The 136559-nt window shown below is 32.1% G+C and overlaps 18 protein-coding genes, 1 long non-coding RNA gene and 1 other non-coding gene across 28 annotated transcripts; 10 read left to right on the forward strand and 10 right to left on the reverse strand.

The window, feature by feature from the left end:
* Positions 1 to 4409: 4409 nt before the first annotated feature.
* On the reverse strand, positions 4410 to 8188 carry LOC137825414 (uncharacterized). Its single transcript, XM_068631084.1, has 5 exons — positions 6571 to 8188; positions 5137 to 5634; positions 4796 to 4977; positions 4531 to 4548; positions 4410 to 4421 (listed from the first exon to the last, which is right to left on the reverse strand). Exons 1-5 carry the CDS (start codon positions 8186 to 8188, stop codon positions 4410 to 4412), a joined length of 2328 nt encoding a protein of 775 aa, XP_068487185.1.
* A 4282-nt stretch (positions 8189 to 12470) lies between these two features.
* LOC137827063 (protein REVEILLE 1) lies at positions 12471 to 16183 on the forward strand. Its single transcript, XM_068633273.1, has 6 exons — positions 12471 to 13195; positions 13779 to 13913; positions 14019 to 14130; positions 14263 to 14324; positions 14495 to 14887; positions 15134 to 16183. Exons 1-6 carry the CDS (start codon positions 13184 to 13186, stop codon positions 15767 to 15769), a joined length of 1350 nt encoding a protein of 449 aa, XP_068489374.1. The 5' UTR covers positions 12471 to 13183; the 3' UTR covers positions 15770 to 16183.
* Positions 16184 to 20136: 3953 nt separating this feature from the next.
* Positions 20137 to 22385, forward strand: LOC137827065 (expansin-A13). The gene is made up of 2 exons (XM_068633276.1): positions 20137 to 20781; positions 21755 to 22385. The coding sequence occupies exons 1-2, from the start codon at positions 20282 to 20284 to the stop codon at positions 22062 to 22064; spliced, it is 810 nt and encodes a 269-aa protein (XP_068489377.1). The 5' UTR covers positions 20137 to 20281; the 3' UTR covers positions 22065 to 22385.
* Positions 22386 to 23098: 713 nt separating this feature from the next.
* Positions 23099 to 25007, reverse strand: LOC137827064 (protein ALTERED XYLOGLUCAN 9). The gene has a single exon (XM_068633275.1). The coding sequence runs from the start codon at positions 24532 to 24534 to the stop codon at positions 23440 to 23442; it is 1095 nt and encodes a 364-aa protein (XP_068489376.1). The 5' UTR covers positions 24535 to 25007; the 3' UTR covers positions 23099 to 23439.
* Positions 25008 to 27863: 2856 nt separating this feature from the next.
* On the forward strand, positions 27864 to 35802 carry LOC137827066 (autophagy protein 5). The gene is made up of 8 exons (XM_068633277.1): positions 27864 to 28097; positions 28179 to 28303; positions 28394 to 28460; positions 29201 to 29290; positions 30432 to 30519; positions 32147 to 32290; positions 32743 to 32874; positions 35367 to 35802. Exons 1-8 carry the CDS (start codon positions 27996 to 27998, stop codon positions 35666 to 35668), a joined length of 1050 nt encoding a protein of 349 aa, XP_068489378.1. The 5' UTR covers positions 27864 to 27995; the 3' UTR covers positions 35669 to 35802.
* Positions 35803 to 36662: 860 nt separating this feature from the next.
* LOC137824397 (probable glutathione S-transferase) lies at positions 36663 to 37837 on the forward strand. Its single transcript, XM_068630031.1, has 2 exons — positions 36663 to 37241; positions 37324 to 37837. Exons 1-2 carry the CDS (start codon positions 36921 to 36923, stop codon positions 37666 to 37668), a joined length of 666 nt encoding a protein of 221 aa, XP_068486132.1. The 5' UTR covers positions 36663 to 36920; the 3' UTR covers positions 37669 to 37837.
* A 3669-nt stretch (positions 37838 to 41506) lies between these two features.
* LOC137825665 (NAC domain-containing protein 86) lies at positions 41507 to 45556 on the forward strand. Its single transcript, XM_068631391.1, has 7 exons — positions 41507 to 41622; positions 41748 to 41996; positions 42771 to 43048; positions 43223 to 43561; positions 43713 to 44162; positions 44485 to 44560; positions 44697 to 45556. The coding sequence occupies exons 2-7, from the start codon at positions 41843 to 41845 to the stop codon at positions 45350 to 45352; spliced, it is 1953 nt and encodes a 650-aa protein (XP_068487492.1). The 5' UTR covers positions 41507 to 41622; positions 41748 to 41842; the 3' UTR covers positions 45353 to 45556.
* A 2185-nt stretch (positions 45557 to 47741) lies between these two features.
* Positions 47742 to 53069, reverse strand: LOC137825663 (sucrose synthase 7-like). The gene is made up of 15 exons (XM_068631390.1): positions 52592 to 53069; positions 51904 to 52058; positions 51447 to 51639; positions 51228 to 51346; positions 50929 to 51145; positions 50452 to 50547; positions 50187 to 50360; positions 49993 to 50109; positions 49725 to 49891; positions 49413 to 49637; positions 48749 to 49315; positions 48452 to 48590; positions 48273 to 48352; positions 48041 to 48064; positions 47742 to 47960 (listed from the first exon to the last, which is right to left on the reverse strand). The coding sequence occupies exons 1-15, from the start codon at positions 52823 to 52825 to the stop codon at positions 47945 to 47947; spliced, it is 2523 nt and encodes an 840-aa protein (XP_068487491.1). The 5' UTR covers positions 52826 to 53069; the 3' UTR covers positions 47742 to 47944.
* Positions 53070 to 54806: 1737 nt separating this feature from the next.
* On the forward strand, positions 54807 to 54899 carry LOC137827317 (small nucleolar RNA Z103). Its single transcript, XR_011083707.1, has one exon. It is a non-coding gene; the product is annotated as a small nucleolar RNA Z103 (small nucleolar RNA).
* A 1001-nt stretch (positions 54900 to 55900) lies between these two features.
* LOC137826343 (protein SET DOMAIN GROUP 40) lies at positions 55901 to 59721 on the reverse strand. Of its 2 annotated transcripts, none has more exons than XM_068632276.1 (6): positions 59473 to 59721; positions 59074 to 59221; positions 58658 to 58789; positions 58392 to 58532; positions 57737 to 58030; positions 55901 to 56641 (listed from the first exon to the last, which is right to left on the reverse strand). In XM_068632276.1, exons 1-6 carry the CDS (start codon positions 59625 to 59627, stop codon positions 56018 to 56020), a joined length of 1494 nt encoding a protein of 497 aa, XP_068488377.1. In that variant the 5' UTR covers positions 59628 to 59721; the 3' UTR covers positions 55901 to 56017. The 2 variants fall into 2 exon arrangements, with proteins under 2 accessions (XP_068488377.1, XP_068488378.1); XM_068632277.1 differs by having other exon boundaries at positions 59369 to 59500.
* Positions 59722 to 66770: 7049 nt separating this feature from the next.
* LOC137823394 (phytoene synthase 2, chloroplastic) lies at positions 66771 to 72085 on the forward strand. Of its 7 annotated transcripts, none has more exons than XM_068628509.1 (7): positions 66771 to 66990; positions 67628 to 68281; positions 68387 to 68437; positions 69381 to 69553; positions 70214 to 70449; positions 70891 to 71083; positions 71746 to 72085. In XM_068628509.1, the coding sequence occupies exons 2-7, from the start codon at positions 67807 to 67809 to the stop codon at positions 71923 to 71925; spliced, it is 1308 nt and encodes a 435-aa protein (XP_068484610.1). In that variant the 5' UTR covers positions 66771 to 66990; positions 67628 to 67806; the 3' UTR covers positions 71926 to 72085. The 7 variants fall into 7 exon arrangements, with proteins under 7 accessions (XP_068484610.1, XP_068484605.1, XP_068484606.1 ...); XM_068628504.1 differs by having other exon boundaries at positions 66842 to 67234; XM_068628505.1 differs by having other exon boundaries at positions 66845 to 67234; positions 67564 to 68281.
* Positions 72086 to 80313: 8228 nt separating this feature from the next.
* Positions 80314 to 81606, reverse strand: LOC137825416 (uncharacterized). Its single transcript, XM_068631085.1, has one exon. The coding sequence runs from the start codon at positions 81604 to 81606 to the stop codon at positions 80314 to 80316; it is 1293 nt and encodes a 430-aa protein (XP_068487186.1).
* Positions 81607 to 82475: 869 nt separating this feature from the next.
* Positions 82476 to 82983, reverse strand: LOC137823396 (uncharacterized). The gene is made up of 2 exons (XR_011083120.1): positions 82841 to 82983; positions 82476 to 82719 (listed from the first exon to the last, which is right to left on the reverse strand). It is a non-coding gene; the product is annotated as an uncharacterized lncRNA (long non-coding RNA).
* A 1178-nt stretch (positions 82984 to 84161) lies between these two features.
* Positions 84162 to 90384, reverse strand: LOC137826003 (polyamine oxidase 5-like). Of its 2 annotated transcripts, none has more exons than XM_068631840.1 (10): positions 89966 to 90384; positions 88404 to 88519; positions 88228 to 88316; positions 87266 to 87379; positions 86974 to 87061; positions 86787 to 86872; positions 86598 to 86700; positions 85394 to 85491; positions 84739 to 85168; positions 84162 to 84651 (listed from the first exon to the last, which is right to left on the reverse strand). In XM_068631840.1, exons 1-10 carry the CDS (start codon positions 90003 to 90005, stop codon positions 84331 to 84333), a joined length of 1485 nt encoding a protein of 494 aa, XP_068487941.1. In that variant the 5' UTR covers positions 90006 to 90384; the 3' UTR covers positions 84162 to 84330. The 2 variants fall into 2 exon arrangements, with proteins under 2 accessions (XP_068487941.1, XP_068487940.1); XM_068631839.1 differs by having other exon boundaries at positions 86598 to 86709; positions 89966 to 90352.
* A 1422-nt stretch (positions 90385 to 91806) lies between these two features.
* On the reverse strand, positions 91807 to 93945 carry LOC137826586 (transcription initiation factor TFIID subunit 8-like). The gene is made up of 2 exons (XM_068632599.1): positions 93840 to 93945; positions 91807 to 93022 (listed from the first exon to the last, which is right to left on the reverse strand). Exon 2 carries the CDS (start codon positions 92903 to 92905, stop codon positions 92033 to 92035), a length of 873 nt encoding a protein of 290 aa, XP_068488700.1. The 5' UTR covers positions 92906 to 93022; positions 93840 to 93945; the 3' UTR covers positions 91807 to 92032.
* Positions 93946 to 101029: 7084 nt separating this feature from the next.
* Positions 101030 to 102234, reverse strand: LOC137826770 (protein OXIDATIVE STRESS 3-like). Its single transcript, XM_068632907.1, has 2 exons — positions 101782 to 102234; positions 101030 to 101546 (listed from the first exon to the last, which is right to left on the reverse strand). Exons 1-2 carry the CDS (start codon positions 102021 to 102023, stop codon positions 101246 to 101248), a joined length of 543 nt encoding a protein of 180 aa, XP_068489008.1. The 5' UTR covers positions 102024 to 102234; the 3' UTR covers positions 101030 to 101245.
* A 4023-nt stretch (positions 102235 to 106257) lies between these two features.
* On the forward strand, positions 106258 to 110241 carry LOC137826237 (CASP-like protein 2A1). The gene is made up of 3 exons (XM_068632131.1): positions 106258 to 106615; positions 107728 to 107845; positions 109809 to 110241. Exons 1-3 carry the CDS (start codon positions 106371 to 106373, stop codon positions 110070 to 110072), a joined length of 627 nt encoding a protein of 208 aa, XP_068488232.1. The 5' UTR covers positions 106258 to 106370; the 3' UTR covers positions 110073 to 110241.
* Positions 110242 to 111204: 963 nt separating this feature from the next.
* LOC137825417 (helicase sen1-like) lies at positions 111205 to 114935 on the reverse strand. The gene is made up of 7 exons (XM_068631088.1): positions 114846 to 114935; positions 114174 to 114716; positions 112618 to 113919; positions 112208 to 112532; positions 111811 to 112069; positions 111483 to 111718; positions 111205 to 111287 (listed from the first exon to the last, which is right to left on the reverse strand). Exons 1-7 carry the CDS (start codon positions 114933 to 114935, stop codon positions 111205 to 111207), a joined length of 2838 nt encoding a protein of 945 aa, XP_068487189.1.
* A 3777-nt stretch (positions 114936 to 118712) lies between these two features.
* On the forward strand, positions 118713 to 122499 carry LOC137825418 (probable helicase MAGATAMA 3). Its single transcript, XM_068631089.1, has 6 exons — positions 118713 to 118832; positions 119229 to 119789; positions 120139 to 121395; positions 121473 to 121800; positions 121921 to 122179; positions 122268 to 122499. Exons 1-6 carry the CDS (start codon positions 118713 to 118715, stop codon positions 122497 to 122499), a joined length of 2757 nt encoding a protein of 918 aa, XP_068487190.1.
* A 4966-nt stretch (positions 122500 to 127465) lies between these two features.
* On the forward strand, positions 127466 to 128413 carry LOC137825419 (uncharacterized). The gene has a single exon (XM_068631090.1). It carries the CDS (start codon positions 127466 to 127468, stop codon positions 128411 to 128413), a length of 948 nt encoding a protein of 315 aa, XP_068487191.1.
* The last annotated feature ends 8146 nt before the right edge of the window (positions 128414 to 136559 follow it).

The raw sequence follows: 136559 nt of genomic DNA on the forward strand, positions 1-136559 counted from the left end.
AATAATATACACGCTTTATTTCTTATTTTGTGATGAGATCACAAAATGTTACGAAAAATTCTCGATGAGTTGAGATGCCTTTTTAATTTTTTCTATGACTATTGTATTGGTTTGAAAAAATCATCTCTCTAAATATAATGACAAATTTAATTAGTAATCTTGAGTGCACACAAAATAAGTATTACTAGTTTATTTCATATTTAAAGAAGCGTTACTATTTGAACCTTCAAATTCTTGGTTAAAGATATAAGCCACTAACTTTTTAAATAATTTATCCATATCTTGAATAAAACTTTACACTTTTGAATTAGGATAATATTAAAATATTATTTGTTATGAATTTTTTTTACATTGTTTTGTAAGTTAATGGACGAATTGCAATTTTGTTTACCATTCATTTAATTATCAAAGGTCTTTTTATAAATTCCAAAATCTAGGTAGTTGAGTTTTGGTTATTTAACATTTTAAGAAGAAAACATAATTGAAAATGAATAGTCGAATAAAATACTCAATTTTCATAAGGAAACCTAATAAAAGTCTACAATAAAAATTATTGTTAACTCAGTTCTCAATGGAAATCATAAATGAGTTGGTGAAAAAGTTATAAAATATTGGATGTTGTTTACCAAACATAACACCAATTGAATCATTTGTATGTTCTTTTATGTGGTGTAGTTTCTGAGATTTATAACATTATCTCATCAATTATTTTCTACATAAAATTGGAATAATTGTGCACTAATTAAATCATGCAAACCTACTAATCCTAAATTTGGGAAGGATAAAAATGTGGATTAATAATCATTTAAATGACAATATAATTTTATAACTTCTAAAGTAACAAAAAGACCAATCAACATCAATCAAATAAAATAAAATAAAAAATATATATTCAACAAGTCATTAGGTCAATAACTCATTTAAACAATTTTACTATGTTTAACACTAATAACCGTTAGTAAAATCATATAATCAAATATTAACCGTCATAAACCAAATAATATAATCAACATTAATCATCATCAACCAAATTATATAATTAATAAGTGAATAACCAACACTAATACAAATCTAACACATTTCATATAATTATCACTAATTGAGACTAGTTTGACTAATACTAACACAAATCAACTCAAGTCATATAATCATGAGTAATCAACACTAATACAAGAAGTGATGTAATTTGAAAAGTTCAGCACTAACATACACAAGTGAAACTTCACCACAAAAAATCACAATTAATTACAATATACCTAGTTTACATTAAATTCTAGCTTAAGTTTGCTCTATTTTTTGGCATCACTGAAAAAACATTAAGTGAAGAAGTTACTTATTTAGGAGGTGAATCATACAAATGAGAGAAAAGATATATTATTCTCAACAAAGTTAAAAACAGAGTTGAAAAAAAAAAGTACTGTAAAGTTTAAACTTATTTAAGGCAATACTTACATTTAGCTTGTCTTGGATTATGCAGCAATTCATCCTCTTTTAAATCAAATTAAGCTGAATTTCGAATAATGTAATGAGGATTGAGTTGAATTTTTGAATTAGAACTTTAAGATTACTATCACTTTTGGAACAATAAATTACTTCACAAAACTAACTAAATTTACGTTATACTAATGTGAAAATCTACCCTTATTTTCATTATCAAGCTAATAAAGATTTTATATAAAATTAAAATTACATTATTTAGTCTTATGAAATAATAATAAAAAATTCACACATGTAACAAAGAAATATAAAATTCATTGAATTAACTTAAATGGTTATGCTGTACTTAATGAATAATGATACAAATGAAAATAACTAATATAAATTTAAAGATGTACATAAATTTAGAAACATAATTTTGCACATGTTTTCTTTTTCTGAGTTTGAACAAAATTTTACCTTAGTTAACACTATCTTTCATCTTTATAAAGAGATAAAAAAAATGACACCACAAAAAGCACTATAACTTTTTTAAATCCTTTATAAACACCTTGTACCATGTTAACAAATAGATAAACAAACACTTTAATTAAATTTTCATTGTTAGAATAAAATTTTAAAAAACTATGAGAAAGTATATGAAAAGAAATAAAATAAATTAAAGAGAATGTGAAAATCTTAAATAAAAGAAGAAAAAGAAAAGAAAGATGAGTGAAGAAATATATCTTAGTTTCAATTATTTTCTTTATCACTCCGTCCGGACATTTTACATAATTGAATTTTCAAATGTATTTTTTTTAATGAAAATTTTCATGTTAGGCATCACTATGCAACTTGACATCTCAGCTAGGCTGACATCTCAAGTAACAACAATCATCTGCCATCACATGAAAAAAGTATTATTAAAAAAAGGAAAAAGAAAGAAAATACAAAAATATGGGGGGACTAGACCAAAACCCACATGTTAACAAAAACGATACATAGGTAGACTATGCCTATTCATAAAGAATTCTAAGAACAGACTAGATGGAAGTCTATTATACCAATGAAATGATTGTCTATGAATGAACCCTAAATTAGCCAACTTATCAGCACATGCATTTCCCTCACGAAAAATATGAGTAACCCTAAACCTGATTGTCCTACAGAAATTAAGACAAGTATTCCATCGATTACGAAGCATCCACGGAACAGTAGTCCAAGCAGTAAACGCAGCACAAACCAAGACAGAATCACATTCAAGCCAAACATTAGTAAGTCCCATCTTTTGAGCTTCCTCCATAGCATGTATAACTCCATAAAACTCAGCAACCAAAGCAGTTTGAACTTCAAGAAACCCTGAAAAGGCACCAATAAATTCTCCCATACTCCCACGAAAAATACCTCCACAAGTAGCAAGACCAGGATACCCCCTAGCAGCCCCATCAGTGTTAATTTTAACCCAGCCTGGTGAAGGAAATTCCCATCTAACTGGAAGAGGATGAAGAACTTTCCCACTACGAGTCTTAATACCAAAAAACTTAATCACGTTGAAATCCAACATATCATTCTTCATTGAAGCTTTAGACGAATTTCCCACTAGACGAGTTAAATCTTTAATTACCGAAATAGCCTTAGAAACCTCAATCTTATCCTGAAATCTAGCATAATTCCTCATACGCCATATCATCCATATAGAAAAGGTTGTCACAACAAGTTTAATCAATTTAACCAAAGGACTACCATCACTCTTAATAAAAGAAAGAAGATCATCCTTATTAGAGAAATGAGAAGTAAGAAAAATCTGTCGAACCCAACTCCAAATATGTAATGCATTAGAACATTCAAAAAATAGATGTTGAATAGATTCTTCATGCTTTTCACAAAGCGTACACATAGAACATATATGCAAACCCTTATTCTGAATATGCAGATCTGTAGGAAGTCTCCCATGAAAAAATTTCCAGAGTACTAAAGTTTTGGAAGGTGGAATAGATGAAGACCAAATGAACTTACCCCAACCACCTGGAACTCCTGGTTCCAAGAAAAAAGTCCTAGCCGATTTAAGAGTGAAACGACCAGACTCATCTAGAATCCAATTAGGAATATCTTGTTCCTCTCTAACCATGATATGATTAAAAAAATGCGGCATCTGCTGTAAAGATAAAGGAATATTCCAATCATAACCTGACCAAAATTGAGAGACTGTATCCGGAATGTTAGCCCCATCAGATAACCCTGCAATATTTGCTAAAGAAGTAGTAGAACACCATTTATCATTCCAGAAATTAATAAAAGAACCTGTACCAACAGTCCAAGAAGTATAATCAAGTATGATAGAATAAAATTGTTTAATTCCAAGCCAAAGAGAGGAGGATCTATAAACCATTCTAAACTCGTATTTTGATTTAAGAACTCTGGCTTTCAAGAGTAAAGACCAAGGTTTGTTGCTATAAGCGAAGTTCCAAGCAAGCTTAAGAAGATATGAATTATTTTCATGATGAAGATTAATAATATTCAAGCCTCCATCCTCAAGAGGTGAACAAATTTTCGCCCAATTAACAGTAGCGATACCTTTTTTCATAATATCACCAGTCCAAATAAAATTCCAGCACCACTGCTCAACTTGCTTAATAAGAGAAACTGGCCATTTATACATATTAAAACTATAAGCTAGAAATCCAGTAATCACTGTATTGACCAGCTGGATCCGACCCATCATGCTAAGAGATTTACCTTTCCAAGATGCTAGCTTCAATTTGACTTTATCAGCCAAATGTTGAAGAAATCGACACTTTGGAGCACCAACAAAGATAGGCACTCCTAAATAATTGAAAGGCAAACAACCATGACTACAAGAAAGAATATTTTGAAATTTGGTGACAAATCTTGGAGAATTATCCATGGTGAAGAAACTACTTTTAGAGTTATTAATATATTGACCAGAAAAATCACCATATGTTTTAAGAAAAGTACTCAAATTTCGAAGAGACTTAATATCCCCCCTACAGAAAATAAAAATGTCATCAGCATACAAAATATGAGAGGGAGTGAGATAACCTTTCGAACTAGCCATATTTAAAATCTTCTTATCATTCACAAGCTTAGAAATACCTCTACTAAGAACTTCCTCTGCAAGACAAAAAAGTAAAGGAGACAATGGATCACCTTGTCTTACACCTCGACTGCAGGGAAAAAAACCCACCAAACTACCACTTATTCTGATAGAAAGCATAGCTGAACGGAGAATTGTACTAATCCAACTGACAAACGAGGGGTGAAAACCAAAGCGTTTCAAAACTAATAATAAGAACTTCCAACTCAGAGTGTCAAAAGCTTTATGAATATCAACTTTGTAAGCCACATTACCTCCTCTAACCTTTTTAGAAAGCATATTAATAGCCTCAGAAGCAATACCAATGCAATCCTGAATCTGTCTACCCTGCACAAACCCATATTGATTAGGAGAAATGATTCTAACAGCCACAAAAGCAAGCCTATCCGCCAGTATCTTGGAAATAATTTTAAATTTGAAATTAGCAACAGCAATTGGCCTGTAATCTTTAATGGAATCAGCACCCTGAATCTTAGGAATAAGAGATACCACATTACTGTTCATTCCAGGGAGAACCCAATTTTGTTTAAAAAATTGTTGAACAGCATTACAAACATCTGTCCCAATAATTTCCCAGCAAGAATGATAGAAAACACCACCAAAACCATCAGGACCAGGAGCACTATTACCGTTAAGATGAAAAACCGCATTCTTGATTTCAGAAAAATCAGGACATTTAATCAACATCATATTTTCCTCAGAGGAAACCATCGGAGGAATATAAGTACCAATAAAATCTTCCATATTATCAGCATTCAAAACATTAGAAATAGACTCAGCATAAAGATTTTTATAAAAGTCCAAAATATGATCCTCAATGATTTTAGGATCCTCCGTAACCTCATTATCAATCCGTAGACGATGAATCCCACTAGAATTATTTCTCCTTTTGACCACAGCATGGAAAAAAGCTGTATTTCGATCTCCATCCTTGAACCATAACATCTTAGCCCTTTCTTTCCAAAACAAATATTGACAGTGAAGAGCATGATCAAGCTCCTCCTTAGCAATCTTTTCTTGACAAAGAAGCCCATCACTATCAGACAAACTAGCAGTCTCTAAGTTTTTTTGAATACCAAGGAGGATACCCTGCTTAAGAAGAACTGCATTGTGAACATTACCAAAAGAATTTTTATTCCAGTCCCGAAGCTCAAGTTTCAACCTTTTTAACTTATGTTGCAAGATAAACATAGGACAACCAACAACCTTATTAGCCCAAGAATCATGAATAAGCTTCATACACGAAGTGTCCTGAAGCCACATAGAAAAGAAACGAAAATTGCTAACCTTCCGCAAAGAATTACTAGCAAGACTAGCAAGAATAGGGGAATGATCAGAACAATTTTTAACAAGAACTTGATAAGTACAAGAATCCCATTCATCCAGACACACTCCATTACATAAAGCCCTATCCAGTCTTCTGTGAATTCTATGCAACCCTCTCCTTCCGTTACACCAAGTATAACAAGATCCAGTAAAAGGCATACAAGAAAGATCATTAGTATTAATCCAATCCAGGAATTCATTACAAGAAACCTGATTAGGAGCCACTCCCCCTTTACAGTCATCCGTCGAGAGCACAACATTAAAATCTCCCAGAATACACCAAGGCCCTGTGAAGAAACTAAGATCCCTCCACAAAAATCGTCTAGACAAGTATGTGTTAGCACCATAAACACCTGCAAAGCTAAAACTTTTATCCTGCCAAAGACAAGTTACAGAGATAAATTGATCATTAACCAAGAAATTTTGGACAAGATTAGGAACCGACAAACACCAAAGCTTAGCAACTTTATTAACAATAGGAGATGTAGCCACCAAATGCATATTGACAGATTTGAAAAGGACGTCAAAAGCAGTAGTGTACGACATCATGGGTTCAGCAAGAAAAACCAGGAGAGGTTTATGTAGGTTAAGTAAACTAAGCAACATCTCCACAGTTTTGTGGTTTCCCAATCCTCTGACATTCCAAAAAAAAAGAAGAGACCTTCATTGCGACGTTGTAGAGAGAACTGCCTTAGCAGTTTTCCTGGATTTACCAGTCCCCTTAGGTGGTCTCCTTGGTTTTCTTTTAGTGCGAACTGTTTCTTCCCCATTATCACTATCATCCTCCTCCATCTCAGTAGAGTCAGCCCAAAATTTTGAAACAACCTGATTTTCAATATGATCAGAATTAATTCCAACAATGGTAGGCGGAATAGTTGACGCTCCAATATGAGAATTACCTCCCACATCTGTAGTTTCCAAACCATCAAGAGAGGAAAAGTGATTTTGAAGGACCAACGATATTGCTTTAACATCCCCAATATATTTAGCCTTCCGAGGGGAGGTATGAGGCGACTGAGATGGTACAGTCACAATAGCAGAGACCTCCACATTAGGATTAGTATCTGCATGTGATTTAGCCCTCCGAGGAGAGGTAGTACGCAATGGAGATGGTACAATCACAAGAGCAGAGGCCTCCACATGATGATCATCAATAAGAATCGTTGAGTGTGACTCTGAGTCCTTAGCTTGAATAACAACAAGTGAATCCAAAGTGGGAGAGGACAACCCCTGCTTGGGTGAGGATCTATCATGATCTGAAGCATCCTCAAAAGGAGGCATATCTGCAAAATCATCCTCTCCTCCATCTGTTTTATCAGCAAGGTGCCCCAGGGGTGACCCTACATTAACCCCACTAGTAGCATCAACTCTCAAATTATCCATGGGACCTTCTAAGAGCTTCGTCTGCAGATTTTTTTTCCAATATTCTTTACGTTGGGTTGGAATCGTGGTCCTCCCTTGTTCTTGTTCATCAGAAGGTGTCTTCTGAGAAGGTTTATGTAGAGGCCCAGGAACACGACCCTGGTCATGGATCACCCGGCACTGAGCAAGCTCATGCCCAATCATCTTACAATGAGAGCAAAATGGAGGGAGCCATTCATATTCCACACCAGCTACAAAAGCAAAGTCTGGACGTTCAACCAAGAGCTGATCAGGAAGGGGGGACAACAGATCAATATCCACCAGCACTCTAGCAAACATAGCCCTATTCTTTCTCATAGTATGCTCATCCAAAGACAAAGGAGTACCAAGGCCTCTGACGATGGAAAATATTGTCCTTGGTTTCCAATACTCCAAAGGCAAATGGTAAATTCTAACCCAGGTCTGAGCTTTGGTACTCCTCATGGTAGATGGGACAAAGTCTTTTGTCCAGGCAAACAGTCTCAATAAACCAGGAGATAACTTCAGGGAACCCATCCCGAGGGCCCATCGCATGTCTTCTATAGAAGCGAACTCAAACTCATAGAAACCCTTTCCAAGAGGAATTGTTTTCCATGGTCCAAGAGCTTTCCACACCGGCTGCAACTTTTTAGTTAAATCCAGGTGTGTGAGAGGTTTATCCCCCTTAGATAGAATAACCCGACCATGGAGATGGGTTTTGCAATCCTCAAGACCAGCCAAGTAATCTGCCTCATCAATCTGGACAGCAATCATGTCACCCTTAATACAAGGGGTAGGTAGTTGGGACAAAGGAATGTCACATGTATTTCCCAAAGCCTGAGCAAAAGTCTTCCTTTGACCGGTCATAGAATATACTTTATTATCAGGACAGACTTTTCGATCCATCAAACAAGTCCATGGAATGAGGAAACCCGCAGAGCCCTCCGCCATTTTAAAACCTTTAGTAGGAAACCCTAAAACCCCCAAATCTTCAATTTAGGGTTTTGGTTTCGTTAATTTACGTAACCTGGACCTGCTGCTATTGGGGTTCGTCGTCGTCTTCCTCACAGTACTTGCTTCGTTGTCGCCTTTACCTGCGACTGCTGCTGCACCGCGGCGGCGACTACTGGCTTGGCATTGGAGGAACCAGGCTTCGCAGAGAGATAGAAACAAAAACCCTAGCGATGCTGTGAGGGAGGGCGGTTGCGACGGTGGCGAAACCGGCCAAACCCTAACCTAGCGAATCTTGCGATCGCTTTGGGGGCGCTTGAACCTCTTCACGCGTTTCTTCACGTCGTTAAGAGTTTAAGAACCTTTATCAGGCGCAGAAAGAAACGACGTCGCTCGCAAATAAGAAAGGAAACAGCCGATATTACTTACTTTTATTTCAGTGTTAATTTTTGTAAAATGACAACGTCAGTTCGAGTCCCATCCAGTGCAGAATTCTTCCAACATTAATAAAAAATATAAATAGGTATAAATAATAATTAGTAAAAATGAAAAATAAATTTCAAATGTATTTTTATGCTTAAAAAGTAATAAAATCATTCTTTATTAATCCTTTTGTTTAATATTTGACATGATTTTTTTGAGTTAATTTTTTCAATAAGTTGTGTTGAACTTCATCAAGCATTAGTTTAATTAGGTTTCTTTGATTAACTTAGATTTGGAAATCTAATATGGCTCTCTTATTTCTCTCCCTCTCTCCTAATCTTAAACAAAAATAAGAGATATTTGTTTGTGGTACTTAAATGTTTGAAAAAAAATACAAACTATAATATTAATTAAGATCTAAAGGTAACAAAAATAACTAACTAGAGCTTAAAAAAATACAACTTTCACTATGAATAAACAAACAAAATTTTGGATGTTTTAGTGAGAAGATTTAGGAATCAGCTTGAAGTACACATCACTTATGAGTCAAGGTCAATGGAAATTTAAATACATATTACCCTTCTAATCCTTCGATGCATCTTTAAGGATAAAATCGTTATGAAGAGTGATCCTAATGATGTTAATTATCTCAAAGTTGGAACTTTGATGTTGTTTATTGTTTATGTGAAAATGATTGCAAAGATAAACCCTCGTCTTATCCACTCACAACTAGAAAATGGAAAATTGGTTACAAAAAATGAAACCTTGTTCCCATTCGACCTGATGTTTTGTTACAAGTCAAGAGTAATTTAAATACTCATTCTTCCCTTAATCTTAAAGGACGTCTTTTAAAGACAAAATCATAATGATGATTCAAAGTGTACAATATATCATATGTGATTTAATTTCATAACATTATCAGATAATATCTTAATATCTCTCTTCAAGTCTTAACATCCAAAATTTAAAAAAAACACTATAAACAAGTCCTCCAAACAAGTTGATAATAATATACAAACACACTAGTATCAACCCACATATAAGTTCACAGTAAAGTACAACGGTATAATGTTTTTTTTATCGTACTGATATCCAAGTTGATATTTTATAAGGTATAATGTAATCACATTAAGTTTACACTCATTTACAAGGATTATTTAATTAAAAGACTAAATTTTGGGCCATTAAAAAGTTTATGTTTAAATTTTGTTGTCTTTAAATAATAGTATAACAATAATATAATGATATTAATTCTATTGATGTATTAAAATTACATATTTAATAATTCAATTTAAAACTCATATTCAATTTATTTAAATTATTTAGAAGTTATTAAATAGACTTGTACGACATTGTAATTATGTCAGTCCTTCTAAAAAACATATATGGATCAGATTTATTCCGTATGATATGCAATTAAGAACTCTAAGTACCGTGTAACTACTGTTATGTACTAGGGGAATTATAAAAGTAATATACCGTGAATGATGAACTGTATCCAACACTGATAGAACAACATGAAATTTAAGTGTATTAATTAAAATGTATATTAACACTACTTAAATAATATAAAATTCAAGTAATACGAATGTATGTTATTTATAATATACGTCCTATTTAAGGTTTAATAATAAAAATATTCATAAGATGTGATAAATCACATAACAATTAAGATGATCCATTATTATAATATTTATGACATCTGAATATCCAATACCTAAGTCTAAGAGAATCTTTAATATATATCTTTTCGATCGAAAATTAAATTTCAAACAACTAAAGAAAGAAGAACAAAAACGTTGAAAAGAAAAATATTCAATTATTCAACTGTTGAATACCACTATCTCATCCCTCACAAAAATAAGAAAATTATTATTCAATAAATATATTACAAGTCAATTACATAAAATAATTGAATACTTAAAATTTTAAAAAATAATATGTTTAGGAATTGTTCATCTTTCTTATTTTTATTGAATTTGAAGTTTAAAGAGGAGCATGAGAGCAATAGTAGCATGACTGAATATACGAGTTATGATTATTTATAGCAGTTAAAGAAGAAGAATTAAGAGTATGTATTGGTATTGTGGAACCTTATGGAATAGAAGAAACCTAAGTTAAATCGATTTGAATAATGGAGCCGACACCGATGAAATAAAGAGGTAACTAACGCAAGTGATGCAGCTTTTGTTGTCTCCCAACAAACAGTGTCTTGAGGGTTAGACCAGGAAACTCAATATCTGCCCAGACACATTGGTCCCTCAGACATCCATTTTCAATCAAAACTGCAACCTTCCACGTTCTAGTACAATCCCACACCTGTCTCTGCCCAACACTCCATTAAAGTCTTCAAATGTCTCTTTTGCCTCATAAAGTTTTTCACTTCACCAACGTTAACCTTATCACCTTACCAAGATATTTAAATAAACCTTCTTCAAATAAAGAATAAGCTTACAAAGTTACAGTTAAAAAAAAAAAGAAGTTGCAATAGTTTAATGCTTAATGTGACATTTTCTTACGCATTCAGGTTTGGGCTTGTCAACTCATGAATGCGAATGTGAGAAATAAAAAAGGGCGAACAAAATGTTGTGGCCACAAAATTGCGAGGCTTCTGAGAAAAAGAAAATGCAATAACGGGAGAGAAAAAACGAGTGGTGTGGAATGATCGCTATCCTTACGTTGAATGTACACGTGGCGGTGTTCTTTTAGTGGGGCGGCAAGTGGCAGTGACGTGGCGAAAAGCGCAAAGGTGAAAGCGACACCCTCTATCTCTCTCTCGCTCTTTTTCATCCACTCCTCAACCCTAATTTTTAAGATATTTAACCCTTTTTCTCCTTCTCACAAATATCCTCTTATTTTCCATTTCCAAACTGTCACAACCACACTCCTTAATTATTGTTTTTTCGGCTTCATTCACCTCTATTAACATATTAATCAATCTCTTTCTAATAACATAAATAAATTGCTAACATTATCTACAACGTATATCACATCATATTAATTAACTATATGCTATTCTTTATTTTATTCAAATATTATTACCCACTTGTATTAGTTGACTCACGCCCTCTACAAATTATTAAAAATCAAACATGCGAAACGTTCAATGCTATTTAAAAAAAATTAAAAAAAAGAGTTTTTTTACACAGTGAAATACATAAAATGTTGTTGAAAATAAAACAATCATTTATTAAATAGGAGGCGGTGTATGCTGCAGGTCAAAATCTGTTGCCAAGCAGGAAAAAATGTTTATATACTAATTAATTCATATGACAAAAATTATATATTAATTACTTTAATTAAAGTGTCAGTTTTATTAAATCATAGAAAAAATAGTGTGGAGTCCATGATAAATTTGAAGAATTGAATAGAATATGTTACATAGGAAAAAAAGAAAAAAAAAAAGACTAAGTAGAATATTTATGAGAAAGCAGAATTATCTGTATGAGAGCTGGGAAAATAATGGCCACGCATTAATCATGATAAAGTGGCGTGGCACCTGTGACAGTGCGAGTGGCACTGTGGCAGTGGCACCCGCGAGTGTGCTCACTCGCAAATTATCCACAACGCGCTCTGTATTAGTTTTCTTTGGCCACCCAATTAGAAAACGAAGCCAAATTAAAAAATTAAAAGGGAAAAAAAAAACAGAAAAGCGGAAACAGACGCGACAGCGGAACGCCACGTGTGGAGGACCTCTTTCGACGTGAGCCACAAGATTGCATCGAGTTCTCGAGATTTCGATGGAGAAAAAAAAATTAAAAAGAAAATTTCTTTTTCTCTCCTACAAGACAAAATTCAACATCTGACGTGGCACTATCTCGTTGCTCCTTTTTTTTTTCTTTCTCCTTCACAATAGTCTCTTTCCCACTTGGCTTTTATATCTATCTTCACTCTTCTTCTCTCTGTTATTCTCCTTCACTCCATTTTTCTTCTTCTGAAACCTCAAACCTTAACCTCTTTTCCCTCTGTTTCTCTCCACCCCTTTTGAGCGTTTCACCAGCCATGACAATTCAGAGAAACCTTTGTCGACTTTGTGTCCTTTGTTTTTGGAACTGTTTTGTTTGAACATCCATCATTTTGTTTTGCAAACTAAGAAACCTTCTATTATTCAGCCTTTTTCCGTGGTGGGTTTTGTTGATTTGAGAACTGTGGACCATTTCTTAGTTAATTACATCTGAGTCACCGCTGTTGTTGCTTCTCAAGCCAGCACCTTGAGATTTGGAGAGGTTTTTGGGGTGATCGTGGCCAACTCACGAGATGGATTCAGTTTGAATGATCGAGCTTCTGTAGTTCATGTTCACGGGATCTTAGAAGGGTTTCTTCAATTCTGAGCTTAAACTGTATTGTTGGATAAAACGAAGGGACGAAACAGTGTTTTTGTTTGGTGCCGAGAGAAGTCCATTTTGTACAAAGTTGTTGGTTCCAGAGTTGTTGAGGGAGAAGTGTGGAGTTTGGTAATTTGTTTGTTTTTGTGTTGCATACTGTTGAGAAAGTTGTGTACAAAGAAAGATAACTTTTACTGTTTTGGTGTACTGTGAGCCAACCGTGTAGGGAGGAGAAGATATTCACCACATGGCGATACAAGTATGTAAATAAGAGTTTCTTCTTTTGTTTTTTCTTTGATGTAGAATATTTGATGCCGTGTGGAGTTTTTTTTGAGGGACATGAGATTGTTGTTGGTTTAGGTCGTACTTGTATGTTTTATGGTTTGTTCTGGATTTCCAGCCAAAAGTCTTTTCGTTCGGGTATGGTATGTCTGGTTCTGTTTTGAAGATTAAAAAAAAGGTCAAATAAAATAATGAAAAAGATAGAGGGCTACTTTATAAAATATGATTTGGTTTTCCTTTTCAACTGCCAAATATTTGTACTTTTATATTTTATAGATTGGATGATAGTTTTTATAAATTTTGGAAAAAGAACGTTTGAATGTTTCAGGTTTAGTTAACAGTTTGATCTAATCTTCATCAAAGGCACACTTTTCCTGATATTTTTTAAAAAGGAAAAAAAAAAGTTCATTTAATGGAAATTGTGAAATTTTGATTGATCTTTAGTTTACTGAGAGATGAATGATTTCATTTAATACTACTTGAATTTTCCATTATGAGAAAATTTTCTTTTTCTTCTTGATTGTTATATTAAATTCATTTGCTTTTTGGATTGGATGCAGGGCAAAAGTGCATTTACTAGATCAAGGAGTGGTCTTCCCATTGGAGATGAAATATCTCTGAGTCCTGGTGTGCATTCTGTTGCAGATATTCCACTACATGATCAGTTTTCTTATGGAAATGACTATGCCTTGAAGGTTTTCCCTTGCTCGATTCTTACGTTTTTGTGGTATTATAGATTTGATTTCACATTTGTGACAGTGTCACCTTTGTTTTAATCAATTTTATACCTACATCAACAGGTAAGAAAACCATATACAATCACAAAGCAGAGAGAGAGGTGGACAGATGAAGAACACAAGAAGTTCCTTGAAGCCTTAAAGCTATATGGCAGGGCATGGCGACGGATTGAAGGTATAATTAATTTTGAACTTCCATATCTTAGGCAAAGTATGCCACATAGATTCTAGCAGAAGAATAATACAAGTCACTGAATCAATCAAGAAGGTTGGTCTAAGTTTTTGGATCCTTTCATTTTCACCACAGAACATGTTGGCACAAAGACTGCTGTTCAGATTCGAAGTCATGCTCAGAAGTTTTTTTCTAAGGTTTATTGTTATATTCCAGTACCCATCATTTACCATATGTTGAATATACCATGAGTCATAAGTTTAAATTGTGATGACCTTAAGAGATGCAAAAGTTCTAACTTTTGAGGGTGAAGTTAAAGGGTTCGTCTTTAAGTACACTCTAACTCATTTCTTCTGGCTTCTTGCAGATTGTTAGAGAGTCTAGTGGGAACAGCACAGTCTTGGAGGAGTCGATTGAAATTCCACCTCCACGACCAAAAAGGAAGCCAATTCATCCTTACCCTCGTAAACTGATTGAGATTCCAAAGAAAGAGATTTCCAACTCAGACCACACTCCCAGGTCTAATTCTCTCAAGTCATCAGATTTTGGTCAAGAAAACAATTCTCCCAAGTCAGTGTTATCTACAGTTGTTTCCGAAAACCTTGGTTCCTCCGATTCAGATACACCTACTGGAAGTTTGTCACCAGTCTCATCCATTAGCGGTGTCCCCACAAACAGGTTTCCACTTGCTGGACCCAAAACATCATTTGAGGAAGAAGGGTCTCTACCAAATTCAGCTCATGATGAGCAACCTCTTGTGGTACTTGTTAAATCCTAATCATTTTCACTTTCTTCACTACAGTATCTTCATCAGAGTACTTTTAAGAAAATCATTTTAGAATTTAATTTAAATGTACTGTATATTGTCATTAAATCATAAACCGACACGCTTCTTAACTTTTACTACAACTATTTTTATAACTCATACTAAGAGTGATTGGTTTACAGTGTACAAATCTTTGTACTAACCTGAAAAGTTAAACTCTCCCTTCTTTTTATTGTCTAGAAACTGGAGCTTTTTCATAAAGAAAGTGTTTCTAACAAAGATGATGCAGCAGAGGAATCATCTGGTCGTACTCTAAAACTTTTTGGGACCACTCTACTGGTAACAGATACAAGCAAACCCTTTTCTCTAAGAACGGAGCCATTCAAACCAGTACCTGCTGCTGCAACATATCTTATGCAACTTCAAAATGGGTGTTCAGATCTTGCAGAAGGTCCTGCAAGTATTGTTCCAAGGTGGACTTTTTCCCACAATGCACCATCTGTGCCACTGCACAGGGAGACAAAAGGGAAACACCTGTACTCTAATCTTGGAGATTTTGAACATAAAGAGGTACAAAAGGAAGGATCATGGACTGGTTCAAACACTAGTTCAGTTAATGATGGAGACAACACTGACAAATCAGATGATCAAGCCAAGAGTCATGTGCATTGCTTTAGCAAAAGGGATGGACAGTTACACTTTCTTGGTCACACTAAACCAAGTGAAACATCAGCTATATTTGAGCTAAGGGTGAGAGCTAAAACCTGTGGGAAAGGTTTTGTGCCATACAAAAGGTGCATGGCAGGGAGAGAAAACCAATACTCATCAGTTTGTGATGAGGAGAGGGAAGAGCAACGTATCAAGCTTTCCTTATAGTACCCTCTCACTGGCTTTTCTTCAAAGCAGTTTCCCTTTTACAGGTATAATGTAGCTGCTACTGTTTCTGGATATGAGAGGAGAGAAAAGGGAGCTGAAATTTTTGATATTTCTACTGCGTTTTTTTAAGTCTCAACGTCTGTGTCTTTAGGGGTACTATCCAGTGAATTATCCCACTTTTCTTTATATTTCTTCAAGCCATGTTAGGCTTTGTGTATTTCTTCAAATTTTTTTCCTCCCACCTTCCACTCACAATCATCCTGTGATCTCTTTTAAATGGTAACTGTCTTTCAAGTGTAAGTTACATATACTTATGTATCGCTTATTGGCGTAATTGTTCATATTTGTCATAGTTAATGGGTAAATTACACTTACATATCCTGAAGTTGAATAAAATATTCTTTCCCTGTATCACATTATTTTGATTTCCTTTCATCTATAAGAAATCATGGACCTCTGTATTCACCAAAATGATACATGAAGTTATGTTCTCATATCAATTAAATAAAGTTTATGAAGGATACAACATGAGAGGGTGTGCAATAAAATTTTGTTATACTTGAAAATGTTTGAGCGTAATTTGTCCCTTTTGTTGGAATCACTTCCTATAAGGCATATTTTGTGGATGCTGCAAGAAGAGAGAGAATGGCCCATCAAAATGATCAAAGGTTTAAAAAAAAGGAAAACTTCTTTCTGTCACAAAAGGAGATCTATGCAATGCAGTACTGGGCCATTGACAGAAAAAAAATCAACTCTACAGGGGTAGTCAAACAATGGATTATAACATCTTCCACTCATTAACCTTTTTTTGACTCACCTCATTCTTTTCGAAAAATAATAAGAAACTCAATTTCTAAACGAGGTAATCTGCATAGATTTGAAAAGTTCATTTCTAAATGAGTGGAAGATAACTAACCAAAAAATTTAAGAGTAGGAGATGAAGTTATTCTTTCCCTAATAGATAAAAAAGATGTAAAAGTAATTGACAAATAGAAGAGTCTTATTAAACAAAATATAAATTAATACCACCCACCAAACTTAATAAATTTAGTTCTTGTAAAAAAGAGTATTAGATTTTCTCATGAAATATAAGAAAGAAAGATAGGACAAAAAGGAAAAAATAGAGACAGACAAGAAAGAACAAAAAAACACATAACACAAAGTTTCAATAGAGATAAAGAAGAAAGAACAAAAAAACACATAAATAAAGTTTCATTATTTTGAATGTAATGTAAACTAGAGTACAGCATCGTATATAAAGACAAATAAAAAAATAAAATAAAAAGACTCCAAGTCTAGCAGGATAATAACAGAAAATTCAATATATTCTCTCAGACGGGAGAATGTATATTCAACATTCCTAGTTTAAAAACCATTTTTCTATTAATTTTGCGATCAAGAATTTTAGTAAGAGATCAGTTTGTTGATCAGTGATTCTCTGCCGGTCGGTACTGGACGAGTCTGTTGTTTAGTCTCGATAACCGATCGCATCAAAATACATTTAAGGTACTTAATAAATTATAGCAATGATAGTTATGAGAACTCCTTACAAATCATGATCATATCCCACTGAATTCGGGTGACATTCCTGAAAAATTAGCTAACAATGATTTAGTGAAAGATATTGATTTATTATACATTCTCCATATATATCAATATATTTTCCTATAAATTAGGGATCATGCTATAAATAAGTTAACAACTTATATTTGATAGATTTGGTCTATCACAACAAAGATCCATGACTAAACACTATAAATAAACCTTCTACAAAGGTGTAAGGTACGGTTTAATCAATTTATCACTATATACTATTAACACATAGTACTTACTTGATCGTTAGAGTACCTTTTTCAAGTCAACCATGATTGAGCACCAACAATTAAAGGAGAAGACTTGGAGTGAGGAGTGAGGAGCGAGAAGGCAACCGACACATCAACAATTGTACAACTATTTTCAAGTACTATATAGACTCACTTTGTCTATACAAGTACATGTTCGTATGGGCAAAAAGTGAGACAACTAAAATTGAAGATTCTCTTTTACATAATCAATGTCAATATGTTTTGTTCACTCATGGAAGTTGGAATTTGTTGTAATATGTCTTGTTGCTTGATTATCACAGTATAAACTAGATACAAAGTAGGGAGTGATATGCAGATCATCAAAATGGTAGATCAAAACACTATAATTCATATGTAATGGTTGCAAAAGCTCTATATATATTCCGCTTTGGATGAAGAACTATATATACACGGTCCTTTATTTCTTAATTTTCTATGATATCAAAGAATCTTTGGAGAAAATTCAAAATTAAGTGACATAACGAAGTTTGTTACACCACCATAAACCCAATTAAAATCATTGAAGCTTTTCAACTGAATAAAGTTAGAAGAAAAGAAAATGCCTGACATGATGAATGTTTTATAAATCTTAGAATTCTAAAATAAAAAGGATTGTCATCAGAAGATTTGTTTAAAGGAAAATACAACTTATGTTGTTTTTCTAAATGACAAGGTCCACATACAATTTTTTTAACACAATATCTTCTCATATTAGATTTTATCATGAAACATAAGAAAAAAAAGGACAAAAAGGTTAAAAAAAAAACAGAGAAATGGAGAAGAAAGAATACAATTAAAAAAACACAAACAATTTTTTTTATAATTCTGAATGTAACATAAATCAGAATATCAAAATTATATATAAAGACAAATAGAAAAGAAAAAAGCTCAAAATTCAAAATTCAAAGCGAGATACTAACAAAAAACTTAATAAAAAGTGACAATATCTTGCAGATAAATTTCAGTTATATAATTATAATGATATTTGATATATGATTTATTAATTTTTATATTTTAAAACCGATTTTATGCTTTTTCTCAAAATTAATTTCTTTTAATAATTTTAAGTATTTAAATTAAATACTTGTGTAATGTAATTGTGGACGAAAAATGAACATTAAAGCTATACAATGAAATTAACATGTACTTTGCTAATTTTTTTATAGTTTTGTATGAAATTAAGAGTGGTGCTGTTTTGTATTTAAACAAACCGTGCTTCTAAAACGCTATTTGATTTTAAATATATTGTGATATGCTTATCCTAGTACTTTATGTCTTGGGTAACTTAACGTTAACACCCTTCTCCATTTTGTTTTTTATTATTGTCCCTTTTCCTTTTCATGGGTCATTTTCTAACCTTTATTCATGAATGGGTTATAAGGGGGCATGTGTTGTAGGTTGGAAGGAATTGTAGCCTTCAAAATGCAGATCACACTTGCTTCTTCCAGTGGATTGTTAAATCAGATTCCTAAACATTATTACTAAACTCACATCATTCATACAATCATCATTTTCATTATTGCTTCCTCTCAACTCAGCTTTCTTAGTCAAGTACTTGCCCCCTTTTATCAAATACCACAACCCCAATGAATCATCAACAAAATCTAGTATCTACCTTAGGTAGGGTTTCAGAAAAATAAAATGTTTATGGAATAAGAATTCACAATCTTACATGTTAAGTTAAAGCATCATATCAAATACATTTTTTCCTTTACCAATTCATACCAGGTTGAATGCAGAAACTAACATCTTTTAGATATTTTATAAATATAGAATATGAGAATTATTTGTATTGTTTATTTATGACTCTCTAATGAAGTTTTTTTTAAGCAAATATTTCTTTAACAGGCCCCATAGTTGGGCCTTTGTCCATAAATTTTTAAGCAAATATTTTTTGGTTTTACATAACGTATAATGATGAATGTTTACTTTCTTTTTGACTGGTTAGACAAAAAGTTAAACTAAGTAGTGTGTTAGTGTTAATTTTTTTTAAGATCTGTCTTTAGAACTTAAACCTTTATAATTAAGAGAAAAACTAATTGAGTTTTAGTGGGGACTTAGGCATCAGAATTGTTTTCAACAGTGTCGGCTACTATTAGAATGATTGGAAATAAGTTAAGAAATATGATTAAGTTATATAATAATTTATGTAGCACATGTATGGATACAGACACTGATACGACACGGAAATACGTATAATATCTAAAATATAAGATATGGGGATACAGATATATATATTATATAATTTTGAACTATATAAATTGAAAATAAATATTTATGTGGAAAAGTATGTCCCAAATTCTTTTGGGAGCATGAATATATTTTTATTATTGGTTCAAAAGAATTTGTTCTTATTTTTATAATCATAATAAAAAATTATACAATAAATTTGAGTTTTTAAAAAGTTATTGTATTTATACATTTGAATTACACTTCACCGATAAGTATCCTACGAGTGTCGACACGAATACGTGTGTCCGATATGGATATACCATTTAAGAAGAAGTGTATTCGTAGATAATAATAGAAAAAAGAAAAGTAATTTGGGGAGAGTAAGTAAAGAAGGAAAAGGGAAAGGGAAAGTAGAGTGAGTGTGGTGTTGTCGGTTGAAATCAAAGGAACCCACACTCAAACTCTTTTGCTTCGGTTTCAGAGTGTTCAAACGGAAATGTCACCATTCGCAGTTGCCGCAGCACCATTCACACTGTCCATTCTCCTTACGCTCGTCTCCGCTCACTACTCCTCCTCTTCCTCCTACTCTCCGCCCTCTCTGCAAGCTTCGCCGGAGTTCGCCGAGTGGCGATCCGCGCACGCCACCTACTACGCCGCTGCGGATCCTCGCGACGCGGTGGGCGGCGCCTGCGGCTACGGAGACCTCGTCAAGGGCGGCTACGGCATGGCCACCGTGGGCCTCAGCGAGACGCTGTTCGAACGCGGCCAGATCTGCGGCGCATGCTTCGAGCTGCGCTGCGTGGACGACAACCGGTGGTGCATCCCCGGCACCTCCATCATCGTCACGGCCACGAACTTCTGCGCCCCCAACCACGGGTTCACCTCCGATGGCGGTGGCCACTGTAACCCTCCCAACAAACACTTCGTTCTCCCCATCGAAGCCTTTGAAAAGATCGCCATTTGGAAAGCCGGCAACATGCCCGTACAGTACCGCAGGTACTCCAAATTTCTTGCAGATCATTACTCTATACATCAATTATGCATGCTGATGTTTGTTTTCAGCTTTAATTTTGTACTTTACACTTGAGCATTTCTAACAACGTTTCTTTTGTATGATCTTTCTAACCTTCCCTGAGGAATTTATTGAAAGCTTCTAAATCGACTGATTAAAAAACTAGTATAATGCACAAGTGTTGGTAAACTTCAATAAATTTTCAGTTAATTATAGAAATAGTGTTTAAAATTTTGGCTCACGACAAGGACCTGTAACACACTTGTTATTTATTGAAAATTGTAAGATCGAGAATGGCATTTATTAATGAGTTTAATTTTTGTGCAATGTCACTGTAAGTAGATGTTATGAATTTTAAGTGTGTTATGGCAAAAACAAATTTATCATATTAACCACTTTGTGACTGGATGACGAAAGTCTTTTATTACACCATAAATTGTTTACTCTTCAAAGAGAAAGTCGGCTCACAGAATTTTAGGAATGCTTTAAATTATTATACTGAATAATGTGTTAGCATAAAAAAAATTAGAGTGTATTATTAATTTTTCCCCCAGCTCCTTCGAAATCACAATATCTTTGAAGTAAATGATGGTGGTGACAAATTGCTTAGATGATAGTGATGGAAAAAAAATGGCCTACCCAGCATGACGTGGGTCGCAGATTGAAATGCGTTGATAAATAATAATGGATTCAAAACTTTTAAAATGAAGTTTGAGTTTGGTGAAAATTTGGTTCTTCTGGTTTATTTGGGGCTAAGCTTAGCCATAATCAGTACTGGTCAGAAGGCTTAAGTTTAATTCAAATTAAAATTTTCATGTCTTGCATTTAATCGGGTTCGGGTCTGCCTAGTTAATTCGATTTATTAGCTATTGTAGGTGACTATATTTTTATTTTTTTTGCGTTGTGATTAAATTTGAATTAAATTCTATTTTGAATGTTGTGATGTGTTGGATGCAGGATAAAATGTAGGAAGGAAGGAGGGATGCGATTTACTGTTACTGGTTCTGGAATCTTCATTTCGGTGCTGATCAGCAATGTTGCTGGTCATGGAGACATACTGGCTGTGAAGGTTAAAGGGTCAAGAACGGGTTGGCTCTCCATGGGTCGGAATTGGGGGCAAAATTGGCATGTAAATGCATTGCTGCAGAATCAACCCCTTGCGTTCGAAGTTACTTCTAGTGATGAGAAAATTGTTACGTCTTACAATGTTGCTCCCAAGGATTGGACCTTTGGACAAACCTTTGAAGGCAAGCAATTTGAGACTTGAAATTGAAAGCTCATTGGATTCATGTGATCTTGTTTCAAGGGACCGTTCTCCTTCCCCAAAAAATTTTACCCCGATAGTGCTTTTCTTTCTACATTTTTATTCTTTTGGTTTTCTAGAAGACTGTAGATAGCAGATGATTTGGTGGTTTGCAAGGTTGTCAATGGGACGCTGTACCTTTTCATTTATTATATTAGGAAGTTTTGTATGAAAAAAAAAAATATATACATTCCTTGTTGGTCAACAACAAAAACTCTTGCAATGTAAATTTTTGTAAGGCTCTCACAAGACATGTTATCCTGCTACCTTCAAACTTGTCTTAAATTTTACTACTGAAATGATTTCTACTGTAACTGCCTAATTTTTATGAGATTTTTTGTTGAATACATTTATGTATGTACTAGTGTGACTTCTCAGTGCTTTAATTTAACCCTACTGAACTTACTACAGCTGAATGCAAAAACTGGGGCCCTTCAAACTCAACACATGTTCAAGTTTTCCCTTCCCTCAACAGCAAATGACTAAACTGTTCTGCGCTCTGTTGACAGGCCTAAGCCATCTAAAAGTCCTATTCGTATTAAAAACGGGTTAGTTGGGTTCAGACTTGCTTTAAAATGCATAATTGGAACTTTTTGTCGTATAACCCTAATAAACTAATGAATGGTCATTAAAGTTTTAATTTTAACAAATTATAGCCCATTGATAATCATACACTTGAGCAACAAAAGGGTAAAGAGCTTCGAAACTGGTGTCAAATGAAACAGGACCTGTTAAGACCTGAGGTGATCTACTTATGTCAACAGAATTTTGTCTTACAAACAGAAGGAAAAACATTAAACCGCATCCCTATTAATTATACCAATCCATGAAGAAATCAAACAATGGTTTCGTGGTTGTGCTCAACAATCAATTAATCTGCTCCACCATGACACATCTAAAAAAATTAGTCAAAAGAATAAACAAACGGAAAGCATTATACATCAACATGTCACTACATTCTAGTTAGCCTAAAAGATATTTATATAAAAAGCACAAAAGAATCCCAATTAAATTTGGTTAAAAGCATGTGTGAACTGTTTGTACAGAAACTTGAGTTTCCAATTTTTGTGACTAATACATGAGCTGTTAGCATACAGTAAAACAGGAAAAAGAAAGAAACAAAGAGAATTCCAAATTTGGTATATACTATAACAATGATAATCACTCTAAAACTAAATGAATCTAATGCCTTGGAAGGAAACCAGGCAAAAATCGCAAGCTATGGTGGAAGAACTCAACTTCTATTAATCAAAATCGTTGGAGAGTCCTACCGTATACATCCCAGTGGAGGCAGCTGAGGTGATCACATCTAAGGGGAACCAAACCAATGCTACAAACTTCATATCTTCTGATGAGATTCAATAAGCAATGCATTCAACATAACATGAACCCCAGCTTCATAAACAATCCCATCATAATGCATCCCATCATCTGTACACCTGATCCCACAATTCCAACTCAGTGACCCAATATCCAGTAGTTGAAGTGGACCCTCAAACTGCCTCAGCATGCCACTTCTCTTAACCTCTCTCTCATATTCTCCCCGCACTAGATCAGTCATCTTCTCCTTCTTCTCCTTTGTATTCAACATGGAGTTCACCAAAGTTGGCATCCCTAGCCAAAACAAGTGTGGCGATCTAACCGCCACAGACTCATCATTGCCAAATTCGGAGGACACAGGCAACAGTGAAGTCACGGAACTCCTCAAAATCTCCAAAGACACACCATAATCCGAAGCATTCACGAAGTGCAGCATGTGCCACAAACCAGAACCCATCACCAGAAGATCAGGATAAACACGATTCCTCTTGAACCCCGCAACCAAACTAGTCAAATTGGTGACGTAAGGTGCCCACATGAAATCCAACATCATCCCCATCTCATCTACCTCAGTGTGATAATCACTATGCCGCTTGAACAAAGACCCTTTAACAGATTCCATACCTTCTGGGTCCAGAACCAAACTCAACAACGAAAGCGCAAAGATTCGAGCTTGCGAATCCCCCGCCACCACGACCCAAGACCCATTAAGCAAAACCGAAACGTCGTGCCGATTAAGCCTCTGAAACTCACACGACTCAACAGAATCCGATCTCTTCCAAGACCAAGACTTTTCGTAGTTCACGGAATTGTTATTCATAGGGTCAAAGTCAAACCCCCTCAGCCTCACCTCCCAGACAATTTCATGAAGCAACGAAACACATGAAGCGCGATCGTCCACGACAACATTAACAGAAGAAGTGGAAACCGACGTGACGAAATCAGAAACCGAAGGAAAATAAGGTGTGAGGTGAACCCCAACAGCGAGAGTGATGAAAAGTGCGCCACTGAAGAAGAGAACCTTGTTGCGACTCAAGTGCCACCCCGCCATACCCATAGGCACAAAGAGAACCACACACGCCGCCAACAACCCCAACTGCACCGCACCTAACATTGCCCGCTTTATTATTCCCAGATCCCTCTGAAACTCACATGTGGGGTTTTGGTTTTTGGAACGACCCGTGAAGGGAAAACCTGAGATCTGAGGAAAAAACAAAACTTTTCTCCGACTTCGGAAAAGGGTCGGAGAGAAAGTTGGTGGGGGGTTGTGAGTGGCTTGGGATTGAAGAATTTGAAGGAGATATTGTGATGGGAACGTGATAACAGCAGAAGCGAGATTCAATTCGACAAGAAGTAAAATCTGAACACGGGGTAATTTGAAATTGCTCACATAATACTACAACAACAACACGGTACCGTCGGATTCAAAAACTGGTGCCAATGATTGTGAGTGTTGTGTGACATTTTGCTTGAATCTGGTACTTTTGTTAACTAGTGAGGTTTTTTTTTTTTTTTTTCGTTTATGGGTATGTTTTTGTGTTACGTTGCAGGTGTCACTGCCACTGCAATGAGGATAAAAAGCATTTCTCAAGCATTTAACATGTATTGTAATCTAATTTTTATACGCTCTAATACAATCTTATAAAAATTATATTAAACATAACTATCATTATTATAAAAATTAACAAATTTATGGTATATATTTCACCTTCACAATGAATATCAGTTTAGGGACTATTTTCCCATTTCTTAAGTTAAACAATAAAAGATTGGCATATAAAGAAAAGTCAAACAATAAAAGATTGGCATATAAAGAAAAGTCAAAGAATAAAAGTTTGGCATATAAAGAAAAAGAAAGTGTGCTGTTCATTAACATGAATAGTTCACTTATGATATAGTTTAAAATGTGTTTTTCAATTATTTATTAAAGTCTTTTCATTTAAAATACTTACTCTTATAAATTCTTATATAATAGTTGGAGATCTTATTTTAATTAGAAATAAAACTAATTTATAACATTTTATAAAGTTTAACTTAAAAACACTTAATTTATACTAATGACTTAACTACTAAAAGATTATGTAAGAAAGATGAGAATAGATAATTGAGAATAAATTAATTAATAAATAGTTTCACTGTACTCATGAAATGATTATTGTTTTCATTCATTTAAACACTGATATGGATAGCAAACATGTTTTGTAATCTATATCAAATTTAAGTAACAATACTTCTTTGTTAAATGAGATAGGATAGACTAAAATTACTGTAAATAAACGTACAATGTATGTTAAAGAGCTCAAGTGACTCTATATATCTTTAAATGACTCTAAAGAGCTCAATGTCCTTTATAAATAAAACAATTTAATTAATGAGTATTAAATATTATGAATAACAATTATATGACTAATCTAAATGACTCGTAATGATTACTCAGATGATACCACGTGATTAATCTATAAATATTAACTTTTCAGAATGTACAATTTATCTTGTCTCACATACAGAACTGTATTTTATACTTTTACTCGTAGTTTCATGTTAAGAATTTATCTTTATCATATTTGTACTCCTACGGACTTAAACATCGTGAGAGTCTTTTGCAGGTGGATCTCTCCATCTCATCGAAATCCAACTAAAAGCTCGTTTTTTGAAAAACACGCAATCCTCAACAACGAGTTGCACTCTTCGATAAGAACAACTAATAAATTAGTTAGTAAATATAAAATGATATAAAACAATATGATTAGTTATATTATATAATTGAAATTTATATTTCTAAATAAAAATATATTATTCTTTAATCATAATTTTTCATTTTTTAAAATAATGATTCTTTTTGGTTAAATTTGATAGTATTTTTATTTTTAAAAATTGTATATGTTTTTAAAATGAGTTATATATATTTTTACAATTTTCGTTGTATACAAATTTTATATAATATTTTTTAATTTGAATTTCATAAAATTAAAAAAAAAATATAATAATTATTTATATCCATAATATTAAAACATATTATTATTATTATTATAAATAAATTGAAATTAAAAATAATAAAAAATGATCTATAAGGTAAAAGTAATAGTTTATAATTTATAAACTATAAGAAGTTTCTTATAACTTATAATTTAGAAAAGTACTTTATAACTTAAAAATTAAAAGCTCTTAAAATGAGGTATTTTTTATTTATTTATTAAACATTTGAAGTTAATTTGTAAGGTTAGTAAGGACTACACTATTTATCATCCTACTATCATCATTTTGCCATTTAAGTTTCGCCCATATTTTACTACTTCTTTCATTTTTACACATTTTACCATTTTGTTACATATGAAACAAAATCATGATATACGATATAAACTTATACGGTGTTGTTGTAATTTTTTACAAAAATGATGTCAATTTTTTACCAATATGACGGTGACACGTGGAAAAATAAAAAGTAAGTTGATAAAATGTAGGATAAAATGTAGAATTTGTTTTGAAAGGTAACAGTAAAACGTATAAAAAGAAAACTTGATGAATAAAAGAAACTTGAAAAATACGAACAGTTAAATGAGAAAACGTGCTACAAAGTATATATATTTTTTCCTTTCAAAGCATAAGTAATACGAATTATAAATACTAGCGAAAATACAGAATGTCTGTATTTTTTTATTTTTATTGTTAACATTTTTTAAATTATAATATTATTATAACAATAATTCTTAATTTAATAGAATAAATAAATAAAAATAAATGAAAAGTTAATCAATTTAATAAAAAGGAGTAAAATAAAAATATGGAAAAAAAGTTAGTTAATAAACTGTTACATATTCAAAATTTAAAATTAGTAATTGTTTTTAATAAAATGATAAAATATAAATTTTAAAAATAAAATAAAACAGTTTTTAATTAATTATAAAAATAATTAGTTATTTATTAAATATTTAAAAAATAATTAGTTATTTATTAAATATTTAAAAAATAATAAAATCACTGAAATGTCTAAAATAAAACAATAAATATTAATATAAAGATAAAATTGATAAACATAAAAAAAATAAAAATAAAAAATCCTCTATATATATAACTATATATATATAATTATAGATAAAATATCCAATCTATTAAAACAAAGGTGTTTAAATGTAAGAATAAAAAAAAAGTTCAACAGTGACTAAATTCATACGTATCAAACTCACTCAAGTTTTGAACTTTGTCTGTATCAACAAGAATAAAATAAAATAAAATAAAATAAAAAAACTCTAGACTAAGATAGCCACATTTATTTATCAGATTCCACAATATTTATTTAAAAAGTCTAATATTTTTAATGTAATTTTATATTATAAAAATAAATATTTAGTATAAATAATAAATTGTAATTAGATAATAATGTAAAGTTAAAATATAGTATTTTCTATCTCTAAATATTGTATAAGAAATTCTAAAATTTTGTTTGTTGTAAAAGATGAGTGAGAAACTTAACGGAAAAGGCAAGGTGAGCGATCTGATGAAAGTGGTAGAAGAAGTGGAGCGAATGAAGTTAAAAGTAGAGAGAGTGAGAGAGAAATAGAAAGAGATCTGAAAGAGATGAGCTCGGCGCAGAAGCAGGTGTGGGAAGGGGCAATTCCTCTGCAGATTCACCTCCACGAATCTGAAGTCACCACTCTCCCTCCTCCTCCACCCGCTCTCGTATTCTTCTCGCGCCACACTCTTCCTTTTTTCCGTAGGGTTTTTCATCTCACTCAATTAATCGCTTCGTTTCGTTTTCAGGTGTTGGCCCCTCGGATAGGGTACTTGCCTCTGTTGATTTCGCTCGTAAAGCCTCACTTCAGCAGCACGCTTCCCCCTGGACTTGACGCCGTTTGGTTTGACTACAAAGGCCTCCCTCTCAAGTGGTGCGATTACAATACAATGCATTCTCTCGCTGTTTTTCCATTATCGCATTGCGCTGATTGTTTTTATTTTTATTTTTATGCCTTGTGCAGGTATATACCCACCGGTGTTCTTTTTGATCTTCTGTGCGTGGAGCCGGAGAGACCGTGGAATTTAACGGTAATTACTTTCTGATTTTGTTTTGGTTTTTCTGTTTAGTCAATTTGACCTACCTATCATTTTCTGTTGGAATTTCATTTTGTTTCGTCTGTTTAGTTTGTTCGGTAGGAATTGGCTCATTTAGATTTTGATTGCAGGAAGCAAGTTTAACACGAGAGTTTAATTTTAGTGGCTATGAACTCCTAGGTTAAAATCATTGTCGGTATGACTTTAAGGTAGTTGTTGTAAAATTTATTAAAATTATCTTATTACGACGTTGGTTTGTGATTGGATGACATTTTTTTTTCTCTTAAGTAAAGCATCTGTAGTTTATTCCATATTTTGAGTAGAGTTTAATCCGTATGTTGCTGTTAGTGTAATCTTTTTTTGAAAAAAACCAGCATCCAATAGGAACTCTTCTTGCTGCCTCATGATATTAATAATTAGGATGTTGTGACGATACAGGAAATCCTATTGGATGACTTCATAGAAATTAAATTCCGAGTTTCATATATTCATGTGATTGTAGCCCTATGTCCTGTGAAGGCTACCTTTTAGATTTCTTTCCAATTCATCTCTTGGTGTTGTTATTGAAGAAACAAAGAAAGAGCCTTAACTAGGGGAAGCAAATAAAAGTAAGAGTGCTTAAAGAAATTAGGATTGATTTACTACTGACATTTTAGTGGCCCTTGTAGAAATAATCTTTCCACATGTTCAGCTATATTCGATCTCAATTTCTGTACCCTCTGATTGATTTATAGGTACACTTTAGAGGATATCCAAGTAATGTATTGCTTCCTTGTGAAGGTGAAGATAGTGTAAAGTGGAGCTTTATTAACTCACTGAAAGAGGTCAGTTGTGTGATATCTGCTTTATGTGTTCCTGCCTTTATGATGGTACTTTATTGATTTATAACATGATGCTTCATGCCAGTTAAGCTTTTCAAAGAAGGTGCTTATGCCCTCAAACATATGCATTTGGTGTTATTTCGATTGATCAAGTCAGATTCTTGTCATATTTGTTTATATGAAGCTTTAAACAGATCTCACCTGAGTCTGAGACATGGTTTATTGGTATAGGATAGTAAGGAAAATATTGGAACTTGATTAAATTGAAGACTTATTGAGGATTTGTTAAGGTAATAGTGGTTTGTTTTTGCTGGATTGGTATGATGTTTATGGACCAAGTTAGTTTGTTGTTTGACTGCTATAAAGTGTGCTTTAATGATAAAAGTTAATGTATTGTTTGGGTTTTCTGGAATATCCTAGATAGAACCCACTGCACCTTTCAAAATTAGGAGTTCTCTCATCAAAGCTATGTTGTTTTCAGGTCTTTGATCTCAGTAGCGGGTCAAAATAGGTATTTAGTAATAATATGCTAAGGTGATGGGAATCCAGAAAATAAATTCTCAATGAGATTAGTTTTATTGAATTGAAGAGAGCTCAAGGGCTATTATAGAAGTAAAAAAAGAAACCAGAGCCTAATCTCCTTGGAGAAAGTTTTCTCTTCCCTGCAAAATACATAATAAACTATGATTTCCCACAACTGACCCCCTATTATTCTCTCTGCTTACTATATTTCCCTTTTATCACATGATCCCCCATCCCCATCTACTTTTTCAACCTCAGTTATCTGGCTCTCCACAAGGCCCTTCTTGTTCCTTCTAGAATAAACCCTCCATGTTGTGTTCCTTTTCTGACTATCCACAACTTTCTTAATTCATAGGCTAATAAAGTCACCGGCTATGTTTTGCTACCAAACCTTAATCTCTAAGTTAGACTAGAATCCAAAAGAAGCAGCAGTTAGTGCACTAACTTGCAGAGCAGGGGATATTCCAGCTAAATTTGGTTGTGTAGGACCGTTGGTAGGGAAGTGGGATATTGCATTCATTCAATTTTAAGTCCCCAAAACTTGTTATTTTTTGTCCCATTGGCAATGCATGTGAGATGTTAAATTTTCACTGTCACTACCTGAATTTTAATTTTGATGCAGGCTGCATATGTAATAAATGGGAATAGCAAAAATGTCATGAACATGTCTCAACCTGATCAGGTGGAGCTCTGGAGCTCTGTTTTAAATGGTACAGTTGTTAATTACCTAATAATAAATCTGGTATTCTGTTTCTCTTTGGGATTCCCTTGTGTGATTTTATGTTCTACCTGTAAAATGTTGGGAGGTGGATGATAGGACTTTTAGTTATTTCAATCAAATAGATTGTTAGCATGTGAATGTTAAGCAAAATAGGATAAATATAAAACGTAGGACCTCAGTTGGTTTTTGTTACTGATAGTTAATTTGAGGGAATAGAGCGAGAGAAAGAGCGATACTTCATTTGCAATTCTTTTCAAATTGTCACTTTGATTCAGAACCAGATGAGAGAGAATATGATATAAATAATATATAAATATAAATACAATTTCCTGCTCTTTAAATGTTTCTTTACATTTATGATCCAGTTCCTGTTATAGATATAGTGCAATTATTTTCAAGTAGTGTGATTGTTGAGTTACTGACTTACTCTTGTTTGTGTGCTGGTAGTGCTGTTTAAGAGGCCCCATAGTTATTTTGGTGGCAATTCAATATGAGTTAGCAAGGTGGATGATAAATTTCTGTTGCGAAGTTTGTTCCCGCAAAAGCTTCACATTCATTCTATATTTAGTAAACATAAAGGCAAATTGGTTATTTTTAATAGTCTGACCCCACCAATGGATGGTTACATTGCATGCATACTTATTTCCTTCATTTTTCTTCTGCTGGTGAATGAGGCAATGCAAGCCAATTCTTTGTAATTTTCAGGAATCTAGATAAGGTCACAAATGTAATCTGGGTCAGATTAGAATTGAACCTGAGGTTATCATTTATCAAGCTTGAGGTTGGTTTGTTTGGGATAGCCAAGGGTTGTTCAATAAAGCTTGGTTTCACTTGTGAATAGGCCAAACTCGGGTATCTCATCTCAAACATTATGAGTGTGTTGATGCACATTGAATTACAGTTCAAGTTTTCATTTTGTCTAGTGTTAGGTGATTGATATACAACATTGGGAATTTGGTGCTGTGTTATTTTATGCATATAAATATTAGAAAGAACAATGTGAATTTAAATATACACAACTGCTATATAGTATTTATTTTGCGTTATGAAAAGGCGCAATATATTTTTTAATTATTTTAATAGCTATCATTTAATTATTTTTTATGTTCTATTTTGTTTATTTATTATATTATATAATGGGAAGTGTTATTAACACACTTTCTAGCACTTTCATTGTAATTATAACTTGTTGAAATCTACAAAAATTAGCAGAGCTTCATTAATGTGAGATCCACAAAATTTTGGGTTTTCCAACAAATTCTGACCAATGAGGGAGTGTGTTCCTAGCATTTATTCTTGTACAGTATTAAAAAAACATTATAATTTGATAGTTTTATTAATATTATAGTGAATGCTGATATAATTGTCTCGTTATTCTGACACCCACGGTAAAAAATGAGCAAGGGACCATTGTTGAATATTTTTGAGTGTTCATCTATCATTTGTGCAGTTGCACTTGTGTCATAGTCGGTTATCAGTGTGAGAGTGGATGGAGTGGGTTAGGATAATTTGATCGACTTTACATTCTGTCCAGTATTTCATCTTTTCTTTTGTTTTGTTTTGTTGCCCTTTGATCTTAGACTTGTGTCAAAAGTCAGCACTCATTTGCATTGCAGGTAATTTAGAAATTTATCGGCGGGTAGCATCTAAGCTTAAGCTTGGAACATCTGAAGATGAATATACTGAAAATGTTAGTTCAGTCTTGATTAAATCTCCACAAAGTACAGGAGATGCTGATGTTACTGGACAAGTTAAAACTGGTGAGCAACATGTACTAGTTTGTGTGCCAATTTGGCTTGCTGTATTTTTTCCTCTTCTTTATGGAAGTTTTCATGTCTACACCCTCGTTTCTTTTTGATAATATTTCGTTCTTTTTCTATAAAGATTACTCTTATTATCTGTAAATTCAAAATTCCTAGCACAGGCGAGTAGTCTCTTTCCTCATGGATCTTTTGAACATTTACAAAGTGGATTAACCCAATTCTGAGTGCGTTATGGGCTTTCAACTTGCCCTTTTAAAAACGATATATGTATGGTGTGATCATATGTAAAGGTTGAGAGCTATCACTTAGACTACTTTGTTTTACTTGATTCTTTCTTATTTTTATCTTTAATTTCTAATTGTACTTAAAACTGTAATACTGTATATGAGCATGTTTACCAATGCCTCTTGATAAACTTATTTTTTGCGGTTAACATCTGTCTTTTGTAGGTAGGATTCCTGTTCGTTTATATCTATGGACAGTCAATGAGGAGTTTGATGATTTTGAAGATGCTCCTCAAATTGATAATTGGGACAAAGTCTCATATATCAATCGTCCTGTTGAGCTTCATAAGGAAGATGGTAAGTCGTGTCTTGTAGGGAATCCCCTTTTGTAACTTCTAAATTGATTGATTTCTATGGTTTTTCTTCTTTTTTTCTTGTATGAGAATAGTTGTCATGTTGCCAATGGTGCATGATGGGTGATGGTGTCAGGGCAAAATCAGCCATAGTTTTGTGAAGGATGGAGTAGTGGGTAATGGGGAAAGGAGGACAGTTATGTTAGAGAAAAAAAATAACAAACACATAAAAACTAAATAAAAGGACCTAGTATTTTATATCAGGAGCTATAACAAAATAATAAATGTTTCCTTTTAGGAAAAAATAACCAATCATTAAAGGCAATTTATCAATAGTGCGAATGAGGCTCAAATGTATGGACTAAAATGGAAAAGAACAGAGAACCACAGCTGAGGATTTGCTCGCATGTTGTGTCCTGAGAACTTAGTAATAAAAAGCCAAAGAATACAGTTTTGTAAAAAAAACGAGTTAAAAATGAATTGAAGAGCAATTAGCTGAGACAAAAAAAGAATACAAGACATATAATGTATGGAAAGGACAGATAAAGTAAGGAAAATACAAAGAATATACTATAGAGTAATAAGATGAATAATAAGCATACTGAAGCATGGTAAACTCTCCATGCATGGATGTTTTCATGGTGGTTGCACCGAGAGATGCCATGCTTGCACCATTGGTTGCTGCTATCCACAGCATATTTATCTGGCGTATTGCCTTACCTGACAGTTCTCATCTTTGGTGAGAAAAGATTATGTTAGTAACTTAGTAATAGTTGGTAGACCTAAATGCTACTTTTCTGGGGGCTTTTCTTTACGTTATGGAAGTTTTAGACACTTGTTAGGTGTTGAGTCATTTAGTATGGTGGTTTATATAAATCATTAATCTTCCTTTCACGGGGTTTGTGTGATCATTGTGCTTGTGCTTATATCATGTCTCTGTTCACCTTATTTTTTGCTTACATCTTGATTGAATTCGGCTGTGTCTTGATCACACAAATGAATATTTACGTGTTATTATTTGAAGTGAACAGAAAATATAATTAATTAAGCTAATATTATATTCTCTTAAAGGATAACTTGAAAAAGGGAAAGCGTAGAGAAGATAATAAAACTCAAATCTCAGTTTCCTTGATTATCAATTCAAACAATCCCCGGCCTTGATAGCAAACTATCTTTTATCTCAGATTAATGGAAGAAACATGTTTACAATTATTGTATTTGTTAACCAAGTTGCTGCAAAATAACGTACATCCACACAAACTTCTTTTTATTTGCTACCAAAACAGTTCATGATTTATTAAGATCTGTCAATTATTTATTGTCCAAGTAGCAGAAGTGGTATAGCTCCTATCTCGGTCACTGGAGGCATATGAACCTCTGAAGTGCTTGACACCTGTATTGATTGAATGCCACAGGCTACATTGGGGAAATAATAAAATTAAAGCGAGCTTACATCTTTTGAAAGTAAATTGCTAATTTTCGGAAAAAATTATGAATAATTTGCGTTATTACGAGATTAGGCTCTAAATTGGTGTATTTTGAGGTTTATTGCCCACTTTAGAGAAAGATTCTGTTCACCAATGGAAATTCATAAAAACGTGCTTAAATATGTACAGTTAAAACTTATGTCAATCAGAATGTCTAAAAACGTGCTTAAATATTTTTGTTAACACTATATCTTCTGTCACGATTTTAGTTACTGCCAGAGTTTTTTCTCTCTTGGGGATGGGAGTCGAGATTTAAACAATTTGATACTTAGTGCACACTAGAGATAAACATGCATTAGTTTAGAAAGTTTGGATACAAATAGAATATGACGTGACAACCTTTAACTATCATAGGATACCATATATAACTTGTATACATTTATCATAAAAACGCAGATCTCATGTCGTGGATGCAACGTAACATACATAATGTAACTACATCTATCACAAGAACACGTCTCTTGCTGAACGGTTAATTGCATTTTTTTGTTCCTTTATAATGATTAATGTATGATTTTGGTCTGCTAATAGTATTTTTGTTCTTCTTAATGCCCTTACGTTCATATTTTATACGCAAATATTTGATGGTTTTGGACAAATTTGGGTTATGAAATGATTTGAAAGATTCAAAAGTGAATAATTTTATGAAATCTGAGATTTTGTAAAATGTGTTTCAAAAAGCGAGGAAATTTGGGATTTTCTTATATTGGGTGAAATATGATATTTTTACTAGTCATTTTTTTTCTCTAATTATTGTGATATTTTCATCTATAAAGGTAGAAAAATTCAAAATATAGAAGTGAAAAAATTGTAAAATGCCAGCTAGTTGTATTCAGAGTGTCTGCAGGTGTCTCTCATGGGTATGGCTTGTATTGAAGTGTCCATGCATCCTTTGCCATTCCTCTGTCTCTGCTTAAATTGATTGCAATTAATCGAAATTGTCATTTTATTGTTAGCATAATCTTTACTTTACTACAATTCAACTGATATATTTGTCTGTTGCGTGCAGGTAAATACTTTAGTTTAAATGATGCGGTTAAAAGAATATTACCCGAGTTTTTTCCGGAAAATTCCTTTGTAATTGAAGGAAATACAAACATTAACCAAAGTGGAGAAGAGGGAGAAAGATCATCTGATCCCGGGTCATCTTGCAACGCAGCTGAGATTGCTGAAATCAAATTTGTTCGCATTCAAGGGATAGAACCAGTTTTAGATATACCTTTTTCTTGGGTGGTTAACAACTTTGTGAATCCTGAGTATTTTCTTCATATGTGCGTATGCTTAAAAGTTAATGCCAATGCCGTGCAATAGGGATAAATTTAGTTTTGTTGGGTATAGATTTACTAGAAAAAAATCAGAAGGTGCAATTTTTTTTTGTATATAAAATGTACAAAACGGTTTCTTATCGTATTTATTTCATAATTCGATTGCTATTTTCCAGTGCAGAGTGTAGTAATTGTTGACAGATCGATTTTTTTTTAACTCCAATTAATGTTACTGCTGTTTCCCTGCAAAATTGGCTGTTTCAGTTCTGTATTTCCCTTTGCGTCACAAAATTTTGGGTTGTCCAATTTTTCTGTAATTAAGCAAAGTATGCCTTTATTTTTGAACTGTTAGTCAATTAATTATGCAAAGAGAAATGCTAACAATAGTCTTTATCACTAAGAAATATTTTTTGTCATTGATTGAATTTGACATGGCCAAGATTGAAGCATTTACAATATTTGGTTTAACAGACGGTTTCATCGTGGTTAATAGAAAGACTGGAGTATAGTGGTGTGAGAGGCCTATTCGTTGTTATTTTTAAAGCTGAAAAATTTATGTTAAAGCATAAAATAATTCATGCAAACTTTAATATTTAACCCGCACCAAAACTTTCTTTTTCAGTATATTTTAATATTTTTTTATTTGGTGTCTTAAATAGGCAGATAATTTATATACACCAAATCAGAGAATTATATATATATATATATATATTAAATTAAATTAATTGTCAAATTCATTAATAATATCTTATGTAAAGGCGTCGTTGAAATAGTTTTTGTAACCATGTAATATTCTTTATAAGCAATTAAATTATATATTAATTATTAGATTAATTGTTTAATTATAAAAATTTGGAGAACTGAGTCTATGTTTAAATTTTATAGAGATTAAAATTACATATTTATGAAAGTATAGGAAACAAAATGGATTTAAGCATTTTAAGTTATAAAAATTATATAACTACTTAACCCTTTTAACCTTATATTGTTGATAAAAAAACTACTTAACCTTCTGCCGGCCATTTGATACTACGTCCATTCCCACCCCACGCCAAATTTTCAGTGACATCTCCCAAAAGGCTGTTGAAACCAAAACACAGAAATTTACACTTACAAGAAGATTATAGTAACATTGTGAGTTACACGAAGCTAATAACATTGTAGGCATTGTGAACATTCCAAAGACTTCATCTAGTATAATTGTTCACTATAAATCTACACTTCCCTCACATTTTCTTGTCACCTCAGAACAAATAACAAGCAAAAGAAAGGAAAGAAATCAGATTCAAGAAGATATCATGTCAAAGGGTGACCAGGTTGAGATTTTAGACTTCTGGGCTAGCCCCTTTTGTGCTAGAGTGAAAATTGCTTTGGAAGAGAAAGGGGTGAAGCATGTAGACAGTGAAGAGGATTTGTTTGGGGCAAAGAGTGAACTTCTCCTGAAGTCAAATCCCATTCATCAAAGAGTTCCTGTGCTATTGCACAATGGCAAACCTATTGCCGAATCTGCTATCATAGTTAGCTACATTGATGAAGTCTGGCCTTCCAAATCCCTGCTTCCAACTTGTGCTTATGATCGTGCCCAAGCCAGATTCTGGGTTGATTACATCGACAAAAAGGTTAGTTGCCTCATTCTCACTGTGTGCTGAAATTTGTTTGTGTGTGTATATGATTATGGATGGTTACTTGTATGCATGGAAGGTGTTTGAAACTGGGAGGAGCGTGTGGGCAAGCAATGGAGAAGAGAGAGAAGTGGCGACTAGGGACTTCATTGAAGTTTTGAAGCATCTTGAGGAAGCTCTTGGGGAGAAGGAGTATTTTGGTGGTGATGGCTTTGGGTATGTGGACATCATAGCCATTTCTCATTCAGCTTGGTTTTTTGCCTATGAGAAGTTTGGGGACTTCAAAATTGAAGACCATTCACCAAAGTTCTCAGCTTGGATTAAGAGGTGTTTGCAAAGGGAATCTGTTGCCAAAGTTCTGCCAGACCCAGAGAAGGTCTACCAGTTTGTTCTTCACTTCAGGAAGATGTCAGGACTTGATTAATGAACTATGAATGCTTGGTTTGCCTCATGGCAGTGAATGGTGGTGCTGCCTTGTTACTGGTTTTTCTCATTGTATTAGAATTTGCTGTTTTAGTTTTTAGCCAACTCTGATACGATGATGGCTTGAATTAAAATAAGGGAAATAAGGAGTAATAATATCATCTGGGTGTGCTTTTCAACTACGTTTGTAACTTTAAAAATTATCTTTTAGATATATATAAAAAAAAAATTATTACATTGATCACATCTACTACTAACTTTTTAAGTCATCTTTCACTCTCTCACAATCTATTTTTTTTTTCTTCCTTTTTATTTTTTTTGATCCAAATGAATTATAAATTAAATGGAAGAAATTGAGAATATGGAAGAGAAGAAAATGTGGAAGATAAGGTAAAGATTGAAATTGTTTGCATGATTCCATCTAGTTTTTTTTCTTCAAAAGATTTTCAAAATATTTTACTTATTGTATTCTTTCACTAAAAAAAAATCATGCCATAGAAATATTTTTTTTTTAAAAAAGTAATTAGTTGCTATAGTGACTAAAGTAAAAACTATTTTAGACACTAAAAAAATTTTGATTTCTAAATTAATTTATGTTATTATTAAATGGTTTCTAACTTATATCTAATTAGCCATCAAAGTTTTTGTTACCAAATTTATAATCTAAATAATTAGTAGTTAAAACTTTGGTTACTAATTAGATACCAATTTAGAAATCATTTAACAATAATATAAATTAATTTAGAAACTAAAATTTTTTAGTGTCTAAAATGATTTCTAATTTAGTCACTATAGCAACTAATTAATTTTTATTTCTAAAATTAGTTTCTATTTCATGATGTTATAAAATAATTTTCTTAGATCCAAGCATTTAAATAATTTCTAAATTGAATTTAAAAATAATAATAACTGAAAAAAACAGCTTTAAATGAATTCTAAACTAAATTTTAAAATTTTAAATAACATTTAAAAAAATTCTTAAAAGCTATAAAATCAAACATTTACACTCACATAAACAGAACATTAGTTAAAATCTATAATACTTAACAATTAAACTTTTATAAAAAAAATTAAAATTTCTTATGCTAGAGTAAAGGTCCATTTATTGAAAAATTATGAAACTGGAATTAGTGTGGGCTCAAATGTCAAAAAAAAATATTTGATTGAATTGGAATTGATTATTGAATTGGTAGAAAATAGAGTGAAAGTTAGGCATCTTTTTCTAGACTTCTCCATGAACCATACTATATTAACTTATTATTCCTATGTTAATTTTTTTATGAATTTTTTATATATTATATTTTAAAATCAGTGACTTGTTGAAGACTCATATAATGGACTAAGTTAGAACAATTACATGTGACACAATCCGGATAAGCCCAAAAATGTGTTGGCTTAATCCATTGAGATTAGGTTGAATTCACAGCTCTGATTTTGATCCATGTGATTCACTATTTTTGAGCTCTCAGAATTCCATATTTCAGACTGAAAAGATACTCTGATCATCGTTTCCTTTGGGCAGAGATATACTTTTCATGCATGCATGCATAGGTTTTTTGAAAAATTAATTAATATGAAAATAATCGAGAATATTTATAAGAGTATACAATTCAATTCAAATGGGTATTGTTTTCTTGTTGTGGGAGAATGCACCCCACCTATCACAAATATAATTAACAAACCATTTAGTATTATTGTCTTGCATGATGAAATCTTAATCCATTTATACATGTTCTAATTTTTTGTATCCTTCAAATTGTAGATTCATTATAGAAATTTAATTATAATATAATGTTTGGTATAGTGTATGACAACATTGTTATACATCTTACTGATTTGATTCTAAAACTTTGTTTCTCCCAAAATATGTTAAACAAAAATGATGCAAGATTGTTTGGTAAAGAAAAATGTTATACGAATTAACTCATTAAAAATAAAATAAAAAAATTACAAATTTTTGAAGGGATTAAAGCTTAACTAAACTTATTTTTGTGTGTTTGAACCTTCCCTAGAAATCGGTTAGTGTCTTTCACAGTTTTCCACTGCATGCATGCATGCGTCAATGATTTTGGTAAATTGGTTGTGTTTTGGAGGCACAAATGCTACTCAATGCACAATGTAATTAAACGCTATGCTTTTCTAAAAATTAAATTATCTTATATAAGTTATAACAAGTATCCCACTAATTAAAGCTCAAGTTAAAACTTGATTTTGGTCGAATTGAAATATAAAATTCTTTTGTATTTGTTACTTAAATTGACTAAAACCATCATTCTTGTACTCTTTTTTTCACAAACAAGTCATGTTCATGTAAGGAAAATCTACCTTTAAAAAGCTATTATAATTTGAAACATCTAAATTACAATGTGTAGGTGATTTTAGTTTCCTTATCTGAACAAGAGTGAAGTCAAAATACAATTTAAACGTGATTTTAAAGTATCTCTTGAAAATCTTAAATAGACTAAAAATAATGTTTACTTGATTTTGCAAAAATAAATAAATTATACCAATTTTATGATAATAAATTATACTTAAATTCACTTTTTCATATGATATTAAAATTTATTTAATAAATTTATTTAAGTTTATTATATCATTTATTATCGATTCATTATAAATCATATGTTTAATCTCACATATTTCAACATGAAAAGATATAATTATTATCTTACAAATAAAAATAAATTAAACTTAAACTTATTTTTAAATCATATATACATACGGAAAAAAACTAATAAAAATGAAATTGTTGTAGATTAGAGATGGGAGAGTAGGAAGAAAAAGCAAAGAAAGCATAAACTCATAAAAGAGAAAAGCACCAAATGATGCATTCATGAAAGGGAAAAAGCATGTGAGAGAAACGTAGTTTAAGATGATTGAAAAAGCATGAGATAACTTATAAGAGATCATGCTATGCCAAGTGGATAGCTTAATTCCTTCACGTGGCAAAAGCTGGTCCCACGTGGGTCCCACTTTTAACCTAATTAATTTATTCTCCATGTGCTCAAACTAATGCTTCTACCTAGTTTCTTCTCTACTTTTCCTTCTTTATATTTTCCTAAATCTACAATATTGCTAATTTTAGAAACTATGTATCAACGCTAACTTTCAATTTTCTTTTTATCTCGCATTAACAATTCATACACTCAATCTTATTAAGTATTTTATAAATTTCAATCTTTCGAGTTTTAATTAAACAATTTTATTTTATAAAGTATTTCAAATATTTTCTTATTTTTCGTTATCGTTTGATCAATTTGTTTTTTTATGGTGTCCTTGAATTTTTCATTTAATTTTTTTTCCTCTCCAAAAACAAGTTCATGGTAATAAAAATTTTCAATAGATTAATTGAAATGATTGTAAGTTTAGAAAATGATTGACATGCAACAAATGTGAAAGGTAGAACCGTTTGTTCAGTTAAGAACAGCCGTCGTAGGTTGTTTTTCTTCTAAGTTTCCTTCTTTGGAATACTCCTAGGGTGAGATGATGCAGCTACGGTAGCTAGTTGCATGTAGGTGGATAAACTTAGAATCCAAGAAAGAACAACCAAGAAGCATAGGATCAATGGGTGCAGAAGACAAGAAAATCATCTCTCTCCCACATACATATACATACACATACACATACATATATGTATGTATATATATTCATAATTAATTAGTATATGGTTAGTAGCAGTTCAAACTTGATATGAAAGATAACAGGAATCCATGCATTTGATCAAAAAAACAAATAAAAAGTAGTTGAAAAAGAAAAAGAGATGAAAGGATGACACAACCCTGGGCCCATTCATCAACTTTGTTTTTCTTCCAATCTTCTCTCTCTTCAATTCTCTTTTTGTCCTCTTTATCAAAACCCCAAGCAAGCCCCACATTCCACACCCATCTTTGCCTCTCCTCCCTCTCTTCATTTTGTCTCTCCCACTTTCTGCCTTTGGATCTTCTTCTTCCTTAAGGTCTATTCTCCTCTCTCTCAGTTATCACTGTATATGTTTGTCATCTTTGTATATAAACAAAGTTATGTATGCTTGCTTTACTTTCCTAACATGTTGCTTTTCTGTTATAATTTTGTGCATGGTAGGGATTGAAGCTTCTGCACTCATTCATATCTATACAGTCTATATTCCCAGTTGTTGAGGATAAGTTAAGAGGAAGAAGAAGGTCCAAAGTATACAAATGGCACCTGTTTTGCCTCCAGGTTTTAGGTTCCACCCTACTGATGAAGAACTTGTTGCTTATTACCTTAAAAGGAAGATCAATGGCCGAAAGATTGAGTTGGAAATCATTCCTGAAGTTGATCTCTACAAGTGTGAACCATGGGACTTACCGGGTAAAATCAATTAATTACATTCTTCCTCAGCTTGTACTCAACATGTTTTCATTATATATATCTCATGCATGGATATATGCATCGATCTCCTACTATTTTTTTTTTCTGCGAGTAGGGTTTTATTTTTGGAGAGATCAAATATTGAAAATTCACAATAATGATGAAGCACAAATTTTAACATCATGAAGAGAAGCTTTTATTTATTTTTCTTATTTATAATGATTTTGCAGAACTTAACAGTCCAAAACACTATTTCTTAAAAAAGTGGGACGCGCATAGGTGCGATTTCCTTCTGATATTTATTCAGTGTGATCAAACACATACTTGCTTTTTTGGTCAAGTATATTTTTTCTACTTTGTCATAAAATATCTTCTGTGATATATGGTGGAAAGGACTGTACTTAAGAATTCCAAAGAAGATGGTCCCTTCACCTTTAGGGTTCCTATTGTGATGGTCAAGATTTAGTAATGAGACAACAGTAGATTCCCAAGTCAAAAAGCGTATGCTAAAGAAAAGGATTACATTGCATTGTACATGATATAATATATAGTACATTTATACACCACTCCCATGCAATATACTTTTCTTCACGTTTTCTGATCATTCTCCCATTGCACTTTGCTTTATACCACCTTAAGATTTGACGTGAGAACCATGAACTATAAGGAAAACATTAAAAATCATCAACTTTTGCTAGAATTTATATGAAAAATTACTGGGAGTTCTTGTGAAAATACTGAAATTAAATTTGAATACATATTTTTAAATTACAGGGAAATCATTGTTACCGGGAAAGGATTTGGAGTGGTATTTCTTTAGTCCTCGTGATAGAAAATACCCAAATGGATCAAGAACAAACCGTGCAACAAAATCTGGGTATTGGAAGGCCACAGGGAAGGATAGAAAAGTGAATTCGAAGGCTCGATCTGTGGGTATGAAGAAAACCCTAGTTTATTATCGAGGAAGAGCACCCCATGGCTCTCGCACAAACTGGGTTATGCATGAATATCGTCTCGATGAGAGAGAGTGCGAAACTGCTTCAGGCTTGCAGGTATTAATCACTTCCTCAGTTTTTTCTGCACACTCTTATTTCATTTCCACTTTTTTATTTGGATTTGTTTTTCTTCATTCATGGTTTTTCTTTTCACATAAGAAGGCTACAAATTAATTGGTCAAACTCTTATATATATGGCTATCTTTTGAACATGGGAAAATGTAATTTCAGGATGCATATGCCCTTTGCCGTGTGTTGAAGAAGACTGCAGTGATTCCTCAAAAAGTTGAGGGGCATTATGTTGAAGTTCCCAATGTGAATCAGATTACAAGCGATCAATCATCAAGCATTGAACTATACTCTGAAGGAAGGGGCGAAGATTTAGATAGCTCTAATTATTTTATGTCTGTGAATACTTGTTCACCCCACAATCTTGGAATTGAGACTCCTCTCAATATCAGTGGTGGAACCACCAGGGATCATGAGAAATGGTCACACGTCTCATTACAAGATCCAATGTTTAGTCTTCCAACTTCATATCCTCATTTTGGAGCGTACCTTCCATCCAAGGTACGCTCGCTTAAAACTTTCACTACAAATATTTCAATATAAACAAGAGCTGATTTATAACTAGCAAACAATACTGTTTTTGAAGACAAACATATATTTGAGCTAGTTTGGTTAATGCTGTCTTTCCTCTTAAACTTGATATAATTTGCAGGTGGATATAGCTCTAGAGTGTGCAAGAATGCAACATAGGTTTGTTATGCCACCTTTGGAGGTGGATGACTTCCCTCAAGTTGGAATCTCAGAGCTGAAAATGACACAAGCCTCTAGTTCCATGCAAGGAAGCAGACCTGAAACGGATATCTTGCAGGAAATTCTTTCAGTGGCTCATGCCTCTCAGGAATTAATAAACCAATCCAGCTATTCGCAGGAATGGGGTGGCAATGATTATTATTATGCTCCTCGTGATGACGATTTTACCTTCATGGTTGGCACTAACTACAATCATTCAAATGAAATGAGCTCAGCGAGGTATGTTGACAAAGCATGGGAAGATGCAAACACAAGGACCATAGAGATCGGAGATATGGATCAAGAATTTAAGGCAGAGAGGATGGTAGAGAATTTAAGATGGGTTGGAATGTCAAGAGAAGATTTAGAAAAGGTATAAAATATTGTATGTTTGTTCAAGTTTCTTTTGTACATAAATATATTAGCCCATTCAAGATTTTATTTCAATGATAAAACTATTGAAATTGACTTAAGGGTATTGGTGAGAGGGATTGAAATCATTAAAAATTTCTCATTTTTAAGTAGTAACAGTTTCTCTCTTATATTAGTTTTTTTTAGTAAAATATTGTTATACTTCAATTGAAAGGAATATGTAATCTGATTCCTTGCAGAAGCCTCTTGAAATAATATTTGATAATATATTAATGATCAATACATTTATATGACTGTTAGTGTGATCAATTGTATATGCACAGATGGAAGAACAAAATATTGTCCCAATAGAGGATATTTCAAGCCTCCAAACTAACATGAAAGAAAATGAGGTGCAAGGTATATATATATATATATACAGAATTCCATGCATGCTTGCTTTGTTAATATTTCAGTTTGCTTTTCTTTATAATTTTTGTAAATGATCATGTTCTTGCAAACATCTAATCTTTTAGTATAATTGCGGCATGATCAGAATATGAGCAGCACAACATGGAACACAATGACACTGAAATCAATGATTTCTCATTGGGTTTCATCAATGATAGCGACCCTACCGAGAACTTCACAGAAGATGGTAACAGTGATGATTATTCAGGTTCTCCAAGTTTTGAGGTGGTTGAGGAAATAAAGGTCAATCGTGGAATGTTTGTTTCGACTGGTCAAGTGGCCGAGACATTCTTTCACCAAATGGTTCCATCACAAACCGTCCAAGTTCAGCTTAATACAGTGATGGCACACGATCATTATGTAGAGAATGCAGAAGCAATGCTGTTGATAATGGAGGACCAGGGGTCTTTAAGGAAGGTTAAGGCCTATGTGATGGGGAAGCTACTGAAGCCATCAATGACAATAGCAAGTGCAGTTGTGTTCGTCTTTGCACTTGTGTTGATGCATTATGCTTTTATAAAGGGAGAAGTGAAAATTTGGAATGAGACATGTTGCAGTAACAGTGGTAGCATCATGAAGAAAACGAGTCAATCATCTCAGATAATGAAATGGAATGAGCCAAATGAGGTTTGGTTTGTTGGTATCAAAAGTGAGAAAGGATTAAGTGCAGTCTTGAAGAAAATAGGCATTTTTCTCACTATATCGTTTGCTCTTTGTACCATGTGGGCTAACCACAATTGATCTAATATTCTTTGAATTTTGTCTCTAACTTAAGAAATTAGTTTGAGAACACTCAATTGTGCTTCTTCCACTTAGTTAATATTGGGGGCTGATGTATCCATACATACACTTACTTTTACTTTAACATCGTGTTATTTGGTTAAGATAAGACTTAATTGTATTCAATCTTAATTATGAATACAATGTTCACCTTTACTTCTTAAATACTTTACTTTTCCTTTAGCTCATACTTTATTATTGCATTGCTTGTGATATCCAAAACAAAGCGTTGAGTGCACATTAGTATAACAAATATATAGTTTCACACCCTCTAAAATAAAAATATTCATTTAACAAACCATTCTAATGATATATATATATATATACACACACTAGTATTTTAAATTTTAAAAAATAAAATATATAATTAAAATATTAATTTATTAAACTGTTATTTTTATGTCAAAATATCACTTCCCTTATTATAAAAGTGTGTGGGTTTGGTTGGAGTATTTAAAAACATTTCAATTAATGAAAAGGTATATCTCTAATTGGATTAGGTTTTATTTAAAAAAAATTAGGTCAATCATACATCTGAATGCTTTGAATGTTAAAACAAATACATTTAAATAATGTAAGTTAGTAACAAACTACCTCTTTATTTAACTTATTTCAAGATAAGTTTTCGTGTTATTATAGAGGACGAACAATATATTTAATTATTTAAAAAATTAATATATTAAAATTAATTCATTTTAAAGATAGTGTGGAGGAACAATGTCCTCAAAATTCCTAACTCTAATTACTCGTCATTTTCATACACAAGATTATGCATGTGTTGGATCCATGTTTGCAATAGTCTTTCTTCAGCCTAAAATGTGTTAACGTTTATCAAACACTTACCCATCAAACTGTTAAACTAAATTAAAATTATTTAAAAATCCTTCTATAGTGATATTACATAATAGATTAAGTAAGTTAGCCATTATCTATTTTGCGAAATATTATAACTAAATAGTTATAAAATATCAATACATGATTTTTTTTAGTTTAAAAGTTAACATAATTAAGGTTTAAGCTTAATTTTAATTTTGTCCCATATATTTTATAAAATCCATAATTTGGATTCTTAATTTTTTTAATTCTATGTAAGTTTATTTCTAAATTTCTTTTACCAAGAATTTTGATCTCTTAAACTGTTGGAATCGACTAGAGATAAGGACATTTCATAATATATAAATGGGTGAAGACCTCAACCTCATGAACCGATTGTATGGGGTTGAGTTAGACTTAAAGTCCACTTCGTAATATTGATAACTTTATTTAATTTTTAATTTAATTATTAGATTTTTTTTTTGTTAATTTAGACATGAAATCTTGAAAGAAAATGATATTTAACTCTCTCTTTTTTTACAAAACTAAATATATTTTTTGAAACTAAAAAATGAATAATTTAAAATTGTGTAAAAAAATTGGAGATCAAAATTACTCATAATTAAAATTAAGACACCAAAATTACAAAAAAAAAGTAAAGAAAAAAACAAAAAATCCATAATAACTAATAATGTGTTTTGATAGAATTTAAAATGGTGTATGATAAAATATGGTGTGTGGATAAAAAAATTAAAACAAATTGAAATTTTACAATTTCATGAGAGTAATAGGATTACTAAAAATTAAATAATTAGAAATTTTAATTAACAAGTAAGAATTTTAAATTTTTCATATTTTCATATTTATGTTTTTTCTCTTTGTATTTTATTTTTTTTCTCGATTTTGGTTAGAACAACATTAACTTAATAAAACCAAAATATTGTTTGGATGATTATTTTCAATTGATGTTATAAGATTTTTTTATTAATTTTGATAAGATTTATTTTTATTTAAATTATTAGAATTATTTTTATTTTTGTTATAGACCATTATTATTTTTTTGCTATTAGTATATAGTTTTCTTAGTTAACGTTGGGAGAATTTATTTTTTTGGGATGTGAATTCTTTTTTTTTCTATACTTATGTTTGTCAAGATTAATTTTTTTATTCATGTTTACATTAATTATCCTTTTTATGGACACCACCTTATATTCTTTGTGTATGCTTTGAAATTTTTGAACTAACATTGATATTATTAACATTAACGGAAAACAATTTCAACAGTTTGACATCAATGAGAAAAAGTTGTATCAATATCAATTAAAAATATCTTAATCAATTTTGATTGAAAAATAACACCAATCAATATTATTAAAAATTGTTTAATGTTTAAATTATTTTCATTTAGTAATAAATAAAATACTTTATTCATAGGAGAAATTAAAAATTAAATAAATTTAAATTTTATTATAAAATGAACTTGAATGTCTCATAATCATAAATGCTGACATTGTAAAATTTTCAACATTGCTCCATCTTCGTTTTAAATTTCCTCATATAGGCCATTTTATTGATCACATAAAATAATTGTTATTATTGAACAATAGCAGAACTTCTTCGTTTAATGAATAACAAAAGAATGAAAAATAAAATACAAGGTGTATACATAAGAGAAAGATCAGATAATATCCAGAGTCACAACATGCATTGTACAAGTTGACCTGCTTTGTGGTTGAGACATTAATTTCCGAATAACCTGAAAGGAAGCAAGTAATATTGAGCATAACAACACAATAATAATCATGAACTAATTCAGTGCTATGTGATGAACCTAACCTTTGCAATCTGGACTGTGAACGTCTGATGCAGCAGACCAAGAAGGAAAAAGAGAAAATATGTTAGCATGAATCAAATGGAAAACCATTTTGCATTGAGGAATTTAGAAGTATGCTATATATACAAATCCCATGAGGGAAAAGACCATTGAACATATTCAATATTTCAATTAATGCAGACACTTTTATCCCTTCACAAAGATGAAAAATGATTTATTGGTTGAGCAACAGACCTTGTGCTCTGAGATTTAAGACTAGGCTGCTTGGCCACTGGTTGCTGAGGTTCATCACTTGGAACAGATACAGTCTTAACCTGTGACATTTACAAATAAAAAGTGTTTACCTTTTCAGAAATTTAAAGCACAATAATTGGTAAATGACAATGTGTCCAGAAGACCAAATATTGGCTTACCAAATTCTTGAATATAAGATTATAGAACATCTGAATGTATCTCTGTTTTGCCTCTTTTTGCTCCTTATTGACTTGTCTCCAAAAGGTGTAAATGTTCCCCATGTTTACCATCTTGTTTGCATAAATTTTCCATGTATAGCTGTAAGACAGACATTTAAAAAGTTTGAAATTTAATTTCTCAAAGATGCACAATATAAGGAATGTTGCTACACAAAGGTCTAACATAAATGTTAAATAATAACTGTAATAGAAGCTAAGGAAATTATATGATATGATATGATATGATCAGTTGGCTACCATTCATTTATGCGCTGCAATCCGGCTGCAGAAATCACATTCCATTGTGATGGATCCACTTTGCATTTTTCAAAGAAATCAGCAATTTTTTTGCTTGATTCATCGCCATTAAGGGGATCAATGTGGAAGCCAGAGACCCCGTCAACAATAATTTCTGCTGGACCTCCTTGGTTGGTAGCAAAAGTGGGCAATCCACAGTTCATTGCTTCAATGACAGTTAATCCAAATGCTTCATATATAGCAGGCTGCACAAAGGCTCCTCTTGTGTCAGCGATGCAACGGTAGAGCTCTCCATTGCGATACCTATCTGTCTGTGCAGCAATCCATCTAAACTGACCCTTCAGTTGGTACTTATCAATTGAGTCATGCATCTTTTTTATTTCTGCCATTTCCTCCCTATCTTTTGATTTTGAAGGGTCAAAGAAGCCCCCTACTATGACAAGGTTTACCAAATTTCTCAATCTCTTGTTCTTGCCAAACCATTCAACTAACCCGCTTAAGTTCTTTACAACATCAAGCCTAGCCATTGAGAAAATGATTGGCTTCCTCCTATCTGCTAAGTATCCACTGCTTCCATAACAATTTCAGAAGTGAAAGTCATTCATTTGGAATAATGTGGTAATTCATAACTGAATGTTACTATACAAGAGAGCAAGTCACTTACATATGCTCATTGTTGTCCACTTTACCAAAAAGAAGGTCCTCAATGGCAGGGTGAAATTGAGTGAGCCTTTTTTCTTTCTCTGTGTAAGGGAAATAGACAGACTGGTCTGCTCCTGGCGCAGCTATGTTGAACTTAGGATCAAACACGTTTATCCCTGAAACAACTCTACACAGCCCTGGGAGTGTAAATGCTGCATGGCTTTCATATTGTCCTGGTCTATCTTTGCTGCAAATATCAACTTTCAAATTTAGATTTCATTTTTTTTTTCTGCTTTGTGCTCATTCGTGTGTGTTTAAGGCTATTTGAGCTAACCTTCCAGCAATTTCCTGGTATGTGCTGGTTATGATGAAATCAGCTGCATTCATTGCCACTGTATCAGCCATGAATTGACATGAGAAGTGATATTTGGGATCCAACTCTTTCCACTTGACATCTGAGTCTTCATACTTGGTCTTCTCTAAAGCATGTGCTATAACTCCCTGGTTTTCAATTACAAAATGGATTTTTTACATGTAAAAAAGAAAATAAATGTACTTGCAACCACGAAAACTGTTCAAAGCAAAACTTAAGTTGTATTGACCTGAGTTATTCCAAGTTTTCTAGCCATTAGTGATGCTACCAAATTTCCATCTGTGTAATTTCCAATAACAAGATCTGGTTTCCCTTCCATGAACTCAAGAATCTTGGTCGTTGCATCCTATTTAAACGAACCACAGTATGGTAAGAAGGGAGAATCTTGAATCAGATAAAGAATCTTGAATCAGATGTACATGCCTGTGTAAACCTCTCAAGATAGGGGTAAATATCAAAGCGAGAAACCCATTGATGCAGTATTCCTTTATCTGTCTGAAAAGGCACACGTAAAATGTGGGAGTGCTTAGTATCACTGATTGGTTCCAACTCCTGGTGACACTTGGTTCCCCGAGCATCAGGTATGAGCCTTGTTATCTGTCAAGATCAATAGTGTACTCTTAAGATTCTTGTAACTTCAAGTGTGTATACTGAGAGATAATTAACCATTCTTTTGCATGAAACTCACCACAAGAATTTGAGGTTTCACATTTAGCCCTTGTTGCTTGATTCTCAGAAGCAACTCTGCTTCCAGAGACTTGACTTGGTCCAATATGTAAACTATCTGTTGTAATTCTCTCAATGAGTATTAGAAATGAAAAAGCATTTAACTTTTAAGCCATCTCTTAATATAAATAGCACTTGACATGATATCATAAAAGAGGAGTGGATTAGTTAAGCACTTCTTCTAATACACTTTTTTGTATTGATTAAAAATTTATTGAAAAATACAAGACTCTGAATAAGACTCATTAAATAAGAAGTAACCCACAAAAAACTTGTAAATTCCAATAAAATTTCAATCAACAATAGAGGTTGTGTTCAAAAGAGGCTATTCTTAGCATTTCTATGTTATAAAACTTTGTTGACCTTGCTACAATGTGAATAATCTCTATCAACCTATCCTTATAATCAAACTAGTTGTTGCTAATGGTAAGAATTTTACCTGGCCACCTGTGTCTGGCAAGCCAAGAACATCTGCTTGCCCAAAATAACCATGAACTGAGAAGATGGCTACATTGAATATTGTTGGTAACCTACTTAAAAAATTCTCCAGGTTGACTGGGTCAGGTGCTTGAAGTACTTCTGATAGAGTTCTCATTGTCTCCTTCACTCTTTCTGCAGTATCTCCCCACCCTCTCTCGAAACCCCACTCCTTGAACCTGTCAACGAAATTTGCAGTGTCATTGGATTCCACCTTGCAACATCCTTGGCCTCTTTTATATAAAATAGTAAACTCTTTACCTTAGCTCAAAATTCTGATATGAAGTGTCTTTGGGAAGTGCTGAGAGGAATGCATCAGCCACTACCAGTGCCATCTGTAGCTTTGCAGCAGAGTTCAGGCTCTCATTTATCATCAATTTCTGCCAGTGTAGATGAGAAAATGGAAAATGAATATTGAAAGGTATAACTTTGGTAATGTAGCATAATATCGTGAATTTTATCTCGTGTTATTTCACTCACTTCTCCCTGATGATTTAGTGTTAGCAAGTAGTCCACTATAGGCTGTGTTTTCTCCAATTTCCCAGTTAACTTGGAAGTTAAGAACTTAGAAGTAAATTGGAGTCCATTTCCAATTGAAGATGAGAGGGTTAGTTGAGGAATTTGGAAATCGAATGCTCCAAAGTCTGCTTCAAATGAATTCTCATCGGTTGCCCTTCAATATAGAACAAATTTAAACATCAAAAGCAAATTTCACAAAAAAAATCGAATTGGACTCATTTAAATTTTGTTGGATGAACATGTAAACTAAGAAATAAGTAAAATTAAGAAATGTGATAAAAAATCATGCCACTTCAAGTATACAAAACTTGTTGATAAGATAAACGCAAACAAAGGGGAACTGAAGGATAGTGATGAAAGTTGTTGATAAGAAAAATTCAAGTCAGGAATATAAGAAAAGTGATGAGAAATGACGCACCATTTTTCGTCATTTACCCTTTCCTTGAATTTGAGGAAGTCAGTGGAGGTGATAGCCTCAACAGAAAGGTCTTCAGAGCTCACTTTTACAAATTCCCAAATTCCTGGATTAGGCCTTATTGCAAAGGCAACGTATGGTGGATCAGCAACAGCTTCCTGCAAGTTTCAGGTGAACAACATTAAAATCCACAAAGCTATATATATGTCTGTGTGACATATATGATGGAATAACTCTCATTCTGACAATATGAGAATTATATATTTTAGATTTCATCTATGTTAAAACTAACACTCCCTCCACTAACACCTACCAGGATAAACTACTAGCATGGTCAGATACGAAGTTTGTAAGTATTTTTTAGAATTTTAAAGAGTTTTTCTACTAAAAAGAAAACTATATTTTCTGTAAAAAAAAGCACTTTTAAAAGCAATTCTAGCTTATATCCAAATAGACTATGTATCTATCAGAATAAACAATACATAGATATGGGTTATAACTTGTAACATTGTATTAGATTTCATCTTAGTCAAGGTTATGCAGTATAATATCCATAGGTGATTTAGGACTTTTTAACAATATATTCAATGCATGTAATCATAATTCACAATTTATTGTTACTAATGATGTGATGTAACTATTTATAATTTTTTCTGTCGTGCATATAAGATAAAGAGTGAAAAGAAATAACCTGGGTGGAGCTCAATATGAAGCCAAGAATACCCTCCAAAACTTGACTTCTTTCACTTTTGTCATCTATAACTAGTTCCATTTCTTCCATCAAATGGTGATGTTTCATAATCCTCCTACCCTTTTCCAGGTACTTGGCAAAACACCTCTTCATGTGGTACCGACTCTGCCTCAATGCATCAGGCATATTATCTATGACAGAATCTGTGCGTTTTAAGGCTGGTGCAGAAGCCATTTAAGCAAAGCAGAAGAGAAAAGTTGAGTTAAGGCTTTGAAATTGAGATGGGTCTTAATTGGTGGTCAAATGAGATGTGTCTGAATTTATATGCATGGCTACTTTGTGTATGGCATGTAAAATAACTTTGAGGCTGAGTTAGCTATGAAGGTGTAATTGTGCATGAGTTGGAGAAGGAATATTTGGTGAAGGAGGGAAAGGAAAAGAATTTGTATGCTTTGAGAAGAGATTGCTTTGGTGTTTTAGAAAGTGAAAGAAGGTGTGAATATTATCTCCATCACGGAGTTATAGGAATCATTCTTTCCTTCTATTTGTCTTGGATCATAACATGTTCAACAGAAAAAAGGATACAAAAAATGCCATCTTCACGGCATTCCCTTCTATTAGTCACTGTGTCTGTAAGTGCCACCAAATGCAATGTGATACAATAATGATAAGTATTAAATATTCTGAAAAAATGGATTTCTTTTATAAATTATCTATAAATTAATAACAATAATCTAAAAAATATGTTAAAAAGTTTGTACATTAGAAAATTGATTTTTGCTTTTATTTTTCAATTTAAATATTGATGTTTGATGTACATTCAAATGTCAATTAACATTTAGACTGATGAAAATAATTATATAACATATATATATATATATGGAAAAAAAAAATATTCTGGTCTAGTTTTAACCTTGTATATTATATTAATGCCTCTTATCAATATTATATTTATCGTTGTAGTGTTTTGTTTGCTATGTAAGTGATTAGTGAAAGTAAGCAAAAATAAGGCAAATTTAAACTTTTAAAGAGCCTAAAACAATAGTAATCATCACTGAACACGAAATAAAATATTCTTAATGAAAGGTCTTTTTTGTGAAAAATCAATTAATGCATGAAACATTTTTAAAATAATAAAATTATAATATCATGCTATGTGAAATATTATCTGATAAATAAAAAATTATTAAAAAATTAAAATTTTATAAAAATGTAGACACTAATTTAAATGGAAACGATCCAAAAAGAAATCCTAATTTCAAAACGAAAACTTATAAATTGGACCTTAGGGTCACTCTAACAAAAGACAGTTTCTTTTTGCACCCCTGGATTTTTCTTTCTGCACTCCTACAAGATTGCGCAAAGATAAAACTATCCCTATATAAACTGTACATTTATTTTTTTTGTATTCTGGATTATGAAATCCAGTAAATTTTTGGATTGGCGCTTCCGGTAAATTTTTGGATTGGCGCATCCGATAATCTTTCGGATTGATGCTTCCGGTAATACATGAATGATAATGTTAATCCAAAATAAAAAAATGCAAAACATCCATAATTGAAAAAACCATTTCGGATTCGCCAATCCGTAATTCAAAATATGCATTCCAAATTCAGAAATCCATAATTGAAAAAAATCATTCCAGATCCACCAATCCGTAATAGAAATTAAGCTTTTGCATTCAGCAATCCGAAAATCAATAATTTATGCAAACTTTATTTTTGGAACATCCCCTCATCCAGAATGCAACATGTGGATTGATGAATCCGTAGCACACTCCCAGATCCCGAAATTGTAGGGGTCAGTTTTGGAATTTAAAAAATTGTAGGGTGCAGAAAGAAAAATGTAGGGATGCAGAAAGAAACTGCCCTAACAAAATCAGAGTAAGGCCCAATTAGTGCCATGGGCGTAATAGAATTAACCCGTTTCCTTGGCTTTTTATAAAGACAGCCAAGGACTGGAAGCTTCACCCAACCTCAAATTAGGGTTTCCCCCTCTTTATATAAAAACGGTATCACTTCTTCACTATATCACTAGTCTTTCTACAAACCTCAGCTTCTATTCGCATTAAAATCATTCGCTCAAATTTAGGTTATTTTATGTTTAAGCTTTTCTTTTTTATTTGTGCGTAAATTTTGTTCTCGAATTTATATGCCATGAGGGGGTATTTCAACGTTAGGGTATAAGGATTTTCAATGTGCATGGTGATTTGGAGATGGAAGTGATGATTTTTTCCCCAGGTGATCGACGCTGAACGAACTGTGCGATTTTTCTCTTTGGAGAAACCAAGCCAATTAATCTGATCCATCTCTATTCATGTCTTTTTCAATGGGCTATTTGTTTGCACGATTATTTGATTAAGGTTTTAAGCACTTTATTGGTTTTAGAAAAAAATTGGAAAGTTTTTCAAAAATTTTATGGTTTTAGGGTCTGTACCTTTGAGTATCGAGCAAGTAGAGATTACTTTGCCCATATGTTCACTGAGGAGGAAATGTGTTCTTCCTTTTTATTTTTACTTTTTGTTTTATTTTTACTTTTTGTTTTTATCTTGTTTTCCTATATTTTAATATAAATAACTTTATTTCTCTGAAAATTTTGATGTTATGGAGGGATACTTGAGTATTTCTTCGTATTAAATTTTCATACTACTCTATCATGTTTATTAAGTATATACAAAATTATCTTTATCTTCAAATGAAGAAAGTCATATTTAACATCGGTTTGTGAAATTCTTTTAAACTCTATTTGTTCCCTGGTTTTATTTTTAGGACTGGTATCATTTCTGTGGGGGAATTTGAAGAAAATGGATCAATTGATCCATGTAAATAATACAAACAAAATTGAAAAATTTATAAATATATAATGAAAGAGGTGTTTAAATTCAAAATAGTAAAATTCTAATTGTGACAATAAAAAAAGATAAGGATTAAATGCGAATACAAAATAAAAAAATAAAAATTACGAGATTAAAGTAATAATTAATATTTAATTAAACACAGCAGTCTTGGCCAAAACTTAATACATCCTATAAGTGTTAATTTTTTATATCTAGCTCTGATTTTTTATTAAATTTTTTATTTATTTTTGTATGTTTATGATATTCTTAGTTTTTTATTTTAAATTTATGATATTATGTTCCTATGGTACTATTATACATTATTTATCGAAACCAGTTTAATTACAGTTATATCATTAAATCTCAGATGAATATTTTGACTCATTCATATAGAATTTCGTCACGCATCTCTCCGCATCAGAAATTGAATCCCAGAACTGAAAACTAGTAAAAAATATTGCCTGCCAATCATCTAACACTTTTTAAAATAATCCATATAATGATAGCAGAAATCTGCACCTACTGTTGTTGCAAAGGTTAGCAACAAAGAAAAACCTTAACTACACCGCAACCAGTATACCACCAAAGCATTATTTTATGAAAGAATCTAGTATTTCATTGCAATAAGAGATACAATCAAAAAGGACTTTCTTATACTTCAGTCTCCATTGGACAGCTAATTTCCACCTATCCATGGACCTTCTTGCTTTTCTAGATAAAATTACTTCAGTCAAACTATGTGCATCCCTCATATTATGTGTTTCTAAGAAGGTAAAGATCTCATCCTTGGAAGACATAAGTTTTGTGATCTCCATGAAAGTGAAAATATCTTGGCTACTGTCCATTGCATTCAGGAGCAAGGTGTCTTCATCGATAGATGTTGGCAGATTCTTCAACACAGTAGCACAAGTTTTGGACAGCCATTTCGTGATGAAAATTTCATTGTCTGTAGACAGTTGAGAACCAGAATACACAAGATGTCCGACAGACTTCCTCTTGTTCTGAGGGGTTGCCCACAACCGCAATGCGGCAAGTAGTGCAAATGAAGGCTTCCCATTATGATGGATATAGAGTGATTCCATAGACCATGAAGTGGAAAAATATACAGCTGGATCCAAAGGGATAAAAACTTTGTCATTTGGATTTTCTTGTAGGAGAAAGCCATAATGTTCAAGAAGCTCCAAATTTGTGTAAGTTCCATAGCATAATAGAACCTGGTGAAGAAAAGCTAATTAGTAATTCCCTATTTACTAAACAATGGAATGAAGAGACTGAAAACAGATATGGTACTACTGATCTCTTGAAAATATTAAAATGGAAGTAGGATTAGAAAATATCAGTCCCTGCAAAATTGAATAATTTATAGGAGACAGACAACTAACTTTGTTTATAGAATTTTAGTTCGAGGTAAGATTTATGATAAATTATATTTATATTTATTGAAAAAAGAAATCAGTAGCATTCACACTTTGGAAATGTAAACCAAACAGAAGCTAAGTTTACAGCTCCATATCCTAAATATAATCCTATCCTTTAACTCTTTCTTTAATTGTGTGGAACTACTATCTTGAGAAGGGTCTAATGCATTGCATAATACTACTGAATAAAAGTTTGGCTGAATTTAAAGTCACATAGCCGGGTAATTTTGTTTTCATCATTTTAGAAGCTGTAGTTCTAAAGGCTCTATGTAAAAATCTTCGGTGCAGTTTGTCCAATCCCAATTTTTTATTTAATTAACTTAAACATAAGACAATAGCAATTTCTCTGAAATCCAATCACATTTAAGTGATAAGGATTTCTATACTCGGATTATGTGGTGAAGGCTTAAAAATCCAACATGTATAGAAATTTGGGTTGAAGAGCAGCTTGATACCACTAAACATCTCCAATAAGGGTTGGCTCAATTGGTAGGATCATACTTTGTGTAAGAGAAGGACTTAGATTGTGTTCCAACAAGTGACCCTTTATTAATTGGTAATTTGTAAGCACAATTGTAAGTCTGTGCCAAGAGTTATGGCATACCTAACCTTGAAATAAGGTAGCCCCTCTTCCACTAAATTTCTTCACCAAAAAAATGATACCATCAAGCATAGTTGTTTCAAAGCAATATCCTAATCAAATAGATCCAAACATAACATTTATGTCTACAAACTATATTCAAGTCAATGACAAAAAATTAAAACAAGACAAAGAAAATGGACCCAGAATCAATCAAATTAAATTTTAATTCATGTTTTCTCACATTAGAAACTTAAACTAATATTTTCATTCAAATTAGTAACTAAAATTTCCAGAAATAGTGTAAATACCTGATCGCCTTTCTTGTAATGTGCCCTAGCATAGAAGCAATATGCATTAACATTTTCCTCAAACCCACCATCAGTTAATCTCTGAGAATGAGAATCAAGCTGTTCTGCATCTACCACTATATTCTTGTCTCCATTTAATAAGTTGGTATCGTGAATGGAAGAGTTTGATAGCAAATGTTCTAAATCCTCAATGTCAGATGACTCCTCTCCAGGTGCATCATAATTAAACAAGTCACCCACGGGGCATAAACACCCAGCTTCATCCCATGGTACATGCAATGTTCGAGAAGATATCTACATTTTTCAAAGTTCATATGTTACTAAATGATAGAGTGAGTGGTGATTTACGTGAAGGCAGAAACTGTTGTATCAACCAATAAAAAGTAATCAATATTCAATATAATTAGTTGGTTTTCTTATCAATGAAATAATTAAGTAGAACAACTTAAAAGAGATTAGTGAAAATAATTAAGTCACAATATTATGGATGTAAGTACTTGTTAAGGCACGGAAGAGTTTTTGATATAAACATCCAAAATTAAAGATGTTTCTAGTCCATGCTAGTGTAGGAAAACCAAATTGAATATTTATAAACAAAATACTTTTAGCATGCATAGATCTCTCCTCTCAAAGGTCAGGTTTCTAACTGACTAACCGTTGCAGCAGCCCAAACCCAAGCCTTAAATGTTAAAAATTGGGGCCTAAACATGAGATCTTCCATCAAAGCATGAGCTTCTTTCCACTCTGATTTGGCCTTTAGTATAGCTTTTTCAGTGACCCACACAGCTTCATCCACCTAATAACCAAATCATAAGTTAATTCTTATATAAAGTATTGATGATAATCTGATAAATATCATAAGCCAAGATGCTATAATCTAACCTAACAAGATAAACTAGAATGTCAAAACAGAAACTGAACTTGCAGAGCACGCTTCTCAAATTCATCAAACATGGCTAGTATGTCATAAGTGTGTGGCAAATGCATGAGGTAAGGATGCCACCTTGAAGTCTTCCCTTTACACACTTCATACAGCAAACAAACGATCAATATCTGCAGTATAGACAAGTGTAGAAGCAAGTACGTGAGATTCAATTACAAGCAAGAATACACAAGACAATAATACAACAACAATGATAAAGCCATATCCAAACAGGCGTGTCCAGAGCCAAGTTCAACAATGCACACAACAGTTATATTGGTCCAATACCCAAAACCAGATGATAAAGACTACCAGCTCTGGCACATTGTCACAAATTAAATTACAGGAACAACATAAACATAATAAGCAACAGAACTATTATACTTAGTAACACATACACTGGTAAGAAAGAAACCTGAGCTGAGGAGAGACAAGAGTGTCTATTGACAGCAAAACAGAGTTTTTTATCTTCCATAACATTCTCTCTTGTCATTAAAGCAGATTTCGGAACACTGAGAACAATTTCCCCCCTCCTAAGGTCTCTCACAGCACCCAAACCTCTCCTGCAGCATTCTCCAAACAATACACAAAAAATGGGTCAAAATTTGTTAACAGAAACAAGTCAAAAGCATCAAGCTTTACATTATTATTGTAGACTTTGTTTAATTACCAAAGAAAATACACGTCAAGAATACCAGGGAAATAATCACCATGTAAAAAAGAGTTGTTGGCGCGATAAATCTAATGCAAAGTTCATATTAACTATGACGCACACGTATGATGATAAGGGAAGATAAGAAGAATCTTTGAGTACCCGCCAGAGTGAGGAAAATGAGCGACACATAAAGAAGAACCCAAACATGAGGAAGGAGAGTGTTGAGGTTGGTCGGTGCGTGTTGTTGAGTCCGATATTCCAAGTTGTGCTGCCCATGTTAAGAAGCTTTCAAGGTTTTGTTGTTCCTGCTCCATCTTCTGCTGAAAACCTTAACCTAGTTCCTTCAGAACCCAGGAAAGTTAACTGCTTCTTTTCGTTTCATCTTGAGTTTTTCTTTATATGTTTTTTTCTTTTTTATTTTCTTAGCTCTCTTAATTATTAGAAACAAATATTATTTTAATTTATATAGGAATTCTTATAGATAGTTAAATAAAATTTTCAAAAAGTGGTTGATTTGAATGGTGATGAAGATGGATTGGTTCCGAATCTCAATTTCTTCAATAAAAAGGTGATTAGAAGATAAATAGATACAATAATATTAAAAAAGTTTAAACTTTTTAGTATTTGAAAAATTAGTGAAATTTGATTTTGAGAACTACTTTTATCTTTATAGTATTAGAAAATTTTCATTTTAATTGTATAAAATATATAAATTTTGGTTTTAGTTAATATTAATCTTTAATTTTTCTTTTTCAAAATTTTAATTACTACTTTCAGTTTTTAATTTTATTTTGACATAAACAATAATACTTATTTTATTAATAAATATTTAATTAGTGTTATATAATATTAAAAAGCAAAAGTAAAAATATTAAACTTTAGAAAGACAAAAAAATAAAATAAAATAAAAGTGCATGATCAAAATCAAAACTCCCTTATTTTTCAAGGATAAAAAAAACATCTAAGCTATATTAAAATCATACATTTATTTTGGTGACGAATTCTAAATTATTTATAATATTAATGAGGAAAATTAAAATGTTAATTACAAACGAAGACATGTTTAATTTTTTATATTTTCTGTTTAAAATGTTGAAAATAAACATAATTCGAAACGTGAAAATTTACGTCAATTATGTTTTGAGGAACATGTTCAATCATGTAAAAAAATCAAACATGTTCTCATGTCTCCTACAAAACATAGTCGCCATTCTCAACTGATTATTTTATTATCATACTATATTAATAAATAAAATCATAGGATGAAAAAAAAAAAGATTTTTAGATAAAATTATCTAATATTCTTCTTTGTCTCTGCTAGTTTCGAACAGAACAAAACTTGTAGGAAAAACAATTACATTGATAATAATTACAATTAATTTTATTAACAACGTAAAGTAGTTTAGAGAAACGTCTAATAAAAAGTACTGTATTACCAAATGATATTAATAAAAGTAAAAAAATTAATAAAATAGTCCAATATTATTGTATGTCTTTCTAAAATTAAGTTGATTTAATAGCTGATAGATATTAAAGCTGGCTGTGCTCAGTCCGACCAATTGGATCAGAAACAAGGCCCATAATTACCAGGTTTGGATATTGGCTTTTGATTCCTGCACTCTATCAATCTCCAACCTGCACTATATCCAAATTGAAATGACTAAAATAGTCTGGATTTTGCTGATTTGCTCTGCCTGTTGAAGGACACTGTTCCAGCAGTCTTGGGATAGATTTTTTTTGGGCTGTTTCTTGCACCTTCATATTCTTCTCTCACCTCTATAAATTTTCGTATTTTTAGAAATATCTCTCTGTAATATTTTAGATTACGTAATCCAAAAGGCTTTTCTTTTATATGTATAGTTTTTTTATTGCATAATTTGTAAGTATTTTTTAGCTTCTGAATTATGTAATCCATAAGTCTTTTTTCAAATGTGTATCCGGATTACATAATCCAGAAGCTACTCTATGAAGGTAACATAAGAAGGATAAAAATATATTCTCACGTTTTATATGGAGTAAGAAGAGTCTTTGTACAATAAAAATATGGTGTCATATTCCTATAATTAGAAGGTTAAACTATTACACTCGTATGAATGACAAAATTCATTAGACGTATATGTAAAAATAAACTTAAAAAAATATAATTCTTTGAGAAATTTAACAAATTATTTAAGAAAATAATTTGATATCACTAAAAAAAATCATTAAATAAAAATTAATTTTAAAAATAAAAAATAATTAAACATTATATTAACTAAATTAGGTACTATTTTATATACTACAAAAATTATTAGTATCTAAAATAGTTTATATTATTAATAAATAATTTCTAAATTAATATATAATTTGCTACTAAAACTTTAGAATTTACGTTCAAATAACACAATTACATATTGTCATTTCAATTATAACTAAACTTGCAAATAACACAATTACATATACGCATTAAGAGATAACTTAATTTGTGTTTGAAAGTTATGATTATGTACTAACTAAGTCCAACCTTATTAGTTACTTGTTTCGTGATTAATTAGAGTGTAACACATCTCCAATAGAGAGGAGATATGAATGTAATCTATATGTACCAACGATTTAAAAGTGGGAAAATACCAACCAATTTAGAAGATAAGAAAATATCTTATATCCATGCTAACCTACCAAACATATCCTCACACCATTTCTTTATTCATATCTAGACTTATTTTGACCACGACTCATATCTCTTTTAATACAAACAATATAAAGATTTAAAACACCAAATAAGATAACTAACATTCTCACTCCTACCAAGTAATCATTCATCACTTTTCACAGTTAATTAATCTAATAATGTTTACCAATCTCATAACACCTTTTACCATTAAATAATGGGTAATGAGATCTGAGTCAAAAACGTTTCCCACTATCATAGAGAATTAGGTCCATTAATTAATTGGAAAAACCTTAAAGTACCACATTGTTTAAGATTTAATTTGACCTACCAATGCAATTTTCGGAAAGAGCAGTGCCAAGTGTCCGTAGACTGTGAAGTAGTGAAATAATGATGATCCAGTGAGATGAGATCCACAGAAGGTGCAAATTGCGTCCGTGTCAATTTTTGCTTAATTCCACTTTTCCACTCTGTAGGGTATAATGCAAACCGACAAAGGCCCACTGGGCCCCATGCAGCCCATTTAGGGGTAAAAAAGAGCAAAAACTCTATAATTGGCAACCTGGTAGGGCCCACGCTCTTACCACCAAACCAATCCCACGATCCCGTGAAATAAGTGTATCACTTGGTGGAGTCAATGGGACAGAGCCACGTGTCAGTCCACACATCACCGTTTTCAACACCGCTTCGTGGCACACGATAAGGTTATCCTTCTCTCATTGGATGATTGCGTCCACGTGGATTTCACTTTTTCTTGCGCACTTTTCGTACCTGCCGTCATTCCCGGGTCGTATCCGATTCACTTTTTCTGCCCGGGTCGGGTTTAATACCAAAGTTGTGCCTTCGTAAACACAAGTGAAAAAAGCATCAAGTCATATGCACAAAAATAAATAAATACAAATTATAATTAAAATTATTTTTCAAAATATTAAAAATTGTACTTTTTTTTACTGATAAGCATGTTTAATCTTTCATCACTCATTTGGTAGGTTCTTTAGAATATGGAAATTAAAAAAAATAACAAAATAAGAGAAAACAAAGGTAAAAAATATTATACACAATAATTAAAAAATTAATGCTGGTATTTATTTTTAACGATGCATTGATGTAATACTGTGAAAAATAATTATTATTTATAGGTTACATGGCTGTAACAATTAATACTATATAAGAAATATACAAGTTTGTTTAACATAAAATATATGCAAGAGAGAAATAAAGTTACTTTCAAATTAATTTTAAAAGACTTAATTCTCATTTTTACTATTTGTGTTTTTAGAATTATTAAAAATAAACTATTAGAGTGGAGAGGAGCATGTTAAGATTACTTTAGAATATATTTACGCAGTTGTTTAAAATTAAAAATTAATTTTAAATAACTCGTACATGTGATTAAAATAATGTTTTTTATTAATAAGAATTTTTATTGGAAATGTTATAGTATGCATTTATATGTTGTAGTATATATGTAGTAAATAGACTGTAAATTTGTGTGATGTATGGAAAAATATTTAGTTTTTTTTATGTAAACTTTCTTAAGATGACTGAAACTAAAATATGTCAGAAATGGTCGAAAACTTCTATTTTTTAATAAATACAATAGAACATAAAATAATAAATAAAGTCACTAGTAACAAATAAAATGATCATATTTTCCCTTCTTTTTCATTACTTTTTTAACTCGAGTGTATTATATTTTTTTATTAAAAATAACAATAGAACGGGATAATAACAGGTAGTAGCTATTTGATATTTTTTCGTGTAAAAATATTAAATTTGTCTCATTATTTGCTATTTTTTTCATAAAATTTTGATTTTAAAGTATAATATAAATAAATTACATTATATAATATTCTTTTAAATAAATTTAATTTTTTCAATTATTTTAAATAAACTACATAATAAGTATAAATTTAAATATAAACAATTTTTTTAAAAAAACTTTATAGATCTAAATAAAATTAACCTATTTAAAAACAACTTTATTCTAATAAAATTGAATGAACAATATAAATGTATAAAATTAAATTTTAAATAATTCTTCCATTATTGATGTTTTCATTTTCAATAATACTACTTTATTAATTTAATTATAAAATATTAAAAATAAAAATCATTAATAATAGATGATAAATTTGAAAATATAATATCATTATACTATACTCATCTTATTAATGAGTGTATGATACAAATATTTGGGTCCGTCACCTCTATTAAAAATACTTATCTTACGACTATTACAAATTTTATTCACAAATATTTTAAATATGTTTTTTTTTTCATCCCTAATTATTTTTTAAAGCATAAATTAAAATAAATGTTGATTTTAAAGTATTATATAAATAGTTAAAAATTTACAATATCATTATAAATCAATTTAATCTTCTTTTAAAAAACAACTTCAATTAAGTTACATAGTAAAGTATAAGTTTAACTAAAATTATTTTTTTAAATATTTTTACTTCAATAAATTTAAATAGAAACATAAATATATAAAATCAAATTATTTGTGCTATCCTGACCTTATAATTAAAGTAACGTATACAAATTTTATTTTACCTTTTTTATAATTATATGTCTTAAAATATTTTCAATAAAACAGATTATTTTACCTTTTTATAATTATATGTCTTGAAATATTTTAAATAAAACAGAAAAAATGTTTAATAATAAATATAATTAATTAATTAATTTATTAATATATAAAGTGGATGACTTAAAATTCATTTGAGAGGAAGGAAAAGGGAGGAAACACAGGAGAGTTTTTTTATGGTTTCTTCCAAAATGCGAAGAAACCCGAGTAGTAAATTTTAAAAGAGGACAAAATTATCTAGTAAATTATCTAGAGGAATAAATTTATTAAATAATTATAATATTAATAATAATTGTTTTTTAATTATAGTTTTAACAAATATTTAATAACAATAATAATATAAAAATAAAATTAATTTTGAAAATATTTTTTAATTAGATTTTTTTTTATAATTAGAAATGTTAAAATTTTGTTTATTTTACCTATTAATTATTAATTTTCCATGTTATGAAAAATTTACATAATTAGTATTTTTTCTAAAATTAACTCTTACACATTATTTGAAATATTTTTAATTACAAGCAATTAAAATAGACAAAACAATTATTCAACAACACTAAAATAATTTACAAAATTTTAATTAATTAAAATCTATATAAAAACATCACATATTTCGAATATATAAACTTACATTTTACACATTTTAAAATAATTAAAAAAAAATCATAATTATCACATTAATTTCAATAATTTTTTTTCGTAAATTTACTCTAACATATTTTAATCTAAACAACTTCATTTCTTTTAACACATTCCTCCTCTCAAATTCTCGTACATCCTCTCTGCAATTAAAACACAAAGAGACATTTGAGTTCCTCTATTTCAAATTATTTTTGTACAGAAATAATAAATTTTAGTATATTTTTAATTTATATTATTTTGCAATAATTTCTCAAAGTATGAAGACTTATTTAAAAGTTTGAAAATTTATTACAATTATATTTATTTATTAACATTAAATTATTACATTCAATGATATTTAAATGTTATTTAATATTTTTTAATATATTAATTAAAATAGTTTTATATTATTTATTACAATTATATTCATTTTCTAGCATTAAAATTATTGAATTAATAAACAAATTATATTTAATAAATAATTAATTCTATATTAATATCATGGACTAGATGTCTTAGGAATGCATTTTTAATGGTAATGATAATTTAATTAAAAAGACAGAGAATAAAGTTCTATTTTATAATCAGTAATAACAAATAAATTGGAAATTTATCCCAATCCATATAAAAAGAAAAGAAAGAACAAAGTGTCATGTATTATAAACTTTTGGAGGGAACTGTATTTTCCAACATTAGAGAGAACCATGTAATAATGTATTTTTTTTCACCACCTAATTGTATCTCTTAAAGGAGAGGAGTATAATTTAATTTCTTTAATATATCATCTAATAATTTAATGATTTATTTATTTATTTTAATATACTATAATGCATCAATGGCACTTTCAAAGAAAAGAAAATGAATGCAAATTAATAAAAATAATATTATTTTTATTTCTTATTTTTTTAAAGTCTCGTGATATTTTCATATTAATTTATGAGTAAGATTAATTTATTTATAGATTGAATGTAATTACTTACTTTTAATTTTATTTTATATTGACGGTGTAGATGAAGTAGGCGTTTACTCTAATTCTCAATTTCCTCTCATTTTTATTAATATATATCATCTTTAATAATTATTTTATAATATTCAGTTAATAATGAACCAGTCAAATTGATGAGTTTTTAAGTTTTGTAGTAAATAATTTTCATTTAAAATTTAATATTTTTCTCATCCCTTGTTTTAATATTAATTAAAAACAAATAATTGTCACAAGTAGAAGATATAGAAACCAAAACTTTTAAAGAATAAAATAAACCTTTAATATTATATTTATTAAACTCAATAAATAAGTAACATTAATTTTTATTTAAAACTTGAAATGACTTTTTTTTTCTTAATTTAGAGGAAAACATAATTTTTTTTTATCATATATAAAATTACTATTCCATTTTTGTTTCCACCCTATTTTTTTTTTTTACTTTTTTTTACTGTTTAAACTTCACATTATAATTAATTACTTTAGTTTTATATATGTGAAAACTGTATAGTTAATAAGTGTGATTTAATTTCCCATTTAATATTTTTCATTTCATATTTTTTCCCTTTATGATATTTTTATATTTACCAAGAAAAACAAAAGCTGACTCCAAAAGAAAAATGCGGGTATGGAGCTGGGAAACCCGACCCACTATAAATATGGGTAGCTAACGTTGAAATGAGACACAGAAGGCTCCAAGAACAAACATGGGTGCCAAAAGCGTGTGAAACTCAGAACCAGACAGTTCTGTTGTGTCACACAAGAGAGAGTGGTCTGAAATGCCGTAAGAGAGATTAGCACAGCAGAGAGAGAATTTCTCTTTAAGAAAAGGTGCACACTTTTTTTCTTTTTCTTTTTTAAAAAGGGAAGAAACAAAGAGACGAAAAAAAAATAGTATTAAGGCTCTGGAAGAGTGGAGAGAGTTTGGTGGGTCATATCATATGGCGAGTGAAACAAATTGTTCTTAGTGGTCGTTGTTAGTTTTTGCTCCTTCCATGATGTTGATGCCTTCAACCATTTTTTCAATTAATGGGAACTTCTCCTGAGTGGATCACAGCAGCACCACCCAACACAGGTGTGTGTGTGTCTGCATTTTTTTATCTTTTCATTCACACTCTTTCTGTAAGAGGTTGGATTTTCGTGTAGGTTAGGGAATATAGTACGTAGATAGATAATATGTTTGACCAACTTCATAATTTAGTGCTGTTTTGGTGCTGGAATGAATGAATGGATGGCTGAAAAGTCGTAGCAAGTACTGTTTATTGGCTAGTGTTTTCTCTAGTGACAGTTGCAACTCATTTTTTTCTTCCGGGGGGTGGGGGTGTTGTTTGGATTTGTATCATTAGGTGTGTTTTTGTAATCTTGTTGTATCTGATCAAAAGGGTTTTTTTTGTTTTGTTTTAGGTTGATTTCACTGTGATACTGAAAATATGCTTGTTTTTTTGTTCAGTCACAATATATTTGGTAGAACAAGTTTTGCTGTTGCTGGAACTGGTTGCTGCATGGGAATAAAGGCAATTGTTTTTGAGTGATTTGCCAGTGTCTTCAATTTTGTGGTTCTCTGAAGGATTAATATTTGAGAAATAGGAAGTGAAGGAGGAAAGAATAAGCTCCACAAGCAAGTTTCAAGAACACAAGAGTTTAGTCATGTCTGTGACATTAGTATGGGTTGCTTCCTTCCCTGGTTTGGAGGTTTCACGTTCCACCGGGTTATTTGATTCTATCCAACATGTGAAGTTGTTAGATTCTTCGAAGGTTATGTCTCGAGATTATGGGTCGATTAGACCGAAGGATAGGGAGAAGAGATGGAGATTTTACTCTTTGAGTGCAGATATGAAGTATGCATGTGTTGGACGGTCTGGCTTAGAACGTGCTAGCAACTTCCATCTGGTAACGAATGTGCTAGCAAACCCAGCAGCAGGAGAAGTGGCTGTTTCATCAGAGCAGAAGGTCTATGATGTGGTGTTGAAGCAGGCATCTATGGTTAAGAGGAAGTTTGGCTCTAAGGGTGAAATTGATGCAAGACGAGATATTGCTCTGCCTGGGAATTTGAGGTTGTTGAGTGAAGCATATGACCGTTGTGGAGAAGTTTGTGCAGAATATGCTAAAACATTTTACCTGGGTTAGCTTTCTCTTATCCTTCCTTCATGTGAGGATGTTAACTTCAGATTACATTTGGGTTTGTGGCATGGTTTGAATCCAATTTACATGGGATTTTGTCTTGCAGGAACTCTCCTAATGACTCCCGAAAGGCAAAGAGCTATCTGGGCAATATATGGTGAGTGATCATGTTCTTTTGGTTAGGATCTCTTTCTCTCTCTAGACTATTTTCTTTTAATTGTTTTATGTTCATAAATGTTATTTTATTTGGATTAGCATTAGCTGTTTTGCAAAAGGAATCTACTTTAAAACTCTTACAGTAGTTGGAAATCACCTTAAGCAAGTACTTTAAGACTTTTCACAAGCTGTTGTTGAATTGAGAGATACTGTAACAACAGAATTTGTTGGTTTTAGAATGCACTAGATGATTTATTTGCACTCAATTAGGGTCCAAACTCCATATCTAATTGTAGTTTCTAACATAGAAGTTAAAAGCGTAAGAAATAAAGTTTTGGTCTCCAGAAAGCATGTTGACTAATTATATACTTGATAAAATATTTTTTGAACTTTCGGGGTAGTTTATGTTTAAAACAAGAACTAGCAGACTTTTTTGGCTGTAGGGATCTCCAGGCTTGAAAATCTGGATTTTCAATTAATATTTAATCTTATTTTAAAACGTAAATGTTTGAATGAGTCCTCAAAAATTGAAAAACTGTCTTTGTTCCGTCTAAACTTCAAAGAAACCTGTGGCAATGTCCATTCCTTAGTGAAACTAAATCATTGCATGAAAATGTTTCTGACCAAATATGTAAATGAGAACGTAATTTTCTTGTGTACAATATAAATTGGCAAACGTTTAAGTGAGCAATCAATAATGAAGCTTTCACCTTCAGATGATAAAATTGCAAAAGCACAGTGGTTTTACTCTAATCTCTGACTGAATGCTTAAATTGTTAGACATTTCCAGCTGTCAAAATATCTGATGTTCATTTTGATAATCAAAATTGGAAGGATATGGGTAAACTGTGGTAGCTCTTATGGATTCATTAGTGAAAAAAATCTACTTGTGCTTTATCTTGTAATGTATTGCATATCTTTTGTCAGATGATCCTGTTTTTCAGTGTGGTGCAGGAGAACAGATGAACTTGTTGATGGCCCTAATGCTTCACAAATTACGCCAACTGCTTTGGATAGGTGGGAATCAAGACTGGAAGAACTTTTCCAAGGTCGTCCATTTGATATGCTTGATGCTGCTTTAGCTGATACAGTTGCCAAATTTCCTGTTGATATCCAGGTATGGTCCATTTCCTTAATCATTTAAAATATTCGATGGAAATTCATTGCTAATCTATACACATACATATGTGATGTAATATGAACTGTGTGTATTTTAAACAATTGGAGATTTGGAGGTGATTATTTTCTTTTGTATTATTTTTACATACTTTATCTTTATATTATTATCACATCACAGTTTTCCTTCATTTTTTTAGTCTTTGATGACATTGGCCTCTGCTTGCTCTGAAATCTTTCATTAATTCACTGGTCAGATCTACGTTTTACCTTCCAATGTATGCTTTTATGCGGAACAAACTGGCAAATATGCACTGTGTCCTAAATTTTCTTGCTGTGTTGTCCAAATCAGAGTTCTTAACTGCTCATGATACTAATCTGTTTGATTCTTAATTTCAATTCTATAATACCTTTCAATCTCAAGCTCTTGGAGAAAAAACTTATATAGCGGTTGCACATTTTGAAATGCTGTTTAGTTTTTTTTTAGAATATCAATGCTTGTCTTTACTATAAATATCTTGTAAACCGCCAAGGTATTTCATGTGCCCTGACTTTTGTGAAACCTTGAGGTTTCATTTACATATAATAAACTTGAGTTTAATATATTAATCTTCATTTTTAGAGGACATATTTTTCAACTCTTTTATTCATGTCCATGCAGCCATTTCAAGATATGATAGAAGGAATGAGAATGGATCTTAAGAAGTCGAGATACAAAAACTTTGATGAACTATATCTTTACTGCTACTATGTTGCTGGGACAGTCGGTATAATGAGTGTTCCAATCATGGGCATTTCTCCATATTCACAAGCCACAACTGAGAGTGTTTACAATGCTGCCTTGGCCCTGGGAATTGCAAATCAGTTAACCAACATACTCAGAGATGTTGGAGAGGAGTAAGTTCGTAAATATTAATCTTCATTTAGGTCTTTTAGAAAGGTTGAAGAAAATACGTGTTGAATCAAGATTGTGAAGTTTACTTCTCTCACTCATTACATGTCAATGTCTAACTTGATTTTTGATGATTATGAGATGCATATCACCTTATTGAGACACAGGATAGCTGGACTTTATTGTCTCATTAAAAAAGTAAAAGCATGAGATGTATAGGAGTTTCTTTTATTGTTAACACACCAGTGAGCCATTCCTGCTATGTGTGGTTGGGTTTGTCTAACCTGATTAGCTAGAGAAATGAAAAATAGGTGGCTGAAAATGAAAAAATATAGTTGAACTAATACCAAATTATGCTTCAAGGGTACCATGTTAGTTTATTCTGATATTGATTTCAAGAATGAATCTGCATCTTAATTTTGTTACACCCTTCTTATTTTCAACAGTGCCAGCAGAGGAAGAGTGTATCTACCTCAAGATGAGTTGGCTCAAGCAGGGCTTTCGGATGAGGACATATTTGCTGGTAAGGTGACAGACAAGTGGAGGAACTTCATGAAGCACCAAATTAAAAGGGCTAGAATGTTTTTTGATGAGGCAGAAAAGGGTGTGACGGAGCTTAATGAAGCTAGCAGATGGCCGGTGAGAAATTCCAAACAAATTTATCATTTTACAAAACCTTTTCTGTGCTTGAAAATTTAAGAACAAACCATCAATTCATCCTTCAAAATGGTCCTTGGAGGATAGTAAAATATGTTAACAGAGGAGGAATCAAACTGATGGATATTCCATACTTAGGGAATCATTTCTGTAGTTTTATTATTTAGGGACTACTTAAGAGACCGTAATACTTGAAAGATCAAATTGTTGGTTTATTCAAGCAAAACCTCTTCAGAAACAATGGGGGTGGGCCTGTGGAAGCTTAGTGAAACATTTTCTTGGTCAAAATATTTGTTTGACAAAGATAGTTACACACACAAATTTAAAATCTCAACTTTAATCCCAGAGATAAAGCTTTGCAGTCAGTGTCAACAAAGAAATATATTTATTATTGGTTATGCTCTTAGGTGTCAGCATACGAGTTTGTAGCATGTTCTAATGGAGTGATGTCATTGTAAGCCAATATAAAAACAGTATAAAGTTGAAAGTGGACTAATAATTTTTTAGGGCTACCCAAGTGAGAACACACACACTCCTAGAAAGATCATGGCAATTCTAGAACCAAAATGGAAAAAGGTCAAGCCTTTCATGCATTATTTAACTAGTTTGACATGTGAACACAAAAGGGTTCTTTGGGATTGTAGGTATGGGCATCCTTGCTACTGTATCGCCAGATTTTGGACGAGATTGAAGCAAATGATTACAACAATTTCACCAGGAGGGCTTATGTGGGCAAGACCAAGAAGTTTCTTTCCTTGCCAGTTGCTTTTGCTAGATCTATGGTTCCTCCATCAAAAGTATTATCTCCTGTAATGAAGTCCTAAATCCAATGTCATATAATGTTATATGTGGAAAAATGGATTAGGAGAGCCAAAAAAATGGAAAAGCACAATTTGTATATTGTCAAATAAGGCATAATTTTACTTAATATTGGATTTTGATATTCATCATCCCCTTTTTATGAAAAAGAAGTTTGAATTAGTATATTGTTTTTCTTTTGTATAGTTCACTTTGATGCTAGCTATGAATTATTTGAACTGACCCACGTTCTCTTAATTTATTGTCACTATTATAATTGGAAAATGTATAAATTTTAATTACTTTTTTTGGGCTATGGAAAGTTTTTTCAAATCGACATTTTCATTACAACAACCATACTTTGTAGTGTTTCAATTAGATAATAATCTTCATGAAAAACTTGTATTTTAAATGAAAATTTATTTAGTAGTGTACCTGTATGGATATCGGGGACTGAGTAATGTTTATCCACGTCGATACAAGGTGTCTGCTCCACTCTCAATTGTCCTGTCCTTCGAGTTTCCTTCTTCCTTGCGTGCCTCGGTCGGCCGGCGGGGTACCTGCGATTGCGCTCCGACGCTCAAGTCAGTAATCTCTCTCAGTGGAAGTCCTTTCGAGAATGAATAACATACCTTTTTCTCTTTCTTTTCCTTCTTTTGTACGTTCCCCTTGGGCTTGGGCCCTCTGGGTCGTTAGTGGTTCGCCACGTGTTTTCTGGTTTTTGGGTCGTGTTAGGTGGTTTCCTGGGATCTAGGGGATGTTCCCGAAAATCTGGGGAGTGCTCACGTGCGTTTGTTGTTTAGTGGGAATTAACCGTTTGTCCCATGTGTGACCAAGTTAGTTAGATAATTTTAATCTGAACCATGCGGTCGTCCGGTCCCGACCGGTACACTTGCCCCCCAGGCTCGAGGTCATGGAAGAACGAAGAGTCGTATAAGACGCAGGGGATTTTTGAAATAATGCGTGATAGCTGGCATCATTAATGTGTGGCAGAGATGTGACGTATGGCAGAGTCGCCGTTTGGGGATGCTGTCGCATCTAGATCGATTGAATGGTAGGGATTGCGTGCCGTTTCATATGCCGAGCGTGTATGATCGTTAGATTAGATTTGATCTAATGGTGCTAGACGAACGCAGGGGTTTTGTCGAGCAGGACGGCCGGAATCTATTCTATAATGCCGATGGAAGCACAAAATTTCCATTCCATTGGACGGAGAATCCCACCTCTCTTGACCATCGGCTTTGGGAATCTTTGTCTCCCATCGACCAAGAAATTTTGATGGTCGTGAATCAACTACCGTGTAGGCTCCCTACGCGGGAACTGATAGCCCTTTATGGGTCGTCCAAGCAGTGGGCGGACCTAAATGGTGAGCACCTTCTTCTTGCGGTCGTTCGGCTAATAGCATATCTGTTTCTTACTTTCGTTTTTATGTTGCAGAGATTGTGGTGAGCATGGATCCGAGTTTGAAGAAGTATATGAATAGTTTGAAGAGGCAGGCTAATAAGAGCAAGATAGCCACCATCGCTGGAATTGTCCCGCGGACGATTGAGCGGGAGGTCGCTCCGGTGGACGCTGCTGTTCTTGCTCAAGGAAAAAAGAGGGGGCGGCCTGCTAAGGTACCTCGTACGGAGGCTCCGTCTTCGTCGGGCAGTCCAATTAGCTTGTTGGTGTCATCCGTCAGGGTGGCACCTACAATGCAATTTGACTTGCGACCGGAGGACGAGGAAATTTTTGCTAGCATTCCTACCTTAGATATGGTCGAGGAGACGGTCGAGTTTCAAGGGTTCATGTTGAGCATCAACGAAGAGTCATTCAGGCAGGGCGTTCGGCAGGTCGCGTTCTTCCATGGGGTGCCGGACGACGATGAGCGATACGACTCGAACATGGATGTCGTGGATGGCCGTCTGATGCCTCTTGGGGACGAGGAGGCCGAAGAGAATGACCAAACCATCTATCCTGTAGCTGAGATGCCACGTGCACATGATACCGTACCACCGGAGGAGTCGATGCAACCGGATGACACCCTTGATATTGTTTAATATTTTCATTACCTGAGTCCGGGGTGTGGGCTAAAGACAATTTTATTGCTTTGTGACGTGTTTTGAATTATTTTACTCTTTGCTATCGAATTTATTTTCATGTTCCTATTACTGTGCATTTTAATACCGGACGATGGTGCTTTGATGAAGAAGTTTGATGTTGCGCGTAACTTGGACATTTATATATAATTTAATTGAGTTTCTGGCTAAGGTATTTTAATTGAATATCTGACCAAAGCTAGTGAATAACGTTTTAAAGTTATAATTTGGATAACGGTTAAGTATATATTCCGACCGAATGAACGGTTAGTAATTTAATTGAATTTCTGACCAAGGTTGGTGGATAACGTTTAAGTTATAATTCGGATAACTTTAGTTATATATTCCGACCGAATGAACGGTTAACTAATTTAATTGAATTTCTGACCAAGGTTGGTGAATAACGTTTAAGTTATAGTTCGGATAACTTTAGTTATATATTCCGACCGAGTGAATGGTTAATTAATTTCTGACCAAGGTTGGTGAATAACATTTAAGTTATAATTCGGGAATTTCTGACCAAGGTTGGTGAATAACGTTTAAGTTATAATTTGGGAATTTCTGACCAAGGTTGGTGAATAACGTTTAAGTTATAATTCGGATAACTTTAGTTATATATTCCGACCGAATGAACGGTTAACTAATAGAATCGAATTTCTGACCAAGGTTGGTGAATAACGTTTAAGTTATAATTCGGGAATTTCTGACCAAAGTTGGTGAATAACGTTTAAGTTATAGTTCGGATAACTTTAGTTATATATTCCGACCGAATGAACGGTTAATTAATTTCTGACCAAGGTTGGTGAATAACGTTTAAGTTATAATTCGGATAACTTTAGTTATATATTCCGACCGAATGAACGGTTAATTAATTTCTGACCAAGGTTGGTGAATAACGTTTAAGTTATAATTCGGGAATTTCTGACCAAAGTTGGTGAATAACGTTTAAGTTATAATTCGGGAATTTCTGACCAAGGTTGGTGAATAACGTTTAAGTTATAATTCGGATAACTTTAGTTATATATTCCGACCGAATGAACGGTTAACTAATAGAATCGAATTTCTGACCAAGGTTGGTGAATAACGTTTAAGTTATAATTCGGGAATTTCTGACCAAAGTTGGTGAATAACGTTTAAGTTATAGTTCGGATAACTTTAGTTATATATTCCGACCGAGTGAATAGTTAATTAATTTCTGACCAAGGTTGGTGAATAACGTTTAAGTTATAATTCGGGAATTTCTGACCAAGGTTGGTGAATAACGTTTAAGTTATAATTCGGATAACTTTAGTTATATATTCCGACCGAATGAACGGTTAACTAATAGAATCGAATTTCTGACCAAGGTTGGTGAATAACGTTTAAGTTATAATTCGGGAATTTCTGACCAAAGTTGGTGAATAACGTTTAAGTTATAGTTCGGATAACTTTAGTTATATATTCCGACCGAATGAACGGTTAATTAATTTCTGACCAAGGTTGGTGAATAACGTTTAAGTTGTAATTCGGATAACTTTAGTTATATATTCCGACCGAATGAACGGTTAATTAATTTCTGACCAAGGTTGGTGAATAACGTTTAAGTTATAATTCGGGAATTTCTGACCAAAGTTGGTGAATAACGTTTAAGTTATAATTCGGGAATTTCTGACCAAGGTTGGTGAATAACGTTTAAGTTATAATTCGGATAACTTTAGTTATATATTCCGACCGAATGAACGGTTAACTAATAGAATCGAATTTCTGACCAAGGTTGGTGAATAACGTTTAAGTTATAATTCGGGAATTTCTGACCAAAGTTGGTGAATAACGTTTAAGTTATAGTTCGGATAACTTTAGTTATATATTCCGACCGAATGAACGGTTAATTAATTTCTGACCAAGGTTGGTGAATAACGTTTAAGTTATAATTCGGGAATTTCTGACCAAAGTTGGTGAATTACGTTTAAGTTATAGTTCAGATAACTTTAGTTATATATTCCGACCGAATGAACGGTTAATTAATTTCTGACCAAGGTTGGTGAATAACGTTTAAGTTATAATTCGGATAACTTTAGTTATATATTCCGACCGAATGAACGGTTAATTAATTTCTGACCAAGGTTGGTAATTTAAAGTGCCTCGTTAAAACCTTCTCGGTAGAAAACCCTCCTTAGGGATAAAACTACCGAGCGAGGAAAGAGTGCATTGAATTCATTCATCAACTGTAATAGAATTTGAGATGCGTGGCATTCCACGTTCTCGGTATAGATTTTCCTGACAAATATTCTAAGTAATAAGCTCCTCCTGTTGCTGTGTCGGAGATTCGGAACGGTCCTTCCCAATTACTTGAAAACTTTCCTCCATCTTTCCGAGCGTCGCTGCGCATGCGCCAAACTAAATCTCCCTTCTGATAGCTTCGTGGCTTCACCTTGGAGTTGTACCTTCGTGCTGCTCGTATTTTGCATGCTTCTTCTCTTATCTTGCATTTGTCTCTTAGTTCGTTGATGAGGTCGAGGCCGACTAGTAGACTTTCCTTGTTTAAGTCTAGATCTAATGTCTGTCGGCGTAGTGAAGGCTCGCCGATTTCGACCGGAATCATGGCTTCTGTGTCGTACGTCAGGCTGTAAGGTGTTTCTTGAGTCGTTGACTGGGGAGTACAACGATAAGCCCACAGAACCTCTAACAATTCTTCAGTCCAGTTTCCCTTGGATGGGCCAAGTCTCTTCTTTAACTCGTTGAGAATAACTTTGTTGGCGGCTTCCGCCTGACCGTTGGTTTGAGGATGTTCGACCGAACTCGTTATATGTTTGATGTGAAGTTTCTCATAGAATTCAGCTAGCCCACGGTCGGTGAACTGTCGACCGTTGTCTGTGATAATGATCTGAGGTAGGCCGAACCTGCAAACAATATTTTTCCACACAAAGCTTTGTACGTTCCGGGCGGTGATGGCTGTTAGTGGTTCAGCCTCAATCCATTTGGTAAAGTAATCTATGCCAACCAATAGGAACTTGCATTGCCCTTTTCCGGGTGCGAAAGGTCCGACAATATCCATTCCCCACTTAACAAATGGCCAGGGGGATAGGATATAGTGCAGGTGTTCTGGCTTTTGGTGCGACAAGGTGCCGAACTCCTGACACTTTACACACCTTTGAACATATTCGGCGCAGTCTCCCTGTACGGTCGGCCAGTAGTATCCGGCTCTTAAAATTTTAGCGGACATAGTTCGTGCCCCTGAATGGGTTCCACATATCCCCTCGTGTAACTCGGTCATTACATATGTGACCTGTTCTGGACTAAGGCATTTTAGGAGGGGACGGGAGTACCCTCTCCTGTAGAGATCTTGGCCAACGAGTATGTATCGGGCGGCTTGTAGTTTCATTGTCTTCTCTAAGTGTGGATCGCATGTACCGTCGGTCAGATATTGTTTTATGGGAGTCATCCAGTTAGGTTGGGTGTCAGTCGCCATGCATTCTTCGGTACCAACACTTGGTTTAGCCAGGGTCACGTGTATGGCCGACCGGTGGACGCCTTTCTTTTTTAGGGTAGCCAATCTCGATAGAGCGTCCGCCCTAGTATTATTTTCCCTCCGTACGTGTTGGAAGGAGATTTCTTTGAACCTGTTTAGAAGATTTTTTACGAAATGAAAATACTGTTGGAGTAATGTTTCTCTTACCTCATACTCCCCTGTAAGTTGTCCAACGACTAGACGGGAGTCGCTCTTACAAATTATATTTGTTATCTCCAATTCAATCGCCAGATGCAAACCTGCGATTATAGCTTCGTATTCGGCTTGATTATTGGAAGTTTTAAATTCAAATTTCATGGCTTGTTCGACAACAATCTCCCCTGGTCCTTCAAGTACAACTCCTGCTCCGGACGAACGACTGTTTGATGACCCATCTACATATAGTGTCCATCGGGGAGTTCGTTCGGTCGGATAGGGAGTGAGTTCTGCTGTGAAGTCGGCGAGGGCTTGGGACTTGATGGCCCCCTGGGTTGGTATTCGATGTGGAATTCTGACAGTTCGACTGCCCAACCTATCATTCGTCCGGCGAGGTCAGGTTTGGTGAGAATCTTCATAATGGGATAGTTAGTCCTAACAATGACCTTGTGATTTTGGAAATACATCCGCATCCGTCGTGCGGTAATGACCAAAGCGAAGGCAACTTTTTCGACCATTTGGTACCGGGTTTCTGCGTCATGTAAGACTCGACTTACAAAATATACCGGTCGTTCTTCCGCTTCAATTTCTTGTACCAGAGCGGAACTCACCGCTTCATTGGAGACGGCGAGGTAGACCACAATGGGTTCCCGTTCGTTCGGTTTCTGGATGACCGGTGGGGATGTCAGGAATGTTTTTAACTGTTGGAAATTTTGTTCGCATTCATCTGTCCATTCAAATTTAGTCGTTTTCTTCAAAAGTTTTATGATGGGTCTCGTTCGTTCGGCAAGCTTAGGTACGAATCGAGACAACGACGTGAGACGGCCGACTAGTCTCTGGATCTCTTTGAGTCCGTTGGGACTTCGCATTTCGGTGATTGCCTTGCATTTTTCTGGATTAGCCTCTATACCTCGATGTGTGAGCATGAAGCCTAAGAACTTCCCACCTTCCACGCCGAACGCGCACTTCTCCGGATTTAAACGCATGCGGTACTGACGCAAAGCTTGAAAAACTTCTTTTAAGTCAGAAACATGTTGTTCGCAAGAATTTGATTTGACGACGATGTCGTCAACGTATACTTCCACATTCCGACCGATCATGTCGTGGAATACATGATCCATGAGTCGCTGGTATGTGGCTCCTGCGTTCTTGAGGCCGAACGGCATGACTTCATAGAAGAAGTTGTCAGAATCCGTTCTAAACGCGGTTTTCTCTCGATCACGGTGGTACATTTGTATTTGATTGTAACCTGAATAAGCATCAAGGAAACTTAGGATTTGATGACCGGCTGCACCGTCGACCAGTCGGTCGATAGTAGGTAGGGGATATGAGTCTTTTGGACATGCCTTGTTAAGGTCTGTGTAGTCTACGCACATTCTCCATTTTCCATTCGCCTTTTTTACCATCACTACATTGGCTAGCCATGTCGTATAGTGGGCCTTTTGAATAAAACCAGCTTGAATTAGCTTGTCTGTTTCCTCTCGTGCGGCTTTGCGCCGTTCTTCACCTAGTTTCCTTTTCTTTTGAGCGATCGGCCTGGCCTCTGTATAAACAGACAATCGATGGGTAATCACATCTGATTTTACCCCTGGCATGTCTGCAGCCGTCCAGGCGAAAAGATCAACGTTCTTTATTAATGTTTTTCCGACCGCCTCTCGGTCGTCTGGATTGAGAGAGGTTCCCATGTACGTTTTTCGGTCTTTGTCTCGGAGGAATATGGGTTGAAGATCTTCCCCTGCTTCCATCCGGGGATCATCCAGTCGAGGATCTAGATCGACTAAGGCAACCAAGTGTCGTCTAGATTCTCTTCCTCTAGAGCGTCTTTCTGTCGATCGGCCTCTTCGCTCTGTCGTTCGTTCGGCTGACGTGGTATAGAGCCTTCGGGTCGGCTCCATCTTCAGGCTAGCTACATAACACTCTCGTGCTATCTTCTGGTCTACATGCACGGTTGCTATATCTCCATTGACCGAGGGGAACTTCATAGCTAGATGAGGAGTCGAGACAATGGCTTTCAATCTATTGATAGATGGCCGACCGAGCAAAATATTGTACGATGTATTGGCATTAACGAGTAGATATCGTATGTTGATGGTCTTGCTGAGGTAATCATCGCCGAACGTGGTGTATAGGTCGATAAATCCTTTCGTGTCTACCCTTTCCCCTGAGAAACCAACTATCTGCTCGTTGTAGGGTTGTATTTCTGCTTCTGAAATCTTCATCTTCTTAAACGTTTCCCAGTAAAGGATGTCGACCGAGCTACCCTGATCTACCAACACTTTTGCGATTGCGAACTTATCTATTTCCACAGTTATTACCATGGGGTCATCTTGAGATGGATCAATTGCTGTGAAGTCAGCGTCAGTGAAAGTGATTGGTGGTATATGCGGTCGGCGTTGTGTTGAGGTCGAATGAACGGATTGAACTGCTCTCAAATGTTTTTTCCTTGCCGAATTAGAGCATCCTCCGCCCGCAAAACCACCTGCAATGTAATTAATTTCTTGAGGGGGCTGACCGAGCGACACTGGTCCAGCGATTGTATTGATGACTTCGCGAACTTTTTGTTTAGTTCGACTTCTACGTTCAGGGCTTTCGCTCTGAGGCCTCGTTCGTCTGATCGGACTTTCACTTCTTTTCCTTCTGTTTGAACGATAGTGGTTGTCATGGGTCCGGTCGTCTCTCCGTCTCGAACGTTCTCAGGGGTCATGGTCGCGCTGAGGTGACCTGGGTGCAGTGATGGTGGTTTTCACGAACTTGCGGAGATGACCGGCCTGGACGAGTTCTTCAATTTTGTCTTTCAGCGCTTGGCATCCTTCGGTCGTGTGGCCAAAGTTACGATGGTATTGGCAACGTTTACTGGTGTCGGCATTGGGAGGGGTTTGTGACTGCTTCAATGCCGGAATCAATTCAATTTGTAGTGCTTCGTCGAGAATCTTGCCCCTTGGTACAATCAAGGGAGTGTAGCTGTGGAAACGAGGACCCCTATTGGGGCGATGCCGTTCTCGATCGGTCGGTACTGTGGGGGGACGAATCCCTTTGCTTTTGTCTGTGTTCTCAACATAAGTTTTTCGATGATAGTCGATATGTTCTTCTATCTGCATGAACTTTGTTGCTCTTGTTCTTAATTCGTCCATATCGCACGGAGGCCGTTTGATAAGGCTTTCCGTGAACCTCCCCGGCAGTATGGCCGAGACCAAATGATGCATGGCTATTTCTGGATTAAGATTACGAATGCTCATACACACTTTACTAAATCTGTTCATGAATGTTCTCAATGATTCTCCCCTTTCTTGTTTGACATTTAGAAGGGACATGGAGGATGTCCGATGAGGTCTACTTGTGGCATATTGCGTTGTGAACTTCAATTCCAAGGCGTCGAAGCTTGTAATGGAATTGGGTGGAAGGTCAGAAAACCATCCAAGGGGGCCTTCCCTGAGAGAGGTGGGGAAGACTTTACACCATACCGTTCGGTCGGTTGTGTAAAGGGTCATTTGAGTTCTAAATATATTCAGATGTTCGTCTGGATCTGTAGATCCGTCATAAAGATTTATCGTTAAGCCCCTCCACTTGTCAGGGAGAGGAGTGGCTATGATGTCGTCAGTGAACGGATGGCCTTTCGGGTTTGTTACCTTGTTTAGAGTTACTGGCTTTACACTTTGATGGGTGTGTTGAATGAGTGACATGTGAGGTATAGTCTGGGCTATTGTTTTTGTTCCTGATTGGAACGGTGATGGAGAAGGCGCACGCGAATGCCCTTCACGTTCAGATTGCTCGAGCCTATCCAACAATCTCTTGTTCTGCTCTTTCAATTGGGCTATCTCTTCCGCGTGCCGCTGGCGCTCCTCTTCTCGTCTTTTCCTTTCTTCATCTTGGCGAAGTTGGTCGATGACTCCTTTTTGGAGTAATTCCTGCATCTGAACCTGGAGAGTTTGGAGTATGGTCCTATACTCTTCAGAGATATCATTGTTGTTGTTTGCCGTTGAGCCCATCTTCAAGCGTTGGGGTCTTTGGGTCTGGGAATAATGATTACTCGGCCCCACGGTGGGCGCCAATTGTACCTGTATGGATATCGGGGACTGAGTAATGTTTATTCACGTCGATACAAGGTGTCTGCTCCACTCTCAATTGTCCTGTCCTTCGAGTTTCCTTCTTCCTTGCGTGCCTCGGTCGGCCGGCGGGGGTACCTGCGATTGCGCTCCGACGCTCAAGTCAGTAATCTCTCTCAGTGGAAGTCCTTTCGAGAATGAATAACATACCTTTTTCTCTTTCTTTTCCTTCTTTTGTACGTTCCCCTTGGACTTGGGCCCTCTGGGTCGTTAGTGGTTCGCCACGTGTTTTCTGGTTTTTGGGTCGTGTTAGGTGGTTTCCTGGGATCTAGGGGATGTTCCCGAAAATCTGGGGAGTGCTCACGTGCGTTTGTTGTTTAGTGGGAATTAACCGTTTGTCCCATGTGTGACCACGTTAGTTAGATAATTTTAATCTGAACCATGCGGTCGTCCGGTCCCGACCGGTACAAGTAGGAATATTTAAAATTAATATAATTTGAGTATAGCAACCCAGCATATAAGATATATGAAGAAAAAAGGTTTTAAAATATTTTCTTAGGCAACCGATTCAAATGCAGTAAGAAACTAGCACTATAACAATACATAGGATGTGAACATTCTTTTCATGATAATAACAATAATGACTACAATTAAATTTTGCTACATAACTATTATCAAAATAAAAAGTTTCAAAAACATAAAAAGTAAAATGTGAACACTTTCGATTTTATATATAAAAATTAAGTTATAAACTTTTTTTTAATATTTTTCTAACATAACTTGTAAAGTCACGGTTAATGTTATGCTGTAAGTTATTTTACCAAGGAAAATTGAATACGGCTAAAAATTACATAATCGAAAGTGTTGATGTTACAGCACTAATGCATACGAGAGTGTTGATAAAATGACGCAGAATAGGGGCCGTTGATTTAACGGGAGCGACGCGCAGATTCGATGTAGTCTTGAAGGGCTTTGAGTTGCTCTTGGGAAGGGGGTGTTTGGTTGTTCTTGATGGATCTATGGACATCATAGGTTGTTGATGCAAAGAACAGAAGCCTGTTATGTTAAGGTTTGCACGTTTAAGCGCGTTTATAACGAACAACTTAATGGAATTGCAAATCATTGGAACTGAAATTCATTAGAAAATTGAATTGAAGTAGAAGGTATGCAATCATACCCAGAAGCAAAAAGTATAATCTGGCTTGGGAAAACGTGTTTGCCGAAGATCCTCATCGTACTGTGTATTGTGTGGCTCGCTGTGTAACGCGCTTCTGGCTCTTGTCCCCAGCCAAACGCAAAAAATGCGTGGAACTTTGTCTCTGTTACTATTTGTTTTGTTTGTGTTTATTGAACTTTTGGGCTTGGATCAGGGTAAAGAAAAAGACAAATTCTTCTTGCATCCAATTTTTTTAACCTACACCTTACATACTTTTAAATTTTCAAAAATATCCCTTATTTCAGAAATAAAAATCTAGAATTGGAAATAATACATTCCAAACAAGCTGGAAGAGATTATTATGTTTTGGAAATAAAAATTTAGAATAGAATTAAAAAACCAAAATCTCATTCTAGAAAAACAATATCATAATACAAAAAAATTCATTGAGGGAAAAAATCCAAAAACATATTCTGAAAAAAGGTGTTCGGAATGTATTTTCATTTGTACCCCCATTTTATTTAAGGGCACTTTTGTCGTTTCACATTGAAATTACGGTGCAGGAAGTAATTGCCTAAAGAAGATGCAGTGGAGGGCCTCTAAAGATTGGACTTGGATATAATGTTAGAGGACTCTTTCTTCCTGCACCTCCATACCTTCTTCTTTCACCTCCATAAATTTTCAAATTTCCGAAAATGCCCCTATATAATATTCCGGATTATGTAATCCGGAAGTATTTTTTAAATTTGTAATTACCTTCCGGATTACATAATCCGGTAGTCTTTTTTCAGATACATGATTACTTTTCGGATTACATAATCCGGAAGTCTTATTTAGCTTCCGGATTATGTAATCCGGAAGTCTTTTTTCAAATGAGTTTCCGAATTACATAATTCGGAAACTACTCTATGGGGGTGGCACAAGAAGGAGAAAAATGTATTTTCATGTTGTGTATGGAGGTGGCAGAAGAAGATATGGAGGTGCAGGAAGAAACAGTCATGTTAGAGAAATGTAAGAATAATAACGGAAAATTCTCTCTCCACCTCCATTGATTCTTACTGCACCTCCATATAATTTTGAAATTTCATCCCTACCCCTTGTCAGTATATGTTAGGGTTTTGGTTTTGTGGGTGATTTGTTATTCATTTTGAAGGGTGCTGGTTCATTGTGATGGTTGTTTGTGGGGTGCTTTGTGGTTGAGGTGATGGTTTGTGGTTGGTGTTGGTGAGGTTGGTGGTGAAGGTGAGTTGTTTTTTTGCACCATTTTCTTTAGCGTTTTTGTTTTCATTTTGTTTGTGTATGAGATTGCACAATCTGTAACACCTCCATTGTGTAATGTAGATACTGGATAAAAGTTAGCTTTGATGATGAAGTTCTTGGAGGATATGGTTTTTGCTTGCCTAATATTTTACTAACTATGGTTTAAGTTGAACTACAATGTGCATTTACTCTAATCAACAACTCATTCTTTTGAGCATTGTTCTCATCTTCAAGAACAGAAGGTACACAAATCACATCCTAGAGATTTGAAGAGGTATAGTAGTTTCAAACATTTCATGCCTAACAGCAGGAACAAGAGGGAGATTTTGTATGTGGCCTTGTTTCTGTAGAAGATGTCTTTGACAATTTTCAGCAGCCATGACCCCAGCAGAGTAAGCTCCATGCACAGATCCCTGGTGGTCATCCATGCTGACAGCTTCTCCACCAAAGAATATATTACCCAATGGTGCACGAAGCCTCTCATACACATCATCTGGCTTCCCAACTAAATCACATGCATAACAGCCAAGAGAGTTTGGATCTGTTCCCCAATGTGACACAAGATATTGAACCTGCAATAGTCCATCAAACTCAAAATCCAGGCTCATGAAAGTGGATGTAGAGAATAAAGAAACACATGGCACGAGAGGTGAACTTACAGGCATAGAAGCATGAGGAAACATGTTCTTGAGCTGTTGCATTACAAAATTTGCAGCTGATTCATCAGATAGCTTTTCAAGGTCATAAGCAAACCTTCCAGCTGCCATATACACAAGAATTGGATGACCTGTTGCTTTGTGGAGATTGAGAAAATAACCACAGGCATAAGAGGTGGGTGCAACCATTCCCAGAACTTCTACATTAGGCCAAAATACTCTATCAAATCTAAGGGCAACTTTATTTTCATTTCCCACACCAATATCTTTAATTGCTGCAATCTTCCATTCAGGCAATTTTGGTGTAAATTCAATTGAATTGGCCTTAAGGATTCCAATAGGAACAGTTAGAATAACAGCGTCAGCAACAAAGTTTCTGCCATCCTCAACGGTGACCATTACCATGTTGTAACCATTGGATATTTTGGTCACCCTACATATGAGGTTTCACAAAAAGGATCAAAACTTTGCACCCTAATCACCCCCATGAGAGGGACAGAAAAAATTGGTATGCGTTTCTTATTAATAGAAGCTGCGAAAAATGGTAATAAATTCCACATAAATTTTCTTTTCTTTTCTTTTTTGCATGTCGTGACACAAATCATGAAAACGATTATGTAACAAATCATATAGCTTGGTCAATAAATTATACACAAACCTGTGGTTCAAGCGTATATCGAGATCAGTTGCAAGAGCTTTTACAACAGGATCATATCCTTGCACCACGAGTCCATGGCCACCAGTGAGGACATGCTCCTGTACGAAAACCAAGAACAAGAGCAATACCAGCATTCATTTGAATACTAAACAATGCCAAGCTCATCTTCTACATACAGACGGAACCTTGATTTAAATTTTATCACTTCAACCAACGGAATAACTTGATGAATCAAGGACCTAACAGGGTAACACATAAGTGTGATGCGGAAGTATAGCTTGTTCAGCTAAGACTTCTATAGAAGAAAATAGAAAAACAGATAGGTAGTTTTCATATTAGTACCCAAATTAGCACAAAGTTACCAATGCAGGCAATACTTAAATATTATAACGAAAATCCATATAATTTATCAGTCTTGTGAAATTCACCAAGCTTGTTCGAACATTGAAAATCTTGGCCCAGTCCCACCCGCCCAATGTCACAGTCAATCTATTATCATTATACAAATTCAAATTAATTTGATTAAGTGCATTATATTTTCAAATTTGCTTTGATTACTTGATGAACAAGTCTATCTCAAACTCAAACTCATACAATATGTCTATCTTGTACTTTCATAACCATGGTCTTTTCATTTTAGAAAAAAAGACACTGAAAGTCTAAAAGATTCAAAACCACGAAAGAAAGTGAATTGACTTCATATGATTATTTTCAGTTTCCTCAAATTATATAGGGTTAATGTTTGACTTAGATGACCTATAACATAATGTGACAATTTTGTTGGATCAGTATTTACCATTAGACCACAAGTTACATCTAATAATTAGAGCGTAACTTTTTTTACTTAAGAGCGTAAGAATCCAATCACTACAATTTAATTGTACTTGATGAAGGGATAAGGCTTTGGTTGTTTTTGTATTTTCTTCTAGAATTTTAATGAAGTTCAGAAATATAATGTTCAGTAGAAAAGAATACCGTGTATGTTTCATAAAAGTTGGTAACTCAAAGCTTTCTGCTTATTCTAAAAGTTTCAACAAACCAGAATTCATCAGTTATAATCAACAATTATCTAACCAGGGACCTAGTGGCTAAACGAGATTTCATAATGAAATCAGACTCAAGTATAAATGAACCGGAAAACAACACATGTGAAAGTTCAAGGCAAAGAGAATCTTGTGTCTTCAACTAATATAATGACACTTGCCTGATCCCAGGTTTTCAGTGATATCATATCTGCATCAGTAGCAAACCAAGCTTCCATTCTGCATATATACCATTGCAGCACTTCATGAGCTAGTCCTTGTAGCCTGCAGAAACTGTCATGTTACACTGATAGATTGAAACTTCAAGCCTCAGTGCTTGTATACAATATATGCTCTTATCAATCTCTTACCTTAGTCCTGGATGTCTATTTAACACGATTGAAATTGCTTGGAGAATAGGCATGTCATCAGGATGATCATCCCTCACTTTCACTGTCTAGAAATATCACAAGAAATCCAATAGATTACAGTTTAAGATAATCACAGTTTCATTCATGATTAAGAAGAAACACAAGCCATATGCAACAAAGATCTTACCTCTGCTAGAATTCTCTTGAAAGTGTCTCCAACTTCCATTACCATTTGTTGAGGGACTTGATGACCATCAATGTTAAATAGCATACAGCTATAAAGATGAAACAGCATTACTAGAAAGCAAAGTAGTACAATTGCAAAAGTTTCAGATGTTCCTCACTCGTTAGAAAATTATATGTGAATGCTTCAGTTCCATTAGAGACAGATTGTAGAATTGTCTACGCATAATAAAAGGTTAAGGCTCATGCAATACATCAATCTTGCAGAAACATGGAGATGAAATCTAAATTATTACCTTTCCAAGTCATGATCATATAAGACAGAGTTATCACAACTGGTACGATACAATGTGAGCCCTAAACCACGTATCAATGGTGCCAAGGGATTCTCATTGCAAACACCATGTAGCCTGGAAAAGAATCAATAAAATAAAAACAAAGTTATTGAATTCTGACTCATTTCGTTGCTTCACATTTAAAAAATACATTTAGCTTTGAGAATGACTTTTTGAAACAAATTTCAATAAAGGGATAATGACCACATTACATTTCTCATAAGGTACTGAATTTTAAGTCTCGTGAGTGTGAAGAAAATTAAAAGACGAGAGGAAAGCCACTATCTGACTAGAATTTAGAAATGATTGACAAAAGGGATAATTTAGAAATGACTAGAATACAAAAAAATATTAGCACTAGATTGACAAAATTAAAAGAAAAATATAAACTAAACAAAATAATAAATAAGGTTATCATTGCTGTTATACTACTGGAAGGACAGTACAAGGGACTTGTCATTTTTGGTACAACTGGTACTGGAGTCACAACAAATACACTAAATTGGATGAGAAAGGCTTATTATTATTTTTATTACTAAATTGGAAATTTCATATCAACATTGGTGCTTAGAAGCTTTAAATCTCTTAGGCAATGTAATGAAATTACCGGGAAAACATCCCCTAAGTTGCAGTTCACACTTTTAGAAAACTCTGCACACATTGTTTCATTGAGGATGGATATTTTTCTGAGGACCAACCATATAAAAGAATGGTTGAAAATTGGCAATAAGAGGAACTTTTTCAATCTCTGCATGTCTAGGGAGTTGGTGCAGTAAGGCTAAGAACCTAAAATGAGCACACCAAATTAATGAATGGCAAGTTAGAAGATGGTGAACAAGGTTCACAAGTTCAGATCATCTTCCAATTCCAAAACAACGTGCTAGCAACAAAGAAAACAAAATTGTAGTTCGAGTAGAACTTACCATGAGGCTCCCATATCTACAGGACAGCCAAATGAGTAATCAGTGTATATCCTGCCTCCTACCCTATCCCTTGACTCCAGTACAATCACCTAACCAAATGATGGGAATAAGACAAAGAAAAAAGCAATAGAAAGAATAAGTAAATAAAGATGAATCTGACAATAATGATATAGCACCTTAAAAGATGCATCATAGAGACTTCGTGCAGCAGCAATTCCTGATATTCCAGCACCAATGACAATAACTGTTGGAAGAGAACTGCATGGCCTCTTGATGTGTGCAGCAACAGTGCCTGGTGGACACCAAAATCACAAGGAAAAAAAGTTGTTTATGTAAAGAGCATACCAGACCACACAGTGCAAAATATCTCTTACGTTTCAAAGAGATGAGAGAACAGAAAGTAAGATAACATAGATACTGAACCACCAATACAAAAATAGTATTTTGTACCATAACTGTTTTACTTGAAAGATTCACAAAAATACACCACTGTAAAATTTCTTAGACAAGCCATGTAAACAGTTTCATTTGCTTTCCATTAAAGAATGTAGGTCCTTGTTTTACAATGCTTTCACACAGGGTCAGATCACTACAGAACCATACATTTCCCATATTACTTCATCCAAAGGAATAGGTTACTTTGGTTAAAGGAAACATTTTTTTGTTCTCTATTTTCTCTTCTTAATTTTTAAGTACATGAAGAGTGATCATTTCCAAATAATTAATAAATGAATAGGGGAATTTCACGCAAATAATGTGCAGTCAAAAAATTCTTTCATAAGAGGATATGTACACAATATAGACAAGAGAGAGTTAATTTTCTGTTTTACTAGAATAAAGTTTTATGAGAATATCCATTGACTTGACACTACTAACTTCAAAAACAGTCCTATGTGGCTTGGTGAGGTTAAAAGTTCATTGCCATTCCTCTGAAAAGAATTGAAATAATAACATTGGAAGTTTTAGCACAAAAAAATTCACTTGTAAATGAAATAATTCTTCAAATAAAGTATTTCTCACTTTTCCTTTCAAAATGGAAGTTTGAAATTGACAAATTGACCAACTGAAACAAATACAATCATATCATATGAAAAAGAAAGGGACCCATGGTAACTGAAACCTATTTATGAACTTAGTATGTGCTCTGCCATATTATTATATTTTCCCTAAAATTGAAGGAAGGAGAGAAGAAATAGCACCTGGACATAAAAGTGGACCACAAAAGAACATAATTTGACAGCCACACTGCCTGGGACACTTAATAATAGAAAAAAAAACTATTTTTCTAGCAAACATCTACAATTATAAGATCTTAATTATTCAAAAAGCACTCTAGGTAGAGGTTTGCAATCACTGACAGGACAATTTAGAAATATTGCTATTCATAAACAATATTACTGTTATATGACATATATTAATGACAAGATCCTCAGCTAGAAGAAGGTAAACCTAAAAGTTTTAATAAACATTAAATCGAACAGCTAAGAGATGTGGCTCAAATATCACCCCTTAAGAGTGTTTGATCCCTAAATCAAGTCCCATAGCAAAAGTGGCTTGGTTAACTAAAGGAAAATCAACTTCCTACAAAGTCTCAAAGCAGTTAAACTTTTCCTTTGTAACGAAAATACATAAAATGTAAGCAAAAGTAAAACAAGCCACATAGGAAAGCATAGAAAACCATGCATAAACAAAAACTGTATGTGCATGTGAATGAGAGCAATAAAATGAAAACACTGACCATCAATCATATCTGTGGAGCATAATTCTTTTGGGTCCATAGAAAAGGAAAGAGATCACAGGACTTGCAACAGAAGGGTAGGCAATCAAAAGGGTGTGTTGAGATGAAGCAATGGAATCAAAGGATTTCAATTAAGGGGAATAGATTGGAAGAGAAACACAGTTCATCAAACCAGCTCATTATTCATATTAGAGCTGACATGTTCATTCATTTTATTTGTTATGAAAATGAAACGATCTCTTCAGAAGGTGGCCTCATATTTGCCGTGAGTTTCACATGAAGGGACAATTGGCAATGCTCCTCTCTTCCACAATCACATCACCACACGCTTTCTCTTCTTATGAATCTCTCTCTCTCTCTCTCAAACCAGAGAGATATCCAACTTCCAACGGCACTTTGTTGGTGTAATGTAATAAACTAATAAACCAATAATAATATTAATATTATATAATCTAACAAAAACAAGTTGTTATCATTTATGCCATAAATATTCATTTATCCCTAAATCCATGTCCTAAGTACTCTCTGATCCTATTTAATAGATTTTTTTGAATATTTTCTTTCTATTTCTCTATCATTTCAAAGTTTAAAATGATATTAATTGTTTTTTCAATTGCATTATTACTTTTCATTTAGTCTAATTACTTTATACATATAGGGATAAAAAAAAAGTCGATATAAATGCAACAAAACAACTATAATAATTATTATAGTTTATGTATTTCATGATAACTCATAGTGATGTTATAATACTATAATATTACGTTAAAAAAATTAATTAAAACTTATTTCAATAATTTTTCAGAAAAAGTCTAAACCTTAAATTAAGATAAAAATAAATTTTGTGTGAAAGTACTTAAAAATATATTTAACTTTATTAACAATTTATCTCTAAAATATGTATAATTTTAAGCACAAAATATTTGTTAATTATTAATACGTATTAGATGTAATTTTAAATGTAATTGAAAACTGTCCACTGATTATTTATGAAATTGCGTGAGTTTTGTATTCATAAAGCATTTTTCAAATAGGAGATACGGAACTTTTATAAAGACTTGAAATAAATATTAATATGATTTTCCATTCTATTTCCATTATGTGCTTAGATAACTACTACTCTTTAACAACAAGTGTCGTTATGGCTGTCATGCAGCAGTTGTAGATTGGAAGGAGTGGTAGCAGAGTGAGCTCTAACTTTACATTAACATGCTTCCATAACACATTATCCTTTCAAATCTAATGGTAAGACCATACTTGATAGGAACTTAACACATATCATCTTTCAATTAATTAAGGAAGTTGAATATTGATTATTGGGAATGAGAGAAATAATGCACGAGAAAGATGAAGTTATCACTTGGAATAGTTTCATAAACAATTTTTTAAAATTATTTCCCTAACATATTAGATATACAAAATATTAACTGATGTATAACTTAAATATAAAAACTAATTTATAACTGAATATGCACTCAAGTATAAACACCTAAGTAAAGATATATACCCAAAAATAAATAAATTATGAGTTGAGCATAATGATTTGCATTGGACTCTTAGATCTTTGAATCTTAACGAAGTATTGAAACCTCACTAATTTGATTCATTCATATATTCACCGGGCCAAAAGAGGCCCAAAACAAAATACAAGGACTCAAAAGAAGTGACCCAACATTACAGGAAGATCTAAGAACTACAGCAATGAGGCCTACTAACGTAAAACTTAGTAGTAGCAAACTGCTACTAATAGAAAGTCGAAAAGAAAAAACATTTGATAACAGCTAACAAATCATAATTTCATACCTTCAAAATATACTGTCCAAAAGGGTTGAAAATAAATCTAGAATGCAGTAATTGGCCAGGATAGTTACTATATACAAAAAGAATTTCCGAACAAAGCACTTTCTTTAAAAGACAAGTTTCAAAAGCAAGCCATAACAAACTTGAAACCTTGGTCAAAACTAGGCTGCACCAAATTTTCGTTTGTTTTCATATCAGCCTCTTTTTTTTTCATAATCTGACCTTACACATCAGTTACAAACATAATTTCATTCCATAACAATCATGCTATCTTTTCTCATCTTGGTTGTTATCAATAATACAACCATTCATTTTGTTGTGATTCCAAGACACTCGTTTCCTTCCTTTACAAACCCCAGTCAACATATTCACACCCAATCCAACGTGCTTCTCCTCCTCCCCTCTAATTTTAAACTTCATTTTTTCTCTTCCCTCTGGCAATTCCATCCTTGTGTCTTTCCCTTCTTTTCCATTCATGTGGTTGCTCTGTGATATGACACTGTTTTCGTCCCCAGCAAATGAATGCTCCCAATATTTCTCCCCACATTTCCTCTCCTTAACTAAAACCTGATCACAGTTTTGCTCAGGAAAATGTGGGAGCCACCTCGGTATGTGAGTTTTGGCTTGGTTAGAGAAACACGTTAATGTACCAGAATCAATGGTTACTTCAGAAACATCTCTACATTTAATTGGTTTAGCAAAAGGAACTTTATCAGAGAGGTTGACAAAATTCATAATCTCTCTTAAAGCGGAAGACCTCAGCAGGTCACCTTTGTGGATCGCTGAACCACCCGGAAATCCTTCAACAGAACAGAGATCATGAATGCCATTGACGAGGTCAAAGAGGTTGGAGTCAGTACGATTGGAGGCACTAGCAAATGAGGCACCTAATCTCACAATTGTTTCCAGATATCTAGTGGAAACAGCAGTTAAGGTTTCAAGAGCATTGCTTTTGGTCGTTTTGAATCCAGCTGATCGACAGATTTGAGCAACTGCAATTTTGGCTATAGCAAATGAGAATTCTGATGGGTTTTCTGCTACTTGAGCATCCTTTACTTCCAGACCCTTCTTTTTTCTTTTTCCCCTTCGGGGTAGTTTCGATGTGGCTTTTGTGTTGCTGTCCTTTAGCATAGGGTTCATGGAAAAGTAATTAGAAAAGGAACTATAAGAAGGTATATATAGAACTCAGAACCCCTTGAAGAACACAGAAGTTACAATTTGTCCCTAATATCAAAGAGAAGCATACTATCTCCTTTCCTGCAATCAGACCAAAAAATATAATAAACAAAATTGAATCAAGAATAACACTTATAAATGTCGAAACATACTCTAAAGTTCAGCTTTTATCACAACAGTATCTATATGTGCTTGTTAATTGTAATTTGCTCATTCCAAAAAATGATTGAGATTCACAAGGTTCTAACAAGCCACTTCAATTTGAAAGCAAACAAAATATTCAGAGTATGGTCAATATCTTAATCCAGAAACACCACGAAAATCAATTCCACAAATTATAAAAGTAAGGCCCTTCAATTGTTACTTCCCCAGCCAAGGAATAACCCCATGGTCTGGGAACTGATAGAAAGTACATTGATCAAAGAGGAAAATAGAGGCATAGCAAGAAATTTTTCTGAGAATCTGGAACATGAAGCAGCAACACAAGAAATAAACGTGATCATTAAAAACTAACAAAGAGGGCATTCCAGTTCATTAACTGATAATCCCACCAAAGCCACAATTTTCCTTCACACTGCCCCATCATTCCCTTTTATCACTCTGCAGCCATCATTCAATTAGGATCATTCAAAAACAATTAACTCAACAATACACAGAGTTCAACAAAACACGAGGACACGCTGTAAGAGGCAAATATCAATTAGCAAGGGATGAATATGACAACAATGTAACATTCAAAATTAGTTTGAAATCGTGGAGATCATGGTATTCAAAATAAGCGGTAATACTGCAAGAAAGACCCAATCAATGTGCATGAACGGGGGAAGAGATGAATATATATATTAGAAACAACGAAAGCACTGGTAAGAAGAAAAAATGAAGAAAAAGAAAAACAAACCGTTGGTTCTAACGAAGTTAAAACTGTGCGGTGCCCTCATTTGGCATTCGCCATATTCCTCCGCGGCAACCGAGAAGGTTAAGCGCAAAAACAAGTATTTGTTTATGTGGGAACACTCACAGCACTATTAATTGGGTCCTATGTGGACTTCTCATGGGCTGTTTGGGCTTCTTCTCATAAGATTTTTTTTGAAATTTTTCATTGAAAGTATTGAAAATTGAAAAAAAATATTTATTCACATAAAATATAATGAGTATGGTTAAAAATAAATAAAATATAATGAATAAGTACGATGAAGTAGTAACTAGTAATTTTTATTTATTTATATCATTTAATAATTCTTTGCTATGTATTAGATATTTTGATATTATCATGGTATTTCTTTTATTTTTTATTTTTAGAAGTTCTACTCAATCAATTCGATTAGACTTCTTTAACAATTTGATAATATTTTTTTTTTACAAAATATTAAGTTTTTAGTTTTTATTTTATAAATTTAATAAATAATTTATAAACTAATATCTAATTAGCTATCTAGGTTTTAACTATCAATTATTTAGATTTTAAAGTTGATATTTAAAACATTGATAACTAATAAGATACCAATTTAAAAATTAATAATTTTTTAATTTTTATAATAATATTTAAATTAATATAATATATATTTCATTTTTTTAAAATTAAATTTTATTCAATGATTTTGTTATAGTGTGTATATGTCTTTTTGTGATTTTGTTTATCCTTTTATTAAGGGTGGCAATGCGGGCTGCTCGCCCAACGAGCTCATTTCACGCACTTGTTCTGCATAAGAGATAACTCGCGGGCATGTGGGTTAACGCATAAAAAAAAAATTTAAAAAAAATTAAAATTGAATTAATTATAGAAAAAACTTATTTCTAGTATTGAAAAAATAAAATTTGACTCTCCAGTTTCAATTATTCAACTAAGATAAAAATATAAATGAAGTATGAGGGGTTAGAAGACTTGATTAAAAATAATTAAAGTTTTGATTTGTACCTATTTTTCCTACATAGGTATATGAATATCTTATTACAGTTTTTCCTTTTTTGATTGGTGTTTGGATCCTAGTTTGTATGTATCTGATTAAACATAAGTAATTTATTTAGGTTGGTCAGATTGTATTTGTTTTACTAAGTTAGTGACAAACTTCTGGATACGATTTTGTACATGGTTGGATCATCCTTAAAGTGATTCTTATTTTTTTATTTTTATTACTAATAAAAAAATAACTCCTTTAAATGATTAATTCGATTTTTTATTAAAAACTATTTAATAAAAAATCAAATTAAACTTAACCATTCATATAAGAATGACTTCTTTTAACATTCAAATTAACCATTTCACAATGAGCAGCCAAGCATGTTGTGTATTTTCAAATGTCATTATTGTTGCAACATGAAAAACTGTTCTACCTGAACTCAAAGCCCAAAATATGGCATACCATGTTTCCCTCATGTATGAGCCTGCGCCTCTCTAGTCATCATTTTAAAACAAACTAATACAGAGCTTTGTGCAACATTTACAAATATTTGGAATTAATGTTATGTGTAAATATATAGATATAAAGAAAGATTTAAAGAAACATCTAAACAAGTAGTATTAGGTCTAATATGTGGTTCAACTATAAACTCATAAGCGAAGCGCAACCAAGTGATTCCAAGCTTTTTTGGCAATTTTTAAGTGTTTAATTTGATTGTTTGGTCCGCATGAGAGTTGAATGATATGCAAAGCCTTTGCGTCTCTCTATCCATCAATGCGCGTCAGAGTAGAAACAATTTCGATAACATCCTAGAGATTTTGACCCCTGAGATACGTTTTGATGAGATTTTTCCATTGTTGGTAGTTGTATCTTGTCAACACTTCACCAACTAATTATGTAGTGATCAACTAATCATGAGATTCTATCATTATCAAATTAGTTGCATATAATTGCGTACAATAACGTACAATAATTATGTATAATTATTACGTATAATTTGATAATCATCATTATTTTCTTAATATTTTCCCTGAAGTTGGTAAGTGAAGATGAACCTCAACTTCCTTGAAACTAATGTTGGATGTAGCAAAGCATGAAAATATTCAGTTCATAAATGCGGCGAGGAAGGCTAACCATGATCTCTTAAGGGCAATGGAGAACTATATGCATACTCTCTTTAGAAATAAAAATATAATTAATTATAGCACAAACAAACATGTTTGACAATAACCTGTTGCACCTAGTAGCACATTTAGGACATTTCTCTGATCTGAATCATAGATTTGGTGCTACTCTGCCAATGCAAAAGTTGATGTTACTCTGCAAATGCAAAGAGAAATTCAATGGTTTAAGATGCATTCATCTTCATTAGTTTTCTCTAACTAGTGCTTGATGTATGAAATACAATAATACAATAATAATATAAGAAAATTGTATATAAAAAGATGGTAAAACAATAAACACTTCTTATTAAATTAATTGCGTACAATAATGTACATTAATTGCTTATAATTTGATAATCATTATTTCCTTAATAAATAGTCCATAATAAATAATCCATATTGATGAAAGATGGAGAGAAATGGATAAAAGAAACAGTTGAGACCTTTGCAATTGTGGATGTTCTGACCATAAATATGTGATGTTCGTTGCAGTCTTCATTGTCCCAGGGTTACCATCAAGTGATTGGAATGCCCATTTTTATAAATAAAAAAGAATTTCTTATGCTTATTGTATTTGATATGATATCTCTCTTAGCTTCTGTCACTGAAGTATTGATATACGTCGACATTCAGACAAACATCGCGTTGGTTGGTTTCGAGTGTGTAACGCAATCAAGTGGCGACCTTCCTCTGTGGTGAAATATTGATGCAATTCTTTGAAAATGGTGGGCAACAGGGTGGAGATGGCTAGCAACAGGGCTATGGACGACGACTCTTGGCGAGAGAGCGAATCAGCCACCACGTTCGTTTTTTCAAGTTTGTAAATTATTTGGAAATCATACCTTGAAGTTTTGCTGTCCATTTCTGTTGGTCTGGTGTTTGAATGGTTTGGGACAAGAGTGTGTTGAGGCTTTTTTGGTTTGTATAAATTTTAAACTGGTTGTCTAACAAGTACTGACGTCACTTTTTGTGACCTCTGTGATTGCATACATCTCCCTCACATATACTGATTCTGCTTGGAGGCGGGGCACATTTTTTTGCTGAAAAACACGATGGGATGATTTGCTTGGCTAAGAACTGCTACAATGGCAACCACGGATGCGTCAGTGTCAATGACAAATGGTTGGGAGAAATCAGGAAGACGTAGATTAGGCACCTTGGCTATTTGTTCTTTCATTGTTGTAAAAGCCTCTTGTGTTGTATTTGGCCATGTAAACCTTGGATAATGTAATAAATCGGTGAGAGGAGCGGCGAGAGTGACGTAATTGCGAATGAACTTTCTATAGAATCCGGTGTGGCTCGAGCCATTTTTTTATTGCTATTATTTTTTCTGGGTCTGGAGCTACGCCCGCTGGGTAAATGATGTGGCCTAAGTAGCTTACTGTTGTTGTGGCAAAACTGCATTTAGAAAGCTTAGCAAAAAAAGATTTGGTTTCTAACAATTTAAGAATAAGCTCTAAATGGGTGATATGGTCCTGAAATGTGGGACTGTAAATCAGAATGTCATAAAAAAAACTAAAACAAATCGTCTAAGAAAGGGTCTGAGGAGGTCGTTCATTGCTGCCTGAAATGTTGAAGGCGCATTAGTCAAGCCAAAAGGCATGATTAGGAATTCACAGTGTCCATTTGTAGTTATGAAGGCTGTTTTGGGAGTGTCTGTTGGGTTGAGTCTAATTTGGTGATACCCTGAATACAAGTCAATCTTAGTAAAAATTGTAGTTGATCCCAATTCATCTAAAAGTTCATCAATGGTGGGTATGGGAAAACGGTCAAGTATGGTGACTGCATTGAGTGCTATGTAGTCTACACATAAACGCCAAGTGCTGTCTTTTTTTATGAGGAGGACCAGGGAGAAAAATTGGCTAGTACTAGGTTTAATGAACCCTTCTATTAAGAAAATAATAATTATCAAATTATATGCAATTATTGTATGCAATATTGTACGATATTGTATCCAATTATATGCAATTAATTTAATAATGATAGAATCTCATCCTACCTAATTAAATTGTAATTTGAAGATAGAAACTCTCTCTATATATCGGTGCCCTAACCGCCTCTCCATTTTTATCCCCTAAATAAAAAATCATGTCTGGCAAAGAAGACATCAGTAACAAGTCCAATAGAAACCTCGTACAAGGTTTCAGTGCCGAGCAAATTCAACAATTGGCAAAGGCTATTTACTCGCTCAACAATAACGGTAAAAGTGACACGTTTGTTAGCTCTGCAGGTCTGCTTGCCCATAACTCCTCTTCTAATTCTGCTTTTACGAAACCATGAATTTTGGATAGCGGAGCAATCGATCACATTGGATCTGATTCACAATTTTTCACACACACTTCATCATCATTTATTTCAAATGTTAATCTGCCCAAGACTCAACCTCGCCCATTTCATCTACAGTCACAATTAAATTCAATGACAAAATCACTCTCAAAATCACTCTCAAAGATGTTCTTTGTGTCATTTTAAATTCAATGTCTATTAGTAAGATAACCAATTCACTAAATTGTTGTGTTGTTTTTACTCCACATGGTAGCGTTTTACAGGACTTGGCTACGGGGATTATGTAGGAAAAAATAAAAGATGTACATATGTAAAATGTTTATTTGATGAGTGTCTCAAAATATTTTAGAGTTCATTGGATTAGATTGGAAGGACGTTGTTGTCGTGCTGCTACCGGTGCTCCTCCACAACACTAGTTCTGTTCCATCGTGTCACCGCTCACCCATGCCATTTTTCCCGTCATGTTAGTGTTTGAATATTCTTTATTTTAATATTCTTATGAATGCAACATATGCGTTGATTATGAGTCTGAGGGTGTCCGATCCTCGACAATTTGAATTTTATTTTATAATGAATTAGGTAATATTTGTATACATTGATTGTGTTGCATGTATCTATGTGTTGATTAGTTGGTAGTTTGTGGAAAATTCATTTAGTGAATATTTGATGGAGGAGTCGTGTCATTGAAGAGAAAAGTGATAGATTTGGAGTTGACAAAAATTAGCATGAAAAAACTTCAAACGACCATAACTTTTGATAGAGAAGTCAAATGGAAACGTGTAAAAAATAAAAGTTGCTTGAAACGAGGTAACAAATCACTTGGCCAATTCCGAAGGGGATTGGGGTCCATCAAAATTTCAAAAGTCCATCGTGTACTATTATTTAGGTATTTTTAAGGTATTTTGAGGTTTTAGTTCTCATACTTACGCTTGTCAGAAAATTCTAAAATTTTGCATGATGTTTCCTAGTATAAAATAGAAATTTATCAAACCATTATGATTATATTACATTCACAAATTTATTACTCATACATTACATTACATAATGTTATGTGTGTGTTGTAACATGAAATCTTATTATTTCAGTGCTTATTCTTGATATAACATGTTGAGTGGGAGGAGAAGTGCAAGTATAAATGCAAAGAAACTTATTTAGATGCACTTTAAGGTAATCATGTATAACACTTTAGAATGACATAAAAAAAATTCATATATTTATAGAGCTTATTGTAGACTTTCATATTTAAATTATGATATTACATGTATTATTGTTATGAAAATTTGATATTTTATTTAAGATTAAAAAAAATATATAATAATATATTTTTATGAAAAATACACTTATAATGACGGTTTTCCACTAGAATCGTCGTTAAAAACATTTATAACGATGATTCTCCACTAGAACTATCGTTAAAAATGCATTTTTAAAAAAAATCATTGTTATTTGACAGCGTTTTAACATGTGTTATTAATGTGATTTTATAACGACAGTAACCATTGTTATAAATAACTGATTTATAACGACGACTCGAGAACTGTCTTTATATGACCTTTTTAACCATCATTAATGAACGTTTTTGTACTAGTGATAAATAATACAAATTTCTATTCAATAAACAACAATAATTTTTTTTAACATAATATTTCATCCTATTATATAATATTATTTATTTTTTTATATTATAACATATGTCTTGAATTACATATTTTTCCAATTTTATTATTTAACTACATGTAAATTTTAATATATTATGTTAATAAATGGAGTTCACTATATACAAATAGTTGCTATTTATTCCCAAAAAAATTCCGTTCAATTATATATCTTGCTATCTGCTTTACTTTACTGATTATTTTATATTCACAAATACTGTAAATACTTTTTTTTTTCTTCAATTTTAAATAGTTTTTTAAAATTATTATTTAATATATAAACTCAAATGAAAAAAAAGTATTGCAAAACTTAATTCAAGTAAAAATATTGTTTATAAAAATTCAAAATAATTGTACTAAAAATATAAGTTTAAATAAAATTAACTTCTTTATAAAATTAAATATAAAAAATACTAATATTTTTCTGATCAGTAACTCTAATTTACTTACTTTATTTTAAAAAAATATTTAAATAAAGTTACTTACAAACAAACACTAACACGAACATTGATACTACACGAACACGGACATAAAAGATATGTATAATTTATAAAATTTAGGACACATGAACAAATCTATATATTAATTATATAAATTGACAATAAAGATTTACGTGCAGAAGTATGTTTCAAATTCTTTTTGAAGTAAAAAGATTATTTCCATGACTATTCAAAAGAATTTGTTCTTTATTTTTATAATCATAATAAAAAATTATACAACAAATTTAAATTTTAAAAAATTAATATATTTTTTTCTTTTAAAATTTTGTTTTAAAAATACTAAAATTGTCAGAAATCTTACAAATATTTTTTGAATTGTACATTTCACCGATACGTATCCTACAAGTATAGTACGAGTATGTTACTGTTCAATACGTATGTCTCACGAGTGTGTCTTAGCCTCATATCTTATTAACAAATTATAAATTGGCGAAGTAGATACTGTAATATTGGTATCAATCCCATATAAACAAATAATTAAAGAAGTTATACCAGTCAATTTAATATTTATTGAAAATTTTACTTGCAGTATAAATTGGAACGCCATGCTAATAACAGATTAAACAATTTTCCGATCATCGGCAAATTATAAATCACTAATCTCTTTTATAACCATTTTATTAACAGATGTCCTAAACTTAATCTTCTTATCCGTTTTCTTTGAGAGAAAAAAACTAACTAAATCAACATACCACTAATTACATTTTTAAAGATTATGACTGAAAATTTCTAAAACCAATACTAATCCACCAAAAGAACCAAAACCATTAGATCACAAACAACAACTTGTTTCTTCCATTTTTCAAACAAACAAAGCAGTTTGATTAGGAATGGAGGTGGTAGTGGTAGATCTATGAGGTAGAATTGGAGGTTTTCTAACCATGAAGTTCTTCTCACTTCCCTGCTTAGAGATAATAGCACTGGAAGAAGTAGTGGTGCACTTTTCTCTCTCAGACTCACCCATTACTCCTCCATAGCTTCTGCAAGACTTGAACTTCTTATTGTATGGATTCTCTGGCTTCACTAGATCCTCCAATCTCCTCACTTTTTCCAATGAAGTGAAAGACTCTGCCTTTCCCTGGTAATACTTGGAAAGCCCCCTCCTACACATTATCAAACACAACCTTCAGAAAATTTTCTTTCACAATTGCCATGCATAACAATAACATTATTGATTCAGAAAATTGTATAAATGATTCTTACATTTAGACCCACTTACAACAACTCAGATCATGAATCATGGTTTCTGATTCATGGTGTAATCTGTTGTATTCTAGAACAAAAAGTGTTTGAAACTTTTACAAACTCAGAACAAAAGCAGTGGCAAAAGAAGCTTACTTGACAGGAAGTTGTTGAAACAAGGAAGACATATCATTCAACGGTTCAGTTGCAAATTGTTCAGCCGAAGAAGAAGAAGAAACAGAGGATGTAACCTCTTCAAAGGAATCAGAATCCAACGATGAAGAAATTCCTGACTCAGACTCGGACTCAGAAAAAGAAAAAGAACGAGCAAGAACACACTCATTAACTGGTCCCTTGTTATGATCAGCTTCGACAACCTTATACTTTGGGTGTTCCATCTCTGTCCTACAAATCTTGTTTCTGAAATACCCTTTTGGGGTTTTAATGTCTGAACTTTGTTGTTGTTCTTCCCCACCAATACACCACACGCAACGATTTGTATCTGTGGCTAGCAGTGAATGCCTGAAAACATATAGGCACACTTTTCTCTGTTCTAAAGGTTTACTCGAAATAGAATCGCAACACAACAACCTTTTTGTGTGTTGTGAAGAGAAGACTTGGACGGTTTATAAGTAAAGCTTTAAGATGCGTTGGATAAGATTAGTACGTGCTATTTTTTTTTATTGCATTATCAATTTTATCATAATCTTTTTCACGGGCAGAGTAAGATTCGACTTTATCCGAATATGATATTTCTTGTTCCCCGAATGCAACTCCCTTATCGCACCCTTCCCTCTACCCACTGTCACAAAACATTTTTTAACAGTTTTTACATATAATATAACATTCCAGACTAAAAATATATTTTCTCATTTTAGAACAATGAAAATAAATAATTCTAGGAAAATAAGATCATACAAAGTAAAATGTCTTGTTGGGTTGGGTGTATTCAAAACACACAAAAATCCTATAAGAAAAACATTATAAAAATAATATAGAAAGTATGTACAAGAACATAACTTTAAGTCTAAATAATTTTATAAAATGATTCATATATCTTTATTTTTAATAGATGTTTCTAACAACTCGTATATGTTAATTCGATAAGATTAACAAACTTTTACTAAAATAGACTATAAATGATTCTGATATGATATTAGAAAATAACTATAATTTAACTTTATAAAATTAATTTATAAATATAATTATTATAAAATATTTTGTAGTATTTCTAAAAATATCTTATACTAAGAAATAAAATAAACAATGATGATTAGTAAGGGTTTGAAGATGAAAGTTGAGATGAGTACATGGAATGTGAAATTGGGATAAGGGAGAAGTCCTTGTAAGTTGTATTGTGTCCCATTCCATCCCATGTTGATGGAAAGTGGATATCTTCAAAGCTGGAAAATGTCTTCCTCTGCTAAGCCCAATGTGGCTCACTTTAAGGAACTATTCCGGATGTTGCGCTCATCCACTCACCTATTTTATTCATTAATTCCAACCTTTTTCATAATTATTTTTTCATACACATTTTTTCTGTTTGGAACAGTTTTTTTTTTCACTAAAAAATAATAATTTTTAAAATAAGATGATTTTTTTAGGCATTACCCAACGTTTAGCAAAAAAAAAATCTGAAAAGGAAGTATTTTTCATGATTTTTAAAATCTCCAATTCGTACATTTATTAATGCATAAAGTTGATTTTTTTTATTACATCCAAACTTATATTAACTACGTATTGATTTATGCTCATAATTTTAGCTCCATACAAAAATACACACTAGTTTTAAAAAGTACATGAAATTCATAAAAATAAGATGATGCTATCGAGAGTCAACATTATTGGTCATTTTCACCACCTCTTCATACATATGCATGCACCTGGTAAAAACAACAAAGATTGAGTATCTATATATACATCAAATCTGTTTATGTTGAGACTTTAATTATTTATTTGTTCTCACTGGTTATTTTTATATTAGTTCAATTATTATTTTTATTTAGTTATATCCTTTTTACTATATTAGTTATTCACATGTTCTAATTTTTTTTTTTGCATAGTTTTAAATTACTGCTGTTATTGCATTGCTTATCACTTTTCACACCCTCTTAGGCTGCGATCAGTATAATTTATGCTCTTTAATTTATTCCTAATACATCTTAATGTTATCTTGATTATTTAATCTACTTGACCTTTATCTCAAAATTTAATTTATTTTAATTTTTATTGATTTTATTATTATTATATATTTTTAAATTTGTTCCGGTATAAGAATATTGAGATCCTAGATCAAAATATTCCATTTGTCTCTCTCTTTTAAAATATTTTTTTTAATATAATATTAACTCATTTCTCACTCTTTATAATAATTAGTATAAAATCTTGTTTTAATCTCTATTTATTATATTTATTATTAATTATACCTTTTGAATATCATTATTCGTATTAAAATATTTAAATGTCTTATTAATATTATTAAAAAAAGTATTAAATAAATTTAATTATCGTATCTTATCTTTATAAATTCATCAATTAGTTATTAAAAATATTATTAAAATAAAAGATCAGACTTGAACCATGATCCCACAAAATCAAGTAGTGTTATTATTTACTATTAGTATTACCAATTTCTTATAGTAATATTTATTTAATTAATTGATTAATTGTTTTTGTTACCCTACGATGCTGTTTTTAGAAGGGGAGGTGGTTACTCAACGAACACATACAAGTGTTGTTTTGGACCCATTAGTCTTGGTTGATTAAGGTTTAAGGTATCTGTTCATCTTATTGCTAATACACTTTTTTCTTTGGCTTTTAAATATATTATTTGGAAAAGTAATTTTTAGGGCATGTGAAAAATTTATTATCATTTTGGAAAGTATTTTCTGAAGATTATCATTTGAAATTTATTTAAACAGTGAGAATAAGGTGGTGTTTGATAGTATGTTGTATACTTTGTTATTTTCTCAATTCTAAAATGGTAATAGTCTAATTTTTGCAAGTTAAATTTGACTGATTGATTTTCAATAAAATATTTTTATTTTTTTTGCAAGAATGAGATTGTTTAATAAGTGTATTAATTGTTATTTTGAATTCATGTAAGAAAATCTGAGCTTTATTTGAAATGAATATATGCAGGTAAGTCTTAGGTTAGGACTAGATTCCACTGAAAATTGTACACATGGTAGGTCTGCTTGCATTCATGTGTATTGTTGATCTGTTCATTCAATTAACTATTTATAGAATCTATTTTTTTTGTGTATGCAACACCACTTGTCCTATTGTTGATTGATCTGTTTCATTGAAATAAATTGATTTCGTTTTCATACTTAATCTTCTTCCTTCAATAAGTAATAAAATTCTATCACTTTGACTTCTTTTTTCAAACTCTTCAATTCCACCATGTTTTTGTATATGATCTTGGTACTTGAAGGGGGTAAAAAGGACTATGTTTGTATCTATTCTGCATCTGGCACCATTCCCATTTTAAGCCACTTAGAAGGATTCAGGTATGCTAGCTCGTAAGTAATTGTGAATAGATGCTGTTAAAGTTGGTGGGAAAATTGTTCCCACTTTAACTGGAATAGGTTCCTCGCTGTCATCACATGCAAATTTATGGCTTATAATAGCCTCAATTTCACCATCCATCAAAGTAAATTTAAGCCAACAAATGAAAAAGTAGCCGTCTCTCACCTTCCTACACTCTACAATCTTAAATTCGATGCTTGTCCCTTTCCAAAATTTATTACTCTCAACCATCATCATTTTTAAATATAATTTTTCTTTTTCTGGTCCCACAAAAATTGCTAAATAAAAGACTTTGAATAAAAGAAAAAAAAAAGACCAACAACTAATAATAGATTATTTTTTATTAAAAATTGAATTTTATGTTTAATTGAAACTTATAAAAATAATCTAGTTTATAAGTTAAAGGTTTACATTCATCTATATAGTATACAATATTATTATTTTTGTCAATACGTAAGATCTCTAACATATTTCCAAACATGCATGCAACTATATATTAATGAGTGATTTGAAGTTCGATAGCGAATGACTTGATAAACTTAATGAATTCTTGTTAAGAAAGACTCAAAATAACCCTGCACCATATTAAAAATGAACTTTAAGTCTAACTAAATTTTATAAAATTAGTTTATAAAGAGGTTTGTATTAATTTATATATTATGAAATATCGATATTTCTTATTAACTTGAGATAGCTAGTTTTAGATGTATCTTGATTATGCTTAAATAATCAACTGAACCTTACAAGAATAATCTAATGTATAAGTTAAGGTTTATATCTACCTATATACTATAAATTTTTTAATCAATGTAAGATCTCTAACACATTCTCAAACATACATGCAACTATATATTTATGGATGATTCAAAGTCCGATAGCAAATAACCTCTTATAAACTTAACAAATTCTTACTAGAAAAAACTCTAAATAACTTTAATATCATATTAAAAATGGACTTTAAGTCTGCTCAACTTTATAAAATTGATTTATAAAAAGATTTCGTAGCTTTAGATGTATCTTGATTATAAGGTATCTTGATTATGACAGCATAAGGCAAGAGGGTAGAAAGAAAATGACCTTGCATGCACTAGTAGTTGGGTACTCATAAGTGAATGCTTGGCTTCCCTTTAATGACATGATGCACATTGAATTGGCCTTAGTTAGCCGTATGGATGGGCTATATCATACCAAAATGACATGATGTACATTTCAGAATGACACTAACCATGGAAGAGGGAAGTGGAGAGCTTGAAAGTTCGAGATCTGGCAAACAACTGATACAAGCTGAAGGAACACACGAGGAGTTTGAAGGCAACAACAACACCGTCCTCCGCCTTGTGGAGACGTTGCTGCGTCTGTTCCCCATTCTTCTCTCTGTAACGGCTCTTATCATCATGCTCAAGAACTCCGAGGAGAATGAATATGGCTCTGTTAGCTACACCGACCTTAGCGCTTTCAGGTACGTGTCTCAATCAACTCACACATACTCTCCGTCGTTTCCGTTTTACACAAATTTGTTCGGATTAGATTTGTCAAATAGCAGTCGCTGAGGTTCTTCTGATTTTGGGAACGAACAGAGGCAAATTACGGGTTTAGGGTTGTTGGATCAAGAGGAATCAATCGTTGCAATGTTTCTTTTCTTCAAAACTCTGTTTCTATTCTTAGATCGATTTGTTCTGCATCTAATCACCATTCTTAGATCGTTAGCATTGCTTTTGGATTAATTTGTAGGATTAATGTATTTCTATTATTTCTAGAGTTTAATTCTATTTTTAGTTCTATGCATACAGTTTATAATTTTATATTATTATAATTCTTCAATCTTAAGCTTTGGTTTGTTCATAATATATTTTTTTTCTATTAATAACTTATAATCATTACGTTTATATTTTATATATACAAATATGGACTTTTAACTCCTGAAAAAAAAATCGTTTATTTTATTTTATTTTTTATAGCTGTCTCGGATATGATTCTTATTTTTATGATTATTTCTTTTATAATCATAAATTTTACAAATTAATTATAATTGTAATTATTAAGTGCTACATAGATATAGTAACAAATTAATTATAATTGTAAGTATATATTTTACAATTATTTATCAGTTTTTATATAAAAAGTTCTTTTTAAAAAAAAGTATAACTTGTATATATCTTTAAGAATTGAATGAGAATATATTTTTTAATATATAATAATTAAATTATTCAATTTTTAAATAATAATTCCATTTTAAAACTTTATTTCATATATTTTTATTTATCAAACTTTTAGTCGATATATTATTTTTAAATAAAAAAAAATCAAATGTTACTTTACTAAAAATATAAAAAAATATGAATGTATATTTTAAAAGTAAAATTCTGAAAACGTTACTTAGGATAACTTTACTGGAATATGAATGCAATTTATTTTAAAATCTTTTTAACAATCATTTTAAAATTAAGTTTTAATATTTTTAATTGGTTGACATGGTAATGTTTTATATTTAGCAACATTGAAATTAAATAGTGATTGTTTTTCTAATGAATTAAAAATGAATAATTTGATCCTGGATTACTTATGTTGCAGATATTTGGTGCATATGAATGGTATCTGTGCGGGATATTCATTGTTTTCAGTGATTTTTGCTGCTTTGCCTAGTCTCTCCTCCATGCCCATAAATTGGACTCTCTTTTTACTTGACCAGGTCAACTCACTTTAATCCCTTAATATTATTTGTTTGCGAATAAAACAAAAAGTGATGGATATATAGTTAAACCACACTATTATATTTTATAAACTAATATTAAATAAAAAAGTAAAGTATTTAATATCATAATATAAAATATTTATATATATAAGTAAATATTATAAAAGAATTTGCGATTATTCATTTCCAAAAAACAAGCACTCTCATTAACATTAGTTGATATCAGGTGCTCTTTATCTGTATGCTATTTGTGCATTAAAAAATTAAAGGAAATCTTATGGGTTTTTTTTAAACTATATGTATAGGAACATAGTGAAAATGTATTATTAATAATAAGATTTTTATTTAAATAATAATAGTGATATAAGTTCATACAGATATAATATATACAATTTTATATCATCATCTAATTACAAAGCTTGTTAAATTATGTTGAAGATTGTTATGTTTTTTATTTTATTTTTGTTAGGAAGATAGTTAAGAATTTGTATAAGAGTAAAAACAGCCCTAAAACATCTCCTTTAATTTATTAATTTTTTATAAAAAAATTAATTACAAACTATTGTTTACGCAATCTTTAAAATGATTATTATAATAAAAACTAAATTTTTTTATTATGGTTTTTAACTGATAAAAATATAAAATACTTTTACATTTTTAGGGTATAATTTTGTCTTTAATAATACACGTTATATGTTTTAATAAATTTTTATTTTAGTTTTTTAAATTATTCATACCTAATTCACACTTTTTTAAAAGTCGATCAATTTAATTATTAATAATAAAAATTTCAATAGCTATAACATTTTCTAAAATAGTTCACATAAATTTTAAATTTTAAATTAAACACATAATTTTTTCAATCTTTACAAGAGAGAAAGAAGCAATTCATAATAATTTATTATTCATGAATCAAAATAATTTAGGTTATACGATAAAAAATAATTCTTATAATTCATAATTTAAATCTTAAAAAAGAAAACAAATCAATGTTTTATAATACGAGAGAATGAATTGATTTATTGAGGCATCTAATTAATCAATTAACTTAAATCATATATCTCCACTAAAATATGCGCTCCTTTGAAAAATATGAAAACTGAGTATTTAATTTAAAACAAACAACAAATTAGTTAATAAAACTGAACATATTCACTCTTTACAATAATTGAGAGTTTTTTTTCTTCTCAAAATACTAAAATCATTGTAGCATAAAATATCAATTAAAATATTCTTATTAATTGCTTGATCAATGATAGTGAAGAAAAAGAAGAATTAATGAAAAAAAATAATATGATAGGTGATAAGACAATATTAGGTGTACCAATTAAGTGAAAATATAGTTAACAACAAAATATTTGACCAAATTTTAACTTTAAAAATAACAAAAAGTTTTGTTTAATAAATTATATTAAAGAATAATATTTTTTAAATAGATGGGGTATGTTTTTGTTTGGTTATTCTTAATGAGGATGCGTGAGTAGGAGACGTGAGACAATTTATATATACTTGAAGTAAGTTTGAACAAATTCATCGACAAATATTTTAAAAGAATTAAAAAAGATTTTTTTTTGTAAATTAAAATTAGATTATGTATTAATTAATTTTTTATTTTTTCATATATTTTTTTTACATAAATTAATTCTAGTTTATCAAACAAATATTTCATTTTTATATTTTGTTTCTTCAAAAGGTTTCAAACATGTTATATATCTTAATCTATCTTCAATTTAGAAGAGGAATCCAAGGAAAGAGGAACAGTATTTTTTCAAGTTGTTGTATAAGAGACTAAAATATTTTTTTATTATTTAATTGTATAAAAAGTAAGAAACTTAAAATTTCTATTTTGAGTTAATTTTTTTTTTAAACTTAAAAATGCCTTCTATTTGTATTATAGATTGATGGTATTTTCAAACTCTTAAAATATAGAAAATAAAGAGAATTTGATTTGGTTTGGTAGGTTTTAACCTACCTAATCCTGGGTGCTGGAGCTGTATCAATGGAGGTATTATACCTGGCTGAGAAGGGAAACAGTGCAACAACATGGAGCTCAGCTTGTAGGGCTTTTGGTTCATTTTGTGACAAGGTTACTGCATCAATAGCTATCACTTTTGTTGTTGTTATTTGCTATGTCTTGCTTTCTCTCATTTCTTCCTACAAGTTATTCACCAACTATGATGCACCACATGTCACCAACACCTCTAAGCATGCTTTTCATGGCTAATCCAACACCTCTGTTAGTGTCAACTCAGTAAGACATCTTTATACTCTTTACTGTCATTTTCTTTCCGCGATTCTCCAAAGCAATGATATGTAATTCAAATAAAACTGTCCTTAGGGCACTGTTAGTGTTTGCTTCTCACAAAATAAAATTAACCGTAATGTCTATTATAGATGCTAAGAATCTGTTACTATCTAATATAAAATAACTTTTATGTTTAATGTAATATTAAATAATTTTTTAATTGCTCATATGAAATAGTATTTAAAAAAAAATTATATTAGTTATCGTTATGCAACTTATTTAAAGTGGTTTCAATACAATAAGTTACAAGAAACCAACAATACAAGTAGACAACTAATATGAAAGCCTAAATAACATTGTTGTAGCCACAACTAAACTAAAAAGAAAAAAAAAGAGAAAAATATTGTTTCATAAGAAAAGAAATGGAGAAGAAGAGGCTCACATAAAAGGGATATAAATTTTTTTATATCGAACTAGATAAATCTAATCTAATATAAAAAATTTCATTTTATTTTCAAAATTATAACCACAATTTTTCTACGTGGTGACTAGAGAAAATTGACACACAAGCTATGACATAAATAACATCTTTTCTACTCGTCTATACAATTTGAATTTGTCACTTAGTTTCTTTGATCATTTTGTCTCAATAAAAACAATAAAAGAGAGAATGAAAAAGTTAACAAGAAGCATTAAACCGGCAAGAAACAGGAAAATTAACAAATAATAAATATTTTAGTTATATATAATTAAATTAGATAAGATTATAGTGCATGACAAGATCTCCCAATTATATTTTATTCCATTTTATAAGAACATTTTATTCTCACTACTTTCTTTTTCTTTTCATATCAATATATAAATAATAAAAACGATTTCTTCCTCTCTCTCTATTTTTATCTTTACTTATTAAAATAACAGCCACTTAAATAAAAAAAAAGTAAATATTAATTAGTCTTTAAATGTGAAACACTGTAAATTAAATCAAGGTCTATTAACTACAACATCTTGTAACAACTACACCAAAGACATTTATTTAGTTAAATGTAGTCACTAAAATTACAAACTTGTATAAACACGTCACTGGTGCAAAATTCAAAATCCAATGAACTCACTTATCAGTACTTTGTAAGCTATATACTTCTGTGTCTGTCTTTGATGAATCGGAACACTCACGATCTTGGTTTCTATGACCTGCAACAGACAAAGACAATGTAAATTGTACTAACATATAGTTCTGCAACTAAGAATTTTTTTTACATGCTTTCATCAAGTAATGTTTGCAAATATTCTTACTTCGTTTGAAATTACATTATTAAAAATTTATATATTTTTTCAAGGATACGAAAATCATCATTCATAAAATTATGAAAAAAATATTCCTTTTACCTGGAGAAATTTGTGGCATTTCAGAGTTTTCTGCTAAACTGAGTTTCTGAAACCGTGACACAGATTCATCAAGCAGTTCACGCTCAAGAATAGCATCCTCAATAACCACTCCCAATTCCTTGTCCTCCTCAGCATTATGGAAGCAGTCCCTTTCCTTAGCATCACGAATCAGCTTTTTCCATACAGACCTGCTATGGATTAATGTTGCAGCATTTCCCAATATCCAAAGGCAGTGTCTGAAGTAAAACAAAAAACAAATCCACTTAGCTATTGCTTATTTTTAATATGGAAAGAACACGAAAGAATGGCCAAATGGGAAGAAACATACTTAGCTCTAGTAAGAGCAACATTTGTTCTTTGCTTGTTGCAGAGAAAACCCACTTTTCCACTCCCATTAGACCTCACAGTAGACAATATTATAATATCTTCTTCACCACCTTGAAAACCATCAACAGAACGAACGCTTACAGAGAACAAAGAATCAGAAACCGAAATGTAGTCCTTAATTTTTTGCTGGATTTCATTAACTTGAGCCTTATATGGTGATATGATTCCTATGCTAATTTTCCTCCTGGTCTTCTCAGACTCTGGAAATAAAAAAGGAATTAATCATATGAAACTTTATTTTTCTTCTATTGCTATCAGTATAACTTTGAAAGTATTAACACGCAGTTCATGTTTAACACGACCTCAATGACACAACAGAAGGAGAAAGAGAAAGTAACCTTTTTTAAGGCTTCCAATAATCTGAGAGATAACTGCAACCTCAATTTTGTTTAACAAACTATAGTCATGATTAGACTGCTCTACACCCTTAGAAATGTTTATAAAAGAATAGGAAGAATACATTTTCCCATCAAGAAAACGTTTAGCATATCTCTTTGCTTTGACAACTGGAGCATCAGAAAGTTGCTGATTGTAGAACTCTTTATTAGGGAACATGCTAATGGATGGAAGCATTCTATATTGAACATTGAGCATATGCCTCTTGTACCCCAACAACACCAGCCTCTCAAACAAACTTCTTCCAAATTCAGCCTTGTCGGAAATCTAAATTTTTTATCAAGTTATGCATACAGGGAAAAAATATACAACAGCCACAATCAAACATAGTAACAACAACAACTCCTCTTACCTTGCTTTTGACCAATGCAGGAAGTTGTTTCTCATCACCTATGAGGATAACTCTACTAAGGCCTGGAAGTTGTAATGGAATAGCTGATTCACATTCTTTTAGTTGTGCTGCTTCATCAATTACTAAGAAACTGAATGGTGTCATCTCCTTTATGTACAATTTAAAAGAACTTGAAACTGTACAAAAAACAAGGCACGCATTCTTCAAGCAAAATTGTGATATGGCATATTTGTTATTAAGGCTTTCGGGAAGTGAAATTGACTGAGAAAGTATATTTAGGATGACAAGGCACTCATCTGTTTCAAAGCCTAACAATCCATGGCGACCAAGAACGCTCTGTCCATCTTCACAATCAGAGAGTGTGTGTTTGGAAACGTTTTGAATCGTGGAAACTTCAAGAGATTTTAGCAAACTCATAGCCCTCAACATGCTCTTGTACACATTTAATGGAATAAAAGATGTTGGCATGTGCGTATACAAGGTTCGCATTAATGTCTTCAGCTTCCCTCCAAGGAAACTCAACCTGTGTTCTATAAATTGCTCCATTGTCATACCAGCTCTTAACATTTCTTCATCCTTGTAGGCCTGGTATTTGTCTACAATATAAGCGTATCTTTTCTCCAGAAATTGCTCCAATGTCATTGGATCACAATTCTCACTTACAAGTTTTTTATATGAATCATATGCAGCGTCTAAATTCTTGATACTTCCCTTAGCAAATTCTTCTAATGACATCTCAACCACCACACCATTCTTGTATAAAACATAAGCCTCTTCGGGTTCCTTTAGAAACTTGATCGTTGATTCCAGGTAATATTTCCAACCAATCCCTGGGGTAAAACAGCGCAACAAATGATCAACACGCTTATCTAAAAACACTTCTTCAAGACCCTTGTAATTCTCAATTTTCATTCTAGAACTATTGCCAAATAGCACTATGTCACCAAGCCCATATGTCTCACAATAAGGTGTCTCAACAGAACCCTTAACCAAACCATAAAATCTAGCAGCCACTTCCAAAACTGCAGTGTTTGTTGGAGCACATGCCAATGTTTTAGTGTTAAGCTTCAAAAGGGAAAGTAACAAGGAAGCAACTGTCTTCGTTTTCCCAGTCCCTGGTGGACCCCATATAAGTTTAACACTGTCATCATCATGGTGACATGTATTCGTTGTGACAGAGTCTAAAACTGCATCCCACTGAGATTTATTTAGACCATTACAGATTATGGCTTCTGCAACAGGAGTGGCTAGACCATGGCTACAATTTTCTCGAGACAAGCAAATTTGACAATTTTCTCGGTCCTGTAAAATACAAAGAAAACATGAAGCATGTTTTTTTCATAGACAATTACAGTTTAGATAAAGGACAAATTCCAGAACAAAATGTGCATGAAGACTTCATAGAACCCTAAGGGAAGTTCTAGTTTTACAAGGGTTCTAATAAACATTAAATTGCAAAAATACTGAAGATGCATAAATCACTTCAAGTCAATGCTGGTAAAATGTGTAAACAGCAGTATGTTATTAAATAACAGAGAAGATTTAGTAATTCTTACCGTTGGATCAGGTTTTAGCACTTTCGTAAGAATGTTTGTATCTGCATCCTCCAATTTCCAGGTCAAGGCCTTCCAAATGCGAACATTTGTTATCATGTTAAAAAGATACACAGCATAAAGCTTTTGTTCTTTGCTGGTTCTGTCGCCAAATTCAATACCATTTGTGAGTATAGGGATTTGACCACTGAATATATCCTGTGACCGACGAACATAAGCAATATGGCAAAATTCTCTGGTCATTATCAAGTTATTTAAGCGTCTAGGTCTTATATTTGCGAATGCAATGACATCTCCAGTCTCAGGTTCATATTTTCCTAGACCTTTCACATCATCAGTGGTGCTCTTCAAAGTAATATCATAGAGAAAGTCCTGGGGATGATTGAAATCCTTGGACCTTTGAAGGGTGCTGATTTCAGCAAACGGGGCTTGAGACACGCCTATCAAACTTGAAGACATCTCACTGTGTATTTCCTCAATCAATGCAGGAATGAATGAATTCATGTATTCTTGTATTGAGTCGAAAGTCTGTGGAATCTTCCTCATCTGCAGAAAACAATTTATCAGTAAAACCCTTATATCATACTTAGGGCACAAGGTTATATCATATCAAGTATATGAACAAGTACATGCCATGCACGTAACAGAAGAGTAATGCAAAGTGAAAACAAAAACCTTATGCTTCAAAAAATCTTGGTTGAAAACATCCATGAGAGTCCAAGAGAATACAATATCTAACAAGTTTACATGCTTAAGATTTTCCATCCTTGCTCACCCTTCTGGATCAATTACCTCAACAACCACAAAACTCTTGGCCTTCTCTTTCTTTTATACGCACACAATAAACACAAGGGCATACACAGAGACTCACTTCGCTTTCTCAAGCCGCAATGTTTTTTTTTTCAAATTTAATAAAATTGGCAAATTTTTAAAGTGCTTTAGAAGAATCTGTTTTTAATTTTTGTTCTGTTTTGAATTAACTTTAAAGACTTCGGGTTTTCAATTTTTTTTACGTTAAAAGTTGTTTGTTTTTTTTAAAAAAATGTTTTTATTATTTGATTGATAAATTAAAATATAAAAATATTAGGATATTTTGATAAATATTTGACGCAATATATTACTGAAAGAAATAAATATCTTAATTAAAATTTCGTAATTAACAAGGTATAAATATATTAGTTTTTGTAACAAATAAGGAAAAAATAACTAGGAGCTTGTTTACATGCCATGCATATATTTTAGGAATCTCATTTAACTGTTTTATTTGACTGATAAAATTCCACTATCTTTTCAACACAGAATTTTGACTTATCTGTTACCTAAGTAACTTAAGAATCCGGAAATTATTTAAGGAAATTTATGGGTATGACCAATTTTGTTAAACATTTGTAGAAATAAGAAGTCAAACATTTGTAGAAAGAAGAAGTCATTCTGGAAGGACAAATATGGGTTTTAAAACCCAAATTCTAAACTGAATATGTGTTTTTAAATTATAACTTTTTTTTAAAATATTTAAAATATTAAATTTTAATATTTTTTTATATAAAAAAATGGTACGTGAGATGGATGGAAAGAATAAAAGAATTACAAGATTGAAATATATACAAGTGTCTATAGGAAGATTTTTTCTTTCTAAATTACAATTTAATTTGGATCTATTATTAAATTAATTGTATATAATTGCATATAATATTGTAAAAATAATTATATATAATTTGATAATTATTTTTTTAATATTTTATTTTTATAAAAGTTTTACATATTATTAACAACTTCTTATTTTCATATTTGTACTTTGTTTTATTTTAAGGAAGGATAATTTTTATTTATACAATTTAAAAAATTGTTTTTAATTATACATGTAACTAATAAAATTATTATGATGATAACAATATGGATAAAAAAAATTAAGGAATAATGTTTTTCATAAAAATATTTTTATAAATTATTACTACCCTTCATTCCTTTTTCTCCTTCCCTTTCTTTGCCCTCCACACCTCCATGTTGTCCTTCTTCTTGGATTCACACGATTGGTTTGCATCCGAGCTTCACTGGACGAATGGAGCGGATGTTCCACATCTCAACTAAAACCAAGCTCACAGCTCCCCCTTTGGCAACCCTTCATACTTCTCTGTTACTGCCTTATCAGAAGACTGCTTCTCCAGCTTCCTATATTTGTATGCTAGCTTCTCCAGCCTCTTGTTAAGACAAAGTTATTCTGTTTTATCTTATAAACACGTGAACACATCAAGTATTAAACACACAAACACAAAATAATTCTGCTACAACACATGCATAACAAATATGTTTTTAATATACATGTTTTACCCCATCCCTCATCTCTGCCAATCTGCTATTAACTATTAGCAAGATGTCCTTTGGACTGGTCCCAATTATGCACCCCCGGCAACCCTTCATAGGCATGAATAACTTAAACTTTATGGGATCATATCTCACCATTAAACACCGAAATATATGCTGGTATTCATTATTCTAAATCCCATTCGACATTCATTCTAATGTATCAATGGTGAGATTACAAGAAAAAATTAGAAAGACAATATTTGTAGTAACTAATTATTCTAATTTTTAAAAATTAATTTTGTTGTAGACGATGTTAGAGAGTATTTTTTGAAAAAATATGTTAGGTTTAAAGTCAATCATAATAGATGGATTTGTCTTTCTTCTGCATTTGATTTTTTTATTTCTTTCAAGTTATATTTTAGGCATGTGAAATCCAAATCCAATAACAAGATTAGGTCAACCAAAGTGATAAACTTGTTCTAAAGATTTGTTCATGATCTCATTGCATCAACCAAAACTATCAACAAAGATGGTGCCTTTAGCAATTCCTTGTAGATAATTAACTGAATTAGCGTCCCAAACACAATTCATCATTCTGTTTTCTTCTATTTCAACCATATTTTCAACCTAATAAACCATTTCTTTTCTTATATACGTCCTTTGATATTCTTGTCATTGGATTTATGAATGAGAATTAAGGAATTGTAAAAGTCGATAAATTTACCAATGCAGCAAATATTTATTTTTTTATTTATTTTATTTCCTATTAAATGATTATGCATCAGAATATTTGGTCTGCAAAAATCCTTTTACATGAGCTATTTAAGGTGCATGCTCACCATTCCCAAGGCCACATTTATGAGCAGAAGCCAAACGACGGCACAGTACGATGCCTTATTGCGTAGGAAAAACAAAGTCTTAATAATAACACAGTACGACACAGTACGTTTTTTACTTTTATAAATAGCAACAAAATTGCTTATTTCAAAAGAATTTTATATTTTACGAACCAATGGCATCACTGCATATACCAACACTGCTTTCAAAATTAGTATCTTATTTATAGTTTTTAATTTCTTTTTTGAGTTTGCTTGTATTTGTCTCTACTACTTCTTCTTCCGTTACTTTTGGCTTATTTGCTATTGTTTTGTAAGAATTAAGAATTACATTTATTTTTTTACTCCAATAAAACATTTACTATTCCATTTTTCTTCCAATTTAACAAAATAAATACATACATAAGAATATACTTAATAAACTAATATTGATGTAATATTGAGCTTTGTATAAATAATAAATTAATTAATAAAAGCAAAAAATTTCTAAACAAAATTGACACTTTGATAGAAAAGGTTGGAAGATTTTTATTTTCAGTTTTTTTATTGTTAATGTTTATTCTTACACTTCCACATCTTATTTTCACACTTCTGCATAGAACGTAGCGGAAACAACTAGGTGGGAGATGTTTCACCTTCTTTATGATTCTACCTCTCAATTTCACCTCATTATTATTTAGTTGCATTTAAAAAATAATTTAAAAATAGAAATAAAAAAAAAACTGTTACAAAACTCAATAAAGTAATCATTAATCTCTCACCCACGCTTAGTTTAATTAATTTTAGATGAAGTAAGATGTGACACCCATATGACACTCTAATAATGACCATAAATATATTATTATTTTATTTAATATTAATTTTTTTTTCCATTTTACAACCCCTTTTAATAATAAAATAGCATGTTTTTTAATAAAAATTAATATGCATAATTAAATAATGAACCTATCATTGTTCATTTAAAATATACATAATTACACTGAAATTCCAGAATAAATACACCATTTATATGTTTATAAGCAAACTCATCTGAAGGAGCGTTTCCCATCCTTTTTTATTTGCTTCTCTCTGATCTCTTCCCTTCACATTCCACCAACTTCTTAAGGTAATGGAAGGACTTGAAGCTGAAATGTTGTATTTTATCAGTATTTGATTCTTCTTTGGAAAGTGAGAATTGCTACATATATTCATTTATACAACGCTTTTAAAATCTATATTTTTTCATTAGTGTAATGTGGTGCATGCACATGAGAAAAACTACTGATCTTCAGCTAGATGACTTCTATTCATTCATTGTGTATTTGTGTTTTGGTTTAAGCCTATGAGATTGAAGGAAGCTGATTGATGTTGTTTTTGCAATTGCTTTCCGTAGTTGAGAAGAAAGTGACAAGTGAGAAACAAGATGAAGAAGGGTATCACTTGTTCTGCAACGGAAGAGGATGACGAGAAGCACAGATTTTTAGACATTGTTTTCTCTTGGAATCTTAAGAATGCTCTGAACGAAGATCTTTACAAAAACAAGGTTCTTTTACCTCTGACTGAAAGGAGAAAAACCCATTTGTTTCATGAAAAATCTCATTCATATTGAACCTTTTCCATATCTTTCAAAACACTTTTGTTGTTTTTCATAAAATAAATATGTTGAATTGCTGAACTTTTTCTTTTCTGTCCTTGTATTAACATTGATATTTTAGGATTTATAGTTTTGAAGTAGTATAAATAAGTACGTGCATATGAAAATCCTCAGATACCTGTGATGAGATAAATGATTTGCATGAAATGTTCATAACAACATTCTTTATTAAAAGATTGAAAATAGCTGAAATGTACGTGACATTATTAAATTGTAAGGATTTAAAATAGTTATATTAAACGTGGAATTTTTTAAGTAATGTTCAAATTAAACTATTTTTCGTAGGTACAAAAAATACCAGAGACATTTAGATCAGTATCTAGTTACTTGAACTCCTTTATCACTCCATTGATCGAGGAAACACACTCTGATCTTTGTTCAAGCTTGAAGGGTGCGTCCCGTGCTCGTTTATGTGAAATCATCATTGTTGATAAGATTGTTGGATCAAGCAAGTACCCGTTATATCAGATAAGCTTGAACAATAAGTCTGATGAAGTAGAAGATGAGGAGGAAGAAAATAGTGGCAAATATGTTCCTGAGGCAGGAGATGTATTTGCTTTAACGGATATTAAACCTAAAAGAATTGATGACTTGAATAGACCCAGAAGATTCTACCATATTGCTTATGTGTCTCGCCCAAAAGATTCAAATGATGAAATATCAATACTGTCATCCAAACCAATGGAAGTGGATTTTAATGAATTTATGAGCAACAAATCACAGAAATTATATGCTGTATTTTTGTTGAACCTGACCACAAATATTCGTGTTTGGAAAGCACTAAACTCAGTTTCGGAGGATGACAACTTGAACATCATTAAGCAGGTGTTGCAGCCAGAAGTAATAGTAAGATTCACTACATAACCTTTTGTTATGATGCTATTTTCTATTTCTTAATGCCATATATGTAGTTTTACACAGTTAAGTATTCCTAAAAAAGGCACAACATTTTAGTTTTATTCTTATATATAGTTGTTTCTCTTTCAAGTGTTAGTAACAAAATTGTACGCAGTTATAATGAAACGAATTTCTGTTGCATTAGATTTTAACAAAATCTGTCTAAAGTAAAACGTCAAACTTAGAGTAAATTCAATTTTAGGGAGCAAGTGCTTAGTTTAGTCATTATTGTTTACCTTTAATACAATGTCAGTCCTTGAAACATTTAGTTTCTCAATGTTTAGTTTATACTTTTCAGAGTGTAGAAACTTGCAAAAATTGTTTGTCTGGAGAAAAGGACACCCTTCATTGTGTCACCGAACATTGTCCACTACAATCTCAGAATCTGAATAAATCCCAGGATGATGCTGTATCAAGCTGTCTTAACATGATAAAATGTGGCCACAGCGATATCAAACTAATATGGGGCCCTCCCGGAACTGGAAAAACAAAGACTCTTGCTTGCTTATTATTTTGTCTGCTCAAGCTAAAACACAGATCGTTGGCTTGTGCTCCAACGAACACTGCAATTTTGCAAGTGGCTGAGCGGTTGCATGGATTAGTTCAAAGTTCCCTTGACTATAAAACTTATGGTTTAGGTGACATAGTTCTAATGGGCAATAAATCAAGGATGAGATTGAATTCCTGTCAAGGCCTTCTGGATGTGTTTCTTGATCATCGTGTGGAAAATCTTGCCAAGTGTTTTTCTCCGTTTTCAGGTTGGAAGCATAGTGTGGAATCAATGATCCATTTACTTGAGGATCCTAAGAAAGAATATTCCTTATATGAGAAAGAGAATGATGTTATTATCTCTTTGGAAGATTTTGTCATGAAGGAATACCTTGATGTAGCTCGTGCCTTTCGAGCATACAAGCAAAGTAAGATGAGTAATGACACGATAACTCTTACCGACTATGTAAAGCTGAAACGGAATGACATTTTCGATAAATTTCAATCGAAACAAGAAAAGAAAAGTATTTGGACTATTGAGCAATTTATAAAGCAAAGATTTCAGGTGTTAACAAAGGATCTGAAGTTCTGTATGAAAACTTTGTATACACACTTCCCTACATCTTTGATTTCAAGAGAACAGGTGAAGAATATGTTTGAAGTTATGGATTTGTTAGATTCTATTGAAGCAAAGTTGAAGGCGACTGATAACTTTGTTATGCTTGGTTTTGGAGAAAGAAAAATCAATTCTGATACCTTTGGATCATCAGGCACAATGTGCCTTAACTTACTTAGGTTACTTTCGGAGTCAATATCCCTTCCCGATATTCAGGAGAGTGGTGGAATAGATAAGTTTTGCTTGACGAATGCATGCATAGTTTTATGTACTGCCTCAGGCTCTATTAAATTGTATACAAATGGGCTTAGTCCAATTAAACTTTTAGTAATTGATGAAGCAGTTCAGTTGAAGGAGTGCGAATCTGCTATTCCGTTAAAGCTTCCAGGCCTTGACCATTGCATTCTCTTTGGTGATGAGAAACAACTTCCCGCATTGGTTAAAAGCAAGGTACTTAGTTTGAATTCTGCTACTTATTATCAATGCTAAAAAAATAGTTATGTAATGTGAAATTGTTATATTTTTAGATTGCTGAAGATGCTGAATTTGGAAGGAGTTTGTTCGAGAGGCTTGTACTTTTAGGATACAAGAAACTTATGCTAAATGTTCAGTATAGAATGCACCCTTCTATTAGCTTGTTTCCATGCAATGAATTCTACGATGGGAATATTTCTGATGGCCCCAATGTGGTGCAAAGTAGTTACAGCAAGAGTTTCATTGAGGGAGAGATGTATGGATCTTTTTCTTTTATTAACGTAGGAAAGGGTAAAGAGCATTTTGGTCGTGGAGGCTTTAGTTCGAAGAACATGGTTGAAGCTGCTGCGATTTCTGAGATTATTGGTAGCCTTAAAGAAGGTTATTGTGTTCTAGTTGTCTACTGCAATGCAATGACTGTTTTCTATTAAGATATCTCTATCTATAGAGGTTTGAATGTGCTATACTGATTCATTTTAGTTGTATTTTATCTTTCTGCAGAGTTTATGAGGTCAAGGAAAAGGGTTAGCGTAGGAATCATATCTCCATACAATGCACAAGTATACGAGATTCAGGAAAAAATTAAGAAGCACACTTCCACTTCATATGCTGGCTTCTCTGTCAGCGTTCGTTCTGTGGATGGTTTTCAAGGGGGCGAAGAAGATATCATAATAATTTCAACTGTTAGATCTAATGGAAGTGGAAAAGTGGGTTTTCTTAGCAATAGACAAAGAGCAAATGTTGCTTTGACTAGGGCTAGGTATTGTACTCGTATATTCTGGTCTATCTTATTTTGTCTCCAAGTTACAAATGGCAATGCTTAATTGATAAGTGTTTTTTTAATGCAGATATTGTCTTTGGATAGTAGGAAATGCAGCTACTTTAGTCAGCAGTGATTCCATATGGAAAGATCTTGTTCTTGATGCTAAGAAAAGAGATTGTTTCCATAATGCTGATGATGACAAGAGACTGTCTCAAGCTATTGACATGGCTGCATTTGAGCTTGATCTGCTAGAAGAAACTGATTCACGGTTTAAGAAACTGAGACTCGGAGAAATCCCTTTCAAAAAATCCAAGTGAGTCCCTATAACTTCAAAAAATTTCATGTTTATATTAAACATTTTTTAAATCCACAACAACTCAATTTCATAGTATGTCAAATAACTTGAGTTTGGAATGGCTTCTAAAACCTTTTCTCTTTTCTTAATGTGACAGTATCCGAAAACCAAGGCGTTGAGGTATGGAGTTTCTGGTTTTTGGCGTGGCTTCAGAAAGACAAGATGTTAAATTTGAGGCACAGTTAATGACATTGTCATTATCATTCAATCTTTGATGTGTAGCAGACATAACTTTCAGACATCTATGTTTTGAATTAAGTATTTGATTTTAATATTTTGACCATTTACTACAGTAGTTATACTCTTTTTACTATTTAGTTCATAAATATATACGTATGTCTGCCGTTAATTACAAAGGAATCATTTATATGATATTTGTTTAGATCAGTTTTTGTTAATTAATGACACAGTTATGTATAACCATATTATAATTAACCAAACTATTTTTACTTGAAATTCAAACCGTTCACGGAAATAAAAGGAATTTTGTAAGAATGCAATCGATGTATCATGGTATTTTGTATTTCGTATCATAATATCATAATTTGGACTAAATATTTTAGGTTTTCTATTAATATTTACAAACTTTTGATGTTCTGCCATGTAATTATCCTGCAGTTGACTTAAAGTCAACATTCTTTTCATCTTTATTATATAGAATAGTGTGAGGATATTGTTTTCAAAATTCACCATCTGTTGTATCTTGGTTAATTTGAATTGGTTATTATGAAAAATGAGTAAAAAATATTATTACAAATATAAATTAGTTATCTTGATTAGACGATAAAAATATCTCATATAATATTTATATTTTGAATTTTCTGTTCTAACCACCTAATTAGTTATAAGTACATAACTTATTAAGAAGTGAATTTTAAACTTAACTTAACCTCATAATGTGAGATTTCCAACACACACCAGTTACGTCGAGGTTACCAACTTGGGTTAGACTATATATTATAGGTGGTCCGATAACGATTCGATAACGCGTGACCTGACAAGCTCAACAAATAATCGTTATGATAAACTTGAAATATTAGTTTTATATATCTCATACAAAGAAAGAAGAGAAAAGGAAAAAAGAAAATGATATATTTTGTTAATAAAAAATTGTTACACATTTGTTATATTTATATAGCACATAAAAAGATAAAAAATAAAAAATAATTGATATTGATAGAACAGTTACAACTGAGAACCGTTATAATGAATAATAAGAATTATAACTGATAAGATAGTTACAACTAAAAATTCAAAAAGTAATTATTATATGAGATCATTTTTATCATCTAATATATATTAAAAAAATAAAGAAAAAAAATTAGATGTTGTATTAATGAATATATGTAGCAATTCTCACTTTCCAAAGAAAGAGTCAAATACTGATAAAATAAACATTTCAGCTTCAAGTCCTTCCATGACCTTCAGAAGTTGGTGGAATGTGAAGGGAAGAGATCAGAGAGAAGCAAATAAAAAAGGATGGGAAAAGCTCCTTCAAATGAGTTTTCTTATAAACATATAAATGGTGTGTATTTATTATTGAATTTCAGTGTAATTATGTATATTTTAAATGAACAATGATAGGTTCATTGTCTTAAGTAGCATGTACTTTCACAACAATCAAATATATTCTTATTTTATTTATACTATTTTTATTATAAAAACATAATATTTTATTATTAAAAGGATTGTAAATTGAAGTGATAGCAAAAAACTAATACTAAATAAAATAATAACATAACCTAGAAGCGTGGGTGAGAGATTAATGATTACTTTATTGAGTTTTGTAACAGTTTTTTTATTTATTTATCTTTCTAAATTGTTTGTTAAATGCAAGTAAATAAAAATAAGGTGAAATTGAGTTAGATATTGAATAAGGTGGAAACATATCCCACCTGGTGAATGAGATGTGGAAGTGTAAGAATAAACATTAACGATAAAAAAACTGAAAATAAAAATCTTCCATCCTTTTTGTTTTTATTTTTTTTTTATTTTTTTTATACAAAGCTCAATATTACATCCATACTAGTTTAATAAGTATATTCTTATGTACGAATTATTTTGTTAAATTGAAAAAAAAAAAAGTGGAATAGTAAATGTTTTAGTAGTGTAAAAATATAAATGCAATTCTTTATTCTTACAAAACAACATTTACAAATTAACAAATAAGCAAAAACTAACGGAAGAGGAAGAGGCAGAGACAAATACAAGTTAAACTCAAAACAACAAAAAAAAAATTAAAAAACTATTAATAAGATACTAATTTTGTAAACAGTGTTGGTATATGGAGTGATACCATTAGTGCGTAAAAATAAAATTCTTTTTAAAATATTCTTCTGAAATAAGCATTTTTTTTCTATTCAGTAAAAAATGATTTTTATATAGAGTGCATTATAAGAAAATAAGAAAAAAATGATTTTAACAAAGTTTATTTTATATTTATTTAGAGTTAGAAAATTTGTATTAAGTTATTTATTCAGAAATTTCGTTAAACAAACAGGTGATAATTTACCACCATTCAATAAACTCTATATACTAATAAATTATTATTTTAATTATATTTTTGTCAAAATATTTTTTTTTTGTCGTGGTTTGGCTTATGCTCATAATTGTGGCCTTGGGAATGGTAAGTAAAAGGATTTTTGAAGACAAAAAGTTGTGATGCGTAATCATTTAAGAAATCTTGTTATTGGATTTGGATTTGACAAAACTAAAATATCACTTAAGAAATCCAAAGATCAAATGCTCAAGAAAGACAAATGCACCTATTAGACCATGGAATTTAAATTTAATCTAATCTTTCGTTTTCATTTTCCAACAACGTTGATTACGAAAAATTTAAAAATAGTTTCATATATAAAAATAATTAATTATTGTATTCACTAACTTATATGCATTTTAAACATAAAACAATTATTAATATTTAAAATAGTTTTAACTATTTATAAAAATTTATAAAATTATTTTTAAATTTAATATAATATTAACTATTAAAATTTTAGTTACTAACTAATAATTATTAAATATTATTGTAAAGACTAAAAATTTATTAATATCTAAAATGATATTTATTATTAATAAAAATTTATAAAATAATTTTTAAATTAGTATTTAATTATTAAGGATTTTAGTTATTAATATTTTAGATTTTAAATTAGTCTAAAAAATTAATAGAGACTAATTTAAAATTTATGTTTAATAATTTTTTTTAGTATTTTTTAAATTATTTTCTATTAGTCATTTACAATCTAAAATATTAGTAGATCTAAAATATTAGTAGTTAAAACTTTAATAGTTAATTTAATTAATTTACAATATTTATTATTTTCGGTTGCTAACAAACTAGAAAATCACAATATAATTGTTTCTAAAAGATTAACATGATTTGTTATTTTTTATTACTCATAAATAAATAAGAAAATCATAATAAATTTATATCAATATTTTTTATTTTAGGTTACTGATAAGTTAATAAAAAAATCATAATATGTTTTGTTTCTTAAAGAATATCAATATTTAAGAAATCATAACAAAATTTATTATTATCATTCTAATAAATTAATCACAAAGTAAAAATATATTAATATTATATATAACAATTTTTTATGATTTCTAACAAATTTATCAACGAAAATCTTTCTTTTATATATCAATTATACTTTTAATATTAGTAAATAATATAATATTTTTAAATTAATAATTTATTTAATCACATTAAATTGTCTAGTTTAATAACTAAATATTAATTTATATAAATGAATATAGAACCCTCGTATAAATTTAATAAGTTAATAATATATTAATCAAATTAATATACTAGTTATTAAACTACATGATTGTATCATAGTGACAAAATCAATGGTTTTGATATACCTGATTAAGAAAATGAAAGCATTAAAGAATAGTAAAACAAAAGGAAGTGAATTTAAATACAAAAAAAGTCTACACAAATAAAAACATATAAGTAAGTCTATAAAAAAAAATGATCAATGATATGATATAATAGAAACCCTAAACAAAGTTATTCTCGGCCAACGGCCATTTCTCCTTGGCCTTGGATAAGTGCACTCCCAAGGCTAATGTCAATGTCAACCACTTTTTCAAAAAGGATTTTTTTTTTTACTAAAATTATTAAATAAAAAATTATTATATTGAATAAATTATATATTATTTTAGAATAAAAAAATTGTTAATATTTAATTTTTTTTATTGATTAATGTTTTTAGTGTTGGAGTTTAGAGAACGATTGCTCTTCTACTCCTTCCGTCGGTCGCTGTCACTCTAAGCTTGCTTTGCCTTCCTCCTCTCGGTCGTCTGGTCTCATAGACTGGGATGGTACCTACAGAAGGTACTCCAACGCTCAAGTCAATAGTCAGTTAGGGTGTCGACAATCGGTTGTCAAAGTATTGTAGATAATGACGTACCTGATTCTTAGAATTTGTGCTATTTATATTACCTTAATGGACTTTAGTTGGTGAGCAGTTGTTTTATCTGTAAGGTTGTTTAATGGACTTTAGTTGGTGAGCAGTTGTTTTATCTGTAAGGTTGTGTTAAATAACTCTTAATTGTTGGATTAACCTTACTGACTTGGTCAATCCATGGTTCGTCATCATGAATTGATCAGTCACGTGACATTCTCATTTAATTTAATAACCAGTACAATAAATAATTTTTAAATTAATATTTAATTAGTTATAAAATTTTAAATATCAATTATTTAAATTTTAACATGTAGTTAAGATACTAATTTAATTTAGAAATTATTTAAATTTCAGTTATTTTTCAGTTAGTGTGAAGTGTAACAAATAACTTAGATTGTGGCGGCATTGGCCTCTTCCTTCCTCTGGTCCAGTGAGAAAGCAGCAATGGCTAGCCAGAATCCCCCAAATGAAATTAATTTTTTTTACAGAGATTCTCCTTCACGGGCGATGGTGTCTCCTCTTCTGCAGGGTGAGAAGGACTACCATACCTGGGCAAGGAAAATGAAGCAAACTCTTCTCTCCAAGAACATGTGGGGTGTTATAGATGGAACTCTTTGCCCTTCATTCCAAGAAGACCCTGTAAATGGACTGTGGCAGAGATGCAATAAGAAGGTTCTTGGATGGATTCTGTACTCAACCATCGAGCCCATTCGACAAACCATTATGTCTTTTGGCAGCGCCTCAGAGGTTTGGAAAAATCTTCATGATAGATTTTCTCAATCAGACATCACCAAAATCTTTCACCTGCAAGAACAGATCTTTCAAGCCAAGCAAGGATCTTTGTCGCTACAGCAATACTTTATAATGTTCATGATGTTATGGGAAGACATGGAATCTTTAAGGCCTGCTATTATGAAGTGTCAGTGCTTAACACCTTGCACATGTGATGCTATTCGCACCTCTAAGATATATAGAGATCAAGATTGTGTTTTTCTTTTTCTCATGGGTTTAAATGAGAGGTTTGCACATCTTATACATCGCATTCTCAACTTAAACCCTCTTCCTCCCATTCATGAAGTGGTTTTATTTCTTTCCCAAAATCAGCAATCAGCCACTGATGGTGTAAGCTCAGTTTCTGAGTCCTTTGTTAGCAATGCAGATCAGTCTAACAGATCTGCAACAGGGAGAGGCAATGGAGGTAGAGGAAACAACCATTGCACTCACTGTCATAAAAGCAACCTCCACCATTTGCATAATGCTTCTTCTGTTAATACTGATAGGGGACCAATGTTTCAGACTACAGTTCCTGTTACAGTTGTGGGTTTTACTCAGGAGCAATTTCAAGCTCTTATGAACCTGTTGCATCAGGCTAGTGAAAGAAGCCGACCACCCTCTCTATGCGACTTTCACTCATCATCCTCATCTTATCACACTGCTGCTGAACCCTCTCTCTAATTCAGGTACAAATCACACCTAATATTTCCAAGTTTCATTCATTACATGAAATTTAACCTTTCTCATTACATTACCTACCTGATCCTACAATAATCTGAAACAGTCAGTATATTTAACAGTCAACATCATCCTTAACTCTCTTTATAGATATACTACCAAGAACTAAAGTCAATCTCATCTGCTGACAAATTTGAAAGTCTCTCTCTTTTAATTCTATATTTTGTTTCATTGTTCAGATATCCTCCAAGAAGATGATTGGTATAGCTTAGCAGCAGGATGAGTTATATGTGCTGGAACATCAGTGTCAGTGATGCAGCTGAAAACAATATTGGTTATAATTCTTCAGCCAGCGACAATGATCCTGCAAGTTGGCACCAGAGACTGGTTAAATTTCTGATTCGTTTGACAAAGTATTTGTTTTGTTCTTCGGATGCATGGCAATATACTAGGAAAAGAAAGTATGACTAAGTATATGAAAATATTTGATTTGACTCCTGTTTGATATATGTGATGATGTTCCACCACTTCATCTTGATATAACCACCCAAGTACCGATCTTCAATTCAGCTTTCAAATCTATTTTTTTGGTAAGAGGAAATTTTTAAGTAATGTGCAAATTAAACTAATTTTCGTAGATACAAAAAATACCAGAGACATTTAGATCAGTATCTAGTTACTTGAACTCCTTTATCTCTCCATTGATCGAGGAAACACACTCTGATCTTTGTCCCGTGCTCGTTTATGTGAAATCATCATTGTTGATAGGGTTGTTGGATCAACCAAGTACCCCTTATATCTGATAAGGTTGAACAATAAGTCTGATGAAGTAGAAGATCCATTTGCTTTAACAGATATTAAACCTAAAAGAATTGATGACTTGAATAGAGCCGGAAGATTCTACCATATTGCTTATGTGTGTGGCCCAAAATATTCAAATACTGATGAAATATCAATACTGTCATCCAAACCAATGGAAATGGATTTTAATGAATTTATGAGCAACAAATCACAAAACTTATATGCTGTATTTCTGTTGAACCTGACCACAAATCTTCGTGTTTGGAAAGCACTAAACTCAGTTTCGGAGAATGACAACTTGAACATCATTAAGCAGGTGTTGCAGCCAGAAGTAAACGTAAGATTCACTGCATAACCTTTTTTAATAATGTTATTTTCAATTTCTTAATGCCATATATGTAGTTTTACACAACCAAATTACTATCTTTACTATTTAGTTCAACATACTTGATTCATTCCGTCGGTGCATCAGATTAATCAATGGCATATAGGGAATGAAAAAAAAGGGATGTGGAAAGAAACTATAGTGTCTAAATGTAGTTAGAACTTTCAAGCCCACAACCAAAGTTTCAATCTTTGTGGTGGAAAGATTTAGACAAGGTCGGTGGTGAGCGTGAAACTGTAGACTGGTATAATAATAATAATAATAATAGCTATTGGAAAATTGGTAAAGGAGAAAAAAATAGATTATGAGAGGATAGATTGATAGCAAGTAAATGTTTTAAGAATTTTTTCCCAAGACTATTCTCAATCTCTTTATATCAGGGCCAGAAAGTGCACAAAGTCCTGGGAACTAGGTATATGGGAAGGAACATGATGGAAACCTAAATCATAAATCTTAAATGGAGAAGAAATAGGTTTGACTTGGAGAGTACACAAGAAAGAGAACTTCTTAATATGATTAATGAGGTTCATTTGAATAGAGAGGTTGGCGATTCTATGGTGTGAGTAGGGCTGGACAAAAAATCTGGTTTTCTCAAACTGTTCCACTTTTACACTGTTCTAATCCATTAAATATCGGTTTATCTAAATCCAGTTTTTAATTTGATCCACATTTTTATTATATTTTCATATCAGATATCTATTTTGTTTATATGGATTTTAGAAATTAGAAAATCCAAATTTCTAATCCAAATTTTTGAAAGGAGACTTTCACTCCATACCTCTACCCAAACCACTTTTTTTTATACTTTTTCTCATTTTTGGTTCCCTCTCTCTCCGCACCTCTCTCCAGCGGCATCTCTTACTAATTTTTTGTAATTTTATTTGCTCTCTCACACACACACTCATGAAACAACCAAGTCTTATACATTTATTTTATAATTTTATTTGCTCCAATATTTTATACATAATAAATTAATATAATATTTTCAAATTTCAAGTATTATAGGTAGGTCTATTTTAATGTTAAGAATATATATATTATGTTATGTTTAAGTTTTTTAGTATTATTAAATTATAATTTTATTATATTTTCTTAATATTTATAATATTCAACTATTTTACATGTTATTATATTAATATATTAATATTATGTTAATTTTAAAAAAATACATTGGATTTTTATTTAAAATACAATTTTACCTTATTTTTTTTATAAAAATATGGATTTGGATATAAAATCTAATTTGGATTTGAATTTTCAAATTATTTTTATAAAAAATATGGATTTGGATTATAAATCTGATTCAAATATCTGGATTTTTTACTTTTTTTTTTCACAAACAATTTTTTTTTTCTTCACTTAAATACGGTATAGATTTTCAGTTGTTTTCATGTATATACACTTGAGAGGGACCATATGCAAACAGTAATATACAAAAAAATTTATCAAAAAATATATTTACATTTAAAGGATATTCTAAGTAAAATATAAATTCAATGGTTGATTTTTTACACTCATTACTTTAACAATAACATAAAAAAAATCATCAATTTTATGTATAGTTTGTAATTGTATATAATTACTTTTTCTGTATCACTGAATATTGATTATCTGTAATTTTAATTTTTAGTATTATTAAATTATTATTTTATTATATTTTTTTAATATTTATATGATATTAATTTTTTTACATATTTTTATATTAATATTGTTAGTTTTTTTAGAAAATATAAATTTAGTTTTAAAGTTCAATTAATTTTTTTTATAAAAATATGGATTTGGATTTATAAAAATCCAAATTGGTTTTATCAAAATCCAAATTGGTTTTATAAAAAAATATGGATTTGGATTTAAAATCCAATCCAAATATTTGGATATGGATCATGTAAAAATCCAAATTAGTTTTATAAAAAATATAGATATGAATTTAAAATCTATTCCAAATATTTGGATTTGGATTGAATTTTTCAAAATCCAATCCATGACCACCCTTAGGTGTGAGCAAGGGAAGACTTAGAAAAATTCTTTGGTAAGTCTTCATATGCAATAATTAATAGGGTATTCTGGAGATCAAATAATTATGTGGTTAGTTGTTTATGGTTGATTTTAACCAAGGGTCAAATACAAATTAATATAGATTTTTTATTGGTTAAAATTTATTAAAATTATATAAAATTCGAGATATTTTGATGGAGAAGATAGTAGAGTAAACATGTATAGAAGTCGGAGCTGCTTAACTATTACAAATGGTCTCTTAACGACTACCTTCTTCCATAACCTTTATAAAGCCTTCCATCCATAAGAACATGGACAAGAGAGAGGAGACATGATTCTAAAAACATCGTGGATAACACTTGATTTGTTCATGTTTTTATAGGCTTATTCCATTCCAATTTTTAATTTTCTTATACATTCACACATTGTTTTATTAATATAGTGTAGTTTAATTTGAACCGTCTTATACATGCTCTATTTTTCGTTTCGTTATTGCAATTTCATTTTCTTTTATTTTAATTCTAATATTTTATTAACATTAGTTTTCAATTCCAATTTTTAAATTTTTTGTTTAGTCCTTTTATACAATTCTAGTTATTTTCAATTTCAATTTTTTATTTTTCTGATAATCTGTTTCTTTACATTTATTGTTTTTGCAAATTTCTCTAAGAGACCAAAGAATACTCTAGTCTAGTTTGTAACATTAGTCTACCTAGTTGAACTTGATTGGTTGGTCGATAACAAAATGCAATCATTGTGATAAACGATCCAGTAGAAATTATTATATGATGTTCTTTTCTCTTTATCTCTTTTACATTACATAATAATAATAATATTATTATTATTATTATTATTATTATCTACACTAACCTAAGAAGAGTTTTTGTGAGAGTATTTTCAAAAGATATTTATATGAGATTTTCTAAATTTGAGTTTGAGGATATTAGTCAGATGCAAGAACTACATTTAATCACTTGTTAAAGTAAACAAGAGAATATGTTATTCAAGTGATTCAAATTACTTGCAAAATTTGCATCTGATGTGATCTTTTAGACTAAAAGAGTTGAAAACATAATGAACATAATGAGCATGGAAAATATGTAAATATACTTAAATGGATTTAGAAGAAAAAAGTTCAATTGTGATGACATCATACAAAAGAATGAGATAAGCTTGTTTGATAAGTGATACTCGCAACAACTTGTAACTCACTGTAATGTAACATTTGACTCAATTGCTTTTATAAATACTATTAGATCTTTAAGAACTCTCATAACACAAAAATTAGATATCAAATCAACCTTTCTGAATTGTGTTATTGAAGAAGAGATATATGTGGAGTAACCATAGTGATTTATAAGCAAAGGCTTTGAAGCTAAAATGTTGAGGCTCACAAAATGTCGAGCATGGAATACTATAGTAGATGAGTAATTGATAGTTAAAGCCGGTATGGCATGTGCCCGATAACCACTCTGGCATGTCCACTTTATATTTAAATTTTTATTCTTTAGTCTAAAATATAACATAGTTATAAAAACTAAAGTATTTTAATAATTTGTTATACATATAATTCACTATAATCATAATCATTTTTAGATTATTTATATGTTGGGAAAGTCGAGAGATAAAAAAATCACAGTGAAAGGAAAAGTTAGTCAAATTCCTTCCGATGTTTTAGGATTCATATTTTCATAGACTTAGTCGTACTCAGTTTTTTTTCCTAGTCTATTGGCATGCATTAGAAGGAAATGATGCAGCATAAGGAACAAAACAAAACTTGTTAAGTGAAAGGAAAAGTTAGTCAAATTCCTTCCGATGTTTTAGGATTCATATTTTCATAGACTTAGTCTTACTCATATTCCTAGTCTATTGGCATGCATCAGAAGGAAATGATGTAGCATAAGTGATGGATTTGTGCCTTCCTATTTTCGGTTTTGTTGATGAATTGCGGAAGCTTCACAGATTGGAGATGGAACCAGGTCCTCCTAAGAGTGGTGGTGACCTTGAAGGTGCATGAGAAGTAGGATTTGAGAGTGGTGAGGCCAACTCTACTTGGAAAGGGCGAATTTGTGAAGATTAAAAGCCTAACCTAGGAGGTTTTGGGCAAAGAGTGATATTGGCACAATTTTGGCAGCAATTCACTCATGTATTAATCTTGAATTTACATGACCCAAACTCCTCTATATTTAGCAAGAGTGGGCTAAAAATGAAAAGAGAATTGGAGGGAAATTCAAATGTTAGCACATGGAAAGATGGCTCCTAAATTCAACACATGTGAGGTAGGTTCTAGAATTCTTCCATGTGCTAGGAGTTCTAGAACCTTACGCTCCACTTAGGCTAAATGTGGGTTGGACCTAAGTTTAATTAGGAGTAGGAAACTCTAATTAAAATTAGGTTAGCATTTTAGATACCACTTTTCATGTTTCAACAAAAATACAAAAGAATTAAACTATGTTACTTTTGACAAAAAAATGTAAAAACTATTCTACACTAGAGTTTATGACATGTAGAATGCGTCCTCTTGACCCCTCTTTGACCATAACTCTAGTGGTTGCCTTAATTTGACATTTTGGTGGCCTTTCAATGGATTGGTGTCGAGGCCTCTTTCATCATCCCCTCCCTTTTGAAAAGGATTTGTCTTCAAATCCAAGGCTTCCTCCTCGTCATTAGTAAGGGGATGTATGTGGCTGGATGGTGTCCATCATCTCCTCCTTCTTGAGAAAATCTATCCTCATATCCATAGGGTTGATCCCGGATAACAGCCTCTTGCTTGGACAACTATGCTCGTCCTCCTGGATCAAATGTCCATCTATGGGAGTCATCAAACAAAGCAAATGAGTTAGCTTGAGCAGTTGTATAAAAATCAATTCTATTAAGTTGCCATGCCTTTTGTTTTTCTATTGTTTTTGGCAACTTAGCATAATATTTCTCTATTTGTTGTTGTATTTGTTCTTTAATCCTCTCATGCATTTTTTTAACAAATTCAGTTTTTGTTATTCCTTCCTTACGCACAAATTCTTGTGATTTAGGAAATGGTAACTAATTAAAAGGGGAAAGAGGATTAAGCCCACATACAACCTCAAATGGAAAAATATTTATATGAACTACCCTATTGTATTTAAACTCAATATGGAAAAGATACTCATCCCTAGAGTTGTGGTTGTCTCTCATGATTTCCCTAGGCATAGTAGAAAGAGCTATATTTTCAACTTTGTTTTGACCATTCGTTTGAGGATGACTAGAAATTGAAATTTTCAACTTAGTTCTAAATATTTCCAAAAGAGTCCTCAAAGGATGGCATATAACTTTTGGACCTCTATCCAAAACTATGCTTTTAGGTAATCCATGAAGTCTTACCACTTCTCTAAAGAAGAGCCTATTCACAACCATAAAAATAGAGTCAAAACCTTTTGTTGTCCTAGGAAGTTCTAATATAAATCCTATGCTTATGTCTTCCCATGGAGCACTTGCAAAAGGTGAAGGAGCATAGAGTTCATGAGACATTGCCTTAAAGTTAGTTTTAAAATAAGAAATGCATCTAGGATAATGTCTTTGAACATCATTCCTCATGGGTGACCAAAATAATTTTCCTTTTAAAAGCTCTAGAGTTTTATCAACTCTAAATTGGCCCATGAGTTCTCCTTCATGAAGAATTTCTTTTTTATGTGTGAAGGTAGTCTCGTTGGTACGACCATGGAGCATGGAATTTTGGACACTTTGCAATGGTCGTCTCAATAAGACATGACAAGTTTCTTTAGGCACTACATCACATAAAACTTTATCTTTGTAGGTGCCTATAGATAACTCGACCTTCACTTGTTGGTTAGTTTCTATTTTTATATTTTCTTCACTCTCACTATTTTCTTTGTCTTGGATACTATGGTCACCTTTGTCCCTTAAGATCATAGATCTTTCATTGGAACAATGAGGTGCTAAATGACTTTTACCAAGATATTCTAAACATTGATTTATTCTAGCTTGAGTGTGTGAGATATGCTCGAATAGGTTTTGGGAAAGTTCTAGAGATGTTTCTTTTTATATGTTCTTCCCCTATTTGGAACCCATCTTTGTCATAAGATACAAAGTATGAACTTTGTTTTTGACTTGATTGTTTTCTCAAAATTTGTTTTTCAACTTTATGCTAAGTTGAATCAAGTCATTTAAATCTCTATAAGGTAAAAGTTCAACTTTGTTTCTTATCTCAAGTTTGAGTCCACTTAAAAACCTAGATATGGTGGTTTGGTTTTCTTCGTTAATCTCTGCCCTTTTTATATATAGCACCATTTTTTGCCAATATTCTTCTACACTTAGATTCTTTTGATGAAGTCCTTGGAGTTTGTCCATTGACTTCCTATTGTAGTATGAGGGAATATGACGACATCTCAAGGCTCCCCTAAGGTCATTCCAATATGTAATGGGAGGGTCCTTGTGGAGATGTCTCTCTCTTTTTAGGGCAACCCACCAATTCATAGCATTTCCTTGAAAACTTAAGGCGGCTAAGGGTACCTTTCTTTCCTCACTTACTCTATGGCAAGCAAACAATTGTTATACCTTCATTTCCCAATCTAGATAGACTTCTACGTTTTCTTTTCCATGAAAATGAGGTAGATCTACCCTAACCTCTCTTGGGCTCTCTTGTTCTTTTCTTTCTCTTCTAGTTCTCCAAGGGGGTGGTTGATAATATTCATTTATCCTAAGACTTTCTTCCCCAAAAGATTCATGATTGTGAGAACTAGATGCATGTGAATATATTTTTTTAGATTTTTGAGAGCTTTCATCCTTTTCTTTAGCCATTTTCAACTCTTTGATTTGTACCTCATGTTCCAATTGTCTATATGAGAATGATTGAAAGTCCTTGGCTAATTGTTTTAAAAGAGTTTTAATGGACTTTATATCACTTTCACTAGATTTAGAAGAGTGAGTTGACATGACTAAAGCTTTGTGTTTAAAAGTATTTTACCTCGAGAA

The sequence above is a fragment of the Phaseolus vulgaris genome, chromosome 8 (assembly GCF_000499845.2).
Source record: "Phaseolus vulgaris cultivar G19833 chromosome 8, P. vulgaris v2.0, whole genome shotgun sequence".
In the NCBI taxonomy this organism is placed as follows: Eukaryota; Viridiplantae; Streptophyta; class Magnoliopsida; order Fabales; family Fabaceae; genus Phaseolus; species Phaseolus vulgaris.

Coding starts and splice junctions, on each gene's coding strand:
- LOC137825665 (XM_068631391.1), top strand. CDS start 41,843: ATGGCACCTGTTTTGCCTCCAGGTTTTAGGTTCCACCCTACTGATGAA. Junction 41,997..42,770: donor TGAACCATGGGACTTACCGG/GTAAAATCAATT, acceptor TTTAAATTACAG/GGAAATCATTGTTACCGGGA. Junction 43,049..43,222: donor AAACTGCTTCAGGCTTGCAG/GTATTAATCACT, acceptor ATGTAATTTCAG/GATGCATATGCCCTTTGCCG.
- LOC137826237 (XM_068632131.1), top strand. CDS start 106,371: ATGACACTAACCATGGAAGAGGGAAGTGGAGAGCTTGAAAGTTCGAGA. Junction 106,616..107,727: donor ACCGACCTTAGCGCTTTCAG/GTACGTGTCTCA, acceptor CTTATGTTGCAG/ATATTTGGTGCATATGAATG. Junction 107,846..109,808: donor CTCTCTTTTTACTTGACCAG/GTCAACTCACTT, acceptor TTGGTTTGGTAG/GTTTTAACCTACCTAATCCT.
- LOC137825418 (XM_068631089.1), top strand. CDS start 118,713: ATGAAGAAGGGTATCACTTGTTCTGCAACGGAAGAGGATGACGAGAAG. Junction 118,833..119,228: donor AAGATCTTTACAAAAACAAG/GTTCTTTTACCT, acceptor TATTTTTCGTAG/GTACAAAAAATACCAGAGAC. Junction 122,180..122,267: donor GTTGCTTTGACTAGGGCTAG/GTATTGTACTCG, acceptor TTTTTAATGCAG/ATATTGTCTTTGGATAGTAG.
- LOC137824397 (XM_068630031.1), top strand. CDS start 36,921: ATGTCAAAGGGTGACCAGGTTGAGATTTTAGACTTCTGGGCTAGCCCC. Junction 37,242..37,323: donor TTGATTACATCGACAAAAAG/GTTAGTTGCCTC, acceptor TATGCATGGAAG/GTGTTTGAAACTGGGAGGAG.
- LOC137826003 (XM_068631839.1), bottom strand. CDS start 90,005: ATGGACCCAAAAGAATTATGCTCCACAGATATGATTGATG. Junction 87,062..87,265: donor TATGATCATGACTTGGAAAG/GTAATAATTTAG, acceptor TCATCTTTATAG/CTGTATGCTATTTAACATTG. Junction 86,873..86,973: donor TCAAGAGAATTCTAGCAGAG/GTAAGATCTTTG, acceptor TGATATTTCTAG/ACAGTGAAAGTGAGGGATGA.
- LOC137827065 (XM_068633276.1), top strand. CDS start 20,282: ATGTCACCATTCGCAGTTGCCGCAGCACCATTCACACTGTCCATTCTC. Junction 20,782..21,754: donor ATGCCCGTACAGTACCGCAG/GTACTCCAAATT, acceptor TGTTGGATGCAG/GATAAAATGTAGGAAGGAAG.
- LOC137826343 (XM_068632276.1), bottom strand. CDS start 59,627: ATGGAGCAGGAACAACAAAACCTTGAAAGCTTCTTAACATGGGCAGCA. Junction 58,790..59,073: donor CTTGTCTCTCCTCAGCTCAG/GTTTCTTTCTTA, acceptor TCTATACTGCAG/ATATTGATCGTTTGTTTGCT. Junction 56,642..57,736: donor ATTACAAGAAAGGCGATCAG/GTATTTACACTA, acceptor TTTCTTCACCAG/GTTCTATTATGCTATGGAAC.
- LOC137827064 (XM_068633275.1), bottom strand. CDS start 24,534: ATGTTAGGTGCGGTGCAGTTGGGGTTGTTGGCGGCGTGTGTGGTTCTC.
- LOC137823394 (XM_068628509.1), top strand. CDS start 67,807: ATGTCTGTGACATTAGTATGGGTTGCTTCCTTCCCTGGTTTGGAGGTT. Junction 68,282..68,386: donor TGCTAAAACATTTTACCTGG/GTTAGCTTTCTC, acceptor TTTGTCTTGCAG/GAACTCTCCTAATGACTCCC. Junction 70,450..70,890: donor CTCAGAGATGTTGGAGAGGA/GTAAGTTCGTAA, acceptor TATTTTCAACAG/TGCCAGCAGAGGAAGAGTGT.
- LOC137826586 (XM_068632599.1), bottom strand. CDS start 92,905: ATGAACCCTATGCTAAAGGACAGCAACACAAAAGCCACATCGAAACTA.
- LOC137827063 (XM_068633273.1), top strand. Junction 13,914..14,018: donor GAAATGACTATGCCTTGAAG/GTTTTCCCTTGC, acceptor CTACATCAACAG/GTAAGAAAACCATATACAAT. Junction 14,888..15,133: donor ATGATGAGCAACCTCTTGTG/GTACTTGTTAAA, acceptor TTTATTGTCTAG/AAACTGGAGCTTTTTCATAA.
- LOC137825419 (XM_068631090.1), top strand. CDS start 127,466: ATGGTGTCTCCTCTTCTGCAGGGTGAGAAGGACTACCATACCTGGGCA.
- LOC137827066 (XM_068633277.1), top strand. CDS start 27,996: ATGAGCTCGGCGCAGAAGCAGGTGTGGGAAGGGGCAATTCCTCTGCAG. Junction 28,098..28,178: donor CTCCTCCTCCACCCGCTCTC/GTATTCTTCTCG, acceptor TTTCGTTTTCAG/GTGTTGGCCCCTCGGATAGG. Junction 29,291..30,431: donor TTATTAACTCACTGAAAGAG/GTCAGTTGTGTG, acceptor ATTTTGATGCAG/GCTGCATATGTAATAAATGG.
- LOC137825663 (XM_068631390.1), bottom strand. CDS start 52,825: ATGGCTTCTGCACCAGCCTTAAAACGCACAGATTCTGTCATAGATAAT. Junction 52,059..52,591: donor TCATATTGAGCTCCACCCAG/GTTATTTCTTTT, acceptor TGAAACTTGCAG/GAAGCTGTTGCTGATCCACC. Junction 51,640..51,903: donor AGGGTAAATGACGAAAAATG/GTGCGTCATTTC, acceptor TCTATATTGAAG/GGCAACCGATGAGAATTCAT.
- LOC137825417 (XM_068631088.1), bottom strand. CDS start 114,935: ATGGAAAATCTTAAGCATGTAAACTTGTTAGATATTGTATTCTCTTGG. Junction 114,717..114,845: donor AAGATTTTTTGAAGCATAAG/GTTTTTGTTTTC, acceptor TGTTTTCTGCAG/ATGAGGAAGATTCCACAGAC. Junction 112,070..112,207: donor TATTGGAAGCCTTAAAAAAG/GTTACTTTCTCT, acceptor TTTTATTTCCAG/AGTCTGAGAAGACCAGGAGG.
- LOC137825416 (XM_068631085.1), bottom strand. CDS start 81,606: ATGGGCTCAACGGCAAACAACAACAATGATATCTCTGAAGAGTATAGG.
- LOC137825414 (XM_068631084.1), bottom strand. CDS start 8,188: ATGGCGGAGGGCTCTGCGGGTTTCCTCATTCCATGGACTTGTTTGATG. Junction 5,635..6,570: donor GAGACCACCTAAGGGGACTG/GTAAATCCAGGA, acceptor TTCACAATGCAG/TTCTTCTTAAGCAGGGTATC. Junction 4,978..5,136: donor TAGTGCTCCTGGTCCTGATG/GTTTTGGTGGTG, acceptor ATTCCATTAAAG/ATTACAGGCCAATTGCTGTT.
- LOC137826770 (XM_068632907.1), bottom strand. CDS start 102,023: ATGGAACACCCAAAGTATAAGGTTGTCGAAGCTGATCATAACAAGGGA. Junction 101,547..101,781: donor TTTCAACAACTTCCTGTCAA/GTAAGCTTCTTT, acceptor GATAATGTGTAG/GAGGGGGCTTTCCAAGTATT.